Genomic DNA, 121,896 nt, shown 5'->3' with positions numbered 1-121,896 from the left:
TCAGATTGTGATCCAGGCTGTCTCCAGCACCCAGGCACTGCCATGCCCCATGCAGCACACAAACAAACGCCTCTCTCACACGTCTGTCTGGATAAAGGATTCAAGATAAGACATCAGACTGGTCCTCTGTCCAAACACCATTATATTATCCACAGCAATATTATTGTCTACTGAAAAATAATCCATGTAACAATATACTTTATTTAATTCTTATTAGATTTTTCACTAAATACACAATATTTATGTTTGTCCTCTATTTTTGTGTTATGGTTTACAATAGTTTACTCACCTCAATCGTTCACAGTGTGTAAAAAATGTCATGCAAAACTCGAACCCTATACAGTACTAATATTGTGTGTCAATCTCTCCTACACCAAAGTGATGATGTATTTCTGTTACAAATAACCCTTGATATGCTTTAAACACCTGTGACAACCGTTTCTCTCAATTACTGAAAGTACGTGTAATTAGCCTGTCATGCCTCAGTCGTAATAACAATTAGGGTAAGAAACCTTGGAAGATGAGAGGAATGCAGCTAGACAAAACACTGACATGAGTATTTGACAACTTGCAATGCATATTATGTTAATAATGCCAAAATAACTTAATTATTTTGCCAACACTTTATAATACTTTTCATAAATAAGCGTTAATGAACCATTTATAAAGGCCCTTATTCATGATTTGTATAAAGTGTTGGTTCAATTGTCCCTTTTATTTCTTAAACATGAACACGCGGCATGCTTCGTGATCTATTCCTTAAAAACTACCGGTAACTACAGGCTAGTAGTAACTACTAGTAACTTTTTAATCTCACAATAGAAGCAGATGTATCATTAATGTAACAAGTTACCATTAATGCCTAGTGACACAGATATATCAGAAAGGAGATTGAAAAATTAGCCGGGTTAAATAATGAAGTGTTTTGAAGAGGGTAATGATTATTTTAAGGTCGTTCCTATCTTCAAGGGCTTCAAACCTGAGCGAATGACCCCTTCTAAAAGACAGTGCTTATGAATATTTTAATCATGTTGGCTGTTAAATCTCTTGTCCATAGCTAAACTAAACATCGATTAGGCTATGTCAGCTCAAATGTATCACGTTTGATAAAATGTCTGGCTTCAATTCGAGGTATACTTGTCGACCTATAGGCTCTTAAATATGAAGTGTTAACGATGAATGCGCCGTGCGTCCTTAACAGAATGCTGGCACTCGAAAGCGGGGAGTGGAAAGTAGAGGGTCAGGAAAATTGGTGGGTGGGGATAACCCTTTTCGAAGGAAAAAAAACTAAAACAATCACGTGTTTGGAGATCAAAGGAGATCCGCTTTGTAGAGCTGGAGAGAGAGAGAGAGAGAGAGAGAGAGAGCGCGAGCAAGCAAGCAAGCAACGTAATTGACAAGGCTGCAATGGTGAAATAAACACTCTCGGCCAACGCACAGCTTTCGTTGCACAATTGCGAAAACACGGCGCTCTTTTGACGCATCGATCTCGCTTCAGATTCGATTTCCAGAATTTCAGCACCATCACCTAATCACGCTTGGAAATTATGTTCCGATCGGCGCATATCCAACCGGCAAGATGATGATTTTACCAAGGAGAAGGTTAGAGTGTGTAGCCGATTCGGTGGTCTTGGTGATCTTCGTGGTCACCACTTCTCTTGGAACGGTTTTCGCCAAGGATACGGCTTTTGTGGAAGTAGTGCTGTTTGAGTCAAGTCCAAATGGAGATTATACTACATACACGACGGGGTTGCAAGGACGATTCTCAAAGGCAGGAGCCACTATCAGCGCGGAGGGCGAGATCGTGCAAGTATGTAAAACTCTGTTAAGTTGTGGGAAGGACATATACAATATGTTGCTACGGCTCTGTTTGCTTATCAGTCGAGCCTGGGCGTTCATTCTACTTCGCTACTCTACTCTAAAACTTTATGGGGGGGGGGGGGGGGGGGGTTGAGTTGCACTGTGTGTGTTGTATGTGTGAGGATGGTACTAGCCTCCTATTGCTACCAAATGTGATTACAAGATGGCTTCTATCTTTTGGAACTCATTCACATGTACATTGCAGGTTCTTTTCGGGATAAAAGTTCAGATTCACCCAGAATCTGCCATGGCATATACATTCAATAACCTTTTGTTCACGGATTAACATGGTTATTACACTTGTAAACGTTCCCAGGAAAATCATAGAAGTTGTTCATCATAACTTGATCAGAGTTACAACTGATAGATGGTTGGTCACAGTTCCATCAAATAGGATATTGTCTGGACGTAATCAAGAAACGTTATGTCAAATAACGTCTAATGATTTGATTCAGCAGTACGCCTATAGGTCATTTCGTTCCCAATTAATTGGTGGATGGTTGTTTGTTTTCATTATTGACTTATTTTTTAATTCTTAGTTCAACCAATATAACTAAACCTCCTACCGACTGTACCGCCTCGCTGCGAAGATACATGATCAATTATCACACAGACAATTTCTTTGAAGTTGGCCTAGGCTAAGTTATTGTGTGTGGTTATTTTGTAACAACATACAAATTGAACAAACTATCCCATAGATTTTATTGTACCAGCTTGTAACTTAGTTTTGCGATGGCCTTTCTACATAACTACTTCACCAACCATGTAATGTTCGTAATCATTTCCGTAAGCACCACCCGCGAGAGCAGTCAACTAAATCCTTTGATGGCCCACCAAGCATGCAGCCTTGTGGATGTTGGGCCACGCTACGGACCCCTCCAACCCCGCTGTAGCCTACCCTACCCTACATGAAACCGGGACGATGTGCTCTATTACGATCAGTCATGATTTTGAGAACTATCTCAGCCTAGTGGTGGTTTGCACTGCTACAGTAGCCTACACATGACCATGATTTGCTAGAAATGGTCTAATTTCAAAGATGACCTCCAATTACGACTATGAGTGTGCTAACCTACATGTTTAATGAAGTAGCAGTGTGAGTTGTTTGCACATTACTCTTCATATATGACATACCTTATCTGGGTCTGGTTAGGATTGTTGCAGGAATCTATAGCGATGTCTGTAACTCATTTATTACTGCTTTCTAACTCGTACAGTGAAATGACATTACAGAGCCACAAAGAATACACTTTCCCGAAGAGAACTTGAATGAATTGTGTGTGTGTGTGTGTACTCACAAGTGTGTTTTCATAAAAAATATCAACCGTTTGTCATATTTTGCAATGAAAGTAGCACATTGCGGGAAGACCATCAGGATCAAAGGAGAGAGAATATTTATCACTGAAATGGATCCGGCTTCTACACATGTAGCATTTGTTGGCCATTTTGGCTTGGCTTGCTAACCACACAGACATGTGGGACCTCAACTTTACATTGAAACCATCTATTTAGGTTTTCATTTTTTTGCTAACATAGTGACCACTGTGTGGCAGCTTGTATTCTTTGTCCTTCTTTGTAAAGAGGAGGGACATTTTGTCCAGTACAGAAGGACAGAATCACCATGTCCAAACTGGTTCTGTTTCAGTAGTGGCTGTTGGTTGTTTATGTGTTTTGTGAAGGATTGACTTAGAGAGATGGCAACATTAAGCCTGTATTTTTGAATTGTTAAAGTAATGGCATTTCAAACCCGTAGAGGCCTTGCTATTATGCGTTAGTAAGCCTTGTGTAATGAAACTGGGTAGGTCCTCATGCATGTTACCTTGTGTATGCACCAGACCGTATTATGTTTCTGTAATGATTACTTTGTACCCACAGGTATAATGCATTATGATGCAGTTATAATTAGGGCCGTGAAGATACCAGTATTGGTCTTTTTTAAACCCGCTGTATGTAAAATATTGTTTGCTACAGCTTGTAAAATCTATCAAAATGTGACTTTGAAGGGCAACACAATGATGTTTGTTTCCAACATTAGGGATGTTTTCCTATTGAAGTTAAACCCATTCTGTGTTCTGTTTCCTTGATACTAATGAGTATCACGATACTTTCATCCCGGCCCTAGTTATAATGAATTGTAAGACTTGTTATAACCATACCAAAATACGTTCACTATTGTCCCCTCTAGGCTGGGAATAGCCATGGACCTCACGATACGATGTTATCATGACTCTTAGGTGCCGATACGATATGTATTGTAATTCTCATGATTCAATACACTGAGTAAACCAAACATTGGGAATGCATTCCTAATATTGAATTCCCCCCCCCCCCCCCCCCCCCCACCCCCCACACTTTTCTTTGCCCTCAGAACAGCCTCAATTCCTTGGCATGGGCTCTACAATGTATAGAAAGCGTTCCACAGGGATGCTGGCCCATGTTGACTCCAATGCTTCCCACAGTTGTGTCACATTGGCTGGATGTTCTTTGGGGGGCTGGACCATTCTTTATACACACGGGAAACTGTTGAGCATGAAAAACCCAGCAGCGTTGCAGTACTTGACACAAACCGGTGCGCCTGGCACCTACTACCATACCCCGAATGAATGTCACACATACACAATTCATGTCTCAATTAAAAAATCCTTCTTTAACCTGTCTCCTCCCCTTCATCTACACTGATTTGTTTGTGGATTTAACAAGTGGCATCAATAAGGGATCATAGCTTTCACCCCCAGATCTCCATGTATTTCCCACACTGCCCTCTCTCTTTAGCCACTCCACTTTGCCGCTGTTGGCTGTCTTTGTTTCAGCATTCTCCCAGTCAGTGTGAATGGAGGCCTTTACTTGGCACCGTGTGAGTCTGAGAGGTGGTTTACAGGGCCGAGTCGGCCAGGTTAGGAAGGCTGGCCTCAGTCAGTCCCAGCTGTTTGGCCCCTGGGGGTATGTACAGTGGTCTCCAGACCTCAGTAGGTAGTGGTTGGTGTTAGAAGGACTGGGGGGGGGGGGCTTGGCATGGTTCCTGAGCAAAGTGGTTCAGTAACCACTACGCTCTCCCCCGTACTCTCCTGCTCCCCAAAGCGAACACCCCCTGAGCTCTGCCCCATGAGTGCAAAAAAAGAATAAATTAAGTCAATTTTCTACTTGCTCTGCGCCGTTACGGGGAAAGTGAGATGACTTGATGTGGATGAGACGCCAGAGTCCAGAACGATCAGCTTATCCCTCCCTCTCTCTCTCTTTCTCCCTCCCAGCCAGCCAGGCCAGTTCCCAGGTCCCTGATTGCCTACAATTTGACTACATAATAGGGAGGTATCAATGTCTCTTTAAATCACCCTCAGTCAGGGAGTGAAACTATATGGGGTATTCTCTCTGCAGGTGGAGCGGTCCCCTCCCCATCTACCCTGTGACTGACTACCTGCCATTAGAATGTGGAACGTAGAATTAGAACATAGCATGTGGATTTTAGAACACTGAATATAATAATACCAGTGGATGCTGCTGCGGGGAGGTCAGCTCATAGTAATGCCTGGAATGGAGTCAATGGAATGGTATCAACCACATGGAAACCATACCATTCCAGCTTTTATTATGAGCCGTCCTCCCCGCAGCAGCCTCCACTGATAAATACAAATTACCCGCCTCAAGTTCAACTGGTGTGATGTGTTGTGGAAGAAAATAAAGAATGGGTCTACTGTAGCCACAGCCTTAGATATAATACAACATGCATACATTATTGTCACTTCATGTTTTGTCTTTGCAGTTTTTAGTAATTTGTGACGGTTGTCTTCATTGTCAATGAATACGTTGTGTGGGTTTGAGTGTGGCACCATTTACAGTGAAATTATTACAGTGAAATTGTTGACCCTCTTGATTAAGATGAACAAAAAATCTGTATAGAATGAATACCAGTACTGAGCTACATTATATTGTAATTTTCCAACTCTCCACTCCAAACGTCTTGGAGACAGTACAGAGGATTCTAATTGACACCATGGCTAAATCCATAATATGCCTAACTGTAGTTTTTGTGTTTTAATCAACTTAAATCTGAACAAAAAACTATTATGCTCATGATCATTGGATATTAGGGCTATCAACACACTATCCCCGTGTGTGTCACTGCAAACTCGTCTTAATAGGAGCATACTGGGCTTTTGGAACAACAGGGATTTATTGTTAAAAAGACAGAATAGCAACGTTTACTCATAACATATTTGAAAACCAATGGTTTGGGGTATAAATATACACTATGGTCTACAATATTATGCAAATTTAGTATTGATCATATTGAACAATATTTCTTTATTGCTGTTTACATTCTGTATAGAGGGAGTGCTTTTTTGTGTTACTGTTGTACCCTTTAAGCCCACCTGAGAAATGTAAAATTTACAAAAATGTAATCTATGTATAATAATGCAAGGTTCATTTAAGAGTAAAATCAGACAAAAGGTATTTCAAAATGTTAGCTGTTAATGCCTGAAATCTATTGTCATGTTGTGGTTCAACAAGTTATGTTGCTACTGTGTGACTTTGACTAGCATGAAAACCCCCATATTTTCAATTGGCAAGAAATAGTCATTAATGCCCATAAAATATGCTATCATGTGCATATCAGTACATTCCTCTCTTAATTGTACATAAAGTATGATCACTTATCTGAAAAGGTACACAAAATATCTGGAAAACATGTTTTGTCTTAGGTCGCCTCAACACAAGTTTTTTTTTCAGCTTTCAAATTGTCCACTAGTGGGAACTTGCACATAACTTGATAGTAAAACATCTACTTGGCTTTTGGCTTAGAATAATAACAGACAGATTAATTGGTTGAAACATTAAATCAAAAGATCGAAGTGGGCTTAATAGGTACAGTACGCTATCCTACTTGGTAAACAACATCTCTTTCTCTTCGCAATTGTAGTAGTATAAAGTCCCAATTTGTATTTTAGCATACAATATACATATAGCTCAGTATTTGAATTATTTATTTTATATAGTAATTTCTCCTCGTCTGTATCAAGGGTGTCAATCATTTCGGGAATCCACTAACTTTGAACCCTACTACAGGAGGCAGTGTGTGAATGTGAATAAGATGGTGTTTAACTCCAAACCTTGCTGTAAACAACATGAACATCTCATCGGCACAACAGCACGGTGGTGTTGACATTGGTAAAGACCATGACACGGGTCCGTGATGGCGGGACCACACCGCCACCCCCGCCTGATTCACTCAGGTGGACGATCCGGGCGACAGTGAGCTCAGATTCACCAACACGATGCCAACTGATATTTACACAGTTGGAGGGTATCCCCATCAGTCATCACCATCTGAGCTACGTTCCAAATGGCACCCTATTCCCTATTTACTGCACTAATTTGGACCTGGTCCCATAGGGCTCTGGTCAAAATTAGTGCACTATATAGGGAATAGGGTGCCATTTGGGACTTAAACCGGATCTGCATGGGGGTAGGACCTACTGATACTACTTCCTGGTTTGGGATGACGTTTATAATGGGATGCACATAGAGTTACGACAATCAGTCTCCATAGCAATGCTTATGTTGCTCTTTTTTACATCGGTTGTATATCAATCAGTAAATGCAGTGGCATGACACTTTTTTTTATTATGAAATGATAAAGTATTATAATTGTTCAAATATGCTTATAACACATCTTACAATGCATTATAACTGCATCATAATGCATTATACTTGCAGTTACCAGTGTTTTGCCATTGTTTTTGGTTTCCCCATCTGTTCATCATATCTCCTATTGTCTCCACATTGTCTCTCCCCGGGCCAAGCTGTCTGTTCCTTTAGCTCGGCAAAGGAAGCTGCCTGCATCTCATCTCATGGCCTGAGCAGAGCAGAGCACACATCTGCGTCTGATTTCCCTGCAGCAGGGCTATGCTGTCCACAGCATGCTAGAGGAGCAGGCAGGGACAGAGGAGCAGGCAGGGACAGAGGAGCAGGCAGGGACAGAGGAGCAGGCAGGGACAGAGGAGCAGGCAGGGACAGAGGAGCAGGCAGGGACCAAGGCGGGGACAGAGTTGTGGCAGCATCTGTCAGTCCCAGATGGAACTCAAACCAGAACCAGAATGTGGCTTTGGTCTCACTTCCATCTTCCACTTCCATGAATGACTCAAACTTCCTGTGAAATAAAGTGACAGAAGAAAGCCAGCAGAGACTCTAAAGGCTCTTTGTCACACTCGCAGTCTCAACCTGTCACCTTTTTGAAGTCCACCCATAACCTCCATCAAATGTTGATATTTTGACATTGAGTCATTTCCTTGGAGGTGGATAGCCTATACAGTAGCTTTATCTGACTGGTAACTTTCATAAAAGCCTGTGCATTGCACATACCAACAAAGTTAGAAAACGAGGATCCCAAGCCCATATACTATGCCTCCTCTCAGCTCAGAGAAAGTGAGCGGGCCCAGGCAGGAGTTATGTCCCGCCGCATGTAGACTATAATGAGAGCTTGGTGTGGTTGAGGGATCCAGGCAGCGCTGCTTTCTCTCGCTCGCTCTCTCTCGACCACAGGCTGGAAACCCCAAGAGAGGAGGCCATAATGGGCAAAGCCCAGAAAGGACGGGAGGTACCCGGAACAGGACCCCTCCCAGCGCCGCCCGCCTCGCCTGCCGCCAAGCAACAGAAGCAGTACACAAGCAGCTAGCACTATATAGCTATAGGGTTTAAAAGGTTAAAAGTGCCCTGCTCGCCTACTTTCTCCATTTATTGGTTTCGCGGTGGCAGCTGTATTTTAAGTGCTATCGTCTCTTTAACCGCCACCCGGCTCCGCTTTTAAGTCCCAGCCAAAGTCATTTGAGGCTGCGTTTGTATTTTTCGGGAACAGAACAGAATAGTTTCTCTCTCTCTCTCCCTCACTCACTCTCACTCTTTTGCTTTCTTCTTCCCCTGCTGTCTACTCCTCCTTTGACACACAGACGAGGAACCAGGCCCTAACGCTTGCCTTTTCCCCTTCACAACAAACGTGTACCGGTATGTCACGGATCGCAACCCCCTATCACTAATTTGTACGTTGTTGCATCACCGCCTGTCACAAAGCACCGTGGGCTTGTGATGGATGTCGGAGGTGTTGTATGACATTCTAACTCAGACCAACAGCTTAACCCCCTCATACCTCTCCCCCTGTCTTTCCCCTGCCGACACACTGACTTTATCTCGCTAACCAACAACCCGGGGGACATTTCTGTCTCCTGTTTTCACGGACCTGTTCTGCCTCTTGCTCCCCCCCCTCCGTTCTGTGTTTGTATCCGTGCACACTCCAGCTGGATCAAGTGCGTGTTAGTTCTGGTGGCCCCAACAGCTAAGTTACTTTCCACTGGGCTGAGTGAGAGATGGAGAGCGGGAGAGAGGCTTTGATGCTCCTCTCTGCGAGATTAGCAGGCAGCTTCTCTCTCTCTCGGTCTTTGAGTCAGAACCACGGTGAGGGGACTGAGACTGGGTTGCATTAACTTCTGAAAAGCCCCATCATTCCCCTCTTTGATGACTGTCGCGCTGAAAGGGCCGGGCCATCACTTGGCTGCATCCGGCCTCAGTCAGCCTACATTTCTATCCCCTGACACAGAGGGTCTAGCTGGAAAACAAAGGCTGTGGGGCTACGAGGGGGCTAGAGTTGGGGTTAGGAGGGAGATGACAATGCTCTCTCTCCATGGCGGGTCCAGGCAGAGCAGAGGTAGGCTTTGTTGTTGGTCAGGAATGTGCTGACTACTGGAGGGAGGTCTATAACACCAGTCCAGCCCCCCCCCCCCTTTGTTGTGCTTCTATACACCGATAGATAGACTGATAGACTCTGGGACTGTGAACTGACTGGGGAAGGTAGTTGGGTAGCTAGCTAGCTGCATGGCCTGGAGTCCCTTTCAGTCCTCTGCACTCTGTCTGGCTGGCTCCACACGAGCACGTACTGTACGTACAGGCTCGGATTGTGCGCACACACACACACTTTCGCACGTCAAATGCACGCGCACACTTAGCGCCCGTTAGCCTGGTTTGCTCACGCTGTCATGAGAGGAGAAGCCTTATCACAAATCTGTCTCACTCCCACGGTGTTCAAAGGTCTCTCTTTGTGTACATCGTTACATAAATTACATCAGCCTCTTAGGTCTTTCAGAGGTTTTTTACCACTGCTTTCCTTTGATCTATAAAAACCTTGACTCACTGTGCTTCATTGTAAGGAGAATTAATTATTAGTTTCATAATCATCAAATCCCATATCTATTGTTCCCTGCTCTTTCATACCGGTTTATTATAGTAAACCAGTTTGGCTAATGGAAGTCCCTTGATGCCATTTCTGTGTTCCAGGCTTATTAGCATTATATTGTTATTACTCAGTGGAAGGCATTATTGGTTTTGTGCCTCCATCTGTCCCGAGACTAATGTATCATATCAGTGTTATTAGGGTCTGCACAAACCATAAAGCTGACACATCCTCTGTCACAGCCTGGCCATTTCTCTCTCTCCTCCATTGTTTTCTCTTTTGGACTCTTACACAACTGTGGTATAAGGGTCATTTATAAGGCTGCCCTATGGGGACAAATAGCTTGGCTGGGATTATTTGGTGGAGGTGGAAGCCCCGGCCTCCACCAGCCACCCCCCTCCAGCCCGATCCCCCTCTTGGTGCCCCCCAGACAGGAGGATATTTCCTGGGCTGGTGGTGGCGGCGGTTCCAGTAATGAGGAGGACCCAGCCAACCAAGGAGGCTCTTCGACAATGGGGCCCGAGGTATGATGAATTGGGACTGGCTGGTTGGACCAGACTGGGTCGGCTGGGAGCTTCATTTGTTTTCCCTGGTGAAGTGCCGTCGTAGTCAGGCGTCTCCCCCGAGTACAGGAGGAAGATGTATCGTCTCTGGTCCCCCATCTCCTTCCTCCCCTTCCCAGAGCTCATGTCAGTGACGTGTCCCAGATCCTGGGAGTGAGAAATGGGTCTACTCATCTGGAAAAATAGCTCCCTTGATTTTGTGTGTTATTCCTATCCCCCCCACACACACAAATACACAGGATTATACTACACCATATCAAAGCCATGCTGCTGCCTGACCTGCCTCCGTGCCCTGCCCTGCCTGCATGCCTGCTTTTCTGCCCTGCCCTGCCTGGCTACCTACCTTTCCAGTTTTGGACCCTGAACAGGGAAGGGCCTGTGGTAGGCAGGGAAGGATGGGAGGGTGAAAGGCTACTGCAGTCTGGCTGTGCTGCATAGATAAACCACATGAATGTGCCGTCTGAGCAGATAGTATCGGGCGGTGAGGGGAGGGCAGGGCTGGGAGGCCGCGACGTGCTCACGCAACGCAGCTCACAGTACTAGCATCAAAGGACCTGCCGAGGCAGAGGCGGAGGGAAAGAGAGCGACACAGAGAGGCAGAGAGAGGGACAGCGACAGAGAGAGAAAGAGGCAGAGAGAGACACATGGTGATAGAGCAAGAGAGCGGGAGGGAGAGGCAGGGAGAGGCAGGGCCAGGCTGAGTTCTTCAAAGGGTTCAGTGAATAATTCCGGTCCCTGATACACCGCTCTGCTGAGAAACCCCACGATGATGTAATGTCAGCCCTGGGGCTAAATCCTTACGCTTTGCTCTGTTCCACTCCCCTACAAATAAAGGTGGAGGTGTTCCCTCTCTGCCTGCTCGAGTGGAAGGAAAAATACTTTTGGTGAGCAGTGAGATTTCGTTTGAGGCCCGAAATAGTTACAGACACCCTGTAGGTGGAGGAGGGAGTGGTAGATTTAATCCTAGACGTTCTCTGTAAGGAACTTGATTCAAATGTGTAAAGTTGAGTTAGTGTTTTAGAACATTGGCTCGCTGGGCTGTGGACCGGAGAATCTCTGGTGAGATGGACTGATGATCTTGGATGAGAGTTTTTATCTTATTCAACAGGCTAATCCACTGGGCGTTCCTAAAGTACACAACAGGTGGAACACAGTTGACTCTGTTCTTTGTAAAGTTTATACAGGGCCTGCCTGGTGTGTGTGCGTGTGTGTGTTTGCCTGCCTGCCTGCCTGTGTTTGTGTTTGCATGTGCAGGGCTCCAGACTAACATTTTCGTTGTTGAGTTGGTGGCACCAGCCCATGATTTGTTCTTACCAATTTTCTTTTTGTGGTGTCAAGCAATAGAAAGAATGACTCATCTTTATTAAGTCGTTCACAGTGCTTTATTAACCCTTTACACTTGTGGGAATTGGCCAATTTGTTATTGTATTTTTTATTTAACCTTTATTTAACTAGGCAAGTCAGTTAAGAACAAATTCTTCTTTACAATGACGGCCTACCCCGGCCAAACCCGGACGACGCTGGGCCAATTGTGCTACGCCCAATCAAGGACCGGATGTCATACAGCCTGGATTCAAACCAGGGACTGTAGTTAAAAAATATATATATTTCATCTTAATTTAACCAAGTAGGCCAGCTGAGAAAAAAGTTCTCATTTACAATTGCGACCTGGCCAAGATAAAGCAAAGCATTGCGACAACAACAACGTAGAGTTACACATGGGATAAACAAACGTACAGTCAATAACACAATAGAAGAATATATGTACAGTGTGTGCAAATGTAGTAAGATTAGGGAGGTGAGGCAATAAATAGGCCATAGAGGCGAAATAATTACAATTTAGCATGAACACTGGAGTGATAGATGTGCAGATGATGATGTGCAAGTAGAGATATTGGGGTGCAAAAGAACAAAAAAGAAATAAAAATAACAATATGGGGATGTTTACGAGGGTATGTTTGGCAGCATGAGTGAAGGAGGATTTGTTGCGAAATAGGAAGCCGATTCTAGTTAATTTTGGATTGGAGATGCTTAATGTGAGTCTGGAAGGAGAGTTTACAGTCTAAACCAGACACAATTTGGCTGTTATATTTTACTGTTAAAATAAGGCTCCAGAATATATATATTTTGTTGAAAAGAGATGAATTTGCCTGCATCTTCATGTAAACTAATATCATAGGCTAATTTATTTGGGGCTAATGCACCACCTGAGTAAGTGGAAACTCAAAACACATTATTAGCTAGATCACTAACTCTAAACATAATACCCACTGCTATCAAATCAAATCAAATTTTATGTCAAATACACATGGTTAGCAGAAGTTAATGCGAGTGTAGTGAAATGCTTGTGCTTCTAGTTCCGACAGTGCAGCAACATCTAACAAGTAATCTAACAATTCCACAACAACTACCTGATACACACAAATCTAAAGGGATGGAATAAGAATATGTACATATAAATATATGGATGAGCGATGACCGAGCGGCATAGGCAAGATGCAATAGATGGTATAAGATACAGTATATACATATGCGATGAGTAATGTAAGATATGTAAACATTATTAAAGTGGCATTATTTAAAGTGACTAGTGATTCATTTATTAAAGTGGCCAATGATTTGAGTCTGTATGTAGGCAGCAGCCTCTCTGTGTTGGTGATGGCTGTTTAATAGTCTGATGGCCTTGAGATAGAAGCTGTTTTTCAGTCTCTCTGTCCCAGCTTTGATGCACCTGTACTGACCTCACCTTCTGGATGGTAGCGAGGTGAACAGGCAGTGGCTCGGGTGGTTGTTGTCCTTGATGATCATTTTATGCCTTCCAGGGACATCTGGTGCTATAGGTGTCCTGGAGGGCAGGTAGTTTGCCCCCGGTGATGCGTTGTGCAGTCCGCACCACCCTCTGGAGAGCCTTGCGGTTGAGGGCGGTGATACAGCCGACCGGATGCTCTCAATTGTACATCTGTAAAAGTTGTTGTTGCGCCATCTTCAACACACTGTCTGTGTGGGTGGACCATTTCAATTTGTCGGTGATGTGTAGGCCGAGAAAATGTAAACTTTCAAACTTTTCAACTGGTGTCCAGTCGATGTGGATAGGGGGGTGCTCCATCTGCTGTTTCCTGAAGTCCATGATCATCTCCTTTGTTTTGTTGACGTTGAGTGAGAAGTTGTTTTCCTGACACCACACTCTGAGGTGCCCTCACCTCTTCCCTGTAGGCTGCCTCGGCGTTGTTGCTAATCAAGCACACTACTGTTGTGACATCTGCAAACTTGAAGATTGAGTTGGAGGCGTGCATGGCCATGCAGTCATAGGTGAACAGGGAGTACAGGACGGGGCTGAGCAGGCACTCTTGTGGGGCCCCATTGTTGAGGATCAGCGAAGTGGAGATGTTGTTTCCTACCTTCACCACCTGGGGGCGGCCCGTCAAAGTCCAGGACCCAATTGCACAGGACGGGGTTGAGACCCAGGGCCTCAAACTTAATGATGAGCTTGGAGGGTAAAATGGTGTTGAATGCTGAGCTATAGTCAATGAACAGCATTCTTACATAGGTATTCCTCTTGTCCAGATTGGATAGGGCAGTGTGCAGTGTGATGGTGATTGCATGGTCTGTGGACCTGTTGGCGTGGTATGCAAACTGAAGTGGGTCTAGGGTGGCAGGTAAGGTGGAGGTGATATGATCCTTGACTAGTCTCTCAAAGCACTTCACGATGACAGAAGTGAGTGCTATTGGGCGGTAGTCATTTAGTTCAGTTATCTTTGCCTTCTTGGGTACAGGAATAATGGTGGCCATCTTGAAGCATGTGGGGACAGCAGACTGGGATAGGGAGCGATTGAATATGTCCGTAAACACATCAGCCAGCTGGTCTGCGCATGCCCCGAGGACGCGGCTCTGTCGGCCACGGAGAAGGAGCCATGTGTTCATTTAACAGTCAATTTAATGTCCCATTTTTTTGTGCAGTTGTAGCCTACCGCCCAATAAGGTCTATGCACTCGCAATGGCCAATGCGCATTTCGCTCGCTCCTTATCTCAAAGCCATATCAAATATCTTGTTTGTAAAATAGTTGCTATTGAGCTCAAAATTTAGAGTTGAGAAATAAAAAGTATACCTACAGAAAGCTGATAACCTCCTCTTTCCAACAGGATACTGTGACAACAGGAATAGCTGTGTTCTCCCGGCAATTGGACTTTAAAATGTTATACAATCACAACCGTTTTTTTTTTCTCCTCAAGCATTTCTTTCCCCCAGGAAAGGAGCGAGAGATTGGCTCGCTCTAACAGCAGCAGGCCCCAGCCAAACAGGTACAGGGGCAGGCAGATACTTTCATTACAAAATTGTACTTTACGGTTTGACCAAATCATAAGGGTTTTAGCCTTCAAAAAAATAGGCCTTTTTTTTGTTGAGGTGACCATGTAGAATGTGCCGCTCGCACTGACGTGACCAATATATATATATTTTTTACTTGCACAGACAAGTCAAATGGTCGCAAAATGTGACTAAATGGTCGCTGTCTGCAGCCCTAGTGTGTGTGTGTGTGTGTGTGTGTGTGTGTGTGTGTGTGTGTGTGTGTGTGTGTGTGTGTGTGTGTGTGTGTGTGTGTGTGTGTGTGTGTATGACAGAACAGGCATGCGCATGTGCGACTGCAGACGCTTTCAAAATGCCGCCAAGATCATCAGACAGATAACTCATTGACAGCTCCCATGACAGCTGGAAGCAGACGCTGAAGGAAAGGACGCCTCCCAAATGGCATTCTATTCCCTATATAGTGCACTGCTTTTGACCAGGCCCCATAGTCACTTTTGTAGCCCTCAAACTCAACTCTGGGCCTTGAAGCCAGTTCCACAGCTTTTTTAATTGTTCCACTCTAATCAGGGACTGGTTTTAGATCTGGGACACCAGGTGGCTTCAATTAATTAATGCACTGGAATAACACTGTGTGTGTGTGTGTGTGTGTGTGTGTGTGTGTGTGTGTGTGTGTGTGTGTGTGTGTGTGTGTGTGTGTGTGTGTGTGTGTGTGTGTGTGTGTGTGGTTCACTGGGGTTATTTGCATGCTTCTGATTGAAGTCTGAAGCTTTTCTTTTGGTTTCCAGATAGTGTCTCTCTGTCTCTTTGTTGTTAATGAGCAGTGACGCTTCTCTGCTTGTATTTATTTAGAGTTCAAGATTTATTTTTAACCTTTGTGTCCCGGGCCTGTATTCACATAGTGTCTCAGGAGGAGAGCTGATCTAGGATCAGGTCCTCACTGTCCATATAGCCTTATTCATTATGAAGTAAAAGTCTAAACTGATCCTAGATCAGCACTCCTACTCCGATTGAGAGGCTTTCTCGATACGCGCCAATACGGGTTGTTGCTATTGAAGAATATGCCTACTGCCTTTGTCACAGTTTGTAGAGCGTGGCACTTGGTTATAAAATGACCAATCTAGTTCTCGAATCTCCAAATAACTAAGTATGACTTTGACCTGCGTAACAACATTTAATCTTATTTTTTTTCATTTGGATGTGGTTCACTGTTGGAGGTTGGATTTGTCATAGTGAGTGAAGCGGTTGTTTCAGATCAGAGAGGGGGATTGAGCGAGCGAGTGAGAGAGCGATGAGTGGAAGACCAAGAGACAGAAGAAGACTGGGACAGCAAAACAACGTCAATCCATGTTACATACCCCAGTAAGTTGGGAAAGTTGGTTGTGTCCACTCACCCCTGTCGGTCTCTACGTCCACGCCTGGAGCACAGCGTATGTACGGAAGGAAAGGTCATGGCAATTACAGCAGTTCAATCGTGTCTCTGTCTACCTCCATCAATCCATCAATCCCTCTCTCTATAATCGCATCACTAGTTTTTGTTTCTATCAGAGAAGTCCACGTCTGGAATCCTTGTGACCGGTGTAATTTGGGAGGATGGGAGAGAGAGAGAGAGAGAGAGAGAGAGAGCGATGACAAAGGAAAGGGAGGACAAAAGAGAGGAGAGAGAACACATCGGTCATACCCGTCCCACAGGCATGTGACACAAGTCAAATAGTTGCTCCTGAGGCTACACACATTCTGCAACAGAGCATTCCCGAATAAACGTTGCCAGAAAGCGGTCCTGAGATTTGGACACTGGCCTCACCGAGACTTTTAAGGATCTCGCTCTCTCTCGCTCTCTCTCTCTGCCATTTCGGTCTTTCTCCAATGATGTGTCATGTTCGGATTTGACTTTTTTATTGACAGGATCTTTACGTGAAGAGGTCCTAAAGATGCCTTGTGCTGCACGCCTCGGCTTCATGTCTTTTTCAACCCCAGATGCACCTAATACAGAGTCCATGAACCGGATGTTGTTGTCTTGACTGAGAGACAGACAGTTTTCATAATTTCGACAGCCGGAGAGAGACTGTGGCTTCGTCCAAAATGGCACACTATTCCCTATATTGTGCACCACTTCTTACCAGGGCCCATTGGGAATAGGGTGCCGTTTTGGACTCAACTTGAGATTGTTTAGTCAGAGACGTCGTCAACATCAGGTCTTATACCTGGAACAGTCAACCAGCGCGTCAACCATCGGTGTGCCAGATGGCTCTCTAACGCTGGCCTTGTCAACCCAAGTTCTGTCACATCACATCCACCCTAAAATGGCTCAGTGCACGGCATGCTGCGGTTAGATAAACAAATTGACAGGACGAAACTACACAGCAGCATCCACAGTGAAATTTAATACAGCACTACAACATCCACAGTGACACCAATGCAGCGCTACACAGCGGCATTGACAGTGAGTAACATCAATGCAAGTACCCTTCTTGTTACCTCCTTCCCTTCTTGTTACCACCTGAAGCTGGTTGCTAGGTGGGGTCTGACTCTAGGCGCTGGGTAGGGTAACTTCAGGGCAGCGCTGACGTCTAGCGTAAGGCCCATGGGTAGGTAGGTGATGGCCAAACACCATACCAACAGATTCTGCATCAAAACCTTTAGAGATTTGTCCTCAATCTGCATGGTCATGCCTAACAATGTAGCTGTGTTCATGTATAATAATAATAATAATATACGTGTGTGTGTATGTATGTGTATATATCTATATATATATAAATAAATAAATCTTTCTTTTAAGCACTATTCAAGACACCCAAAGTCACTTTGCATACACAAGATAAACAGCAGTATAAAAAGCTAGAAAATCATACATTTAAAAATAAGGAAGTATATAGAATAGTACACTAAACATTAGGACAGACGAACGGGGGCTCCACTGTTAAAAAGCTCGGTCTCCCATGGAGTGGGGCCTGGTGTGAGGGATGGTGAGGAGCACAGTGTCAGAGGAGTGCAGTGAACAGGTCAGAGTATACGGGTGCAGGAGGTCAGTAAGGTATGCGGACGCCAATCCATTGAGTGCTTTGTAGGTGAGCAAGAGCAGTTTGAAGATGAACCTGTATTGAACTGGGAGCCAGTGGAGTTTGATGAGGGGGGGGCGTGAAGGTGATGTGGTCCCAAAGTCGTGTGTGTGTGTGGGGTCACGTGCAGCTGCATTTTGAATGTGTTGAAGTCCGTCAAGTGTTTTGGTGGGGAGTTCGAAGGGAATGGCGTTGCAGTAGTCCAGGTGTGATAAGACAATGGGGTCAATGAGGGTTTTAACAGTGGGGTCAGTGAGAGTATGTTTTATGGTAGTGTTTGACTGGTTTTGATTGAATTCCACAGTTACGTCAGTTACTTTAAAATAAATTCAGGGGCTTTAAGCAGGCTAAAGTAGGCCTAATTCTACCTCTGTCTTGCCCCTATAGCCAGGGTATTAAACCACATGTAGTGTATTTAGGTCGGACTCCAGAGGATTTCGTGAGTGGTGAGTTACTGGACTGGTGCGAACGTACGTTGGTCATAATGACTATTTTCTGGAGTTATGTGTGGAGTTATGATAATTGCCCATGGCAACAGCTCGAAAAAAATCTCAAATGTTTTTTTTTCTTACCGCTTTTTTCTCTGACTGTGTCTGTATTTAACAGCTTACATTGGTAAAGACGTTCTCTTGTTTTTTCTCTCTCTCTTTTGCTGATTGAAACAACGAGATGAAGATGATGTCAGAACACACACACATTGTCTGTTGTCTCTGGGCTGGAGCGGGTGGATTCAGAGAGATGGGAGACCACACATGCTGTGTCAATGTTTACTGGAATAATTAGACACAATGGTGAGGCCAATAACAGAAGGAGAGGAGAGGAGAGCTCGAGCAACCTGAGCTCCCTCATCCTCTGTGCGTGTGTGTGTGCGTGCGTGTGTGTGTGCGTGCACAACAAAAGCCATTCACAGAGTTGACTCAGAGATCCAGGGGCTTACAGCAGGAGCAACTGCACACTTAGCCCAGGGGAACACACACACACACACACACACACACACACACACATACACACACACACACACACACACACACACACACACACACACACACATACACATACACACACACACACACACACACACACACACACACACACACACACACACACACACACACACACACACACACACACACACACACACACAGAGTTTCATCTTGGAGCAGTGAAATGGATTGGTTTCTATAGTCTTGCTTCAATAGCCTAGTCTGTCATGCTAGTGGTAACTTACATGACTCACAGGGACACTGATGTCACCTCGAAAGCCTTTTAAGCATCACCGGTGTCTAGGATACTTCACTCTGGCCCTTGCCCTAGCTAAGCGAATGCATGGTGCTAGCTTAGGGGCCTCCTTAACTAAAGGATATCCGGGAGCCGGTATGTGGAGCCTGGAGATTCCTCAGCCACTAGGCTAGCCTAGTGCTCAGCCACTTAGTGGGTATTTACCAAAAAGGACCCTATTCCCTATGGGCCCTGGTCAAAAGGAGTGCACTAGGGAATGGGGTGTCATTTGGGAGGCAGCCTTTTTGTTCAGTCAGAGGTCACTTTCAGAGGGACCAGACCAGACAACTGTTGGATTGGATTAACAGGACATTGTCTTTGACTGTGAGCCAATGGGAAGCTGTTTGAAGAGATAAGAGGCATGGCCAACCTGGCCACTCAGTGGGGGTCTATGCATAGCTACGGGATTAAGTTTTAAGTTGGGGGTACTGACTGAAAAGAAAGAGAAAATTGAGGGGGAAAATCACCTTTATAATAAAGCATTACATCCATCTATGCAGACTAACAATTAAATACAATTCCTAAAGTGGTGAGTAGCCTAAGAATAGGACACGATTCGGTAACCGTATCACTGCAGCCACGTGTTGTTACGATTCCAGATTTTTGACTTCGATACCAGGTTTAGTATCACGACACTCGATACCGAGACGATACCATATGAAAAGTTTCACAGTGAATGTACATAAGGGTAAGGTTTGTCAGCCTTTTCTGGCTCATTGTGCTGCGCAGGCAAGTCTTCGGGCGGCGAAGGGTGGAGACCGTGCTCTCGAGGACGTGACAGAGATCGGAAGACAAAGGCACAGTTGGATTAGGGTTTCTACTTCTCTGAAGAGACCTTATTTGTGGGTGAAATTGGGCCAGAGTTTAAGCCACCTCTGAGATAGTGCTGCATGGGGTATTTTTTGTGACGTCTCCCGACATGTGGTGTTGAAGCAGCAGGCGACCTGTGTCGAGCTGCATGGGGAGATGGTGGGAGTCAAGGGACTGTGCATCCAGTTGAGTTATGCTTTCTTTTTCTGCGTAAAGTATGGTTCTTTCTTGTCTTGCTGATATCCCTACCCCTTCTGGTAGAATCTTCTTTCCAGTTCTGATTGCACCAGATCCACCGCTTCAAAGAACTCGTATCTCCACCACTTCGTTCTCCATTGTGTGGCGATAGTGGGCGTCTGTTGGGGCTGCTGGGATGGCAGGCGTTTTGGCTGGCTAGTACCAGGATTGAAGAAATCCGAAATGATTGTATTTTTTTATATTTATATTTTTAAATTAACCTTGATCTTGTAAATGCTAAATGCAAGCCTACAGGAAGGAATGAGCCGGAAACGTTCAGCCTTGCGGTAGTGTATTGTCAATGATTGGTTCTAGCCTACAGTTTGACGATGCTTATTTGTTACATCCCATGTTTTTTTTTTCTCCCCTACCCCAATTCCATTGTTATTTATATCCATATTCATCTTTTCACACGTCAGTTCCAAATATCTCTAACGGTCACCCCAGCGTGAGTTGTTTTATGCATGTGATGTCAAAATGCACTCACTGTTCCAGAATGTGACTGTTACGCAACAGGACAGTTAACACGCGCTTCCTGCTAATTATCTATAGGCTATGTTTCAACTTGACAATTTCAAACAGTTTGAATTGAGGTGTGTTCCGCCTCCTCATTAATTCACACAGAAGTAGCCCATTTCAATGTTGCGGACAATTTATGTTTGAGGCTTTACTGAGCTGGACAAACTTCTCTCTTTGAGGAGAGCCCAAGCACTTCCCCAGTGTTTCTGCAGATCAAATATGCAGATATTTGCGCAGTCTTGCACAAACTGGCACATTTTCTGACATGCGCTCGCATTGCCTTCATTGTTGTTTTCCTTTCGAATAATTGCTTTGGACGTGTGTGTTCCTATCAAAGTAAGTGCCTTATTTTCTGTACATTGTGTTGTCCTTGCTACTGTAGCATACATGTATGTATGGAACATAATATATTTACAGTTTTCTTCACATGTTTTCAAGTACTGGTGACAGAATATGCATTCTGGTTATTGTAATGGACACCTATGATGTGTGTAAAATACTTTTTTGAAGGTTGTACTGATAACAATGAGCTAATGCTAAGCTATTTGCCAGCTATGTGTGGCGCCATGTTTATTGACATTATACAATGCATTCTGGCTGTCACGTAAACTTCTGTCAGACCAAAGATGTTATGAGGTGAAGGAATGGTTCACATCTTTCAAGTAAACTTCTGGAAGTGAATTATCGTAGACGACACATCCCCTTCAACATGCATACTGCAAACAGACCAAACCTATCTTGTCTCCTCTTATTATCTTTGGTTGATGCGAAAAAACAAACATGGCGGCGCTCACAAACTACCTATCGTTGGATTAGTTTCGATTTCTATAAAGTGTTTTACTCAATTATTCCGATCAATGGTGAGCTCACCCGTGATGTGATGAATTATAAATATGAATTGCTATTAGCTAATTCATATTGTGGTTTCTGTCAGCCGATCATTAGCTAAATATGATCACTTGTGTTACGTCAATATTTCCTCAGTTAGCGCCAGGACTAGTGTAGCCTACATTTTTTCCAGTTTGCATAATTGTGTATGCTGTCGCTACTTGTGTGAATGCCTGAACATTGCATCCAAAAATAAACTGGTCACATTCAGGACATACTTTTGTAAGGACTATGTTTTGTGCAAAATGTTTCTGTTAAAAAACAGTGTGGCTAGCTCAAATGCTGACTGTTTCGTCAGTCAAAACTGGACGTTCTAAATAATCATTCTCATCACACCAGTTTGAGCGTACGCTGCAGGGATCACTGTAGAATGATCACACCCGTTTGTTGATACGTGTGAAAAGGTTACCGCAATATTAACACACATTCTCACACCTCTTCTGCAGGGGGTGCTGCCGTTTTGCTATTTCACCACGGGGGGGAGGGGTGGGGGGGAAGGGGGGATGGGGGGGGGGGGGGCTGCTGCACCCCTACTTCCTTAGGCTATGGGTCTATGGCTCAGAAAGTTGAAGGTAGAATCTGCTAGAAATATAACATATTGACCTGACACTAGGGTTGGCACAATTACGGTATAACAGTGTAACCGACGGTTATGGACCGGCGCCATCGTTTTTTTGTGTGGTAAGAACAGCTGACTGAAGATGGGATGGCCGGGCATTCGTGTGGTTGAGTCAGTTTCTGCTGTAACATAGCCCGGTTGCCATTTGATTAGCTGTTCAGGAGTCTTATGGCTTGGGGGTAGAAGCTTTTCTAGCTCTATAGAATCAATTTTCTATCTGCAAAGCTGCACTGTCCTGAGTAGCCAAACCCTGTGGTGCGTTGAGTAGGCCAGTTAGATAGAAATAAGATATAGATCTGACACCATTCCCTATCACTGGGCGAAAAGGGTCAATATCAGGGGATATCTTTATCTATGTATTTCCGGATATCTAACATTTTATTCGATATAAGGCGTAGACATGATTCAGATATTAATGTCCTTCATTTCATATACCGACCTAGTATATTTTCCATAACGGGAAAGTTTCTACATGCATCCAATCCGGACCTGAGAAATCTCCCAGCTACCGAATGAGTCCAGGGAGCTATCTGGGGTGAGATACGTTCAAGAGGGAAAGGGGGATGCCTAGTCAGTTAATAAACTGAATGCCTTCAACTGAAATGTTTCTTCCGCATTTAACCCAATCTCTCTGAATCAGAGAGGTGCGGGGGACTGCCTTAATCAAATACTTGTCTTCAGCGCCCAGGGAATAGTGGGTTAACTGCCTTGCTCAGGGGCAGAATGACAGATTTTTACCTTGTCAGCTTGGGGATTCGATCCAGCAACCTTCACGCTCGAACCACTGATGCGGGTGGCAGTGCCTCGCTTACAGTGCCTTTGGAAAGTATACAGACCCCTGGACATTTCCCACATTTTGTTAGGTTACAGCCTTATTCTAAATTGGATTAAAAAAAAATTATCCTTATCCATCTACACACAATACCCCATAATTACATTTTCGCTAATGTATTAAAAAATAATTCACTGAAATATCACATTTACGTAAGTATTCAGATCCTTTACTCAGCACTTTGTTGAAGCACCTTTGGCAGCAATTACAGCCTTGAGTCTTCTTGGGTATGACGCTACAAGCTTAGCACACTTGTATTTGGGGAGTTCCTCCCATTCCTCTCTGCAGATCCTCTCTGCAGATCCTCTCGAGCTCTGTCAGGTTGGATGGGGGCTTTTCTGCGCAGCTATTTTTAGGTCTCTCCAGAGATGTTTGATCGGGTTCAAGTCCGGGCTCTGGCTGGGCCACTCAAGGACATTCAGAGACCTGTCCTGAAGCCACTCCTGCTTAGTCTTGGCTGTGTGCTTAGGGTTGTTGTCCTGTTGGATGGTGAACCTTCGCCGCAGTCTGAGGTCCTGAGTGCTCTGGAGCAGGTTTTCATCAAGGATGTCTCTGTACTTTGCGCCGTTCATCTTTGCCTCGATCCTGACTAGTCTCCCAGTCCATGCCACTGAAAAACATCCCCACATCATGATGCTGCCACCACCATGCTTCCCCGTAGGGATGGTGCCAGGTTTCCTCCAGACGTGACGCTTGGCATTCAGGTTAAAGAGTTGAGCATTGCTTTCATCAGACCAGAGAATCTTGTTTCTCATGGTCTGAGAGTATTTCGGTGCCTCGTGCGCCTTTTACTGAGGAGTGGCTTCTGTCTGGCCACTCTACCATAAAGGCCTGATTGGTGGAGTGCAGTAGAGATGGTTGTCCTTATTATCTATTTTTTACAATTTTGTTTATTCTTAATTTTAAAAAAGCTAGTTGGTTAAGGGCTTATGGCTTGTTAGTAAGCATTTCACTGTAAGGTCTACTACCCCTGTCGTATTTGGCGAATGTGACAAATAAAATTTGATTGGCTTCTCCCATCTCTACAGAGGAACTCTAGAGCACTGTCAGAGTGACCATCGGGTTCTTGGTCACCTCCCTGACCAAGGCCCTTCTCCCCCGATTGCTCAGTTTGGCCGGACGGCCAGCTCTAGGAAGAGTGTTGGTGGTTCAAAACTTATTCCATTTAAGAATGATTGAGGCCACTGTGTTCTTGGGGACCTTTAATGCCGCAGAATTTTTGGTACCCTTCTCCAGATCTGTGTCTCGACACAATCCTGTCTAGGAGGTCTACTGACAATTCCTTCGACCTGTCTTGGTTTTTTGCCCTGACATGCACAACTATATGCCTTTCCAAATCATGTCCAGTCTACCACAGGTGGACTCCAACCAAGTTGTAGAAACATCTCAAGGAGGATCAATGGAAACAAGATGCACCTGAGCTCAATTTTGAGTCTCATAGCAAAGGGTCTGAATACTTATGTAAATGTGATATTTCTGTTTTTTTATATTTAATATATTTGCCAAATTTCTAAAAACCTGTTTTTGCTTTGTCATTACGGGGTGTTGTGTGCAGATTGATTATTATTATTTTTTTTAAATACATTTTAGAATAAGGCTGTAACGTAACAAAATGTGGAAAAGTCAAGGGGTCTGAATATTTTCTGAAGGCACTGTACATATTTGTAGAATATTTAATCTCCTGAAAGGGTATGTGTCAACATGTATCTAAGCCTTTATACTTAGACATGAACGAATCCACATATTTTACAAATGTATCATATCTGTAGTCATTACCTGATCATTCATGTACCATTATAAATAAAAATCATAATACCAATAGATATTGTTACGTGATATGTAATATCCTCATGTGTCTGATTGATAATGGGGTTAATCATACTCATATGAAATGTCCAGCGGCCAAATTATTTTACCTGTTCAAGCACCGAAAATCATTGTGCTTCTTCACATGAAGGTGACATATCTGAGCATTTATTAGTAGGCTATACAATGCACAGAAAGGCAAACATCGTCATATTTAAACCAAGTTGCTACTTCCAAAGCAAATCCAGTGGTCCAATCGCAACACGTTTTCTGTAAAGATGCAAAGAAAATTTTATTTTATTCATTTAACAGAAAATAACATTTGTACACCCTTAATACCCCTGCCTGCCCTGTTTGTTATGGACGATGGATGCAGATTGGGTCATCAGCGGTGGTCCCTCGCAGTCCAGACCCAATGTGGTGATAGTGTTGGTCTGTGATCCACTCCAAACTGTTGATATTGCAAGAAAATATTGTCATTTCACATAACCATACATACCACAAGGTAGATACTCTACCTTCATTCATGACAAGAAAACTAACTTGAACAAGCTTGCTAGTTAGCTAAGTCAGTTAGCTAGCGAGCTTATGTTAAACAATGATACAAAATACGCCTTAACATTTTTAAGCATTTGCTGTCACATTGAGGCTTGATAGGGGGTGAAAAAGGCAATTTCGTTATTTGTTAGCTAGCCAGGCTACCAGTTAGCTTTTAACGTTACACCCCCCTCATCCAGCCTAGCTAGATAAGTAGCTAGCCATACTGCAGTGGTCGCCAAGCGGTCGACTGGTCTATCTTCAAGGCATTCCTAGTCGATCACCAAATATTTCTGTAGAAAAGCCAACGAACGTTAAAGGTAAAGGCTTGCGCTCCTTTTTAAAATCGTGTTGAGCTGTTGCACTTGATTCAAAAGTCATGCACACAGGGTAAGCAAAGTGTTCCCATGAGACAAACTCCGCCTACCCGGCAAATCTTTGACTAAATCGAGTGCACCTAGCAAGACACCGTAGCTACAGAGCTTCCCTGGCCACAGCCAAGTTTACTAGGCTACGTAAGATTTAATAACTTTTAAAACCATGACCACAGAGAGACTGTCAATGAATACAGCAAAGAGTTGCTGTTTTTAGGAGTGAGTTTAAGTTTATATTCAGCACTGTTACTGTTTTTCATCAACACTATTACAAAACGCGCTTCACCGTACTTCCGCTCGGGCTGCAGCTGCAATGAATGAGTAGCCAAGTATTGATAGCCCTGTGTTTTATGATTATTAGCAGCTCGTCGTGTAGATTTTAATATTAAGGAATATTTAACTTTCTCTGGTCGTAGGAACAACATGAATTTGTGCATGAGGCAGATGCGGTGCAACTTGAGTTTCGCCATCAGGTGGAAGACGGTGTCCCTTCTCTCTGGTCAGTCTCACCGGAGGAAAGGAAGGAGAGAGCAGGGACGGTGAGAGGTGGTTGGGGAAAATCGTTTAACGGTCATCCAACTCGGAATTCCAATTCAGAAACTCGGGCATCTTTCTAGAACTCCGACTTTTTGACCTGAATATGTGATTTGACCTGATGTCAAAAAGAAGACTTTTTGACCTGATGTCGCGATTTGACCTCGTTGACCATCAGATGCAGGTACCATCAGTCCAGTAAAATAAAAAAGGAAATTATTTCAATTCATGCTCCACAGTGCCTCGCAAGTGCTAAACCAACTGATCTATTTTGTTATCAAAGCTTGAGTTTTGAAATATCGTATGGTCTGATTAACAATATTGGCACGCCAATCATATAGCCAATATGACGTGATGATGTATTAGTCCTACTGCCCAAACCTCAATCCTACAAAACTTGGTGTGAGGTTAATGTTAAAAAAAAAAAAATCTGAGCAGTAGATCTCAGCTTGCTTTTTAACTGCGAAAGTGATCTTGACTCAGAAAAGGTTGGTGACCACTGCTTTACTGGTTGCTGGCCAAATTAGCTAACGTTCTTGATTCTAGTTACTAAGATAAATAAATAAAACATCTCAAATTAGCTACTTACTTTAGCGTTTAATTCTTTTGAGATATTTTCTGAACAGCTTCTCACTTCTTTGTTTCTCCACACATTGTTTACACACTCAATTGTGGTACCCAAAGTTGGAACTCTACAGTAGAAAATACAGGATTGTTGTTGCTAAGCTACCAGTTTCAGTGCTTTTATCTCCCGGTTTGCACGTGACTTTATCCAGAGGGAATACAAAAATTATAGTGTCTGAAAGAATGATATTGATTTTATTTTTGCCAAATTATTGAGTAAGATATCCACATAGGCCTATCTCAGGATATCAAATTAGTCAATATCTGGCCATACAATGTATGATATCTGGATGAAATCCAAAAATGATTTGTGCATGAAAGATGAAAAATATGGGTTTCATATTGGTCAAATTACTGCGCATGTGCTGAAAACACAGAAAGGAATCAGAAATCGTCGTCATTATCAGCATGTTGAAAAGTAGATCAAGATCCGGATATGGACCTCAGCCAAGAGAAGCATATTTGGAATCAACATAGTAGCTTCATATCTTGAAACAAAGATATGCGATGCATTCAGTCCGTATTTGTTGACATGAAGAGAGAAAATAGGATGTCACATATCTCAGGATATTGAAGGAGTCCATATCCGGCCATAGGAAATGCAATATTCGGAGTAATCCCAAGATCATATATGTCTAAAAGACACATCTGGATTCAGAATTTGTCAGGTTATGGTGCATATCTACAAAACTCAAAATATGCATGGGAAATGGTCTGTATTCTCTAGAATATCAAAAAACGTGTCATGTAAAGATATCCCCTGATATGGACCCTTTTCGCCTAGTGTATTCTGTATGACAATACCATATCTGCTGTAGTCTACATTCATACATCTCTAAGTAGCCTAAGCCTGTAGTGTTTTGAAAGGGCGACTCTACCATACGTTCATTGACTACACCACGACACGGCAGCAGGCCTGGTCTGGTTTGTCCCCTAGCGTGGCATCCATCTTGCAAGGGGACACCACAGCACTATTGGATGCTTTATGGGAAGCATATATACATACTGTATGTCCCCAGGAGGTTGTGGAGGTCACCACTGCCAGGGTGGCACCTGTCCCTTCCACTCAGTCCCAACGCTGGCACAGATGTATCTATATTCTGTCCTCTTGGGAAAGTAGGGAAGTTCAGTAGAATCATAATCACCTCTCGCATTTTGGAATTCGGAATTTGAACAATGAGAACAATGAATAGGGTGAATCTCAGAGAAAAATGCTTTGTGGTTTATGTGTGGTGCAGCATATATACAATATAGCTACGTTTACTTATTCAAATTTCTATGTTATCGGCATTCGCTTAGGCATCATTCAGATATATACAGACTTTTTATTCACACATGAGTCCCTACATCTCAAGCGCAAACTGGTCTAGATACAAAAATATGGTTTCAGTGTGGAGTTTAGAGGCATGGCCCTCCAGGAATATTTTGTCATTTAACTCTCAACCCTTTACATTTATTATTGTTCTGTTTTGTTTATGACACAGGCTGATCTTCTCTCTCTCCTTTTACCTTTTGGAAACATTGCCAAAGCAAGTGAAGTAGATAATAAACAAAAGTGAAATAAACAATAAAAATGAACAGTAAACATTACACTCACAGAAGTTCCAAAAGAATAAAGACATTTCAAATGTTATATTATCTCTTTATACAGTGTTGTAACGATGTGCAAATAGTTAAGGTACAAAAGGGAAAATAAATAAACATAAATATGGTTTGTATTGGTGTTTGTTCTTCACTGGTTGCCCTTTTCTTGTGGCAACAGGTCACAAATCTTGCTGCTGTTATGCACTCTCCCTCTCTCATATGCTTTCTTTCTCTCTCTCTCATTCTCCCACCCTTCATTTTCTCTCTCATTCTCTTCCCTCCCCGCGTCTGCAGTTCTGTTCTGTTCTGGCAGCAATGTGTTCCTCATCACAGCTTGTGTTTCCTCTTATCTCCACTTCCCTTTATCAGTGGCCGGCACACATGCCCACCATAGCGAAGGAAAGGGGGGAAGGTTTGTGGGGGGGGGGGGGGGTAATGCTATCTGCAGCTGGAGAATTAAGTCCACCACTGGGCTCCAGGATCCAACGGAGACTGACATGGCCAGGGGGGGGGGGCTAAATTGAGGGGCCTGTATAGGGCCAGAATGTGGGGGTAAGGTAAAACGAGGCGCACAGGAAGGATGTGGTACTTAAGAAGAGGTCACCAGAGTGTCTTTCTCATTTGTCCTCCACAGACACATTCTCAGTTCCTTATCTGTGTTGCCGTGTTACGATGCTTATAATGTGTGTATCGATACGAGACAAAAAAACAACAACATAGTGGCAGAATGGTATTGCGCCAACACCTTGGAATATGCCAGAGAGAGAAAGCACGCGCGCGAGAGAGAGAGAGAGAGAGAGAGAGAGAGAGAGAGAGAGAGAGAACGAGTGATGGTGGAACACAAAGAAGGGAGGGACGAAGGGAGGCAACGTACCAAAGCACGGGGAACACAAAAGCCTAAAATGATATCGCTGGTGGATATCAGGATGCTTGGGATGCCTGGGATGGCTGCTGTACACTTTGGGCTTTGTCTTTTCCGGGATGAATAGAATGAATAGAGGCCTCTGTGGCAGTGATGACAGCCAGGCAGGCAGCCTGGTCCGGGCTGGGATGGGCCAGGAGAACCATAGAAATATAATTATGTTTATGGATTCATTCAATATGGCTGCCCGTCTACCTTTCACCCACCAATTGACTTCAATAGGGATACCTAGGGATTTTATTTCTATGGTCGAGACGAGGTAGCAGCGCTCATAGGGGCAGGGAGGCTTACTTACAGCTAGGGGATGGTGGATGGTGGCTGCATAATGGACCCGCTGCCTGTCTACAAAAGACACTCTGTTCTCTGTTCTGTTATTGTGACATGCCAGGTACACACATCAGCCAAGACCGGAGGGATATACTACGAAGGAAGCTAGGTCTACTCAGGGTTTTCTAAAGCTAGCCAGCTTCAGTTAGCGTCACATTCCAGCTCAGGCTTCATCCTTACTACGACAGTGGATATTGCTTGTACGCTTGCCCGCTAAATTTAGCAGGCTTGTAACTGCGGGGGCATGTTGTACATGGCTAATCGAACGCCGAACTCTTCATTGAGACAAAGCTGAAACATCCAATCCAGAGGCGAGTCAGTGACACATTTTAATTTGCACAAATGAACTTATTTAATTATCTTGCAATTCAGCACGCAATGGTGTGAAATAGGCTTGTAGAAGTACCTTTATTTATTTTATTACGATTTACATTTTCAAATAAAGTTGTTAATTAGATGTCTGGTTCAACCTAGCTTTGGGTCTATGGTTCAACCTACAGTGCCTCAAAGTATTCACACCCCTTTACTTTAGCAGTGAATTTAAAACACATTTCCAATGCCTCGCAAAGAAGGGCACCTATTGGTAGACGGGTACATATATTTTTTTAAAGCATATCCGTTTGAGCGTTGTAAAGTTATTAATTACATTTTGGATTGTGTATCAATACACCTAGTCACTATAAAGGTACTGGTTCCCTTCCTAACTCAGGGATTTCGCCATGAGGCCAATGGTGACTTTAAATGGCTGCGATTGGAGAGAACTGAGGATGGATCAACAACATTGCAGTTACTCCACAATACTAACCTAATAAACAGAGTGAAATGAAGGAAGCCTGTACAGCATACAAATATTCCCCAACATGCATTCTGTTTGTAACAAGGTACTAAAGTAAAATGGCAAAAAATGAACTTTATGTCATGAATACAAAGTGTTATGTTTGGGGAAAATCCCGGAGTACTACTCTTCATATTTTCAAGCATGGGGTGGCTGCATCATGTTATGAGTATGCTTATCATCGGCAAGGACTAGGGACTTTTTTTCCGGGGGAGGGGGGGGGGGGGTAAAATAAACAAAATAAAGCTAAGCACAGGCAAAATCAGTCTGGTTGTAAACAGACACTGGGAGACATTCACCTTTCAGCAGGATAATAACCTAAAACACAAGTCCAATTATACACTGGAGTTGCTTACCAAGACAACATTAAATATGAGTGGCGTAGTTACATTTCTGACTTCTATTGGCTTGAAAGTCTATGGCAAGACTTTAAAATGGCTGTCTAGCAGTGATCAACAACCAACTTGACAAAGCTTGAAGAATTAAAAAAAAAAATATATTGTACAATCCAGGTGTGAAAAGTTCTTCAACTTACCCAGAAAGACCCACAGCTGTAATCACTGTTAAAGGTTATTCTAACATGTATTGACTAAGAGGTGTGAATATTTATGTAAATGTTATATTGTTGTATTTAATTTTCATATTGTTCTGTATTTCTAGCCAACATTTAGCACAACATAGCGAGCTAGCTAAGGACACTACACTAACTCAGCAGCTGTTTCATGGAAACTAGCCAATCATTGTGATTTAATTAAAATGTCAATTCTAGCTACAGTGGTTAGCTAGATTGGAGGAAGTATTTAGTGTTGTGTGCATTGCGTCTGCACTTAGCTAGCTACCAGCCCATATGAAGTGTGACTGGCTCATCTGTGGCAGTACGGAGAAAATTGCCTTTTTTTAATTGCATTTTTAAAGCTAAAATATAGGTGTCGACTGTGATAAAGGCACTTGATTATGATCTGTCATTCCAGTGCACTGTTTGCTATCAATTCTATCTGATGATGTTTTACATGTTTAAAGACAACTAATGTCCCTTTTGGAACACTGACAAGTAAAGAGCATGAAAAAAATCTGCACTAAGAGGCTCTTTGATCCAGCAGCACTTTCCCAGACGGTCAATGCCCTTGGCCTAATCGTCTCCATTTTTTAAATCACTCCTGGGCTCTTTCTTAATTCATATTTCCGCAATAACTGGCATGCTATCTCCTCGCCTCCTTTTCGACCAATTTTGAAGAATAAGTTTAAAGTTCCAAGAAATCAAGAAAAGATACATTGAGAAAGAGCTTTGCGTCTCTTCAGTGATCTATGCAGACAGCCGTCGTTTGTTCGCTGCCATCCAGGTGTCGTGTCTTTGGCTATGCCAGATTAATTGCTATGACATACTATTCTATAAAATAATTTCTCCGTAATTAATATTACCTGATTGAACTAATCATGTAAATGTAATTAACTAGAGAGGGACACCACAAAATAATATTTATAGAGCTGTTATCTTCCGAATAAACTCTTAAAGATTTAGTAATATTTTACATCCATAGCAGTCAACATTAATCGTCATCTTATTCAGTCTCATCTGAAAGTTGTAAATCCTTGGTTATCTGCAAGAATCCTGGCTAACAAGTTGAATCAGCGATACAAAATTGGGTTTAATTATTTATTTACTAAATACCTAACTAATCACACAGAATCACACATACACAATTAAATCATAACTTGATTACAAATTGACGTCATAAAGGAAAACGTCCCCAGAGGGCGGAATAGATATGACAGCTTGTTAAACAAAGGAAAGGGGCCGGGTTTTAGTGAAAGAGCAGGAGACTGGAACAGAGGCGAAGCTGTGCTATCGTAAATACAGTATCTTATGCATTCTAAATTACCGCCCATTTGGAAAAGGAAAAGGCAATAAATATTTACTCTGAGCTGCGCTTCAGTAGGTTTGTGGTAGATGGAAGACCGTGTTGCCAACCCGAGTCCTCTGTCCTTTGAAGAATGTCTCTGGTGGTCACTGGATAGTTGTAGTAACGTCGTTGTGTAGTAGACGGGATACTCTGACTGTCCTTCCTAACCTGCGTTTGTAGCAGCTGTTGCTAACTCAACGGCTAGGAGGTATCACTTCTGTAGTGAATACGAGTTCAAAGTTCATACCATTCACAACCAAAGTTCATGCTGATGTTGGCTTAGTTCTGTAGTTATTATCTGAAACATTCTGACATGGGATCGTCACCCTCATCTCCTCGGAACAGAAGGTTATATTTTTGTCAATGGCTTTATATAGTGGAGGGAGAGGGGTGTGTCTGAAAAGTTTGTAACCCATGTCTCTTCCCAGGGGCGGGCCACTGGTTGAGCAGAGGCCCAAACTTATGAAAACCCAAATCTCTCATTTGGAAGCTAAAATTACATTTAATCTCTTCACAAATAATTTCATATCCAAACATTTGAATTAAACAACAATTCCATGTGAATCCGATACCTCTGATGTTTAGACTTTCCACAGTAGAGTTTATGTCATTCTATTATTGATGAGAATGTGTCAGAGGACAACCGAACTGACATATACCTTAAGTACCACCGCATATGTTCAGTTGGTCGGATTACCAGAAATATAGTTAATTTCCCCCCAACTTCTGATGTTCCCAGAATCTCTATGTTAACCAAGGGGTTTTCTTATGTCACATCAGTATGGTAGGGAGAGGGAAAAAGGGGGAAAGAGGTATTTATGACTGTCATAAACCTGCCCCCAGGCCAACGTCATGACACAGGGCACCAAATGGAAGAAAACTGACAAACGGGGAGGGACTAAACTTGTTCAATAAGTTTTTATTTCCCATTGCTAAATGCTTTGCTAGGGTGTGCCCTAATGAATATAACCAAGGTTTCCTCGTTTCTAGTTAAAATGGACATAGCTGTGATTAGGGTTGCACTTTTTGTGGAATATTCAGAGGTGAAACTTTCTGTGGGAATTAACGGGAATATATGCAAATTAATATTAATACCATTTAAATGTAGATGTTTTTTGCATTGGATATATTTACCATACCATATGGAGACAGAAACATTAACCTTTTACCTTATGATAAGTAGACATAATTGCAAATTTATTAAATCCTTCCAATATTCCAATAGAAATAAAAAAAAATGTAGTTACGAATTGAACTTTAATTAAATGAGATGACTCTTCATATGGGATGATTTCACTGAACAACAAACGAAAGGGAATATTGAATGATCCCCAATGATCCATCGCATCTCCCAAAAACGTTTTCAACATGCATCTGTAAAAAAATAGTATAAAAACTAAAGCTTTGGTTGTCTTCCTCTCAGGCTTCCATGTCTTCTCCCTGGACCTCCTCAATGTCCACCTCTTGAACATCAGACTCTGAGGCCTCATCTTCACTGTCACTTTCCAACCTTGTTGATTTTTCAACCCTTGTATTGGTCAGCCTGTTGCGCGCTTTGTTGTGTGTGTTCCCAAACAAGGACCAGTTGCGCTCTGAGGCGGCTGATGTTGGTGGGATTTGGAGGATGATGGAGGCAACGGGGAAAGAGCCTCAGATCCACTAAGTCCCTTCCTCCAGGTGGCTGATGAGATATGTTGGCACGACTGACATATTGCATCTCCATCCCAAAGCCCTTGCTTGGAAGTATACTTCGCCAGACTGCCAAGAACCTTGCCCTCATCCAGGCCAAGGTGGCGAGACACGGTAGTGATGACACCGTAGGCCTTGTTGATCTCTGCACCAGACAAGATGCTCTTGCCAGCATACTTGGGGTCCAACATGTACGCTGCGGCGTATATGGGCTTTCGGGCAGAAGTCTTCATGCTTTTGGATGTATTTCAGAACTGCAGTTTTCCCTGTTGCTCCAAGCAGAGGAGTGGGCAGGGCAGTAAGGATTTCTTCTCTTACATCTGTAAGCAGAGTCAGACAGGATGGCATTGTCTCCCTCAATCTGTGCAATGGCTACTGCTATAGGTTTCAGGAGTTTCAGGCTGCTTACCACTCTCTCCCAAAATACATAATCCAGGAGGATCCTCTTGACGGGGCTGTCCATATCGGCAGACTGATTTTTTAAATTATTTTTTATTTCACCTTTATTTAACCAGGTAAGCTAGTTGAGAACAAGTTCTCATTTACAACTGTGACCTGGCAGTTGTAAATGGCAGTTGATATGGTCATTTCTTGGAGAGACTCCTTCCCCTCCAGGAGACTGTCAAACATGATGACAACACCACCTGCACGGGTGTTGCTGGGCAGCTTCAATGTGGTACTCTTATTCTTCTCACTTTGCTTGATGAGGTAGATTGCTGCTATATGACCCTTCACATACCTAACCATTTCCTTGGCTCTCTAGTAGTGTGTCCATTGTTTTTAGTGTCATGATGCCCTTGAGGAGCAGATTCAATGCATGAGCAGCACAGCCAATGGGTGTGATGTGAGGGTAGGACTCCTCCACTTTAGACCAAGCAACCTTCATGTTCGCAGCATTGTCTGTCACCAGTGCAAATACCTTCTCTGGTCCAAGGTCATTGATGACTGCCATCAGCTCATCTGCAATGTAGAGACTGGTGTGTCTGTTGTCCCTTGTGTCTGTGCTCTTGTAGAATACAGGTTGAGGGGTGGAGATGATGTAGTTAATTATTCCTTGCCCACGAACTTTCGACCACCCATTAGAGATGATTACAATACACTCTGCTTTCTCTATGATTTGCTTGACCTTCACTTGAACTCTGTTGAACTCTGCAACTAGCAAATGAGTAGATAAAGCATGTCTGGTTGGAGGGGTGTATGCTGGGCGAAGAACATTCAGAAATCTCTTCCAATACACGTTGCCTGTGAGCATCAGAGGTGAAACAGTTGCATACACAGCTCGAGCAAGGCATTCATCAGCATTTCTCTGACTACATTCCTCCATTGAGTCAAAAAAACATGAGCTGTTGCTATTGATAAGGTGTCTGATTCATAATGTTCACCTCAAATAGATATAGAGGGACTTTTGTCAGAGGTTGCTTGTTGTGAGTGCTGTGGGAACGTTATGCACTTGGCCAGATGATTCTGCATCTTTGTTGCATTCTTCACATATGATTTGGCACAATATTTGCAAATGTACACAGCTTTTCCTTCTACATTAGCTGCGGTGAAGTGTCTCCACACAGCATTTTCATGTAAAGATTAGAAATAAACAAGTAAAAAAAGTCCAAATATAATTCCATCTACAGGTAAATAGTTAAGCAGTTAGATTAAACAACTCATTTGTAAAATAAATGTTTGAAAATGAAACATGTATGGAAAGAGGTGAATTAACACTCCTCAGTTAGCAGGCTCAAGCAAGCTAAAGCCCACATGGTAGCAAAAACTAACTAGCATAAATTGTTAACAAGTTAGAAATTATTTAAACACACTTTGCTTTAGGTTACTATTTACTAGTTAATCATGTATATTATATAAACTATATTCACCCCACCCAGTATTGTAATCAAAACTTACCAGAAAGCATGTAGTCCTTGGCTCAGACACTGTGGTAGTGTGGGCTCAATAGCATCTCATTAGTGTGCAAGATCTTGAGAATCAGCTGTACATGTGATGGAAGAGTGCACTGCACGTGTAATGGAAGAACTCACTGTGCATGTAGAGGGTTGCAATTCCATTGAATTGGGGATAGTTTAACCAAAATATGCCACAAGACCTAGAATTGCCTTATGTGTATCCCACAAAAAAGGTTTACTGTTATAAGCTAACTTTGTTGATGGATTAAAGCAAAATTCCCAAAATTCCTGGGCTTAACTTCACATGGAAAAATTCTGGAAATTTCCTGCAATGTTTCCAATCCTTTGCAACCCTAGCTGTGGTCCTTCATTGGCATTCATGATGTTCAGAGTTTAGTATTAATCTTCAAGGTGTCCTCAGAGGGTCGAATGGAAGTCTGACATCATTGGGATCTAGTGGTTTCTCTCTGGCATCCACCTGACCTCTAACCTCTGACCCCAACAATGTTCTGCTGCCTCGCTGCACGTAAGAGAAGAGACACACCGCAAAGACGACCTGCTAAAAGAAGCTGGTGGCGTGGCCGTCTAATCGCCTCTGACCAGAACATCTGCCATTCATTTTCTTAATTTACCGACGATTATGTTGAATCGACTCCCAGCAGGTGTTCACCAACACACCGCTTCCACTCTCTGTTTTTAACCGTTCATCGGTCTGGGTGTTGTGAAATGACAATGGTTCAGATAAGTGCCAATAATAGCTTCTCACTGTACTCACCACTGAGCTGCAAAATCTATTCCTCCATTTGACAAATGGCTGTCTTTTTGTATTGACTTTCGTATCGACATTGAACAGTTCAGTTCAATCACAGAGAAGTGGAGTAGAGTTGCTCTGAGAGAGACTGAGTTGGTGGATGATGATAACGTTAGACACTCGAGGGATAGAATGGCTTGAATATAGGAGAAATCCTCAACCGTATATTTATTGACATATGGGTTGCCAAATCTACACATTGCTGCATAGTCCTCGCTCTGGATGCATTAGGATCTCATCCTGCATAAATTCACTAAGCATATTACTGCCCTCTGCTCCGTCCTCTGTTTTTTTTTTTTTTATCTCCTGATGCAGGCTGTGTCTGTTAGGGGCAGGACAGCCATAGCTATTTTAAAAAACGCTTTGGGGGAAAAATGTGACCGACGTGAAGCAGCAGCAGTGAGTCACAGTCCTTTCTTTCTGTCTGAAGCTGGGCCAAATGCCCCAAAGGTCAGTCAGCTAAGTGATTTCTTGTTTCTAATAAATAAAACAAATCAAATAACGTGGATCTCTGGAGGTTTACAACACTGGAGTCATGAACTCTCAGAGCAGATAAACCAACTCGCCTCAAACTCTCTAAATATCCCCCTTCTACAAAAAGGCATGGAGAAGGGTTACGTCCCAAATCGCACCCTATTCTCCCATAGGGCCCTGGTCAAAGGTAGTGCACTACATAGGGAATATGGTGACGTTTGGGACAACCAAGGAGTTTCTCCATGACTCTGTCGGGCAGCTCCTAACTCTGGCTGTACAGTGAGGCCAGATAGAGAGCGAGAAGGGGGGAAGGAACAATACTGCGTTTGTGCACTGCTCTCCGCTCGACCTGCTGCTAAACAAATATTGGGAGGAATTCTGGTTGGTGAGTGGCCTTGCCCCTCGGCCCGGGCTGGGGCCGGCCCATCCCACAGCTACTTCAGAAACAAATTGCCCCTGGCCTAGCCCGTCAAAAGAACACATCACCTTTTTATAGGGGGACTATATGGTCATGGAATTTCCACCCTAATTCAAGTTTACTTTTCTCTTTCCTTGCTGCCCTCATGTAGACTATTTACTGTCTTCCTGTATGGCAGTAAGTAGGGAAACATTCTGTTAGTCAGTTGCAAACGTATGTATGTTTTACTTTCTGCTGGGAGGTGTGTGTGCACAGACTTGGCAGTCCAGCTGGTCCTACTATATCTGCATGTTTGTCCCTGATGTTTGGGGATATTTTGAACAGAGAAGATGATAATGTTTTTAAACCCTACCTCAAGATTCATTTCTCCTAGCCTGAACAACACAAGATCTGTTTACAAGGATTTGGTATTTTTAATTCCCCCCCCCCCCCCCCCCCCCCCCGAAGTCTTTTTAAAATCTCAGTCTCCTCAAGTCAGTTGGTTTCTAAAATCTTGTGAAATCCTGAAAATCAAAACCACTTAAGAAGAGGAGAATCTACAACCGTAAACCGTATATCTCTCTAGTCTCCATACTATAACCATATCCCTCTCTAATGTTCACGCAGTGGAATGTCAGAATGTATGAGTTATGTCCTCAGGCATGGTGGGTATGAGGTGACATTGCTGAGATGAGGGGGATAGGGTAGCGCCGCCATACAGATCCACACCCAGTGAGAGCCCGGGAGGGGACGACGACGACGACGGTGTAACAGATACTACCCCGAGAGAGGGAGATAAACAGGCCGCAGTGTGGATCCTCCCTCCAGCAGGAATAGTCTTTCACAGAACACACACTTCATGGAGGGGGGGCTGAAATAATGCCTGTCTGTCTGTATTGAAAGCTAACAGGGAGGAGATTATAACATATCCGTCTCTTTCTTCCTGACTACAGATGTGTTTTCCTGCATCTAGTCTTCAGGAGGGGGTCTTTCTCTCCTTTTTATTTTTTAGTGTAGTGGTTGTGTATGTAGTAGGGTACAGAGTATTTTTCTTTCTTTCTCTCTCCTTCTTGACTGAGGTGACTCTACTGCTCAGTGACACCTGCCTCATTGTGAGTAGTATCCGCATTCCCTCTAAACCCTTACACCTCACCGTTTACCCACATGCTCTCTCTCTTTCCCTCTACCTCTCTACCCCTTCTTCTTCCCCCTCTCTTCTTGCTTCATTCCTCTCTCTCTCTATCCCTGCTCTGCTGCTGGGTGTTTTGTGCTGGTGGCCGGCTTGTGTTGGTGCAAAAAGCTCTCCCTCTCTCTTCATCTCTCTCCTCTCTGTCGAGTGTAGCTGTTTGATCACAGTAGGGGAGACAGAGTGGTAGCTTTGAGTCTCCTAGGGTCTTTTGATAGTGCCTGTTTGGTGACCATTAGTTTGTCCGGCACCCACCAGAGTTATTTTTCTCTCAGTGGGTTTAGCCTGTTGTCGATTGTGGGTCTGTTTATCACGTTGGGCGACAGATTAACTGCCCTGTTGGTCCATTTCTTGTTTCACGCCCTTTTGATTCTCTTCTATTTAAAAAATGGTTTGTGTTGAGCTTTGCTGCAAATGTCAACATTAGCAACAAAAAAACATATCTGTATGAAGCATCCATCCTCTATGGTGAAAGTAGCTGAGATGGGAAAAGTTGTTTTTATTTACCTGGTGTTGCTAGTTGTCACTAGCCTGGTCCTAGATCTGTTTGTGCTTTTGCCTAGTCAATCGTCATTGTCATGCCATGTTTAGCATGATACTTCCATAAGGAGTTGGCAAGAGAGCAGGAACAGACTATATTATCACCCCTTATTTAGAAATGGTGTCTTTCTGTGATTTAGGCTAATAATCCTCAGAGCATATTTTCAGTTTTAGTAAATCCTCACATTCACGTAGTCAGCTGTTTATTTTGCTGTCCAAAGGGAAGCTGCTCTTACTAAGTGATCAAGGATTTTCAGAAGGGTCAGGAGGCCTCAGGAATCTCCCTTTTATTTGTAAATGCCTGACCACAACCAACCATCCACAACCCTTCTGAATGTCAGTTTAGGTCATTCTCTCCCTCACAAAGGCCTAGGCCTCTGAGTCCATCAAGCAGAGAAAATCTGATGTAATAGGTTTAAGAAAATCTCGAAGGGGAGTCAAACCTACCCCCCGCCTGCCGTCCAAAATCGCCCCCCACCCTCTTTTCCTTCAGAAAACCCCTGAGAAGCTCGTCATCACCCAAATATGGCCGCTCTGAACACCCAGCACCATGACCAGCAGGGTCATAGAGCGCTATAGCTGGACATTCACTGAAGAAAAAGTTAGTTATAACCTTAGATGAAAAAGTTTGACAAAAAAAATAAGGAAAAAAATAGTTGTGGTTTGAGCTTTGGTTGGGGGGGATAGGCCAAGGACGGAGATGGGGGGAAGGGGGAAGGAGGGAAGAGGAGAGGGAGGGGTAAAGAGAAGAAAGAAATCCCAGCCTTGGCACACACACATGGGTTCTCTGTGTGGCACGGCAAGCGCTAAGTACAAAAGAAACCTGCAACGCCTCCAGATTCCTCCTAGTCAAGTATCAAAGACATGAGTCCCATCCCAAATGGCACCCTATACCCTAATATAGTCCATATGGGGGCTGGTCAAAAGTAGTGCACTATATAGGGAATAGGGTGCTGTTTGAGACTGTGCCTTGCTTTGCTTCAGAACAAGAGGCGAGTGGGTAAGATAGGTTCACTGGCTCCCTCCCTGGCTCCCTCCCTCGCCCCAAACTCACACACACACTGAACCCAGCACAGCCTCGTCTGGGTGCTGCCAGTTAATCTCTGATAGGATTTTTCTCTTTCTTTTCCCTCCCTCCCTCCCTCCATCTTTCTTTTTCTTTTTGGGGGGATATCGGTATTACTGTGTAGTGGTGAATGGAGCGACTTGCCTAACCTGATCATTGGGGAGAATAAGAGAGCGATGGAGGGAGAGGCTCACTGGCTGTGTCCCAATTACCTATTTGGTGCACTACTTTTGATCAGGGGCCATATAGAGAATAGGGTGCCATTTGAAAGCAGATAGATCTATGGTCTAGGTCTCAGCGGTAAACCCCTACCCCATTGGCAGATCAGATGATTCCTTGTTTAGTTTCACCGTTCATATCTGAGATTTGTCCTCTCTATAACTCCTCAGATCTTGTGAAAATAAACAACAATTTCTGTGGCTTAGGTAATGGTTCCATGGTTTGTTTCAAAGATCCTTTAACGCTTGAATAGTAGGATTGGCAATACAAAAGGACTCGGTTCTATGTCTCTGACGTTTGGTAGTATTTTGGGAAACACAAAATTGGTTGAAAGGCTTGTCGATATTCCAATGCTGAAAATGGTGCAGCTTTATTGCAAGTCCTGCCTCTGCCTCACCCAGAGAACAACCTCTGCGACATAGTACCCACACCCATAGGTGGGGGCAAGGAGTATCCAAGGCAGTGATATGTTGTTATTAATTCAGAATAAGTTGTCTTCTGGTTGCAATCTGGAAGAGGAGACATGCCGAGCCATGGCTGAGAGTTTTTATAATGCAGTCTCCCAACACGCGCACACACACAAATTGGCCCTCTCTCACCCCCTCCAGCCATGGCAGAGAGACAGAAGTCTCTGGTTTGAAGTGTTTCCAAATAGCTTCCGGTGCCCCTGTGCGTGTCGTCCAAGGTCTTTCCCTCAAGGAATATAACTAGAGACCTGAAAGGGCCTGTACTACTCCTCTCCTGGCACTGGCTCTCTGGCTCCGGACAGACCTGCTTCCCATTCCCCCCCCTGTCTCTCTCTTTCCGTCTCTCCGTTATTCCCAGGAAATAGCCTGGGTTTTGTTTATTCACATTCTCATTTCCTCTGGAATATCATTAGATGGAGTCGGAGGGCCTCCCGTCCTAATGTTCCTTCTTGGATGGTGGAGCAGGGCTTTCCTCCCGATCCGACCACCTCCCAACCGCTTCCTTTCCAGGTCGTCTTGAAAGGTGATAGCACTGCCGCCACCGCGCCATGGCCCGCCGCCATTCACGAAATCGAGAGAGAGAGAGAGCGTGGAAGGAAGGAGACAAAAAAAATAGAAAGAGGGTGGAAACTGAGCCAGGAAGGTGTCTGTAGTTTCAACGGGAAGAGAGATATGATCTATTTCACTTGCTTTGGCAATGTAAACATATATTTAATTGAAATTGAATTGAGAAAGAGGGAGAGCGAGGGGGAGAGAGAGAAGTGTCGTACTGTTCTTTCCTTTGTGTTTTTCTTTTGTCTGTATATCTGAAAGTATCATAGGGGTTAATTGCTGGTAACGTTATGAGTTTCAAATGTGGTCTGTCGGTCCGTACCCCCCTACCTCTCTCTCTCTCCCTCCCTCCCTCCCTCCCTCCAGACCCCACTTCTCTGCCACGAGGGTCAGCGTGACCTCGACCGTATGACCCGGAAGTGGCGTAGGCAAGAACTTCCTTGCGGTGTACCATGAGCACCAGTTAGTGCTTCCTAAAGAAAACAAGACCAAGGCAGACGAAACCTGAACCCAGCGCTAATACCGCTTGCCTCCCCTCTCTCCCCTTCCTTTCCCCTCTACCCCTGCATCACCTCTCTCTCTCGCCTCCATCCATCCCACCTCTGCCTCTCTCTCCTGCCTTCACCACCTGCCTTTCGCCTGCTCCCGCGCCCCACTGCCAAGGGGACAGGACAGGGGTAGCCCTCGCCCCTGTCTCCCGCCTGCTCCACTCTCAGGGGTAGCTCTCGGCCCTGCTCAAACACAGGCCAAAAGGAAGTGCACAAAATTTAGTGAAACATTTATGCTTGACTGGTGCATGGCCTGCATATGAATGTGTGTGCTCACCACCAGGTGCTCACCACTACCTTGTTTTATGGCTTGAGTAACACAGTCTAAAATGTGATGAGTACTGGCACCTACAGTGCCTTCAGAAAGTATTCATGCCCTTTGACTTATTCTACATTTAGTTGTGTTATAGCCTGATTTACAAATGGGTTAAAAATATTTTTTCTCCATCGAAACACAATACTACCTTAATGACAAAGTGAAAACATGTTAGACATTTTTGCAAATGTATTAAAAATGAAATGCATAAATCTCATTTACATAAGTATTCACACCCCTAAGTCAATACATTGTAGAAGCACCTTTGGCGTCTATTACAGCTTTGAGTTGTCTTAGGTATGTCTGTATCGACTTTGCACATCTGAATTTGGGGATTTTCACCCATTCTTCTTTTCAGATTTTCTCAAGCTCTGTTAAGTTAGATGGGGAGAGGCGGTGAACAGCAATCTGAAAGTCTTTCCACAGATTTTCAACAAAGGGATTCAAGTCTGGGCTTTGGCTGGGCCACTCAAGGACTTTCACATTCTTGTTCTGAAGCCATTCCAGTCTTGCTTTGCCTGTATGCTTGGGGTCATTGTCCTGTTGAAACGTAAATCTTCGCCCCAGTCTGTCGTTTGCACTCTGAGGCAGGTTCTCATCAAGGATTTGCCTGTATTTGGCTCCATTTATGTTTTCACTTTGTCATTATGGGGTATTGTGTGATTTTTAAGAAAATACATTTTTATCAATTTTGAATTCAAGCTGTAGGGGTATGAATACGCTCTCGTTGGCTGGCCCTCGCTTCACACTCGTCGCCAAACCCACTGGCTCCAGGTCATCTACAAGACCCTGCTAGGTAAAGTCCCCCCTTATCTCAGCTCGCTGGTCACCATAGCAACGCCCACCCGTAGCACGCGCTCCAGCAGGTATATCTCTCTGGTCACCCCCAAAACCAATTCTTCCTTTGGCCGCCTCTCCTTCCAGTTCTCTGCTGCCAATGACTGGAACGAACTACAAAAATCTCTGAAACTGGAAACACTTATCTCCCTCACTAGCTTTAAGCACCAGCTGTCAGAGCAGCTCATAGATTACTGCACCTGTACATAGCCCATCTATAATTTAGCCCAAACAACTACCTCTTTACCTACTGTATTTATTTATTTTGCTCCTTTGCACCCCATTATTTCTATCTCTACTTTGCACCTTCTTCCACTGCAAACCAACCATTCCAGTGTTATTTTTTTTACTTGCTATATTGTATTTACTTCGCCACCATGGCCTTTTTATATTTTTATTTATTTATTTATATATATATTTTGTTTGCCTTCACCTCCCTTATCTCACCTCACTTGCTCATATTGTATATAGACTTATTTTCACTGTATTATTGACTGTATGTTTGTTTTACTCCATGTGTAACTATGTGTTGTTGTATGTGTCGAACTGCTTTGCTTTATCTTGGCCAGGTCGCAATTATAAATGAGAACGTGTTCTCAATTTGCCTACCTGGTTAAATAAAGGTGAAATAAAATAAAAATACTTTCTGAAGGCACTGTAAATATAAAGAGTACAGGTAGGTACCTAGAATGAGTACTTCTGCCTATTCCAGTTGACTTCAAGCACAAATCAGAGTTCAGCACATAGCCTCTGTCAAACACTCAGTAGTCGGTACTAGTGATGTACTGATATGACATTTTTGTCCGATACCGATATCCAATATTTTCCTTGCCAAAAAACCCTATACCGATAACCGATATTTACAATTTTAGCTGCCTTTTAAACATTCTAGTACATTTAAATAGTTAGACCACTGTGTGTGTGTTAAGGCCGTCACTACAGTCCCTGGTTCGAATCCAGGCTGTATCACATCCGGCCAGGATTGGGAGTCCCACAGGGCGGTGCACAATTTGCCCAGCGTCGTCCGGGTTTGGCCGGGGTAGGCCGTCATTGTAAATAAGAATTTGTTCTTAACTGACTTGCCTAGTTAAATAAAGGTTACACACACACAGCACACTGACCGAAAAGTTATTTTGTTGGCATTTACGTATGTGCCCATTACCAGTAAAACATAATCAAAACATATTTCTTTCACTTACTTGCTGTGCTGTTTCATTGCTCATTTGTTCAGTTGTTTCATTCTCAACCAGGATTTCTATCGAACGTTTGAATCTTTGCGTGTCAAAAATTATATAATACACTGCTCAAAAAAATAAAGGGAACACTTAAACAACACAATGTAACTCCAAGTCATCACACTTCTGTGAAATCAAACTGTCCACTTAGGAAGCAACACTGATTGACAATAAATTTCACATGCTGTTGTGCAAATGGAATAGACAGAAGGTGGAAATTATAGGCAATTAGCAAGACACCCCCCAAAACAGGAGTGATTCTGCAGGTGGTGACCACAGACCACTTCTCAGTTTCTATGCTTCCTGGCTGATGTTTTGGTCACTTTTGAATGCTGGCGGTGCTCTCACTTTAGTGGTAGCATGAGACGGAGTCTACAACCCACACAAGTGGCTCAGGTAGTGCAGTTCATCCAGGATGCCACATCAATGCGAACTGTGGCAAAAAGGTTTGCTGTGTCTGTCAACGTAGTGTCCAGAGCATACCTCCGCCTTTGTGCAAGGAGGAGTACTGCCAGAGCCCTGCAAAGTGACCTCCAGCAGGCCACAAATGTGCATGTGTCTGCTCAAACGGTCAGAAACAGACTCCATGAGGGTGGTATGAGGGCCCGACGTCCACAGTTGGGGGTTGTGCTTACAGCCCAACACCGTGCAGGACGTTTCGCATTTGCCAGAGAACACCAAGATTGGCAAATTCGCCACTGGCGCCATGTGTTCTTCACAGATGAAAGCAGGTTCACACTGAGCACATGAGCACATGTGACAGACGTGACAGAGTCTGGAGACGCCGTGGAGAACGTTCTGCTGCCTGCAACATCCTCCAGCATGACCGGTTTGGCGATGGGTCAGTCATGGTGTGGGGTGGCATTTCTTTGTGGGGCCGCACAGCCCTCCATGTGCTCGCCAGAGGTAGCCTGACTGCCATTAGGTACCGAGATGAGATCCTCAGACCCCTTGTGAGACCATATGCTGACACATGCACATTTGTGGCCTGCTGGAGGTCATTTTGCAGGGCTCTGGCAGTGCACCTCCTTGCACAAAGGCGGAGGTAGCGGTCCTGCTGCTGGGTTGTTGCCCTCCTACGGCCTCCTCCACGTCTCCTGATGTACTGGCCTGTCTCCTGGTAGCGCCTGCATGCTCTGGACACTACACTGACAGACACAGCAAACCTTTTTGCCACAGTTCGCATTGATGTGGCATCCTGGATGAACTGCACTACCTGTGCCACTTGTGTGGATTGTAGACTCCGTCTCATGCTACCACTAGAGTGAGAGCACCGCCAGCATTCAAAAGTGACCAAAACATCAGCCAGGAAGCATAGGAACTGAGAAGTGGTCTGTGGTCACCACCTGCAGAATCACTCCTGTTTTGGGGGGTGTCTTGCTAATTGCCTATAATTTCCACCTTCTGTCTATTCCATTTGCACAACAGCATGTGAAATTTATTGTCAATCAGTGTTGCTTCCTAAGTGGACAGTTTGATTTCACAGAAGTGTGATTGACTTGGAGTTACATTGTGTTGTTTAAGTGTTCCCTTTATTTTTTTGAGCAGTGTATATAACTATTTGACTTGTCAAATAACACAATTTGACGTGTCAATTAAGCTTGTTGACCAATCAGAACCTGAATATGACTGCAAGTCACATAATAATTTAACGCGTTCATACATTTTTTACGTAGTTATTACACATTGATTACGCTATCACTCGTATTTCATGTCACAACGATTCATCGATACGTATGCTATGATGCTAGTAATGTTGTCTCGCGCACCTACAGTGCTGGTCCTAAAAAAAGCTAGCTAGCTCATGGATGCAAACTATTGTAATGAAACAGCAGGGGGCAGGTCTCGAACCCTCGACCTTCTAGCCCGAAGTCCAGCGCGCTATCGACTGTGCCGCAAAAGCATGCTCATGCGGCAGAGTCGATTTCCGCGCTTATAAACCCAGGGTCGTTACACTATGTTCTTCCCCAAAAACATATCAAAACTACATAATCTGTTTCTTTAGCTATAGTTAGCTAGCTAATTATATAGCTAGGTGACATCATCTAAAATAACCCTAATTTATAAGACAGTTCTTTTGATTAATGCTGGTCGGACCCATCTATGTGAAGCTAGCCACATTAAGGAATAGCCACAACAGTGGACTTTGCGGTTAGCCTTCTAAATAAAATTATGGCATAATTATACTATTTGTATTAATTTGCATCACCGTCAATGACATACTTTTATTTTGAAAGCAAACCGCAAATTTCACTATTGTGCCTAATCCTTATTGTGGATAGCTTCACAACACATAACCCGGTCCTGTTGAGCCTCACTAGCCAGATGAAGCTAGCTGGCTGCTTATAACGTTAGCTTTGGGCAGCAGGGTTAAGTAGCTGACTAGCTATTTATTTTCATCAACTGAAGTTCAATTTCAATAGGCGAACACCAAGTGGCAACCAAGCTAATACTTACTCACAAGGATTCTTAAATCATTGCTAAGAATAATGAAAATGACTGCAGTTTCTACTGGTCATTGTTTTCAGGCTGGTTGTATTGGTGCTAGCTAGGTACCAAGCTAAAGCTAGCTACCCCAGAAGTTGCGGGCGAACAAATGAGGCTTTATTACCAACGCAGTATTGAAAACACATTGTTTGCTTGTTTGTAGACTTATTTGTACAGCTTTGACAGTGCTACTGTATATTTTTTGACATGCAAAGACCCAAACGGCTGTCCATAGTATGTATGTCATGAAGCTAATAGCAGTGACGCTATTACTGTGTAACTCCGGTAGGGCAACATCTGAAAAATAGCGCACTTGGTAGTGTGTACCGGTGCTCGACCAGTCGACGAAAGCCAACATCACCCACGACAGAGAACGGTTGATTGTCAAGGGCAATGAATTTCAATATCTTGGCTTTAATGGATTTCGCCTTTGCGTTGTCTCACTGAAATGTTTTTACTCTTTCAAATGACTGCTCGACTTGTTGACTGCTCGATCCACACAGCAGACAGTGTGGGCTAAGTTAGGAATGCTGTGTTGCACGTGTAGCGCAACATTTTACGCGGTATCATTACGTCATGTACCTACGTTATATGCACGTATATGCACGTCAGCTTTGACATCGGTTTTGCACATCGGCGTTAAACTAGCATTTTTAGCTAATATCCACCGATATATTGTGCATCCCTAATTGGTACATATGGCTGTGTTTGTGCAGTTGTTGAGAAGGTCGTGGTCTGTGCTGTCTGGGGTGGTGCAGAGAAGCGATGTAAGAAAAGGGGGGATGAGGGGAAGGGAGGGTATGGAGCTGATGGTGTGACCTTTAACATAGCCCTGGCTGGCTGCCTGCCTCCTCTGAGGAGTGTCTAGATTAGAGTAGTCCTCTACCTCCAGCTGCTATACAGTACTCTTAACAGCCTGTGGAGACCATGACACGCACACAGAGTAGTACACACACACACAAAGGGAAGGCCATCAAGTCTGGTTTGATTGAGGATTCAAAAGAAGCCACTTTGTGATTTATTTATTTAGCAGAGGACACTTTGATGTCAGAGAGGAGTTTGCATAATCAGCAGGTGGCTTTGGTCATCTAGAACGCTATGGGCCCTGGTCAAAAGTAGTGCACTATAAAGAGAATGGGTTGCCATTTTGGACGCAGACCTAAAGCTCTGTGTGTGTGTGTGTGTGTGTGTGTGTGTGTGTGTGTGTGTGTGTGTGTGTGTGTGTGTGTGTGTGTGTGTGTGTGTGTGTGTGTGTGTGTGTGTGTGATCTCAGTCTTCTTGTAGGGTAGGGGATCTGTGGCATTTGATGAAGGACAGACAAAGCGCTTGGCTAACGTTTGATCTCTGCATGGTGCAATGCTTTCTCTCCTCTCTCTCTCACACACATCGCCATTCGAATATTGAAATATCAAAGAAGATTGACTGCACTTGAATGGCATAAAAGTTACCTGTTGAAGCTGGTGGATTTATTCTGATAGCGACAATTACTAGCATGAATTATTCCTGATAATGTATTTTCGAAGGCTGTCATGTTCGCCTTCAGAATGATCCACAGCGAGGAGAAGAGGAGGGAGATGAAGGGATTAGAGTTCTCATTGTGATTTGTTATTTGTTGGGTGTTGTTTACACCGTTCAGAAAACAAACTTTGGAATCTAATACCTATTTGGCAGTGGCACACGCACACACCACGTCCCCCTGTGTAGCTCAGTTGGTATAGCATGGTGCTTGCAACGCTAGGGTTGTGGGTTCGATTTCCACGGGGGACTAGTAGGGGAAAAAGTAGGAAAAATGTATGCACTCACTACTTACTGTAAATCGCTCTGGATAAGAGCATCTGTTAAATTACTAGAATGAAAATGTCAAAATGACCCACCTTCTCCTTAGGATTATTATGAAGTACTATAGTAGCCTATATAAGTACAAGTCAGTCTGTCATGCATTTAAATACAATCAAGTTTTTTATTTTGAAAATAAAATAACAAATGAAATGTTCTGGCTATTTAGGCTATGGCCTAAGTATTAAGACAACAGAGCAGAACAACATGTCAATAAAATAACAAATGGCACCTTGAATAATTAAATAATAAATCATGTTCTGGATATTATTAGCTGTAGGCTAACATATGGCTTAAATATTAAGACAGAAGAACACATATTTTGGGAGAGTGCTTTAGTCTCTCTGACCATAGACAGACAAGATTCAGAGTGGGGTATTTGTCCCCCGCCAGTTCCTCCTGTGAGTCATAAAACGGCTTGAGAAACGGCTTGAGGAACTCCAGGAGGAACTCCAGGAGGAACTCCAGGAGGAACTGCAAGTAATCGGGCGATTTGATCTTCTTTACTCTCACACTTTCTCCACGGGCCTCCAACTTTTCGTGCACTTAGTTGTACACGTTCTGGACAGACTTCAGGGTCAGGTACACTGTGCTAAATCTTGTGTCTCCCATCCGAAGCAGAGTCATAGGTTTGGGCAGCCAGTCCAGACTGCTAGACATACTTGATAGAGGGCATGATAAACGCATCCTAAACTTCCAAACCGGTGCATGGACAAATAAGCTTACCCACATGGAAATGCCCACATGGAAGGCTACATAACATTATATTAATTATATTCCTATCATGTATTGTTGGTATGACATGGTTGGGCATATATAAAGCACAAATGAATGATCGTATAGCCTACCTGACCAGTGACTTTGCTGCGGTGAGGGTTTCAGCGATGTCAAGCACATCAATGGCCAGTACTGCTCTGTCGAGGTCATGACATAGCACCATGTTTAGAACGTGGTCCTGAGAGTCCAGCCTCTGGTATGGCCGAAGGGCGAGAAGGATGTTGGAGCCCTGGTCAGTCACCCGAACAATGCTGCTCAGTGACGTAGCGTCGAGGTCAAACTTTGTCACGAGCAGCTTCACCAACTCCCTCTATTCTCCCCAGTTTTGAGTCTTTAGCTGGAAACACAGCCGTGGTCATGTTGCTTCCAATGAACTGGAACTCCTTTTAGTTAGGAAATGACATGTTATTGTCAGACATGTCTGTCGTCATCCCCACTGTGCCCTCTTTCAGGATATCATTTACCTTATCTGTAAATCCTTCTTTTGTCTTCTGCCATACCCTTGCACCTGGCAGAGACGGTGTTGTTGCTGGGTAGAACAGAGCTGGCAGACACCCTCCCATAAGTGGTTCCCACGTATATTAGCTCCTGGACAAGCTCCTTAAAGGCTGGGCCTTCGACGATATTGAATGGCCTGACGTTTTTGCAACAAAAAACGGACACATTTGTCAGTCACTGCCTGTTTTGTTTTCTTTGAGATGGTTACCGTTTTGTTGATGAAAGCTGTCATAGACGCTTGGCCTGAGGAGGAGGCTGTCGCGCCACGGCGTTGTGCAAAATGGCACTGCGGGGAAGAAGTACCGGTCATCTTGCTGTCACAACGTAGAAAGGCCTCGCAATCTCTGCACTTGACATGGCCAGTTGATTCTCCCGTTGCTTCAACAACCAAGTCAACTGACTTCCACACATCTGACTTTCCCTTTCCCTCCTGAGCCGCCAGTATATATTCCCCCGCGGAAAGTTTCTTTTTAATAACCTCGGCATCCATTTTGCTGTAATGTGTTATAATGGTATAACAGATGTTGTAATCAATGTATTGATGGGATATACACTATGTACAAAACATTAGGAACACCTTTCTAATATTGCGTTGCATCCCTTTTGCCCACAGAACAGCCTAAATTCGTTGGGGCATGGACTCTACAAAAGCTTTCCACAGGGATGCTGGCCCATGTTGACTCCAATGCTTCCCACAGTTGTCAAGTTGGCTAGAAATCCTTTGGGTGGTGGACCATTCTTGATACACACAATAAATTGTTGAATGTGGAAAAACCCAGCAGCGTTGCAGTTCTTGACACAAACCAGTGCGCATGACACCTACTACCATACCCTGTTCAAAGGCACTTAAATATTTTGTCTTGCCCATTCACCCTCTGAATGGCACACACACACAATCCATGTCTCAATTGTCTCAAGGCATAAAAATACTTCTTTAACCAGTCTCCTTCCCTTCATCTACACTGATTGAAGTGGATTTAACAAGTGCCATCAATAAGGGATCATAGCTTTCACCTGGATTCACCTGGTCAGTCTGTCATAAAAAGACCAGATGTTCCTATTGTTTTGCACTCTCAGTGTGTGATTGGCTATCCTACGTTCAGACCCTACACTATTGGCCAGTCACATGTGCATGCATGTGTCACATGAAAAGAGCATGGCAGGGAAGGCACATTTAGCAAATAGGGAATGTTTTTGATCTCTCAAGAAATTAGGGATTTCTTTCAACTTTTCAGTCAGAAAAATAGCAAGTAAAAAACGAGTTAAGTGTAATAAGATAGCAGCTTTAGCAACCCGGACAGCGCAATAAACACTGCAGACTGTCCCTGCTCCTGCAGCTGACAGGGAGGAGGAGAGGGAGGTTGGCACACGCTGTAATTATTATAATTTTTTACATGGCGGCCTGAGTCAATTCTTGAAAACTAAGTTCCGTCCTGAACCTGTCGGGTCCCGTCGGGTTCGGGCTGAAATTGAGAACTCTAGAAGGGATAGGTTTGAAGTAAAAGTGATGGATGCCATTCACTTAATCTCTGCTCCTATAAAGACCAGCTCATGTACCAATCCTCCGTTCTACCCACTGCCTCAAACCAGTTTAGCTCTGTCTCCTTTCTCTCTCTCTATCTCTCGCCCAACTCCAATATTGTGGTAGCCATGTTGTCAACTCCAGTGCGTGTAAAGAGGGAGAGAAGGGGGGAGAGAGTGAATGACCAAGGGAGAGAGAGAGAGTCAGTGAGGGAGGAGGGAGGCCTGCCTGGTTGTGGGCCTGCTCTGTGCTTTCTGCTCTAATCACATTCCAGCAGGCTCTGGCCTGGACTGTCTGTCGGTCAACCAGCAGCAATAGCTCTCCGTGCTCAGCTTGCTCTGCATTCCACAACTTTGGGGGCTTTCCAAGAGGAGGGCGAGCAGAACGCCACAGATTCCTCCCTCCCCCTCCTTCCCTCCTCCGCCCGGCGGCGCCATCAAAGGGCCCTAGCCACTTCAAAGGCCACGCTGAGGCTAGGTGTTGATCACTGCAATCCGCCACTGGTCCACTTTTAGCCCCCCTCCGGACTTCGAGCCACAGTCCTCCAGATAGATATTTAGATCAGCCCAGGGTCCGGGTGGGTTCCATAGCCAGGCTGTGGCATTAATCAGGACTCATTAACTTGTGACATTCACTCTGGTTTTAGGCCCAGGAATCATGATTTGATGGACTGGTGAGAGCTAGGTGATGTTTTACTATGGAGGGAGATCCAACTGTTATCAGAGCTGCAGCATTAGTTGTATGGGCGAAATAAGTGTACTGTAAGACGATTCCGAAAAGTAATGTTAGGCTTCAGAAGGGGGGGGGGAGGGGTACCCTCAATGTATTGGCTTTATTCTGGAAATGTTCTTCTTGTTAGATCATTCATGTAACAACGTTAATGTGTTCTTTTAACACAGCTAACTCTGCTGAGAGGTCGGTCTCTTTCAAAGTTCCAGTTTGTGTCAGGGGTCCTTCGCTTCGAGACAATAACTAGAAATAAGTTATTAGGTTATGTGTGTGTGTGTGTGTGTGTGTGTGCACTGTATCATTTATTAACATCCTCCACGGTTGTCTCTGTCAGTGATATGGTATGTAAGCTATGTTAATGAAGTCTCTGTGACACCTTGAAGTCAGTGAATAATTGATGCGTATCGAGAATCGTGCTCAACTCACCCACTTTTACTGCCAATGCAGTTAGCACAATATGCTTATTACTCTCACTATGCATGTAGATATTCTCTGCTGCTCTTTACGGGGGGGAGTGTGTGTGCATGTTGCAACTCCCCAAAATGATGGCATCCCACCAACTTTGACCTATGAACTTTGTCGGCCTTTGTTCCGCCTTTGAAGACTGAAAGTGACACCACCGAGGGAGTTGAGTCCACACACACACACACACACACACACACACACACACACCCCATCTCAGGCTCTGCTCTAAGCTAATAGAGTCACAAATGCGGCCTGTCTCTCTGTGTTAAAGCTGTCAGCTCCAGAGTCCTGCGCTACATATCAGAATATTGACATGGTATTAGGTTTCTCCCAGTGTCCCCCATACACACTGAAACCACCACACTTGTTTGCTTTCCCCGTTGCTATGAAGATGGTTGTGAGGGCGGAGGTGATGTTTAGGGGGGTTAAGGAGAGGACAAGGGCAGGGGGTGTGAGTGTTGGGATGGCAAAGCTCTCAGCATGTAACATAGTGGGTCGGCTTATTTTGTGGGCTCGCCAGCTGGAGGGTAATGCCATTTAAACAGACAGGCATACTGCGAGGGGAGTTTGTGAAGCCGAGACTGGTTCTGCCTGCTGCCCTTGGGCCTCTAAGAGAAAACCCTAGTTGTATTTAGAGATGAAACGGTATGAAAATGTCATATCACGATTATAGTGACCAAAATGATCACGGTTATCAGTATTTTCGTGGTATTGTTAAATGTGCTGGAAATGTTCAAAAAGTACTGATACGCACACTGAAATCATTTCACCAAGTTTTATATTGAAAACCAACAAACAGCAAATAAAATGAGCAGCACTATGCACTTTTTGTGCGCATAAACATTCAAATAATAGCATTAACATTAAAGATGGCGCCATGTGGCCATCAGGTAAAGCAATGTGCACGTAAGAACACTACAACCATAGGTAAACAAATCCAATGTGCAGGTGTGACATTAAAAGAACAAGACAAATTGCAATGAGCCCAGCAATTGACATAAATACAGGAGTCTTTTATGGGAGTCTATCGTGTTTCTCTTGTTTGAACACTTTTTACAACCAAGTCGACGACTGCCGGATTTTAAATGAACAAAAGATGTTGGTTGGGTGACTAAAACTACATAACGTGTTATCGTGTGCAATGGGAGAATAGAGTCTGCAGACACACGACGCATACAGCAGCAGAACGACCTGTAGCGTTTTTACAAGAGCAGGTAACACTGAAAGCTTCAGTTTACATTATTGACAAGCTATTAGCAAGTTAGACAGACAAACCATGACATTTACCCCCATTCCAAAGTCCCCCACGTCGTGCATTGAGCTAAACGTTACCTTACCTTGCACTCGCTATAAAGTACTGTCGCGAAGATGACTCAAGAGATTTGAAGTGTTGCCCCCTTTTGCAAAGTGTTTTTGTTTTGCATGTTCTGCAGACAGGGTGACCATCTTCGATTTAAGTTTCCCTCAGCACTCTTGTAAAACCCAAAATATGACCAGACTTCAGATGAGGTTCTCTTAGAAGGCTGAAAAATCTCCAGAGCGCTGTCGCTGCCTTCCGCCATGTTTTCGCACAAAACCAAACCCACGTTACATGCTGCACCTGCGTCAGACTGTTGCTAACTTTGGTTGATGTTGGACAGTATTTACCGTGAGTTTTTCAAACCTCGGGAATCAAACACGGTTTTATGATCATTCAAATTTGAAACGGGAATACTAACCGTCTGGGAATTTTACCAAGGTTTATTGTGAAACCGGTAACCGCTTCATCCCTAGTTGTATTACACACTGGTACTACTGTCACCAATGTTAGCATACTAGCATACTCCCTCTGACTCACACAAACTTCTTCAAACGTCTCTTTAATCATCAACTGTGATTGAATGTTACATGGCACAGACATTCAGAGTGACGGCATTAAAGTTAATCAGGCTATGCATGTTGTTCCATCTCGTCTGTGGATAGGAGAAGACAAAGCGGAGGAGCACTGGGATCCTTTACTGAGATCAGGTTACCTCAAGAGAGAGGGAGGGGAGAGGAGGAGAGGGGAGGGATGGCCCCACCTGTAGGTCCTCCCAGCTGCTACTCCTGTAACGGGATCCCCCCCTCTCTGTCTCTCTCACTTTCTCGCTCTCTCTCCCTCTCCGCTCCTCAAGGCTACCAGCCCCCTTTGAAGTTATTTACAGTGCTGGGAAATGAAGTAGAAAGAGGAGACAGCTACTCAATTGCTACAGTACTTCATAGGCCCGGTCAGTCAGAATGTTTTGGTTTGGTCTATCATTTTCATTCATTCTCTTTCACTTTCATCTTCTCTCTTCCTTTCTCTCCCACTCTCTCTCTCTCTCTGTCTGTGTGCGCATCTGTCCTTAGTCACTGTTCAGACTGGAGAGAAAAAGCTTTCGACACAATATGATTGATTGAGAAAGAGACAGAGCATGCAATATCAGAGAGAGAGACTTTTGAATTCATTTTTGTTATTATAATTTTTTTGTCCTCCTTATTTCTCCCCAACGGGCTCAGAGACGCGAAGGTGGAGTCACGCGTCCTCCGAAACTTGACCCGCCAAACAGTACTACTTAACACCCTCCAGCTTAACCCGGAAGCCATCCGCACCAATGTGTCGGCGGAAACACCGTTCAACTGGCGACCGGGGTCAGCCTGCAGGCACCCGGCCCGCCACTTGGAGTTGCTAGGGTGAGAGTAAACCCCCCCCCCCCCGGCCAAACCCTCCCCGAACCCAGACGACACCGGGCCAATTGTGCGTCGTCCTAAGGGACTCCCGGCCACGACCGGTCGTGACACAGTCCGAGAATGAACCCGGGTCTGTAGTAACGCCTCTAGCACTGTGATGCAGTGCATTAGACCGCAGCGCCACTCGGGAGGCCCTGAGAGAGACTATTCCTATGGATCGGTCCTCCTCATGGATAAACAGATGGAGAGGAACTGTGTGGCAATAACTCTCTGTGAAAATCACTGTTTGGCTGCTGGGACAGAGTTTAAATGACATGCATCGACAGGAAACTGGCACGGCCACGTGTGTGTGTGTGTGTGTGTGTGTGTGTGTTCTCGGTAAAGTTCTCCCCGCTATGTGTGGGCATGTTATTGCGAGCGAGCATCCAGTTCTGAGGATGAGGTATCACTGGAAGTATTTGGCAGCTGGGGGGCCATTTGAGGTTGAGGGTATTTGATGTGTGTGTTCAGAGCAGACTCGCACACGTTTGCGCAGGTCATTGATTAAATCCGCCAACCACACAATGTAAGGGGAGTGTCAATAACTTTATGACGTGATGCTATGCTACTACAAGTAAGCTCTCCCATTGCAAACCTGCAACAATGTTGAACTACGATAGTATCACAGATACGCTGGGACAGTTGTAAGGGCTACCTCACACCTCTCTGAAGATGAATGGGGTTGGGGGATGCAGTGGGAGGCCCTAGCCCGTCAATGCCCCGGGTCAGTGCAGCTGCTGTGTGTGCTTTTGCATGCGTGTGTGAACGTGTGTGGGGGGTGTGGAGTGGGGTCATTGAGTTCACGGTGGAAGACTTTTGGGGAGAATTGACACATACTTGCCTTCACCAGTACCAGTATCATTCATTGAGAGCTGTAGTGCCCTGATCTCTCTCTTTCTCTCGCAAGCACACACACACGCTCTCCCTCCCTCCCTCAAACACACACGTCTATAGCCTAGCCTAGGGAACACAGGTGGGTGAGACAAGAGAAGAGGACTCAAATCAAATATCACATTTTATTGGTCACATACATATATTTAGCAGTTGTTAATGCGGGTGTAGCGAAATGCTTGTGTTCCTAGCTCCGACAGTGCAGTAGTATCTAACAATTAATAACAATACACAAATCTGAAAGTAAAAGAATGGAATTAATATATAAATATTAGGACGAGCAATGTCGAAGTGGCATTGACTAAGTACAGTAGACTGGCATGGTTCCCAAGTTCTTCTTCTCCGGTATATTTCTGTGTACACGTGAAAAGGTGCTAGCTCTTCCCCTCCCCAAAATAAAGAGAGAAACCTAGAAACCTTAACCAACCGCTCTAGTGGTTAATCATTGGACCAGACTGACCTAGAGAACATCTAGTGAAACCTGTCACTCTGCCAGACCCTGGTGGCACCACGACCATATCATTGTTGATGGCACTGTAGCTGATGGCACTATTTTGCGGTGTCACTTTGCGATGGCATTGTTTTGATGGAACTCTTTTTGATCACTGTATTTTCATGGCAGTGTTTGTGATGGCATAGGGTTTTTGGTGGCATGGTGCGTGGGATGGCATAGTGTTTGTGGTGGCATGGTGTTTGGGATGGCATAGTGTTTGTGGTGGCATGGTGTTTGGGATGGCATAGTGTTTGTGGTGGCATGATGTTTGGGGTGGCATAGTGTTTGTGGTGGCATGATGCGTGGGATGGCATAGTGTTTGTGGTGGCATGGTGCGTGGGATGGCATAGTGTTTGTGGTGGCATAGTGTTTGTGGTGGCATGGTGCGTGGGATGGCATAGTGTTTGTGGTGGCATGGTGTTTGGGATGGCATAGTGTTTGTGGTGGCATGGTGCGTGGGATGGCATAGTGTTTGTGGTGGCATGGTGTTTGGGGTGGCATAGTGTTTGTGGTGGCATGGTGTTTGGGATGGCATAGTGTTTGTGGTGGCATGGTGCGTGGGATGGCATAGAGTTTGTGGTGGCATGGTGTTTGTGATGGCATAGTGTTTATGGTGGCATGGTGTTTGGGATGGCATAGTGTTTGTGGTGGCATGGTGCGTGGGATGGCATAGTGTTTGTGGTGGCATGGTGTTTGGGATGGCATAGTGTTTGTGGTGGCATGGTGCGTGGGATGGCATAGTGTTTGTGGTGGCATGGTGCGTGGGATGGCATAGTGTTTGTGGTGGCATGGTGTTTGTGATGGCATAGTGTTTGTGATGGCATAGTGTTTGTGGTGGCATGGTGTTTGGGATGGCATAGTGTTTGTGGTGGCATGGTGCGTGGGATGGCATAGTGTTTGTGGTGGCATGGTGTTTGTGATGGCATAGTGTTTGTGATGGCATAGTGTTTGTGGTGGCATGGTGCGTGGGATGGCATAGTGTTTGTGGTGGCATGGTGTTTGGGATGGCATAGTGTTTGTGGTGGCATAGTGTTTGTGATGGCATAGTGTTTGTGGTGACATGGTGTTTGGGATGGCATAGTGTTTGTGTGGCATGGTACGTGGGATGGCATAGTGTTTGTGGTGGCATAGTGTTTGTGATGGCATAGTGTTTGTGGTGGCATGGTGCGTGGGATGGCATAGTGTTTGTGATGACATAGTGTTTGTGGTGGCATAGTGTTTGTGATGGCATAGTGTTTGTGGTGGCATGGTGCGTGGGATGGCATAGTGTTTGTGGTGGCATGGTGCGTGGGATGGCATAGTGTTTGTGGTGGCATGGTGCGTGGGATGGCATAGTGTTTGTGGTGGCATGGTGCGTGGGATGGCATAGTGTTTGTGGTGGCATGGTGTTTGGGGTGGCATAGTGTTTGTGTGGCATGGTACGTGGGATGGCATAGTGTTTGTGGTGGCATAGTGTTTGTGATGGCATAGTGTTTGTGGTGGCATGGTGCGTGGGATGGCATAGTGTTTGTGATGACATAGTGTTTGTGGTGGCATGGTGCGTGGGATGGCATAGTGTTTGTGGTGGCATGGTGCGTGGGATGGCATAGTGTTTGTGGTGGCATGGTGCGTGGGATGGCATAGTGTTTGTGGTGGCATGGTGCGTGGGATGGCATAGTGTTTGTGGTGGCATAGTGTTTGTGGTGGCATGGTGCGTGGGATGGCATAGTGTTTGGGTGGCATTGTACGTGGGATGGCATAGTGTTTGTGGTGGCATGGTGCGTGGGATGGCATAGTGTTTGGGTGGCATTGTACGTGGGATGGCATAGTGTTTGTGGTGGCATGGTGTTTGCGATGGCATAGTGTTTGTGGTGGCATGGTGTTTGGGATGGCATAGTGTTTGTGGTGGCATGGTGTTTGCGATGGCATAGTGTTTGTGGTGGCATGGTGCGTGGGATGGCATAGTGTTTGTGGTGGCATGGTGTTTGTGGTAGGGCCGGAACAATACCACGTTAGTATCGTGGCAAGGAAACAAAACACGAAGGGTATTTAACTTATTTAGGAAAACCACCCTAATGTTGGAAACAAACACAATTATGTTGTCATCCAGTCACATGTATTTGTTTTCCAAGATATAGCACACAATATTTTCCATACTGCAGTTTTTGAAGGACCAAATTAGTGACTTCTGCTTCGTGTTTTCACTTTTGCCACTGCCAAAATATTGCGATACTGGTATTGTACCCGGCCCTAGTTTGTGATGGCACAATGTTTGGGATGGCACGTTGTGCCTGTGGGCTTGCTCTCTCCCTTCTGATTGTCAGTGAAACCGATCTGCATCACGACCTACATTCTGTCATCACCAGACAGTGCCCTGATGTACCATAGTGCCCTAAACTGTGTCTCAAATTGACCCTATTCCCTACTGAGCCCTAGGGGCCCTGGTCGAAAGTAGTGCACTATAAAGGGAATAGGGTGCGATTTCATGCACAATGTTAGACTATATTAGAAGCACAGTAGTTGGGATACTGTAAGTCCCTGTGCTGAGCTGCTCTGTGACATGGTAGTGGGCTTGCTCGTGGCTTTTTTTTTGCCAATGCCCAAGATGTTTTTTTTTAGGAGTCTGTTTCATTTCCTTTCATAACTGGGATTTCAGAATAAAACAGAGGGTTCTTTTTCAGTTGTTCCTTTGGTTTAGCTGAGCACAGCTCCATATCCAGGATAAACGTCAAGTTGGTATTATGCGTGTGTAATCTCTCTCTCTCTCCGTCTGTCTTTCAGTCTGTGCGCGTGATGATTTTAGCTGAGGAATCAAATTGTCTGCTACGTCCTCCAATCTGCCTGCTCTTTTGAAGTTGACTACCTGGTGTATCGGCAGAAGCACTGTCTAAGATGATCATGTACAGGAGCACTGTGCTCTGAATGTAGTGTTGCGGCTAACACAGCCATCTTTCCACAGTCACACACACCCTTTGAAGCTGTAATGGTTCAAACACCTCGTTTTTTTAAAACCAGGGCCGGGCGGATGTTTGTGAAATCTTTGACCCACACAGCATTTCTTTAAGTTAGTAGGGCCCTATAAAATCCGCGATGCGGACAACTGCCACTTTGTGTAGCCGTTAGGGATGATGCTAATGATAAACGTCTTCTGGTAGATGGAAAGGCTTTCCCTAAAAACCTTCTCAATTAAATGTTAACTACAAAGTAGCCTATGCCTTCCCCGGGCAGAATGATACCATGAATATTTGTATCAATCCAGTAGCAATTTGTTTAGCATACTCTGCAATGCTAAACAAATTGCTCTGCACGTGTGCTACAGAAACACTGTTAACCAAACAAGTCTCTTGCTGGTGCACACTTAAAATGTCTTAAAACATTTCCCAGACTTCAAAAGTTGGTCTCCTGATGTGGTTTAAGCATTGTTGTGGACTTAGAACATTCCATGTTGATGTTTTTCTATTTAATAAAAGGGTGGTTTTGAGAGCGATCTGAAACCTGGAAAAACAACTCGAGATTTTTTTTGTTGTTGCCTTATTCCGTTTAGTTAGATTTTAGAGGGCCCTAAGTTAATAAAAGAGATGGGGGGGGGGGGCGGAGACGACTTAAGGAAGGTGGAGAGTTTAGTTGGAGAGCAGTAGGGGAAGCTAGCTAGCCTTGTTCTGCTTTGAGTTTCCTCCTCCTCCTCCTCTGAACCCTATCAAGTTCTTTCAGGCAGGGGCGGTATAGCATGCTGCGACTCGGACAACAAAACGTGGGGAGCGATTTAAAATCTTGGGGGTTGCGGGAAAAAGGAGGATGTGGGAGGGGGGGGGGGGCAGGGGTGGTGCTATGTGGGGATGTAACTAGGGGTGCAAAGCGATGGTGAAAAGTGAGGGGGGGGGGGGGTCTGAATTAGTTGTTGTTGAATGATCAAAGGAAGAGTGTATTGTGTCACTGACAGAGGAGAATGGTGTGGCTTGCATGTAGATGTCCTTTGAGAGGGGAGGACTAGAAATAGTCCTAGAAGTAGGGCTTGTTTTGATCCCATTACAAACCCAAATCAGCTCAGTCCACTCCTATAGGGGAGAGCGAGCGGGATAAAGAGCTGGGGGTGGGATTTCGGGGATGGTGGGGGTCCACCTTTCATTTGATTGCATTTCACATCTTCACATAGTATATCATCCCCCATAATGCTATGACATTTTTTTTTAAAGCACTTAAGACAAATCAACAAGCAACATCCGTAACCCATATATTTTTTTTAACTCTGTATTGTATTTATTGATTGAGATGATTTAAATAAACAGTATTAGTTGGCAAAGCCGCAACCCACTCCTGTTCCAAACCAAACTTCTGGGTTGTATTCATTAGTGCATGCCGCAGCCAAATGATTAGCGACAAAATACGAAAACAAGCCTTTCTCATTGGAGAAGTTCAGGTAGTCGCTCCCTGTTTCAGTCCCTTTTCTTCCGTTTCGTGCCTAGCCCGAGTGCATACAACCCAAGTCTTTACAGTGTTTTCTGTAGATGGAGCATGGGGGGAGGGACCAGTTGAGTGACAAGCTGGGTTCAGATCACTGCCATGATTTCATTGAGAGTGTTGGCTGTGTGTAAGGGGATACCCATGTGAAAGACTGCCTCCCCTCGGGGCGAGCAGGGCAGAACTGGAGACACCATCTAGGAGAGGGGGAAAGGGAGAATAGAGGAGAGGGGATAGGAGATGAGTGGGGGGGGGGAAGGAAGGAAGGAGAGGCGCAAAGCAAAGTGAAGTGTCATGGTAGGCAGTGCTCTTGCCCGGCTGTGGGGCCAAGAGGTAGAGCCCTGCACGGGCATACATTTTAAACCTGAGCCCTACCCATGCCCGCAACGTTCAGCCCTACCCTACCCAGGCCCGATTGCTTCTGCCAAATTTAAGGCCCTGCCCGAAACCTGAAATCAGAAATAACTTCCTCCGTTAGTAAATCCATTAGCTGCTCCTCTGTCTGTCACTCAGTCCCATCCGCAGCTCGCTCTCCATGCGCTTTGCTCATGGCGGCTCTGAGTCTGAGTATCCATAGGAACGGCTCCGCTTGGGTTGCCCTGCTCAATGAAGACACATGAGAGCAGTTAGCTCGTAGCTACTTATCGTCACTCTAAACTCCGACAGCACAAGGAATATGATTGTTTTCTCTGAAATAATCTCTCCCGTCTTATATTTGACGAGGTTGAAGCACTTCTGACACCATGTTATGATCTCCGTTAGATGTACTGCGCAGCAGAGCACGAGCAAATGGCTCCACTTCAAAATGTTAGTTAACAATTTGGTGATACCCGAGCTATGCCCGTACCATAGTTATTCCTGAAAAAACAGGCACTACCCTGCTCTAACCTGATGTATAATGTCAGGGGCCGTCGGGCTCAGGTCGGGTAGCAGAGCTCTACCTAGAGAGGATAGCTTCTGGAGCAGTGAGCACATGACAAGCTCTGCTGTTTCTGCACTGTGTGTGTGTGTGTGTGTGCCAAAGACACCAAAACATTTGCCCCTTCATTCGATCCCAACTCCGTATTAACAACCTTCCATTTACATTACATTTAAGTCATTTAGCAGACGCTCTTATCCAGAGCGACTTACAAATTGGTGCATTCACCTTATGACATCCAGTGGAACAGCCACTTTACAATAGTGCATCTAGATCTTTTAAGGGGGGGGGGGGGGGGGGGCAGAAGGATTGCTTTATCCTATCCTAGGTATTCCTTGAAGAGGTGGGGTTTCAGGTGTCTCCGGAAGGTGGTGATTGACTCCGCTGTCCTGGCGTCGTGAGGGAGTTTGTTCCACCATTGGGGTGCCAGAGCAGCGAACAGTTTTGACTGGGCTGAGCGGGAACTGTACTTCCTCAGTGGTAGGGAGGCGAGCAGGCCAGAGGTGGATGAACGCAGTGCCCTTGTTTGGGTGTAGGGCCTGATCAGAGCCTGAAGGTACTGAGGTGCCGTTCCCCTCACAGCTCCGTAGGCAAGCACCATGGTCTTGTAGCGGATGCGAGCTTCAACTGGAAGCCAGTGGAGAGAGCGGAGGAGCGGGGTGGCGTGAGAGAACTTGGGAAGGTTGAACACCAGACGGGCTGCGGCGTTCTGGATGAGTTGTAGGGGTTTAATGGCACAGGCAGGGAGCCCAGCCAACAGCGAGTTGCAGTAATCCAGACGGGAGATGACAAGTGCCTGGATTAGGACCTGCGCCGCTTCCTGTGTGAGGCAGGGTCGTACTCTGCGGATGTTGTAGAGCATGAACCTACAGGAACGGGCCACCGCCTTGATGTTGGTGGAGAACGACAGGGTGTTGTCCAGGATCACGCCAAGGTTCTTAGCGCTCTGGGAGGAGGACACAATGGAGTTGTCAACCGTGATGGCGAGATCATGGAACGGACAGTCCTTCCCCGGGAGGAAGAGCAGCTCCGTCTTGCCGAGGTTCAGCTTGAGGTGGTGATCCGTCATCCACACTGATATGTCTGCCAGACATGCAGAGATGCGATTCGCCACCTGGTCATCAGAAGGGGGAAAGGAGAAGATTAATTGTGTGTCGTCTGCATAGCAATGATGTTCCCTCAATCAAGGCATGTTTTTACATCCCTCGATGACCAACCAGCCTCTCTCTAGCTGTGTACCAGCAGTACAGATGGAGATAACGGTGGCCAGCCTCTAAAATAACAACGCTGGCCATAACAACAACAGAAGGCCCTTTGGAGGTGCAGGGAAAGGACCAACACAATAGAACAGTGTTCTAGACTCAGAGGCAGTCAGGGAGACAGGCAGGGTAGAGCAGGGCAGGCAGGGCTCATTCTCTCCCTTCTCCCACCATTTCTCCCTCCCTCCCTCTGTTCGTTTTAGATACATTTCCCAATATGTCTGCCACAGCAACACCGGGGCAGTGAATGAATCCTTATTCAGTTGATTTCAGTTTGTGAAGTGGGATAGTTCAGCATGATGATTAAGGTATGCACTATGTAGGCATAGGGGAAAGAGCTGCTTATCTCTCCTTATCCCCCCCCCCCCCGCTTTCAAAGATGGAATTATTATACCAAATGTGTAGCATAGACCTCTGTTCTCCCTTCTCCTACCGACAATAATATCGATCTACCTACCTAATACCTACCTGTCTACAGTCACCTGTGCCAGGCAGCCTGATTCTTCTATACTGCTCTGCCCCTTCTCTAAGTTTACAGGAGAGACAGTGTAGAGAATGCTTAGTGAATAGTGAAGATCTCTCTCTCAATTCAATTTCATTCAAAGGGCTTCATTGGCATGTTTACATGTCAAAAGTAAGTGAAATAGATGATAATAAACAAAAGTTAAATAAACACAAATAAACAGTAAAACATTACACTCTCAAAAGTTCCAAATGAATAGAGACATGTCAAATGTTATATTATGGCTATATACTGTACCGATACTTGTAACGATGTGCAAATAGTTAAAGTACAAAAGGGAAAATAAATAAGCCTCAATATGGGTTGCATTTACAATGGTGTTTGTTCTTCACTGATTGCCCTCTTTCTCTCTCTGAATATGAAGGTCTGCTGCTTTCAATGCTTCCTTCTTGGTGCTGTGTTGATTAAAATATCTATTTTTCGCGCACAGTTTCCTAGTAATTCAATGTTTTTGTTGACAATGTTGCTAGGTATTGTTGTTTCGTCAGTAGTTTGGCTTCTCAGAAGACACAGCCTGAAGGACATGCTTCCTTTGCCTCGAATTTTACGTTACCCGAAATGCAACACTGAAATAAATGCGAACAAGAATGTGTGTGCGCGTACCCCGCTACAAGAGTATGTGTCTTTGTCAGGGTTTCCGTTGTGGCGAAAATGTGGCGCCGGACATTTGACCACCAGCATTTTAATTTGCCGGACATTTGAGACGTGTGCAGGACCCATATGCATTGGTTCCCTGCCCTGATTAGGGCGTCCACCCACGGTGCTCAGCATGACAGAAATCCCATTTAGATTATGGTAATACATATTAACAGAACATGCACCGATGTACGGTCCTTCTTACCGAATTCTGATGTGCACTTTGAAGATGTTAGAATAACTGTCCACATTTACTTTTCCTCAGGTAACGAACAGCAAAATCACTAGCCTTTGTCAATTTACTGTCCGCCATTGTAGAAAAGTTTACCTATTGGTCAGTTTGTTGAGAAAGAAATGGCCTAATCCTAACAGATTCTGGGACAGTTGTGGGATGATAGAGCCCAAATTCGTACAACCAGTAGGATACCCTTTTTTTTAAGGGAACAGATGCTAAAGATCAGAAGGTTTAGCTTAAAATAAACGCATTTCTTCACGTAAGCGCAGCAATGCGTACAAGGCAGTAGGTTGTTCGTTCCACAATGCAATTAGCGGGCAAACACCTGTGTCAAAAGGGCACTGCACATGCGAGCGGTTTCATGTGACAGAGATGACCAAATCCGTTAGACATTTAGAAAGAGGGGTGATCTAATATACAACGACTAGCATGGGTTGTTAATATGACTAGGATTGTGCCTTTGGCTACTGGACAATGAAAGAAAGTTGATGTAAAATAATTGCCTCCGTGGATATGGTCTGATTTTGGCTAGGCTACTTTGATGCAAGGTAAGACATGCCTCATGTAATAAAACGTTGAGGTTTCAAACAATGAAATATGTTTTCCAAATGCAAAGTGTTGTGTGACGCGCTGATGAAACCTGCCTTCCGTTCGTTGCCTATGCATTTCCTGTTTGAGATGCTATAGGAGCAGCTCTCGCTCGGTCTGACAGATTTTCCACTCAAAAAGATCTGTATGCTGTACGCGTGTGATAAATAAAATACGTAACGAATATGCCGTACAGACGCGGCAATTTAATTCCACTAAATTATGCAAATGTACCTATAGACCGATAAGCATGACCAGTCAAATGTTTTTTTTACATCGCCTGTTTTTGCCATCAATGAATTGGCTAAAATGTTTATTTCGCAGTGGGATGTTTTATTCTTCTCCCAGACAATTGGCCCTGTGCCAATTCTATTTATGTGCTTTAAAAATATATATATATACAGTACCAGTAAAAAATTGACAACTACTCATTCCAGGATTTTTCTTTATTTTCACTATTTTCTACATTGTAGAATAAAAAGGAAAGGAAGACCCAGAGTTACCTCAGCTGCAGAGGATAAGTTCATTAGAGTTAACTGTACCTCAGATTAGAGCCCAAATAAATGCTTCACAGAGTTCAAGTAACAGACACATCTCAACATCAACTGTTCAGAGGAGACTGCGTTATGGTCAAATTGCTGCAAGGAAACCACTACCAAAGGACAGCAATAAGAAGAAGAGTCTTGCTTGGGCCAAGAAACAGGAGCAATGGACATTAGACCAGTGTAAATCAGTTTTTTGGTTCCAACCGCTGTGTCTTTGTGAGACTCAGAGTAGGTGAATGGATGATCTCCGCATGTGTGGTTCCCACCATGAAGCATGGAGGAGGAAGTGCGAAGGTGTGGGGGTGCTTTGCTGGTGACACTGTCTGTGATTTTTTTTCGAATTCAAGGCACACTTAACCAGCATGGCTACCACAGCATTCTGCAGTGATATGACATCCCATCCGGTTTGGGCTTAGTGGGACTATCACTTGTTATTCAACAGGACAATGACCCTACCCACCTCCAGGCTGTGTAAGGGCTATTTGACCAAGAAGGAGAGTGATGGAGTGCTGCATCAGATGACCTGGCCTCCACAATCACCTGACCTCAACCTAATTGAGATGGTTTGAGATGAGTTGGACCTCATAGTGAAGATAAAGCAGCCAACAAGTGCTCAGCATATGTGGGACTCCTTCAAGACTGTTGGAAAGTTATTCCTCATGAAACTGATTGAGAGAATGCCAAGAGTGTGCAAAGCTGTCAAGGCAACTTTGAAGAATTTAAAATATATTTTGTTTCGTTTAACCCTTTTTTGGTTACTACATGATTCCATATGTGTTATTTCATAGTTTTGATGTCTTCACTACTATTCTACAATGTAGAAAATAGTAAAAATAAAGAAAAACCCTTGAATGAGTAGATGTGTCCAAACTTTTGACTGGTACTGGCTATTACCGGCTAACAGAAACCCTGGTCTGTGTACACTTAAGTGTGTGTGTCTGCTCTACGTGTTTGTGTGTGTGTCTTTAATATTCCTTCCCCATGGCTGTCCCGAGGCTCTTGATTTCTCAAATTTAGCATCTGTGGTTCCAGTATGCCTCTAGACTAGTAATGATGGAGAGGTGTTCGTGTTGAGAATCCAATGCCTCTATCACATTACATCCTTCAGGGGGGGGGGCTTCATAGAGAAGAGAGAACTCTCAAACGACATTACACACTTTGTCAGCATTCCTTTCCTATGACACACAATGGCCATCTTGGGCTATTTGCATTTAACCCCCGAACTCTAACCCCCCACCCAACACACGCACACACACACTCCTCCAAAACCCTCAGGTCAGTGGGCCGCCCCCCCTCTTTGCCATATGGCGATGGACTGTCAATCCTCCTCTCCAAATACACTTCATGGCCAAATGTATATGGACACCCCTTCAAATTAGTGGATTTTACTATTTCAGCCACACTCGTTGCTGACAGGTGTATAAAATCGAGCGCACAGCCATTGCATCTCCATAGACAAACATTGGCAGTAGAATGGCCCATACTGGAGCGCTCAGTGACTTTCAACGTGGCACCGTCATAGGATGTCACCTTTCCAGCTAGTCAGTTGACATCATGTGGAGGCTGTTATAGCAGCAAAAGGGGGGGACCAACTCCATATTAATGCCCATGATTTTGGAATGCGATGTTTGACAAGCAGGTGTCCACATACTTTTGGCCACATAGTCTACCTTTTCAATGGTCCTGCTGCATGCCTCGCCCTAACTCCAACCAGCAGAGCAGCTCTCTCCCAAAGTGATGAAGTAGGGTTCAGAGGTCAGGGCAGGGAGAGAGAGGGTATCTGGGGTCATCCTCGGACCCAGAGGGTCCACTAAGCTGCTGCTACTGGTCAGGGTGGAGAGGGGAGGGGACGGGTCTTTGTGACCTAAGGACACCAGCTTACAACCTTTTATTTTTAAAGACGTTTATTCTAATTTTGGGTATCGGCGAAGGAGTGAAATTACCCTCTTTCTTTTTATGCTCGAACAGATATGTGCAGTTTACACTGTAGGTTTCTCTCTTGCTGTAGTTGTCTTGTTTTTATATTTCAATGTAACTTTTGTCTTGATTTGGTTCAGTTTGATGGCCGACCATGTGGAGTCTTAAAGGCTCTACACAGTCTACTCAACAGCGCCGACGGCTCTCTACCTCGTTCCGTTTACTTTTGTGCAGCTGACATTTCTGCGTAGACGGTGAAATCACTGTGGAGAGCCCTTTTTACAGTAAGGTCAGTATATCCCTGACTGGCTTAGGCCTAACAGGAATACGATGAATTCTTCACGTCTTTACCTGTTGAGTTTACAAGGCCAGGCTGAGGCCCCACAGAGCAGGAAGGAAGAAAGGCTGCTTTTAGATATAAAGTATAACAGTCCACAGCAGTCCCTGTCATCACCACAGGAAATATTGGTGCAATACTTGAAGTTAGAAGCCTAGAAGTCAAGTGTTCCTTTTATGCAGTAAAAAAAAAAAAAGTGTATTTATTTTTGCGTGGTTTCTGTGTTTTTGTTCCCATTGGGGGATGTGTTCGATGACGACATACTGTAGGTCACCAAACCAGACGATCAACACTAGTGTACTATAGACGGGAATATGGTGCCATTCGGGACACAGACATATAGGTCTATTTCTAAATCCCACTACGTAATCAAAGAAGAGAAAGTCTGAAGTAAAGTAGCTGAAGAGCTTTCTGAGATGAATCATGATGCATTAGTCTGTAATTACAGGGGGCTGCCTCGTGCCCACACACACACACACACACACACACACACACACACGCGCACACACACACAGAGTGAGTCAGCCAGCCTCTCATGTCTGCCCTCCTATCCTCAGTCCTCAGGTCTAATCTACTCTGCAGACATCCTCCCTCTGCTTCAGGACATACGAACACAATGACATAGAATAGACTGGGCATTTCAATTACAGACATTCTACATTGTAGTCATTTAGCGGACACTTATCCGGCGCAACTTAGGCCTATAATCAGTGCGTTCGACCTGAAGTATTGCTGTGGTCTGAAGGGGGATTCTTTTCCATTCTAGTCATTCTCTTTCTGTGCTCTGAGGAATGGCACTGCAAACCCCAAGATCATTTAGTAGCCTTAGGGATAATAGGGGGACCACTTAAGATACTCTAGATACTGGGTAATGTGCAGTGGTGTGGAACTTAGCTACTTTACCATTGGCTTTTTCCCCCCATTTAAAGCCTTACATCCTTTTATAGTAATATTAATGTGCCTGGCTGGCTGTTAAACCGTAGCGCTGCTGCTTAGCTCAAAGGTACAGTGTATAAAGCGCACTTCAACGGCAATCTCTTTGAGCCCGACCGCAAACACACACACACCTGCACCAGCTTGTATGTAATATAATAAGGGACATTTAGGTTCTTGCAGGAGCATGTTTTCCCAGGATCCCTAGACTGATTTTAACCCTATGCTGTGTCGTGAAAGACGTTAATCCTGTTTTATATGTTGTGATATTGACCCAATGGTTTTCCTCCTGTCCTCCAGATGCATCCGCTGGGGCTGTGTAACAACAATGATGAGGAGGACCTATACGAGTATGGCTGGGTGGGAGTGGTGAAGCTGGAGCAGCCTGAGCTGGACCCCAGCTGTCTCACTGTCCTGGGAAAGGTGAGCAACACGGCTAGGTTATACATATACACACAGACAAAAGATGATGCAATGTCGTTGGGTAGGTGCTGGATGTTAAACAAGACCGTGTCTCGGGGTAGGAGTGCTGATGTGGGATCAGCTCCTGTACATGCCAGAAAACCTCACTCCTTCATCCTATCAGGATGGGCAGATTCGGCCTGGCTCTGAAGTGAAGACAACTTGTGTTCAGCAACTTAATTAAAACGTTTGTCAGTATTATTTATCTCTGATCCCTGGTTGTCAAGGGAACCGTTCGTTTACAGGTTTTGTTTTTGTTTTTCACCTCCTCTTTTCGCTTCAAGAATCAGAAGAGAGGAACTGAAGCCTCGTCTCTCCCCCTCTCCCCTCCACCCCTCCACCAGACCTGCCTCTGGTGTCCAGAGCGGTATTTTATCATGGCTTTAATTAAGTGTCCTTCCTAATGGAACATACCACTTGTCCCTGAGGGATGGGGGGAGGCTGTCGTCTCATTTATCCTGTACACGCCTGGCCTCGCCTTCCCAGTGACAGAAAGAGGGCAGCCATTCATAATTGAAGGAGCGCTCCTTGTAGCTGTATAGACATGCTAATGGATGAGGCACTTTCTCTGGAGGCGACGGTTAGCGGTCGGTTGGCGTTTGGATGCTAGCTACCGCGTAGGACAGAGAAGAACAGAACACGCAACACGCCAGGATCTGAAAGCTGAGCTAATGGTAATGCTAGAACGAAGGCACTCAAACACTTGAAGAATCTTGTACTATACCTGGGAATAGGAACAAGTGTGGACGATAGGTTCCTCCTCTCTTGAAAGTACCGACTGTATCATTTGTTTTAGTCAGCGTGTCAGTCGAGGGTTTTTGGAGTACAGTAGTGTTCTGATTGGACGGCAGTGAGGCCTTGACTCAACTTCTGCTGAGCTGATATTTGGGGCCACCATAGGGATGATCTCTTGTCTTTGTAGGCAGGCGGCCATGTTGGAATTGGGGGGGGGGGGTTTGGTTTGGTGCAGGAGCAGAGCCCATCCAGCAGACCTGTGGATGGGGGGGGGGGGGGGGGGGGGGTTGTGAAAGTGATCTAGATGACAGTATCTATCCCCTCATTAGAGTGGAGATGAAAAGGAGGAGGGAGAAGAGGAGGCGCCTTGTTCTTCCATTCTCTTTCCTGGTTTGTTTTGAGGGGACAGTGGGACATTGCTGGTCTATAATTAGTGTGTAAAGAGAGAGAAAGAAAGGAGAGGGGGAAAGGCCTCTTCATTGTTGTTTGGCCCATCTTGACAGACCAGACCCTGGCTGCCTGGGCCCGAGCACAGCTGGGGGCCTGTGGTGTTCCCAGAGCCAGACACGGCCACTACTCTACTGTACTGCCAGACAGACACACAGCCCGGAGTGCCCCTGCCAGCCCCCATGCCCCTAGTGCCCGCAGACTGCGGTCCCTACTAGGCTCAGGCATCCCCCCCTCACCCCACCCTGCCTTGCCCGGTCTAGCCTTAACCTGCATAACCCCATACTCAACCCTCCTCTCTGTTTCCTCCACACTTTGCCGCCCAGTTTTGGATCTAAATTCCAATTCTAGAATATGCTACATGGCCCCGAAATATGCTATTTGCATCATGATATTCACCCTGAAGAAGGCACATTGATGCCGAAACGTTGGTGATTTACCCGATAAATTACTGGGAGTTTATGTATACAGTGTGCGACTCTTTATTTTTACAGCTTATAGTTTATTCGCCGTTAGTCAGCACCTCTACATAAAAAAAAAATTTTTTCTGGGTGTGCGCCAGCTCATGTTTTTTTATGTATCATGATGTTTTTAACACTAATTGTAACTTCATAGATTCTCTACTGAAATGGAAAACATATCAGCCAGGACTACTAACTACTTCTATTGTAGCTGGTCCACCATTAGAGGCAGGTTTGATGAACAGAAGGCATGACTACGGGAAAGGGTGAAAGGCAGGGTTGAGGAGGAAGGGTGAAAGAAAATGGAGGGGGGGGGGGGGGGGCATGCTAGCCTATGAAGTTCTAGTGCAGTAGAGCGAGAGCAGGCTTCCACACCAAACCGGTGTCGTGTCACATATAGTCAGGTCCATAATTATTGACACCCCTGATAGAGATAAAGAGCAAAAAAGACTTTACAAATATAATTATATTATTTTATACTAATACAATTGCTCAGGGAAAGAGATTTTGTTTAACAAGTAATAAAAAAAAATCTCGAAAAGATACAGGTCAACATTATTGGCTGTTTTCAATGCTCTTAGCACCCTCCCCTTGCGAGGATAATGACATTGAACCATTTTATGAGATTGGAGAACACATTGGGAGGGATCTTAGGCCGGTCCTCCTTACAGAATCTTTCCAGATCCTTGATATCCTTCGTCGGCCCTATTCAAAATAAACCAATGGGGTTCAAGTCCGGAGACGGACATTTATTTTGATTTCGTGGTTGATTAACCATTTTCTTCTGGGATTTGATTAGTGCTTGGGGTTATTGTCTTGCTGGAAGATCAACTCGCGGCCAAGAGGCAACCAGGTTTTTTCCTAAAATGTCCTGATACTTGGTAAAGTTCATGTTGCCGTTGACCATAAAAGGACCCAGAGGAACAGTGGAAGCAAAATAGCCCCATAATAGCCCCACCACTATATTTTACTGTAGGTATGAGGTCCTTTTCTGCATATGCTTTTGTTTTTCGATGCCAAACCCAACACTTCATTTGGTGGTGTATATATGTACACAGTTTTTTCCCCAGCTCTTCCTGTCTGGTTCTTATGAGAGGCGCTGGGCTGCTGACCTGTGACCCCCACCGCTGCCCCCCTCCCTGCGTGCTGCACACACAGCGGCTCCCTCTACAGCAGGGAAGCGGGGAGGCGCTGGAAGATTGGGTCCTAGCTTGTGTTGTCTTTGCCTGTGTTTGTGGAAGAGTTGTTTTTGTAGCATTGTAGATAGCCACTGAACTGTTCATCTAACATCTACACGTTGTATTTCCGTGCCGGGTTTAGCTTTGTTCAGGGAGCTGTAGCTATGCCTATCCGTTTTATTTGTGCAGACTAAAGAGTTATAGCACAGTAAGTTGACTTGTGGTTTGTGTAAAGTGTTGAATAGATCCTCACATGATGGTTTCTTTTAAGTGTAGTGTTGAACAGTATTGCTGGGTCTACGCGGGCAGCCCAATTCGAATCCTTTTTTTTCTCCCTAATTGGTCTTTTGATCAATCACATCAGATCTTTGTCAGAGCTGATCTGATTGGGCAAATGACCAATTTAGTGAAAAAACAAACTTTGTGCTCAGAATTGTGCTGCCTGTCTTTAAGTGGTGTATTTCTGTCCTAACTAGCCTGGCTGGGGTGACATGTTCCTAGCTTCCTGGTAATCCCCTCCTCTACCCTCTCCCTCTCTCTCTAGCCCTCTACTCTATCCCTCTTCTCTCTCTCTTTCCTTCTCTCTAGTCTCTCACGCTCCCTCTCTCTCTTTCCCCCTCTCTCTCTCTAGTCTCTCTCTCTCTTTCCTTCTCTCTAGTCTCTCTCTCTCTTTCCTTCTCTCGCATTCCTTCTCTCTAGTCTCTCGCTTTCCTTCTTTCTAGTCTCTCACTCTTTCCTTCTTTCTAGTCTCTTTCTCTCTCTCTCTCTCTCTCTTTCGTTCTCTCTAGTCTCGCTCTCTCTCCTTCAATCGCTTTCCTTCTCTCTAGTCTCTCGCTTTCCTTCTCTCTAGTCTCTCGCTTTCCTTCTCTCTAGTCTCTCTCTTTCCTTCTTTCTAGTCTCTCACATTCCTTCTCTAGTCTCTCACTTTCTTTCTCTCTCTCTCTCTCTTTCCTTCTCTCTAGTCTCTTTTTCCTTCTCCCTCTCTCTTTCCTTCTCTCTAGTCTCTCTTTCCTTCTCTTTAGTCTCTCTCCCTCTCTCTGTGTGATATTGGCGTCTCTTGTGGAACATGTAATCATGCCATGGCTTTGGTGGCTCTGCTCTCTTTTGTCGCCATGCCAGCGTGATATTTCCACTTTTCATGTTGCCGCGCCAACGGCCGCATGGGCCCTGACCGGCATGAGGGTTTTCCCTCTCTTCCTTTCATCCCTGTCCTCATCCCTCCATCCTGTGGCATGACATCACCCCCTACACAGGGAGGGGTGTGAGGGGTGCTGTTTCAGGGTTGAGGGTGTGATGGAGGGGGTGAGAGGGGAAGGGGGAGTTTGTGTCAGGATATGAGGCTGTCTAATTATTATTGGGGGTTTTTTCTCCCTCACAGGCGTTTCATGTTCTTGGACCCCACCACACGAAAAAACATAGGGGCCATGTACTCTACTCTGCCCTTACAAAAACATGAGGGCCGGGACGCTACCAGTATTGTGATAGTCGTTAGTATTGTGGCAAGGAAACAAAACACAAAGCGGATTTCACATATTTACGAAATCAGCCCTAATGTTGGAAACATTACGTTGTCATCCAGAGTCACATTTGATCTATTTTCCAAGATATAGCACACCCTATTTTACACACAGCGAGTTTTTGAAGGACCAAAGAGTTCAGTCTGCTATGATGTTTTCATTTTTCCCATGGAAAAAATTCTATATTACGAATCTGGTATCATTACAGCCCTAAAAACACAGACCTAACCTCGACTGGTTCTGGACCTGTTGCTGGCTGTAAGGGCATACAGCAAATACACAAGGCTGTAGAGTTTCCAAATTGGCGGGCCGAATGGCCCGCGGGTCATATTTGTTGATGTTGGTCCCTCAAGTTTTCAGCAGAAAAATATATATAAAGAAAAAAAAATTGTACACTGCTCAAAAAAATAAAGGGAACACTTAACCTGTCTAGGATCAGCGTGCCGCTAGCGGCACTCCCCCCCCCCCCCCACTGAAAAACCAGTGCCGCGAAATTCAAAAAAAATATTTTTTTAAAATATTTAACTTTCACACATTAAAGTCCAATACAGCTAATGAAAGACACAGATCTTATGAATCCAGTCAACATTTCCGATTTTTAAAATGTTTTACAGGGAAGACACAATATGTAAAGATGTACATCTATTACCTAAAAACACATTAGCATATTCCACCATCTTTTATTTGTCCACCAACACCAGTAGCCATCACCAATTCGGCTAAACTAAGATATTTATAGCCCCTAACCAACAAAAAAACTCATTAGATGACAGTCTGATAACATATTTATGGTATGGGATAGGTTTTGTTAGAAAAAAGTGCATATTTCAGGTAGATGGCATAGTTTACAATTGCACCCACCATCACAAATGGACTAGAATAATTACAATGAGCAACGTGTTTACCTAACTACTAATCATCAAACATTTCGTAAAAATACACAGCATACACGAATCGAAAGACACAGATCCTGTGAATACAGACAATATTTCAGATTTTCTAAGTGTCTTACAGCGAAAACACAATAAATCGTTATATTAGCTTAGCACATAGCAATTAGCAGCCCAGCATTGATTCTAGCCAAAGTGAGCGATAAAAGTCAACATCGCCAAAAGATATTAATTTTTTCACTAACCTTCTCAGAATTCTTCCGATGACACTCCTGTAACATCACATTACAACATGCATATACAGTTTGATCGAAAATGTTTATATTTAGCCACCAAAATCATGGTTAGACAATGTGAAATGTAGACAAGCTGGTAAAGAAAACGTCCTTGCGCCACTTAGACAGTGATCTACTCTTATACATAAATACTCATAAACGTGACTAAAAAATATAGGGTGGACAGGGATTGATAGACAATTTAATTCTTAATACAATTGCGTTATTACATTTTTTAATTTATCCTTACTTTTCAATACAGTTTGCGCCAAGCGAAGCTACGTCAAAAAACATGGCGTCCTAAGCCACTAAAATGTTTCGACAGAAACACGATTTATCATAATAAAAATGTCCTACCTTGAGCTGTTCTTCCATCAGTATCTTGGGCAAAGGATCCTTTCTTGGGAGAAATCGTCTTTTGGTGGAAAGCTGTCCTCTTGCCATGTGGAAATGTCAACTACGTTCGGGATGAACTGAAAAGCGTGACCAACTTTTCACATCGTTGCAAAAATAAATGTCCCAAAATCGCACTAAACGGATATAAATTGCTATAAAACGCTTTAAATTAACTACTTTGTGATGTTTGTAACTCCTATAACGAGTGAAAAGATGACCGGAGAAATATAACAGGCTAAACTAATGCTTGGAACAGGAGAGGGTCGGTGTCTTCCACGCGCGTTACGCAGCAAGAAAAGACTTGCTAGCTAAAGGTTTTTTTCATTTGTAGGGCCTGTGAACGAGCAATCGAGCCCGTTGGAATCGTCATCACGTAAAGGCATCCAGGGGAAGACGTAAGAAGTGTCCGTATAGTCATAGCAACGACAGTGCCCGTTTAAATGACTTCAGAAAAGTGGCCAACGTTTCTCAAATCTGACTCCATGTCAGGGAAATTGCTGTAGAATGGGCTCTGTTCCACTTAGAGACAAAATTTCAACTCCTATAGAAACTATAGACTGTTTTCTATCCAATAATAATAATAATATGCATATTGTACGATCAAGGATTTTGTGGGAAGCCGTTTAAAAAATTAGCCACATTAGCATAAATAGTCTAAACAGCGCCCCCATCCCCAACAGGTTAAACAACACAATGTAACTCCAAGTTAATCACACTTCTGTGAAATCAAACTGTCCACTTAGGAAGCAACACTGATTGACAATAAATTTCACATGCTGTTGTGCAAATGGAATAGACAAAAGGTGGAAATTATAGGCAATTAGTAAGACACCCCCAAAAAAGGAATGGTTCTGCAGGTGGTGACCACACACCACTTCTCAGTTCCTATGCTTCCTGGCTGATGTTTTGGTCACTTTTGAATGCTGGCGGTGCTTTCACTCTAGTGGTAGCATGAGACGGAGTCTACAACCCACACAAGTGGCTCAGGTAGTGCAGTTCATCCAGGATGGCACATCAATGCGAGCTGTGGCAAAAAGGTTTGCTGTGTCTGTCAGCGTAGTGTCCAGAGCATGGAGGCGCTACCAGGAGACAGGCCAGTACATCAGGAGACGTGGAGGAGGCCGTAGGAGGGCAACAACCCAGCAACAGGACCGCTACCTCCGCCTTTGTGCAAGGAGGTGCACTGCCAGAGCCCTGCAAAATGACCTCCAGCAGGCCACAAATGCGCATTCTTCCTGACAGGGCTGGTATAACTGAGTCAGGTTTGTAGGCCTCCTTGCTCGCACACACTTTTTCAGTTCTGCCCATAAATGTTCTATAGGATTGAGGTCAGGCTTTGTGATGGCCACTCCAATACCTTGACTTTGTTGTCCTTATGCATTTTGCCACAACTTTGGAAGTATGCTTGGGGTCATTGTCCATTTGGAAGACCCATTTGCAACCAAGCTTTAACTTCCTGACTGATGTCTTGGGATGTTGCTTCAATATATCCACATAATTTTGCTTCCTCATGATGCCATCTATTTGGTGAAGTGCACCAGTCCCTCCTGCAGCAAAGCACCCCCACAACATGATGCTGCCAGCCCCGTGGTTCACGGTTGGGATGGTGTTCTTCGGCTTGCAAGACTCCCCCTTTTTCCTCCAAACATAACAATGGTCATTATGGCCAAACAGTTCTATTTTTGTTTCATCAGACTGATTGCTGGCCAGCTCTAGGAAGAGTCTTGGTGGTTCCAAACTTCTTCCGTTTAAGAATGATGGAGGCCACTGTGTTCTTGAGGACCTTCAATGCTGCAGAAATGTTTTGGTACACTTCCCCAGATCTGTGCCCCGACACAATCCAGTCTCGGAGGTCTATGGACAATTCCATCGACCTCATGGCTTGGTTTTTGCTCTGACCTGCACTGTCAACTGTGGGACCTTATATAGACAGGTGTGTGCCTTTCCAAATCATGTCCAATCAATTGAATTTACCACAGGTGGACTCCAATCAAGTTGTAGAAACATCTCAAGGATAATCACTCGATACAGGGTACACCTCATAGTAGAGGGTCTGAATACCAATGTAAATAAGGTATTTATGTTTTTTATTTGTAATACATTTGCAAACATTTCTGACAACCTGTTTTCGCTTTGTAGTTATGGGGTATTGTGTGTAGATTGCTGAGGATTTTTTTTTTAAATCCATTTTAGAATAAGGCTGTAACTTTAAATAAATTGGAAAAAGTCGAGGGGTCTGAATACTTTCCCCAATGCACTGTAATTCTATGATATAGATCCCCTGCAGTGACTAGCTAGCAGCCTAGCCTGGCACTCCTCTCCTCTTTCTGTTTCTGCCTCTCTCTCTCTCTTGGCACAGCCTGCTGTGGAGCTCAGCAAACAGCTGCACCTTCTTACTGCTAAGTGGCTTTTGGATGCTTACCCTGTCTGGCATCTCAGCCAGAGAGAGAGAGAGAGAGATGAGAGTGAGGCAGCTAGCCACACACACACACACAGTCTGGCCTGGGGCCTGTGTTAGGTTAACTGTTCCCACCTCTGGCTGTGTAAACCTTGGATGCCCTGCCCTGTAGCTGACCTGGGAAAGGTGTCTGTCGGTCTGTTTGTTAGAGACCATGCCAATGCCAGACCACATGGTATGGTATGCCAATGCGGTGCTGTGCCACACAGAGTGTTGTTAAACTCGTACTGTGGTGTTTTATAGGGTAGGTTCTGGCTGGGGTGCTGATCTGTTGCACCCTTTATGTTGTATTGTACACCATTTTATTTTATTTAAAAAAAAATGTGGCCGATTAATATTGGCTGATGAAAATGTAAAAAAATAAGTGTGTGTGTGCGTGCGTGCGTGCGTGCGTGCGTGGTTTATGTGAGCTCATCCACTGTTTATCTGGGGGCTGAGAGATTAGGTGTGCTTTGATAAAGCTCCCTCTCTCTCTGTCTCTCTCTCTCTGTCTCTCGCTGTCTTGGTGGACTCCATAGCAGAGCAGAGAGGGAGAGAGAAGTGTTGTGTTTTGATGGCCAGGTGGTTTTGCACAGTGCTTTGGAAGGTAGATTGCTGTAGAACTTCAATATAATAGGAATTGATTACCTATAATAGTTTTCAGTGCATTGTTAAGATGCAGCTGCAGCTTTTTATTCCAGCGTAATTACCTAGCGTTTATGGAAGAATGCTTTCTGCTGGTGGAAGGGAATAGATGGAGTAGTGATGAGTCGACGGGACTATTTTCTCTCCTTTCAGAGGTGGGCGCACAAATGGAGTTACGGGCCTACTTCTTTTCATGCCATATGAGGAGGGCTTGTCCACAGAAGTGCATGTTACTGTCAGATGCTGTGGTAGTTAAAGTGACGAAGACTGAAATGGTGGTGGTGTCGTAGCAGTAGGACGATTTATTATGAAGCAGTAATCCAGCGTTTCCCCTATAACTAACCAGTGGATTACACACATTCTAGGGTTAGGGAGGGAGGGCCATGTGAATGTTCTGGTCCTGGGGTTGATTTTGAGAGGTGAACAGAAGGCCAAGGTATCCTCCCTTATGATCAATGAAAGCATCAGTTCATCGATAGACTTTGGCACCAGCAATAAAACGCACATGCTACCTTCTGTTCCCTCTCTCCCTCCCTCCCTCCTTCCCCACACCACCACATCACAGAAACACTGCCATACCATGGCGGAAGGAGGGAGAGGGGAGAAAAGAGAGGGGGGGGGGAATAGGAGGGAGGGGGAGGAGAGCGGGAGAGAGTGAAACCCTGTGAAGCGTTGAGCTGCCTGCACCATGAGGGAGGCCTGCCTCTTGGGTGCTCCTTTCATGTTTTGTACGACTCAACTTGCTGATAGTATCTTGGCTTCTCTTCCTGGTGGGGTGTCGCTCGCTCGGTCGGAGGCTTTCTCTACACCTAGACTGGGCCTCTCTTCTCCTCTCTCCATTTTGGACAGCGTTTTCTTTTTTGTTCCTCCTCTGCGGGCCCTCACCACCCCAGCCACCCTGGCTGCCCTACACCCCACCAAATCCCCCAAATCACTGCTTCACGGCCCCGGGATCCCACTGAGCACGTTGCCATGGTCACTGGGAAGCTCCTTGTGTGATGTGGCTCAAAGTGAGCCGTCCCTGGGTGGAATTACCCGCCGCTGAATGGAGAGGAAAAATGACCATTATTACACTTCACAGCCCTGGTCGGGCCCCTATTTAAAGAGAGAATAAAGGAGCCCCGGGGACTTAAGACGAAAGAGAGGGAGCGGGAGAAAAGAGAAAGAAGAAGAGGGAGAGTAGAAGAGGGGGGAGGGAGAAGAGAGAGAGGGGAGTGGAAATGAAAGGGAGGAAAAGAAAGAGTGGAGCACCACAGAGGAAGGGGGGGTCTTTTAAATGGATTAATTTGAGATGATAAATTCTTCGACATGCTTGAATTTGTATGTAATTGTAAACGGTTAAAAAGTCGACTTTTTTTTGTTTACATTTTTTGTGATTTAAAAAAATATATATCATTTTGTGAGTTTTGACCGTTTTTGCTATTAGCCAGAAAACACAACGGCTAGCTATCAAAAGAGGTAACACGGATTTTTTTTTAAAAACGTATCATAGTGATACGATCAGACATGGCTCCCACACCAAAGCGTCCCTTTTCTCTTCTCTCTCCCTGGGTCTCCACATAGCTAAGCCCGTGTGTGTTTGTTGCTCTCTGTGAGAGTTCCTCCATACTGGGCTTCTCTGTGTGTGATGGCCCTGTTCTCTTTGAGCCGGAGCTGCTCGGGGACGAGGCCCACCACGCCTGAGCCTGATCTGGGCCCCATGCAGCCAGGGGCCTCTCTCTGCTACACACTCGATCTGATCGGCTGTCTGCCCTCTCCATGGTGTGGTGGGGGGTTCCTCTGTCCATGTGAGAGAACATCCAGAGGTTTAAGACGTTTATGCTCCTCAGAGAGGTGGGGTTTGGTTCACCCTCCTGAGAGTTTGTGTGTGAGGGAGTGAGAAGTGCCATTGGAGCTAGCCATGCCTAGAGAGGTTGAGCTAATGGAAGAAGAGCCCTTGAAAAAAGAGAATCACAGTTCGAGGGGGGGGGGGGGGGGGTGAGTAACACACCTGGCAGCCGTGGGGAGAGAGGCTGAGCGAGACAGACTGACTGGGAGCTCTTTATGTGAGCCCGTAGCTAGGGATAGAAGGGGAGAGGGTCTGTGGGGGGAGGGAGGGCAGTAGTGAGAGCTAAGTTACATCCAGTTATTGTTACTCCTCTGAAGGGGCTGCCAGTGGAGGGGGGAGAGGGGGGAATCAAATCAATTCAAAGGGGCTTTATTGGCATGGGAAACATATGTTTACAATGCCAAAGCAAGTGATATAAACAAAAATGTAATAAACGATCAGAAATGAACAGTAAACATAACACTCACAAGAGTTTTGGAATAATTATTATATGATGTTTTATTATGGCTATACAGTGTTATAAAAATGTGCAAATGGTTAAAGTACGAAAGGGGAGATAAATAAACAGATAGATAATGGTTGTATTTAGAATAGTGTTTGTGTTCCACTGGTTGCCCTTTTTGTATGGCAACCGGTCACAAATTTTGCTGCTGTAATGGGACACTGTGGTATTTCACCTAATAGATATGGGAGTTTCTAAAAAATGAATTTGCTTTCGAATTCTTTGTGGGTCTGTGTAATCTGAGGGAAATATGTGTCTTTAATATGGTCATACATTTGGCAGGAGGTTTAGGAAGTGCAGCTCAGTTTCCACCAAATGTTGTGGGCAGTGGGCACATAGCCTGTCTTCTCTTGAATGCCAGGTCTGCCTACGGCGGACTTTCTCAATAGCAATGCTATGCAGTCACGGTGGTCAGGTATTCTGCCACTGTGTATCCTCTGTTTAGTGCCAGATATCATTCCAGTTTGCTCAGTGTTTTTGGTTAGTTCTTTCCAATGTGACAAACAATTATCTTTTTGTTTTCTCATTATTTGGTTGGGTCTAATCCTGGTACTCTGTGGGGTCTATTTGCGTTTGTGAACAGAGCCCATAGAACCAACTGGCTGAGGGGACTTTTCTCTAGGTTCATCTCTTATGGAAGGTTTGGGAATCGCTTCCTTTTAGGTGGTCGTAGAATTTAACGGCTCTTTTCTGGATTTTGATAATTAGCAGGTATCGTACTAATTCTGCTCTCTGTGCATTATTTGGGTTTTTACGGCTGCTGGGTTTGGTTTGTCTCCTGAGAGGGAGGGAGTGAGGGGGCGAGAAAAGGACGGAGGCAGATGAAGAGCTTTTTTAACATTTATCCTCCAAGTCAGTTAAGAACAAATTCTTATTTACAACGACGGCCTACCGGGGAACACTGCCTTGCTCAGGGGCAGAACGACAGATTTCTACCTTGTCAGCTCGGGGATTCGATCCAGCAACCTTTCGGTTATTGGCCCAACGCTCTAACCACTAGGCTAACTGCCGCCCCAGCTTAACAGGCAAAATGCTGCAGGTGGACAACGATTGCTCCCATTGGTCAGTTCTGATGAGGTAGTTGAGATCCTAGGATTATATAAATTGTATAAATATTTTTTCTTTATTTATTCATTAACGTGGATTTTGATTTAAGGCAGCCCTCCGCAATTCTCTGATTCAGAGGGGTTGGGTTAAATGCGGAAGACACATTTCTGTTGAATGCGTTCAGTTGTGCAACTGACTAGGTATCCCCTTTCCCTCCCCTAAAGGTACCAAAGTGGATGCTTCTCTGACAATGACTAAATGCTCCATTATTATGATACCTAACAGTGAGGTATTGTAACGGTTGGTCAACATATAGCGTGTTGTGTGACTGTGGTAGCTAGTTAGTGACACTGTGGCCCACGTTGACGATGTAATGCCCAGAAACATTGCGTCACTCTGCTGTCATGCAGTCATGTTTTTATTTTATTTTTATTTAGATGATAAGGTTATGTTAAAACACGTCCTGTTTTAATAAGAAAAGGAACCCAACTCCAGTTCCTAGTAGTCTTAGCTTTTTCACTGGAGTACAACACCGTCATTTTGATGTGTACCTTTTGATAAGTGGCTGACTTACTACGTTCCTGTTTAGTGTTTCACTTTCTAATTTCCTCCAATTCTGTCTCTCCACTCTTCTATTTACTGATGAGCCAAAGGACAAGTTTTCAATTCTCGACTATAAAACGGGTTTACATGTTTCCAAGAGGACGTTCCCGCAAGGATGTCCTTGATTCAAGATTTTGTTCCAAATTGATGAGAAATATTGACTGACTGTAGTAGAGTGTCCTTGCATTAGGATGTTCCTAGTAAATAGCCTAGTTCCTAGTAGTGCTTCTTTCTACAACTTGAATGCAGCACTGCAGTTTTGTACTGACAGCTAGGGGGGTTATGAGTTTCTAAAAAAAAAAAAAGTTGACTTGGTAGATTTGTGAGCAAAGAAGCCCAGTTGGTATTATTTCAGCAGTTAACCATGTGATTCTTTGTTTAGCGTTGTCTCAGCCACACATGATAGTCAATGCACATCAGTAATAAATTCACTGCAGAGGAATCTACAGAGACCTGTGGAATACAAATGATTATTACTTCCATAAATCAATGATACGGTCATAACGGCTTGGGAGATGTATGCATACAGGTTTTTCGTTGGTGATCCTACAGTACTTTTCCAGTTCTGAAGTAGAGGAGGTCGGTTGGTTGGTTGGTGGGAATACTTTATAAAAGGCAGCAGGGTTCCCGAGTCTGACCCACCATCTACCAGAATGTCACGGCCGTTTAAAGGAGTGGACCAAGGCGCAGCGTTTTGAGCGTACATACTTGTTTATTTAACGATGTCGCCAACAAAACAATAAACAACCAACCGACACGTGACGCCAACGTAGTGCTCACAGGCAACTAAACATGGACAACTACCCACAAAACCAACATGGAAAATGGCAACCTAAATAGGCTCCCCAATCAGAGACAACGATAAACAGCTGTCTCTGATTGGGAACCCATTCAGGCCACCATAAACCTACATACCCCTAGACAATATAAAATCCCCATAGATAACCAAAAAACCCTAGATAAGACAAAAAACCCAAGACAGTACAAAAACTAAACAAACCACCCCTTGTCACACCCTGACCTAACCAAATAATAAAGAAAGCAAATATAACTGCAAGCTGGCATAAGACGTGCAGGGCTGGGGAGGCGCACAGGAGGCCTGGTGCGTGGGGCTGGCTGGCACAGTCTTCACCAGACGGCTAGCACGCACCTCAGGACGAGTATGGAGAGCTGACTCAGGTGACATCAACTCGAGGACCAATTTTTTTTCTTATTGGGGCTGCCTCTTCTGGCCACGCTGCTTGGTCCTTTGGTGGTGGGTAGTTCTGTCACGATCGTCTGTTGAATTAGGTGTGGACCAAAGCGCAGCGTGGTAAGTGTTCATGTTATTTTTATTTAAACAGAACACTAAACAAAATGACAAAGAGCATGAACGAAAACTAAACAGTCCTGTCAGGTGCAGCAGCACAAAACAGAAAACAACTACCCACAAACACAGGTGGAAAAAGGCTACCTAAGTATGGTTCTCAATCAGAGACAACGATCGACAGCTGCCTCTGATTGAGAACCACACCCGGCCAAACACACAGAAATAGAAAACATAGAACACAAAGCATAGAATGCCCACCCCAACTCACGCCCTGACCAAACCAAAATAGAGACATAAAAAGGATCTCTAAGGTCAGGGCGTGACACAGAAGGGTTGTTTATTTTCCTGCGGATCACAAAGGCTGGAAAAGCAAACCGGTAAGAAAACAAAAACAGGGGGATAGAGACGAGAAAAAATGTAGGATATTTAATTAGCGGTTGTCCATTCTCTGTCCGTTTGGTCTCCACAGGGCAGAACCCACGCACAGGGAAGAGCAGTGGCTGATGGGTGCTTGATTAGGTCCTGTGTTTTAAGTAAAACTAAGGACTGGGCAGTGGATAACACAAATACACACACACAGAGAGAGAGAGCGCATAGGGATGATGGGTATACACACAGAGTGTACAAATCATTAGGAACATCTTCCTAATATTGAATGGCACCCCTTTCCCTTTTCCCTCAGAACAGCCTCAGTTCGTCAGGGCATGGACTCTACAAGGTGTCAAAAGCGTTCCACAGGGATGCTGGCTCATGTTGACTCCAATGCTTCCCACAATTGTGTCAAGTTGGCTGGATGTCCTTTGGGTGGTGGACCAATCTTGATACACACAGGAAACCCAGCCTGGCACCTACTACCATACCCTGTTCAAAGGCACTTCAGTATTTTTGTCTAGCCCATTCACCCTCTGAATGGCAGACATACACAATCCATGTCTCAATTGTCTCAAGGTTTAAACGTACTTATTTAACCTGTCTCTTCTCTTTCATCTCCACTGATTTGAAGTGGATTTAACACGTGACATCAATAAGGGATCATAGCTTTCACCTGGATTCACCTGGTCAGTCTGTCATGGAAAGCAGGTGTTTCTAATGTTTTGTACACTCAGTGGTGAGGTAGGGAAGAGGGACTGGTGTTATGGAGGACAACGGGCAGGGAGAGAGGTAAAGAGAGGTGTAGAGCGAAAGACGGTCTGATGAGAGAGTTCTCTCCTGCAGAACTGTAGGCGTTAATGGGTCTGTTGCTGTTTGCCAAGTCACACTGCTCTGGCTGGCCCTCTGAGGTGCCCCACCTCACACACATGAACACACACCTACTCGGTGCTCATGCACACACACGCAGTCATTCAAGCACTCGCGGGCACAAGTATGCAGACACACACTCATGCACGCACACACACTCACAGTGCAACTCAATTGTATAATTTTGGTTATGTAACGCTGGCTGAATGGCCACCCCGCATTGTGCGCTGAGGCAGAGACAGAGGAAAAGAGAGGGGGGACCTAGAGAGGTAGAGGGAGGTAAGGAAAGAGGGGGAAAGGGAGAGACAGCGGGAAAGAGTTTTGGGAGAGAGATTGAGAAGATCTATTAGGATCTCATTTAGCCTACCAGTGGCTAGTCTTCCAAGAGTTCTTAAGAGGTAGGGGAGAGGGAGTGGGCGAGAAAGGGAAAGAGATAGGGGAGACTGAATGGGAAAGAAATGGGAGAGGGGAAGAGAGGAGCACCTGGTATTAGTATCTAGCGTTAGCATTTAGCATAGTCTCTAACGTTCTAGCATTAGCGTCTAGTGGTACCTAGCGTAGCACCTTGCGCTAGCATCTAGTGTAGCAACTTGCATAAGCATCTAACATGGTGTTGTCCACAGAATGCACGTTTACGAATGACATCAGCCACACACACTCCCGTAGCTGGCTATGTTGTGTTCGGTATGAGACCAGAGGCCCAGAGCCCCAAAGTACTGTACCTGAGACGGGCCCCCTCTCTCTTTGCCTTTCTACTAGTGAGGTCATCATCTGTCTCTCTCTTTCTCTATATATCTCTATCCGATCGAGGTTCCATACCCTTCCGTACCCACTGTGTTCCGAGTAAGGTTCCATACATACCCTCACACACATGTGTGGTGGTGGGGTGGCCCCAGAATTAACGCTGGGTCATTTCTGTCTCTGGGCTACGATCAGGTGGTGAAGCTAGAAGAATTTTGGAAAACTATTCTGTGACGTTGCCATTTTCATATTGGTGAGACCCATCACATTGACTGACTACAAGTTGGACTAAGCAGATGACACTGATCAGGGGAATCTTCCCTCGTCATACTGTAGCTGCCTGCCTGTGTCTAGCTGCTAGCTTTTGCTTTTTGGAGCCCTTTAAAGAGGCAGAGCCCCCATCCACAATAAAACATCCCCCACCCTGCCTTGACGTAAATACTGATCTGACTATAATGGATAGATACAAACAATGTACTTCAACCTGTACTAACTCCCATTCATTTGTCTTAGATTAGTGATTACTTCAAGGAAGAGACGAAGGACGGATACGTGTTAAAAAAAATACTCAAACAAGACCTGCGATTCTGTTCTGCTCAGACCCTCGGTGTACCTCACGTCTGGAATAGGGTTATGAATGGCTGTCGCCGTGGCTCCCAGAGTGGTTCAAGTGATCCCGTGTCCATATTTACATTCAGTAAACTGCTAGTTTACACAAGGGACGTGTCCCAAATAGCACACTAGTGCACTACCTTTTTACCAGGCCCCTATGGGCCTTGGTCTAAAGTAGTGCACTATAAAGGGATTAGGGTGATATTTGGGTCCAACACCAGGAGTGGAACAGAAGTGGCTTTTTATGTGCTTCATAAACATTTTTTACACCCCCCCCCCCCAAAAAATACTTTGAAATTGTATCGTTGACGTTCCCCCTCAACTCATGTAAAACACTCAACTTTAACGGGCTGCCCCGGTGATATTAAAAAGGAGAATTACGGACAGAGGGAGAGTCGAGTTGACTTTTTTTCAAAAGAATGTCGCCCCAAAAGTCAAGGGCACTCAAAGTCCACATGCAGTCAGGAATCTGGACGTGGTGTTTTTACGACCCGTAGAACTGGAGAGCCGTACAGAGTCTAGGTGGAGGTTTCAGGGTGGGATTTCATGGCCATGAGGAACGACACTGAGGATGAGGAGAAAGGGGTTAATGTGCGTGTGCGACTGTATGGCATGTCCCCGTGCGATTGGTTGGACAATGTGTATAGCTCAGAAGTAGCAGGTCGTGATTTAGCACTGCAGGTTATTTCATTTTTTATTCTGCCTCATTCACTGGTTATGAGAGTAAACCGAAGTGTGCTGTTGAAGCTACAGTTAATGTCGGAAGTTTACATACACTTAGGTTGGAGTCCTTAAAACTCGTTTTTCAACCTCCACAAATTTCTTGTTAACAAACTATAGTTTTGGCAGGTTAGGACATCTACTTTGTGCACGACACAAGTCATTTTTCCAACAATTGTTTACAGATTATTTCACTTTAATTCACTGTATCACAATTCCAGTAGGTCAGAAGTTTACATACACCAAGTTGACTGTGCCTTTAAACAAATTCCAGAAAACGATGTCATGGCTTTAGAAGCTTCTGATAGGCTAATTGACACCATTTGAGTCAATTGGAGGTGTACCTGTGGATGTATTTCAAGGCCTACCTTCAAACTCAGTGGCTCTTTGCTTGACATCATGGGGAAATCAAAAGAAATCAACCAAAAATGGTAGTCCTCCACAAGTCTGGTTCATCCTTGGGAGCAATTTCCAAACGCCTGAAGGTACCACGTTCATCTGTACAAACAATAGTACGCAAGTATAAACACCATGGGACCACGCAGCCATCATACCGCTCAGGAAGGAGACGTGTTATATCTCCTAGAGATGAACGTACTTTGGTGCGAAAAGTGCAAATCCGTCACAGAACTACAGCAAAGGACAAAAGTATCTATATCCACAGTAAAACGAGTCCTATATCGACATAACCTGAAAGGCCGCTCAGCAAGGAAGAAGCCACTGCTCCAAACCGCCATAAAAAAGGCAGACTACGGTTCGCAACTGCACAATGGAACAAAGATCATACTTTTTGGAGAAATGTCCTCTGGTCTGATGAGACAAAAATAGAACTGTTTGTTTAGAACTCATTGTTATGTTTGTAGGAAAAAGGGGGAGGCTTGAAAGCCAAAGAACACCATCCCAACTGGGGGTGGCAGCATCATGTTGTGTGAGTGCTTTGCTGCAGGAGGGACTGGTGCACTAAACAAAATAGATGGCATTATGAAATAAATCATTTTCTCTACTATTATTCAGACATTTCACATTTTTAAAATAAAGTGGTGATCCTAACTGACCTAAGACATGGAATTGTTACTCGGATTAAATGTCAGGAATTTTGAAAAACTGAGTTTAAATGTATTTGGCTAAGGTGTATGTAAACTTCAGACTTCAACTGTATGTGCTAAATGTGTAGTCTAAACTAACTCACACGGTGTTATTGAGGTAAACTATTGTGCTCACACCATTTTTTTGCGTGCGTTTAAGGGATTTTCTGTCTCCTGCTGGATGTATACTGCATAGATATTTTGCTCAGTAGTGATGTCATCTACTATAGTTGCTGGATAATAGTTAATTAGTCACATATGGGAAACGAAGTTCAGTTGGTTTGAATGCCATTGGCAAACATGTCTACGTATATGCATGTGTCGGATGAAGAGTCATTCTGAGAACAGAGCTTTCATTTTATTTGAGCAGAATGTAAATAATGCCCTGGCACACGGTCTCTAAAACAGAAAGGAGCGAGAAAAGAAGCTGACCACATGTAAGAAAATCCATGGGAGAAAAGTATGCCTTTATCTTTTAATAAAGGGAGGAGAAGCCAGGAGGCTACATGAAATGACTGTGTAATAGCAGAGGAGAGGAGAACCTTCTGAAGACTTAATTCACTTAATTATAGCAGTGAGCAGAGCGGGAGAGCAGAGCGGGGGAGGGAAGAAAAGAGAGGAAAGAAAAAAAGAGGGCGAGCAAGCATGAGAGAGTGAGAAATGGAGAGTTAGACTCTGATGAGAGCTTAGCTAAGTATACAGGTTACAGGTGTATACACAGCCTGGTGTGTGTGTGTGTGTGTGTGTGTGTGTGTGTGTGTGTGTGTGTGTGTGTGTGTGTGCTTCTAAGGCCGTGTTTACACAGGCAGCCCAATTCTGATCTTTTTTCCACTAATTGGTCTTTTGACCAATCACATCAGATCTTTTTCAGAGCTGATCTAATTGGTCAAAAGACCAATTACTGGGGAAAAAAGATCAGAATTTGGCTGCCTGTGTAAACGCAGCCTATGTGTGTGCACTTGGGTGCATGTACTTGTGTGTGTGTGTGTGTGTGTGAGAGAAAGAGTGAGACTGTACAGATTACACATATTATGTGTACACCAGGAGGCTGCTGAGGGGAGCACAGCTCATAATGCCTAGAATGGAGTCAATGGAATTGTATCAAATACATGGTTTCATGTGGCTCATACCATTCCATTGTCTCCATTCCAGCCATTTTTCTGAGCCGCCCTCCCCTCAGCAGCCTCCTCTGGTGCACATACACTGTCTAAACAGTTGGACCTAGTGTTCATGCTGATCTATCCTGAGAAAAGTCACTACCCAGACTGCATGGTGAAACCTTCTTTCCTTTAAAAAACACAAGCTGGCAGATGTATTTAGCCGTTCTAAACATAGGCTGCTTCTTCCTCTCTGTCCTCTGTGTCTAGACGCCAGGCTCTCCTCCTCTCCTCGTTGTAGGCTGTGGTTTCTGTCCACTTGGGTTGGATTGTACCCTCTTTCTCATGCTCAGGGCCAACATGTAGCCCGTTGAGCCAGCGGCTGGGCCGCACACTGTGGCTCTGGCTTTAAGTCAGTGGTGTGTCCCAATTGGCACCATAGGGTTCTGATCATAAGTAGTGCACTATGTAGAGAGTAGGGTGCTATTTGAGACTCCGACTAGCTCTGGGTAAGTGTAAGTGTTTATGACAGACAGGCCATATGCATGGCATGGCAGACAGCTAGAGTTTAGAGTTTCTGACCTGTGAGTTTCATGTTTTGTTTACTTTAAAACATACTGTAAGTCGCTTTAGAGGCAACTTTACATTGTTATTTCAGTCACCATTGCCACCTTTTACTTACGCAAAGACAAGGCCATATCTTTCCATAGTTCTCCTACAAATATATTATGGAGATTCACATTGTTATCTGGTAGCTGTAGAAGTAACATTACTTGAAATTCCTGAGCGGTTTTGAACCGATGAAGCAAACAGAATTACTGATCAGAACATAATTTGTTTTGCCTGATGCTATACTTGTACAACACCACCATATTATTTCTTTACTCCATAGAAACCCTCGAACAGTGTGTGAAAGTGTAGGAGTAGAAGGTTTTAGTGTGACAAGACATATGACGTTGTGGAGTAGTGTGTCGGCCTTTTCTCTCTTCATAGGGACTAGGAGCACACCGCTACTCTGCTCTGTTTTTCTGTGCTCTATTCCATTCTACTCAACTCTGCTCTGTTGTACTCTGCTCTACTCCACTCTGCTCTACTCCACTCTGCTCTACTCCACTCTGCTCTACTCTACTCCACTCTGCTCTACTCCACTCTGCTCTACTCCACTCTGCTCTGTTGTACTCCACTCTGCTTTACTCCACTCTGCTCTACTCCACTCGGCTCTACTCCACTCTGCTCTGCTCCACTCTGCTCCGCTCCACTCTGCTCTGCTCCACTCTGCTCTGCTCAGGGGAAATCGTTTTTTTTGTTGTTGATGTAAACAACCCAATCCTCATCCTTCCTCTCAACGTGTGTGTGTGTGTGTGTGTGTGTGTGTGTGTGTGTGTGTGTGTGTGTGTGTGTGTGTGTGTGCTCGTGTGCTTGTGTGTGCTCGTGTGTGTGTGCTCATGTGTGTGTGTGTGTGTGCTCATGTGTGTGTGTGCTCATGTGTGTGTGTGTGTGTGCTCATGTGTGTGTGTGCTCATGTGTGTGCGCTTTACGTTGAAAGAGGGAGCTGCGTTTGCCTGTAGGTACATTTTTGCTGTCATCAGGCAGGCGAGTCCCTACACTGCAGCGCATGCCCAAATGGAGATTCTTTAGCAGGGATCTCTTTCTTCTTGAAGCGTCTTACCAAGAGCTATTAATTATTAACGTAGATGGCTAACATCAAAGCGTCTGAATTAAATGGACTACAGCCAGAGCCTGGCAATGGAGAGCTGAAACTGGGTGAGAGGGAAACACACAGAGAACAGAGTAAGAGAATTCACTCTTCGCCTCAGAAGTTTAAACGCATTTATGCAGTTGGGGTAAAAAGAAACGTGTTAGCTCCTATAAAGTGGACACGACTGTAGACCTAAAGAAAGGACTAGCCAATGAGTTCTATTTAACCCCATTAGAATCAACTCGTTGGTCTCTGTGTGTGGATACTGCATTCCGTATGTGGAGTACTACTTTGTTGTCAGTTTGTTGTTGATCGATGGTGAAGCATTAGTGAATCATTCATCCCCTTCTACCCTGTGAGAACCTGTATTAAAGAATACACACACACACAGTGCGAGCTCACTGCACACTTCCTCTAGTCAAAATGAAGGTGAATGTGGATTGAGGTGGAGGGGCGCCAGTCAGGCTGGCCTAGCCTGGCCTGTAGTACACAGATGTACAGAACCAGTCAAGTTTGGACGCACCTACCTACGAAACTGGCTCTCATGAGGATCGCCACAGGAAAGGAAGACCCAGAGTTACCTCTGCTGCAGAGGATAAGTTCATTAGAGTTATCAGCCTCAGAAATTACAGCCCAGCCATGTGATCAAGTAACAGACACATAGCAACTGTTCAGAGGAGACTGCGTGAATCAGGCCTTCATGGTCTAATTGCTGCAAAGAAACCACTACTAAAGGACACCAATATGAAGAAGAGACTTGCTTGGGCCAAGAAACACGAGCAATGGACATTAGACCGGTGGATATATGTCGTTTGGTCTGATGAGTCCAAATTTGAGATTTTTGGTTCCAAACGCTTTGTCTTTGTGAGAAGCAGAGTAGCTGAACGGATGATCTCCGCATGTGTGTTTCCTACTGTGAAGCATGGAGGAGGAGGTGTGATGGTGTGGGGATGCTTTGCTGGTGACACTGTCTATGATTTATTTAGAATTCAAGGCACACTTAACCAGCATGGCTACCACAGCATTCTGCAGCGATAGGACATCCCATCTGGTTTGCGCTTAGTGGGACTATAATTGTTTTTTCAACAGGACAATGACGCAACACACCCCCAGGCTGTATAAGGGCTATTTGACCAAGAAGGAGAGTGATGGAGTGCTGCATCAGATGACCTGGCCTCCACAATCACCTGACCTCAACCCAATTGAGATGGTTTGGGATGTGTTCAGCATATGTTGGAACTCCTTCAAGACTGTTGGAAAAGCATTCCAGGTGAAGCTGGTTGAGAGAATGCCAAGCGTGTGTAAAGCTGTCATCAAGGCAAAGGGTGGATACTTTGAAGAATCTCAAATAAAAAATATATTTTGATTTTTCTAACCATTTGTTGGTTACTACATGATTCCATATGTGTTATTCCATAGTTTATGTCTTCACTATTATTCTACAATGTAGAAAATAGTACAAATAAAGAAAAACCCTTGAATGAGTACTGTAGGTGTGTCCAAACTTTTGACTGGTACTTTATGTTCCATGTGTGTAGTTCCATTTTCCTGGAAGGCCTTTTGGCCCAATTGATGAAAGGTTCCACTCCATGGGCCCTTTGCACAGGTAGACCAAACCCTTGACTGGTACTGTATATAGATGATGGGAATAGAGAGAGCGGGAGGGATCAAGCACAGTATGTTCCAAATGGCAGCCTATTCCCTTTATAGTGTACTACTTTTGACAAGAGTCTATGACTGCTCTCTGCTCTCCCTCGCTAGTCTTTCTACCGGTCTATCTCCGGTTGTACAGTATTGGAGAGGAATCAGTCCTGGTTGTAGGGAACACGAGTCCCAAGGGTTCCCCGTTCTCTCCTACACGGTGGCTTCTGCAAGTTCTCTTCTTTGGGATAGAACATCTATCGTATGGAAAGACGGGAGCGGTATCAGGCGTACAATATAAGTGTAGGCAGCTGGTCTTTTCTCCCGCCTTGGGCTGCCCTCTTATGCCCTGGACTGTATGCTCATTAATGTCTATATTCAGCTTAAATACAGGACAGAATTGTAATCAAACTGCATGGCACAGTCTCTCTCTCTCTCTCTCTCTCTCTCTCACACACACACATACACAGGGTCGCTGGTTCGAATCCCCGCACCGGCAAGTTGGAGAAATCTGCCCATTGAGCAAGGCACTTAACCCCCAACAACAACTGCTCTCCGGGTGCCGATGACGTGGATATCGATTAAAGCAACCCCCCGCATTTCTCTGATTCAGAGGGGTTGGGTTAAATGCAGAAGACACATTTCAGTTGAACGGATTCAGTTGTACCACTGACTGGGTATCGCCTTTCCCTTCCCTATAAGTTGTAGATTCTTCCGTGCTCTAAAGTGGAATGAAGTCCGCGGGGTTCGTTCCAACTTCTTCCAGCTGCTTAACTACAACTTTGATTGAAGAACAAAACAGTTCAACTCAATAAGCGCTTGGCGTGAACGGTTTCTGTTGCGAAACTTTTTGCAACAGAATCAGCGTAAAGAATACACCCCTGGGCTCAGATAGAATGGATGTTGGTTGGTCAGGGAAAGTAGGAGTTAAAGGGCCAATCAGCAGTTGAAACAATAAAAGAAAAGCGTTCTACCCGCCACTGTTTCGCTAAAAAGCTGAGGGATCGGGCTGGAGAAATGTAATCACTCTCAAATCCATAGACAGAGCAAGGACTTACCATCTCTGATATAAAAATGATAGTTTTAACCATATTTTGAGGCTATGCAGTGTTTGTTTACATTTACTTTCCACTGAAATGTGTCTTCCGCATTTAACCCAACCCTTCTGAATCAGAGAGGTGCGGGGGTTGCCTTAATCAACATCCATATCTTCGGCGCCCGGGGAACAGTGGGTTAACTGCCTTGCTCAGGGGCAGAATGACAGATTTGACCTTGTCAGCTCGGGGATTCGATCCAGCAACCTTTCGGTTACTGGCCCAACGCTCACTAGGCTACCTGCCGCCCGCATTGGTGAGAAACAAGCTAATATTTTTGATGAGGTACGACGGTTAAACTAAGCTCATGAGGCATATATAAGTTAAATTATTCAAGAAACAGTGGGTACAGAGGGATGAAGTTTTGGCTTGCCTGTTGATGTCACCATGCGATAAATTGGTTAATAGGCCAACAAGCAAGAGAGTTACAAACCTCAATAATAGCTCGTTTTCAGTTTTCCCGTCCCCACTCAGATCATTCTCAGACGGTCTTAGCAAAATTCCTACTGTGATTTGTTTTAATTAAAATGGTCAAAGAACCAAAAATAGGTTCTTAACAAAGATCAATTTGCTCTAGGATTGTCTGGGAGAGGTCTGAGTGGGGAGGGTATTATGAGTGTGGTATTATGATATTATGAGTGTGGTATTATGAGTGGGGTTCGCTAAGGACCGCCCTCTTTTTATTATCAAGCATTTATTTTATTTTTATTTTATTTATCCGTTATTTTACCAGGTAAGTTGACTGAGAACACGTTCTCATTTGCAGCAACGACCTGGGGAATAGTTACAGGGGAGAGGAGCGGGGATGAATGAGCCAATTGTAAACTGGGGATTATTAGGTGACCGTGATGGTTGAGGGCCAGATTGGGAATTTAGCCAGGACACCGGGGTTAACACCCCTACTCTTACGACAAGTGCCATGGGATCTTTAATGACCTCAGAGAGTCAGGACACCCGTTTAACGTCCCATCCGAAAGACGGCACCCTACACAGAGCAGTGTCCCCAATCACTGCCCTGGGGCATTGGGATCTTTGCATGCTTCTCTTCCTGACGCTCTTGCGCGCAGGGAAATAATATCAGAGAACCGAGGTTACACAGGTGAACTTAAGTTCTCTTTCAAATATATCTCACATGTGGGATATGGTCAAGTTGCGTATCGCTGAAGCCAGGGAAGTCCCTACATAGCAACCCTCAGAGGTCCCAAAACTAAGGGAGTACGGACCAAGAAGATGCAGGGACAACCCGTCAGGAAAAACCTCAAAAAGTGAGGGAAAGCCCAATACATGGACCAATCTCAGTATAATGAGACATGTCCCAAAAACAGTGCGCAAGAGGTCAACTCCTCTATAGGAGAGGGCCCTTCCAAGCCCCTCTGAAGGCTATCACCCTTGCCATTATAAATCAATATAATGGTCCCCGTGACCTTGACAGGCCTTGAGCGTCTATAGAAGACAGCCACTCAATTTCGAATCTGGACACGGTCCGCTTGTAGACATTAAGGAGCCCAAACTCCACTGGAGGATGGGAGAACGGGGTCATCAGTCCCCAACTCCTGTGCTATCTCAAGGATTTCCGTGAGTTGATCTCGTTGTCCCCTAACTCTCTTTCCCCTGACACTACTTCGTCAGACAGTCAGGGGAGGGAGTCGAGGCTATCCATGACCTTGCCCCAACTGGGCTCGGTTGCGGGGAGCTGAGCCTCAGCTGTCGCTTTTGGCTCGGAGGCATGAGGGGCTAACGAGATAAAAGCACATTTCAGCCTCCTCTTCAGACCTGCTGTAGTAAGCAATCTGCAGTGCTTACAGGACTCGGGGTCCTCGAGCGCCTCCGAGGCATGTTCCCTACCCAAGCAATTCATGCATAGAGGGTGAGAATCTTTCCCCGCTATCATGAAGCCGCAAGCACAAGAACGTGGGGGTTCGAGTGCTGGGCTAGGCTCGTCCTGGGATTGGATAGCAGTGGCCATTTCAACGGATAAAACAATGCCTGTTGTAAAAATAACTTGCAGACGGCATAGGCTAGCTAGTTAGAAGCCCTGCGCCTGGTGGCTAACAAAGGAGTAGCTTGTGTAAACAGCGACACCAAGCTAGCTAGTTAGGAGCCTTGCGGCATAGCACAAGCAATATTGGGCACTCTGTAACGCTATAGCTGCGAGGCTAGTGGGGCGTAAGCTAGCTAGCAGCCACCTCATGGTGAAGGTGTGCTGTGGCTAGTTCAGTGCTGGCTGAAGGAAACCGAGTGACCGAGTTAGCATTCAGAGAAAAAAGCTCCCGTGACTGACAGTGCCTTGAAGGCAGAGAGGGTCGGTCTAGCTAACACACCGGGTGAGCGTAGCTTAACTAGACTATAGAAGGGAGCTAGCAAAGCTACCGTGTTGCAGGTAGGGTATGCTAGTGAGGTTTGCTTTCCTCTCAGCAAGTTAGCCGAAGCCTTGCAGCATGGGCTAACTGGGTATCAATAGCTAGCAGTGACACTAGCTACTAACGGAGCCTGAGAAGTCGAAATTTCGACTTAAATCAAAAACCTGGTTAGAAGTCAACCTCTCAACAGGGTCTGAAGACCTATGCTTGGCAGCGATACCCTTCACGGTTCACTTGTGAGCTGGCAAACGGTATCCAGTCGATATGAGGAGAACTAGAGTAGTGACACTTCTGTTGAGGAAAATAAGTGAAAATAACCAGAGGGCGGGAGAGCGTCTCTTTTGATGGAATTGAGGGTCACCTCATTCGCCGCTTTGCCTGTCTGTCTCCAACAGAGTGTTTTAGATTGATACTTTCGAGAGTAGGCGGTCCTTAGTGAACCCCAAATGTGAGATATCAAAATGAATAATTCAAAGAGAACTGAAAACGACCTGTTACTGGCAGAGAGTTTTGGAACTCTTTTTCTTATTGGTCTGTTAACTAATTCACCACATGGTGATGTCACCAGGCAGGCCAAAACACCATCCCACCAAAACAGGCAGCTCTTTTGTGTGTCCTAAATGGCACCCTATTCCCTTTTATAGTGCACTTCTTTTAACCAGAGACCTGGGCCCTGGACAAAAGAAGTGCACTACATAGGCAATAGGCTGTCATTTGGTATACTGGTCTGTCTCTCGTGACACCATGTAGTAAGAAAGAAAGTTGAGAGACAGACCACATGTGCTCATCCTTCCAAAGTTATCATCGTGTTGTTTACCTCTCCATGGACTGGGGTCGACTCCCTCGGTCATCTCTCTCTCGCATCTCTCTCTCGCGCTTTCTCTCTCTCTCGAGGTCTCTCTCTCTAGCTGCTGGGCCTAGCTGCTGCTGGAGTCAGACCATTCAAAGTCACACAACCCCCTCCAGTGGCTGGGAGTGAGAGTGCAATGTGTTTGGAGGGAAAATACATTGAAACAACTGAGTATAAAAACATTAAGGACACCTGCTCTTTCTATGATATAGACTGACCAGGTGAATCCAGGTGAAAGCTATGATTCCTTATTGATGTCACTTGTTAAATCCACTTCAATCAGTGTTGACAAAAGGGAGGAGACGGGTTAAAGAAGGATTTTGAAGCCTTGAGACAATTGAGACACGGAATGTGTGTATGTATCATTGAGGGTGAATGGGCAAGACAAAAGATTTTAGTGCCTTTGAACGGGGTATTAGGTGACAGGCGCGCCGGTTTGTGTCAAGAACTGCAACGCTGCTGGGTTTTTTACGCTCAACAGTTTCCCATGTATATCAAGAATGGTCAACCACCCAAAGGACATCCAGCCAACTTGACACAATTGTGGGAAGTATTGGCATCAACATGGGCCAGCATTCCTGTGGAACGCTTTCAACACCTTGTCGAGTCCATGCCCCGACGAATTGAGGCTGTTCTGAAGAAATGAGGGGTGCAACGCAATATCAGGAAGGTGTTCTTAATGTTTTGTACACTCAGTGTAGACCCACTTTGGTTGTTAAGCAACAAAACTGACGAGTGTGCATTTATGGGGCAAAACAGACTGGGTTGTCTTAGACTATTGACAACAGGTAAACTCTATTTCGTCTCCAAATGTTTATTGAAAACACAAACACATTTGCACACACTTGTTGTCTTTCAATGACATTGTTACAGTTGTTGGTTAGCTAGCTATAACGAGCCACCTAGGATTCCCCACAAGGCAGCTTCTTGTCATTGTTGCTCGCTTGTCTGTCTGGCTCCCGGTTTCAATTTCCGTTTCGGATGTACTTATTTGAGTTCAAGGTGATATTTGTAAACAAAAGTAGAGAGTAGTGAAAGTAGTGCCTTCATTTGAACGATTTATGCATATCTAATGGATTGTGTTTTTCTCTGTTTATTGCAGGCGAAGCGAGCGGTTCAGAGGGGAGCGACGGCTGTCATCTTTGACGTGTCCGAAAACCCCGATGCCATCGATCAGGTCAGTATACACACACACACACACACACACACACACACACCCACGGCACTCACATCCTAAGTCTCCACTTATTCAATGAAGGAAACAGCGTAGCTGTAAGCCAACGTGCTAAGGTTAAAAACAGATTCCTCTCCATTCAAACACCCACATTCTTCTTCTCTTTTCAAAGACCTTCTGTCCTAACAAGACCACTGTCAACTGACTGAGACATGCCCTGCTATGACAAGCAGGTTGTGTGTTTGCCCAACAATATACTCTTTCTGGTCAAACCCATGTGGATGAAGCAGGCTCATTCAACTATTAGGGGCTTTGAGTCTAGCCTAAGGACCCGTCCCAAGTGGCACTCTATTCCTTATATGGTGCATAGAGCTCTGGTCAGAAGTAGTGCACTATATAGGGAATATGGGGCCATTTAGGATGCAGACTGAGTCCTAGCCTGCCTGCCTTAAGAACAGTGTACTGTGTGAGAGAGACGTTAAATTGATATTCAGGTTAGGGTTTTACTCAACCATGACCGTGCTCCGTGGAGCTCATAATTGCAGAGGTAGTTTAGAGCTCTCTACTCTCTACTTCTTTCTCCTTCTCTCCCTCTCCCTCTCCCTCTTTGTCTCTCTCCTTCCATTCTACCTGAGCTAGTTCCTGTTTCTATGTTGTTGGCTGGTGAGCTCCCTGCCTGTAATACAGAAGTCTCTCCTCCACCCTCTAGCCTCCACCGGTGCAGCGTACATAGCAGCTTTGTCAGAGAGAAGAATTCTCCTGTGGTATTCAGCCAGGCCCAGAGCACCAGGCCCAGAGCACCAGGCCCGGACATGCAGGTTTCTCTGTGAACAGGCCTCCAGGCTGTAGGCTACAGCAGCAGTGTAGCAGCGACCCACAGAGATGAAAGGCTTGAGAAGGGACCACATGAAAGGCAGTGTGGCCCGCGGGGTTAAATTCCCCTAAGAGGGTTTCCAGTCGCAGCTGCCCAATCGGTACAGACACGACCCACAAGGCCAGGGAGGAGGAGTTACAGAGAGTTACAGTTTTACAGTTAACGTACTACGGGTGAAATTAGGAGGGAGAGAGAGGGTTAGAAAGTTAATGTTTTTAACCTCTCTTTTTTAAATTGTTCTTGCCACTTACATGATCTATCTACTTTTACGAAGGCTTTAATTTAATGTAGAGTTAAACCTGATGGTTTCTGATAATAGAGAAGCACTTTGTTGAAGTTCCATTTGACTTCGAGGGGTTGAGTATCTCATCTTTCAAATTCACTTTGTCCTTCAATTCAAGCACAACTAAAGCGTAACTTTGCTAGCAGTGTTGGCACTTTTGAGAGTCTAGTGTAGATTAACTTTGTAGATTGCAGGGGGGAAAGAACACACGCAGAGGCAGAGATGTGAAATTGCCATTTGCTATACTGTAACCAGAGAGAGCATATTTCACTTGGTAACATGACGACGGGAAGAAATTGAAAAGTGAATACCCCTGGTATTTCCCCTGGCCTTTCTAAATTACAGACTAGAGAGGACCGGGAGGGAGGGGAGCCGACAGAATGGAGAGACTCGAGAGGGCAGGGAGGGAGGCTGAGAGACTGGAGAGACCAGATAGGGTAGGAAGGGAGGGAGGCTGACTGATTGGAGAGACTAGAGAGCAGGGGGAGGGTGGACAACAGACTAGAGAGGGCAGGAAGGGACGGAGAGAGGCCGACAGTTTTGGGTTTATGCTTTCAATTAAGGCCTAGACAACCAGGTGTGGGTTGTTCTTTGCTAAAATGGGGACCTTAATTCATTAAAACCCACAGACACTCGGCCCTCTGTGGAATGAGTTTGACACATGGACTAGAGAGACTAGAGGGCAGGAAGGGAGGGAGGCCGACAGCAAACTGGAGAAAGAGGAGCTCAGTGGAGGAGGCAGTCCACAGTTTCCACATCTCTCTCTCACTCTCACTCTCACTCTCACTCTCTCTCTTACTCTCTCTCTCTCTTACTCTCTCTCTCTCTTACTCTCTCTCTCTCTTACTCTCTCTCTCTCTTACTCTCTCTCTCTCTCTCTCTCTCTCTCTCTCTCTCTCTCTCTCTCTCTCTCTCTCTCTCTCTCTCTCCTTCCTACAGGTTATTTTCTAAAATAATAAAATTAGTATGTTGATGATAGGACACAGTTCTTATTCTTAATTTACAATACTGAAAGTCGATGTGGTGTGGGCCGGGCCAAATGTGGAAGCTGGCCGTGTCGGTGTTCTCCTACATAGCTGACCTGTTGTGTGTGTGTTCTCCTGTATAGCTGACCTGTTGTGTGTGTGTTCTCCTGTATAGCTGACCTGTTGTGTGTGTGTTCTCCTTTCCTGCAGCTGAACCAGGTAGCGGAGGACCCTCTGAAGAGGCCAGTGGTTTATGTGAAGGGGGCCGATGCTGTGAAGCTGATGAACATAGTCAACAAGCAGAAAGTGGCCCGTGCCAGAATCCAGCACAGACCACCAAGGGTAAGAGCCAGACAAGCCAAACCAGAACCACTGGGAAGATGCTAGATGTGTGTGTGTGTGTGTACGCACACATTTGCAAGTGAATGGACTAGCCAAACCATATTTTGATCATAACTCTTATTTAAACCCTACACACTTCACAAAGCACTATACTGAGTCTAGTCCCACAGCTAACAGTTACAGACACGGGAAGTCATTCTTCTAGAGAAATCTGAGCCTCTCCTTTATTCTCTCTCTCTCTCTCGCTCTCTATTCTTCGTTATATCACAACAATTTTCACACAGTCATTTTATCAATGGATGGTGCCAGGGGTGCATCTATGCCCAGTTCTGTGCTTCAATGCCTGTGTGCTTGCACGTGTGTATGCAAGCATGTGTGTGAGATGCCTGCCTTTGGCTGTATAGACATAATTTAACAAACCCTTCTCCCCCTGTCTCCCTCCCTACAGCAGCCTACGGAGTACTTTGACATGGGGATCTTCCTGGCCTTCTTCGTAGTGGTATCTTTGGTCTGCCTCATACTGCTCATCAAGATCAAACTAAAACAGAGGAGAAGCCAGGTGAGCACACACACACACACACACACACACACACACACACACACAGTCTTGCGCAGCTAACCTTGTGGTGACATACAGTTCAGTCCCATTCAAAATCCTATTTTCCCTAACCTGTACCCTAACCTTAACCTTAATCCAAAAACCTAACCCTAACCCTAGCTCCTAACCCTAAAACTAAACCTAATTCTAACCTTAACCTTAAACCATAGAAATACCATTTGACTTTGTGTGGACTTCTGGTCCCCACATCTAGTTAAACACGTCCACACACACAGAGTGCTCCACCATGTCCCCATAATGCTAGTTCACCTAGGGTTGGAGACATTAGATGCTATGCTGATGGATGTGCTCTGAACAGGATGTTACTGTAGTGTAGGCCTGGAGTGGTCCATGAGTCCGGATTAATAACCTCTTTGGGCGCATGAACCGCTAGCGGAAAACCTACGACAACATCCGGTGAAATTGCAGAGAGCGAAATTCAAATTACAAAAATCGTAATATTAAACATTCATGAAAATACAAGTGTCATACATCATTTAAAAGCTTAACTTCTTGTTAATCCAAACGCGTTGTCAGATTTCAAAAAGGCTTTACGGCGAAAGCATATCATGCGACTATCTGAGGACAGCGCCCCACACCAAAATACTTTTTCAACCAGCACAGGCGTCACAAAATCACAAATAGCGATTAAATAAATCACTTATCTTTGAAGATCTTCCTCTGTTTGCAATTCCAAGGGTCCCAGCTACACAATGAATGGTCGTTTTGTTCGATAAAGTTCTTCTTTATGTCCAAAAAAGTCTGTTTAGTTGGCGCCAGTGATCTCAGTAATCCACTCTTTCAACATGCATACAAACGAATTCAAAAAGTTACCAGTAAAGTTCGTCCAAACAAGTCAAATGATGTTTCTAATTAATCCTCAGGTACTCTAATATCTAAATAAACGATAATATTTAAGACAGAGAATAGTATGTTCAATAGGGAAGATAAATAATGAAGAGCGCGCACCTCATTCACGCGCCAACAAGGCTACTTTTCTAATGAGAGACACCTTGTAGTTCTTCCAACTACTTGCTCATTTTTCAAAAAACAAGCCTGAAACCCTTTCTAAAGACTGACATCTAGTGGAAGCCATAGGAACTGCACTCTGGGTCCTATCTATTTGTATTTCCCATAGGCTAGCACTGAAATGGCCTGTGACCTACCTCAAAATAATTTATTCCAGATGATTTTCCTGCCATATCAGTTCTGTTATACTCACAGACATTATTTTAACAGTTTTAGAAACTTCAGAGGGTTTCTATCCAATGCTACCAAGTATCTCCAAAACAGGTTTTAACATCTAATTAACCTTGATGGAGAGCAGCACAGTAGCAGGTGAAATCCTGCCAGCACACCTGTGTGTGTGTGTGTGTGTGTGTGTGTGTGTGTGTGTGTGTGTGTGTGTGTGTGTGTGTGTGTGTGTGTGTGTGTGTGTGTGTGTGTGTGTGTGTGTGTGTGTGTGTGTGTGTGTGTGTGTGTGTGTTAGACAGAGGAACACACTCCAGGGGACTGCGTTTGGGATTAATATAGAGAAACCTGCCAGTGTGTGTGCACACGTGTTTCCGTTTGCGTGTGTGTGTGTTCCTGATGAGCAATGTCGACTTCCTTGAAGTGTTAATTAAAATAGCAGTTGACACCAGCAGCAGATTGTCACACGTTACGAAACCTCTTTCCAGTTGAGTTCACACTGGGGCATGCTAAGGACACTCTGTCCTCAACATATTGCTGACTCTATGTAGGCTACATGACCATCACTGTATCTGTCCTTATGTACCTGTCTACCAACATTGTACCTGTCTACCAACACTATCTACCAATACTGCACCTCTCTTTATGTACCTGTTGTGTACCATTATTCCCAGCCTGACCATTTCTATCCCTCCTCTCTCTTCTCCCTCTCCCCATCTCCAGAGTTCTATGAACAGGATGGCCATCCAGGCCCTGGAGAAGATGGAGACCAGGAAGTTCAAGGCCAAGGTCAAAGGGCAGCGTGAGAGCAGCTGCGGGGCATCGGATTCACTGAGCAGTAGCTCCACCTCCGACTGCGCTATCTGCCTGGAGAAGTACATCGACGGAGAGGTGTGAGAGAGAACACACGCACACACTGAATAATGTTCATAACAAAAAGTTGAGAGACTTTGTTATGTCCGAGTGGCATTTTAATTGGAGTGGTATTTGAAAGTGGTGGGTTTAAGGCACATGGTCAAACTGACTTGAATTTCTGAAGTCACCGTAGAAAGATGTTTCCTAGACCCTATTCTGGGACCTTTGAAGGTTTACAGTAACAGCATTGCTAATCATGGCCCAGCCTGGGGACGTCAGGGGACCAACCCAGAGCCCCGGGCCCCCAGGGGACCCAGTCAGTCAGTGAGTGTGTTATGTGTCGTCTTGGGAAACCAGGGGGAAGAAAACACACAACAAAGCATAGTAGGGATATAAAAGGCTGAATGGCATCAAAGGGGTTTGAGCAGTGAAGTAAGACAAAAGATGGGAGGGAGAGAGCCCAAAGAGGAGATGAGTCATGCTAAGGGGCAGTGAGAGAGGAAGGGAGAGAGGGAAACGGCGAGAGAGACGGAGGGAAAAACTTGAGCTATCTTCTGTCCAAGAAAGGAATAATAATGATCCTTCTTTGTGTCAGTCTTGCTGTGTTCTGTGTAAGGCTCTCTGGCTCAGCCAACAGCATGGTGTCAGGTTTGAGAAGAAGGGTGACTGGTGTAGTTTGAGGGCTCTGTGCTGTCATGATGAGTAGTGTAGTCTTGGGTTTGATTGTGAGGTTGGATTTGTTCGGTGTAGCTGTATACTGATGTATAATGTGACACCGGGGAAGAAGAGAAACCTTCTTGCTGCTTTGCTGCCACCTGTTGGCCATTCACCAACAAAACGCCAATAATGTCCTTCGATATCATAAGCCTTAACTAACCTTAACTCTTCTTGTTCCCCCTCGCCTCCTCTTCCTCTGTTCTTCCCCTCCCTCTCCTCTTCTCCCCCTGTTTCCTCCCCCTCCTCGTCTCCTGCTCTCCTTCCCCTCAACAGGAGCTGCGGGTCATCCCCTGTGCCCACAGGTTCCATAAGAAGTGTGTGGACCCTTGGCTCCTCCAGCACCACACCTGCCCTCACTGTAGACACAACATTATCGGTGAGTTGGTACACACTGGCTGCATCCCAAATGGCACACTATTCCCTATGGGCCCTGGTCAAAAGTAGTGTACTATATGGGGAACAGGGTCCCAGTGGGGGAGCACCTGTGACTCTTTAATAAGAGTTTCCAGTCAGCACTTTTGTTAGACTACACAACCCACTAAAACAGTAAAAGCAAAATGCAGTTGATGTGAAATACCCTTTTCATGAAATAAAGTAAATATTACAACACATGAAACTGTAACTGTAACAAAGCTAACCTTTGAAAGACTCGTCTTTGACTCTCTAGGTTAACCTTAATCAAACACTCTCCCTCTTTCACACCCCTCTTCTCAGAGCAAAAGAAGGGGAACCCCGGCCCTGTCTGCATGGATGGAAATCCCGTCCACAGCCGGCAGCAGAGGGTAGTCCTGCCCGTCCACTACCCAGGCAGGGTGCACCGTGCTGGGCAGGTGACTACCTACCCCACCCGCACCTCCATGGACCCCCATGGTAACCCCATCACAATGCTGACTGTGGACCACCACCCAGACCCCCAGGGCCTGTACCCTCCCCAGTCTGCCCACGCCGGGGCCTTCCTCCGGGGCTACCACCCCCACACTACCGTGCACCTGGACCACTCCCTCAACCCCCACCACTGTGGCCTGGAGCACCAACACCGCGGCCTGGGCCTCAACCCCCCCACCTACCCCCAGCACCAGCAGTCCGGGCCCCACCATGGAGCCTTCAAGAGGCCCAAATTCCATGGGCGCAGCTTCTCGCGTGCTGCCTGCTACTCGCAGTATGAGACCATGTACCAACACTACTACTTCCAGGGCCTGACCTTCCCCCAGCAGGGTGAGGGGGCTGCAGGCGTAGTGGGGGTGGCTGGGGGCGCCGGGCCCCACAAGGGCCACCACAGCAGGGCCTTCCAAGGGGGTCTGCTCTACCCCACGGTGGTCCACATGGCCCCCGCTACCAGCTCCAGGATAGGGGAGGCAGGGAGTGGTGCCTCAGGCCTGGGCTGTTACCATGGCCACCACTCTGTGTGCAGCGGTTACCTGGCCGACTGTCCGGGCAGCGACAGCAGCAGCAGCAGTTCAGGCCAGTGCCACTGTTCATCCAGTGATTCTATGCTGGACTGCACCGAGGTTAGCAACCAGGGGGTGTACGGCTCCTGTTCTACCTTCCGCAGCTCCCTGAGCTCTGACTACGACCCCTACGTCTACCGCAGTAAGAGCCCCTGCAGAGGTTCGCAAGGGGAGCCAGGGGCCACAGCCGCAGGGGCCTCCACCGCCTGTCCCTCCACAGCCGAGGACTCCCTAACCCCAGCTCCCTCGGGGGGACAAGATGGCTGCAACCTGCAGCCACAGCCTCCTCCAGGAGCCTGTGGGTTCGGCTCGGGGGACCAGCTCTCCAGCTGCAGTCTGGAGCCCAACTACAGCAGCCGCTCGTCACTGGAGCAACCCAGGGACACCAGCACCACTAGCACTACCTCGGCCGGCCCTCTAGAGGGAGCCGCTGACAGGGGGAAGGGGGGGCAGACAGGGGAGGAGATAGGGGGGAATCATGGCCTGGGGGGAGTAGGAGCAGGGGCGTGTAGCTGCTGTTTCGAGGTACTCCCACCCAACATGGAGTGCATAGGTCAGCAGGGGCAGGACTCGGACACGGCTGGGTCTCTGGCCTCCTCGGGGCGTGGCTGTCACAGGGTCACAGAGTTCCATCAGCAGAGCTCCGCCTCTCAGCATCAGCAGAACTTTTACGGCCAGGGGGAGCACCTGTTGGCTCCGTCGGAGCAGTTGAGTTATGAGGGCCTGCCCTGCTTCTTCTACAAGGAGATGAAGGTCCACCGGGCCACAGGGGGGCGCTACAACGAGGATTATGCCGTGAACGTGCAGTACGCACACCACGCTGCAGACTCAGACGCCTGCTCCGGACAGGGCTGCTGTGGCGAGCTCAGCCAGAGAATACCCATAATCCATGAGGACACAGACTGTGAGCCGGGCTTGGGGGCGGAGACCCAGAGCAGCCTACTGCTAGGCAGCATCATTACGGGGGAGGGGCAAGGGGGCGAGGGGCGGACTGGGACTCGTTGGCGGGTGGAGCCAGGTGAAGGGGGTTACTTCACTTCAGGACCGTTCAGAGGTCAAACGTACCCCACCCAGGAGGAAGAGACCAGGGCCCTGTTCCATCCCCGGAACGCCACTAACCACGATGCGTCGGGAAACAGTAAAGCTACAGATGAGGGGCTTGGGGGTATATGAGGGGGTGTGGAGCCCAGAAACAGCCTCTTTGGTACCGAACCAGTCAGTCGTTCAGTTAGTCAATCAACAAACCCTCAGTTGCCTTGTTCTAAGCCTTGCTCGCTCGCTGAGCTCTGAATGTTATAATCCTATATGGTGATGGTGTGGATTTCTACTGAAAATTATATGATGGCCTGCCTGGTGTAACCAGGCCTATCCAGTTCATTCCTGTGGCTCAGCCCACCTCGTGGCCCCACCAGCAGCTTCTACAGGCTGCGATAGAGAATCAGGCTCCAACATATGGGTGGAAGTTCAGTGGTTGGCTTGGCAGGGGCACAACACGACATGTAGGCTACTACCACATACCATCAGTGCCAGCCAGTGTCAGTCATGAGACCCATTAGAAGATAAACTAATTGTGTTAGCTGGGCCCAGTTTGTGAGATTGTATTTTCTGATTTGGCGAGTTGTTTTTCTTCACATGATATCGAAACTCCATTTTGTGCAAAACTTTTGAGGATTTCTTTCCTTTTTTTCCCTTCTTAGTTCTTATTACACAAATGCCTGGATGTACATACAGTATGTATGCACTATATGTACAGTCAGGTCAAAAATGATTGGCACCCTTGTTAAAGATGAGCAAAAAAGACTGTATGCAATAAATGATACAAATACTGAGCTGTATTATATTTTCGGGACTTGAACCCGATTGAAAACCTGTGTTTTGATTTGAAGAGGGCAGTTCATAAGCGCTGACGAAGGATATCAAGGATCTGGAACGATTCTGTATGGTGGAATGGTCTAAGATCCCTCCCAATGTGTTCTCCAATCTCATAAAAGAAAAGACAGTGTTGTTATCCTCACAAGGGGAGGGTGCTTGAGTATTGAAAAGAGGGGTGGCAATATTTTTGACCCCTATCTTTTTTTAGATTTTTTTGTATTACTTGTTAAATAAAGTATCTTCCTCTGAGCAATTGTATTAGCATAAAATAAGTCTTTTTTTGCTCACCTTTAGACCTGACTATGTGTGTACTGTACTGCTTGTATGACATACAGTTACCTATACAGCTTGGATAACAAGCTTCAACAAACCACCAACTCAGATGAAAGGTTATGGAAGAATACCAAAACATTTCCTTTTTCTTTTTTAGGGGGTTGGGTGGGGATTGGGATCTTTGGTAGTTGGAGGACAGCCAGTGTCAGTCACCCACTTCTCTCATTGAGAAGATGAAGCTAAGCTATACAAACTACTCTACAGTTCTGTCTGTTGGTGGTATACTCAGACCAACACCAAGCCTTAGGCCAGCGAGCCATACTTATTATCTGGGGCGGGACTGTGTCACTTTTTGGTTGAATAGAGGTCCACATAGTGACAAGGTTTCTCTGAGTTCCTCGAAAGAGATTTGGAAATCTTCAAAGGATTGGTTTCATATCCGTTTTAGTTACTATTTCTAGTTTAGAAGCTCGTGGTTTTTTTCGGGCAGTTACTCATCTAGCCTCCTCAACACTTAAGCTCTAATGTAGATGGTCGTATGAGGCTCTTGTGTTGCTTAAAAAAAATAGGCCAAAGGAAAAAAGTATCATTCACAAGGGATCTCTTTTATACTGTGGCTGTGTGTTTTTGTTGATGTATTTTTTACAACACAGTTACAAAAAAAGCAGCACACCTGATTTTTTTTTGTTAAATGATTAAATCACACAATACACATCATGCTCACAAACAATATCAACATTGTTTGTTCATTCATTCATACCTTCTTTCTGTTTGTTTTACAGACTGTATTCTACTGTTTCTATGAAATGTACCCATTCTCTTCACAGAGGCATTCGTTTTGAAATAACAATATTTATATGTTAACTCAGAGCCCTAATAAATTAAAGATATTGAGAATCTAATCTTGCCTTTGCATAGAGATGTACTGCAAATGAAAATGTGGGGGTACGCAAGTCACTATTTAATTTGTTTTAATTGTTTGTAGCACTTAAGATTATATAAAAAGAAAATGTGTACAAAAAAAATGCTTTTTAAAAAACAATTTAAGAATATAATTATTTTCTCCATCATTACCATTTTGCAGATGTTTAAAAAGGTTAGAAATCAATCTGTATATTTCTGTATCTGTATAGCAGCACATTTCATAAATGGAAATATGTTCTCTGAATATTTATTTACTAATATATTTATCTTTAAGCCATGTCTTATGTTGAGTGTATGAACATTTTGGAGTTGTTATTTGGTTGCTTTCTTTGATAAATCACTAACATGAGACTTTGTAAATACATGGTAATTGCACATAAGACGATTTTAAATATTCTCTGACCAAAAACTGATTTAAAAAATGTAGTATCATACAGTTTTGTAATTAAAGTGTACAAAGATCTGTAAAATATACAGTTTTATTCAAGTAAATCATGTTGTGGCATCTTTCTTCCTAACCTTGTCATCTTAATTCACAACAGTTCAATTAGAAGTGATGTCTTAAGTCTGGGATACATCTCTTTTGGGAAGACCATTTTTGGAGGAAAGCATCTGTGGAATATTTCAAACCATGCAACTTAATCGTAGTCTTTGTCTGACCTGGAGTTAACTGAGTACACACTGCAGTTTTTGGGCTTGACAGCCAAAGTTAGAACTTTGGCTGTTCTGTGCCTGTACATACACCTAGGTTCAAATACATGTGTATTTGTTATTTAAATACTTACTGTCTGTGTATGAGTATTTTTTTTTAAAATGTGGCCTGAATCAACTACTTCGTTTGGAAGTATTTTAAATTATTTTCAAATGCTTATTTCAAATACATGGGAGTGTATTTGAGTCAGTGTATTTTAGTATTTTCTAATACATTCCAATATTCAACCACTTTTTAAATAAAACATATCTAAATTCTTACTTCCAAATGTCTTTAAGTAATTGGAATACCCTAAATACAGATCGCATTTGAACCCAGGTCTGACATGCATTTAACTCTAATATGTGTGTTTCAGGAATAAAGGTTAGAACCTGGTAGACTGTCAAAGTAACACTGTTTATTATAGCAACAGGGGCAGGCAAACACAGGTCAAGGCAGGCATGGGTCGACAATCCAGAGTAAAAGGGCAAAGGTACAGGACTGCAGGCAGGGGCAGACAGAGAGGTGGAGTCTGTCTGCCCCTGCCTGCAGTCCTGTACCTTTGCCCTTTTACTCTGGATTGTTGACCCATGCCTGCCTTGACCTGTGTTTGCCTGCCCCTGTCAGGCAGGTGGGCTCAGACAGGACAGGCAAAGGGTCAAAACCAGGAGGGCGAGAAAAAGCAAGACTGGAGAAAAGCAGGAGCTGAGAAAAATGCTGGTTGACTTCACAAGCGAGACGATATAGCATTCCCAGATTCTCGTAGAGACCACTGGCCGTGTTGAAGGCGGTTTTCGACACGTCCCCTTCCCGTATCTGCACCAGGTGGTAGGCGTTCCGCAGATCCAGCTTGGAAAACACGGTGGCCCCCTTGAGCGGTTCAAAGGCCGAGGAGATGAGTGGTAGCGGCTAGTGTTGAGATCCCGGTAGTCGACCCTGGTAGTCGATGCACGAACCCTGCGCCCGGCGGGAGAAGAAGAAGGACGGATGAATCCTGCAGCAAGGGAGTCCCCGATGTAGGTCTCCATCGCCTTTGTCTCTGGTCCCAACAGAGAGTAAAGTCATCCCCGGGGAGGAGTCATGCTAGGGAGAAGGTCAATCCCACAGTCATAAGGTCGGTGCAGTGGCCCAGGCCATGCTGAACACATTCCGGAGGTCCTGGTACTCCGTGGCAATGGCGGAGAGGTCCGGGAAACCTTCTGAGCCCCCGGGAAGACGTCCCAGGGCAGGTTGTACTGACTTCAGGCAATGGGCGTGGCAGAACGGGCTCCAGCCCATGATGGCACCAGTAGACCAGTTAATGAGGGGATTGTGTCGCAGGAGCCAGGAGAATCCCAATACCACGGTAATCTGAGGGGACTTGGTGAGCAGGAACTGGATAGCCTCGCTGTGGTTCCCTGACACACGTAGGTTGATGGGAGTGGTATTGTGGGAAACTCGGCCTATAGAGCGCCCGTCCAGCACGCTAACGTCCATGGAAATGGAGAGGGGCTGAGTGGGGATGTTCAGCTCGGACGTCAGGGTAGCGTCTAAAAAGCTCTCGTCGGCCCCAGAGTCAATGAGAACCCGGAGAGATTAGGACTGGTCTCCCCACAGCAGAATGGCATGAAAAAGGGTGCGAGCAGGCGAAGCAGGAACGTTCTCCATATGGCCCACCAGAGTATTCGCTTGTACCGGTGAGCCTGATCTTTTAAAGGACAAGAGGACACGAATTGACCAAGAGTCCCGCAATACAGACAGCTTTTCGTGTCAATCCTGTATTGCTTTTCCGCTGGCAGCAGACCAGCTCTGCCTAGTTGCAAAGGCTCAGGAAGCAGTGACTCGGCCATCTTCGGCAACCCTCGGGGCAGGTCGGGAAGCCTCGGGTTCTCTCGGCAACGAGACCATTGGGAGCTTCCGGAATGACTCGGAGGCAAGGTGGGATCCCTGGGTGTGCGAGCAAAATCCAATTTCCTCTCCCTCCGTCGTTCCCGTAATCACCCATCGATACAGATGGTCAAAGCGATGAGGGACTCGAGATCCGTAGGTAACTCCCGGGCTGCAAGCTCGTCCTTGACCTCCCCCGAGGCGCTGTGCAGGAACATATCAAACAGTGCCTCCTGGTTCCAAGTACTCTGCTGCCAACGTGCGGAAATCCACCGCATAATCTGCTACACTGCGGGAGTCCTGCCGAAGCTGGATTAGCTTCCGGGCTGCACCTCTTCTGGAGAACGGGGCATCAAAAACCTTCCTCACCTCTCCCACGAACCCCTCCAGACTAGTGCATATGGCCGGCTGTTGTTCCCACATGGCAATAGCCCAGTTGAGAGCCCTCCCATGAGGCAGGCTATCTTGGAGCGATCCGAGGGGAAGGTTGAGAGCTGAAGCTCGAATACGAGGGCACACTGAGCTAGGAACGCCCGACAGGTGCTCGGCTCTCCATTGAAGCATTCCCGGGGAGGTAAGCGGGGCTCCCGAGAAGGTGGAGTGACCGATGAGACGGCGCTGCTAGCAGCTGAGTCACTGAGGGGCTGTGGGGTTACCACCGTGGTAGGCGGCCTCCCAGACAACCTGTGGAATTGCTCCAGTAAACTGTCCAACGCCCGGTCATGGCGTTCAGCCAACAGCAGGCAGGCTCAGGAAGGCAGGCAGGCTCAGGGTCAGGTCAGGCAGAGGTCGGTAATCCAGAGGTGGGGCAAAGGTAGAGGACGGCAGGCAGGGTCAGGGGAAGGCAGAGTGGTCAGGCAGGCAGGCTCAGAGACAGGACAGGCAAGGGTCAATTCAGGAGGGTGAGGAAAAAGAGAGAGTGGGGAAAAGCAGGAGCTGAGAAAAACGCTGGTTGACTTGACAAACAAGACAAACTGGCAACGGACAAACAGAGAACACAGGTATAAATAAACAGGGGATAATGAGGAAGACGGGCGGCACCTGACGGGGGGTGGAGACAATCACAAGGACAGATGAAACAGATCAGGGTGTGACAAAATGAGAGAGACAGGATATGACTTGTGTTTTGGATGTGAGAACACTCCGACAGTGTCGCTGTTGGCATGGAACGCATTTTGGAAAATGAGACTGCTTCTGCTCCATCTCCATCTAGTCGGAGGGGATCAGCATCCCAAAGAGATCAATCAATTAACTTTATTCATATGCACAGAATACAGCATAGTCTACCACACATCACAATTAAATGCTTTCTCGCAAGCTCTCCTTTCAAAAGCGCAACATCTATACAAAAAAAAAGTATTCAATAAAAATATAGTATTAAAGTAGTCATAAAGTAGTCATGGTGTATTACGATTGTTTATCCTTGATTCTTCTTCTCTAAACTCATTGGAGGAAAACATAATTTTTGAGACAGGCGTGAAGAGAGAGGGTGCAGTAATGAAGGAAATACAATTGAGATTCACCCCAATCTCACTGTTAGCACCACCAGGGGTCACTCTAAGCATTCTGTATTGTAAGCCACAAATTTCAAAGGGACATTCCAACTGGGTGGCAAGCAGCAGGAGATGAATCCACACTGAATTTGCCCCAATTGGCACCCTATTCCCTATATAGTGTACTACTTTTGACCAGGGCCCACTGTCACCTTAAAACTAGCCTCTCTTGACCGCTTTTTATTTTGCCTGATAGTAATTTGAGGAACTGGATTTGAAACTTATGACATAAGATTCTATTAACAATTATTGGTACATAAGTAAGTCAGAAAGCTGAATTTCCTCCTTTTTTTGCCACGGTGTTGCATCAGACAATGATGTTGCATTAGAATGGATTAGTACAGCATCAATATCTGATCAGATGGACTATTCAATCCAAAGACATTCTTCAATGCAGTCTTTTTGTGTTGCTGGGGCTAAACCAAAATGGCATGCGTTGTGCCATACTGCACACAGATACCACATTATCACTAGCATATGGTGTAGCATGATATGCAGTAGGCTATTACCAACCTTGCTTTGAGTAATATGCTCTATCTACGCAAATATACTCCAATACATCCTGCAGGTATTGTATGAGTGCACATGTGAAACCCCACAGTTTTCCATGTTGGTTTACCGTTTCCTCCTATAGGTTTTCAGTGGCAGATCCTCAACACCTGGTGCCCCATGTACAAACACATACTGTGTACAGTAATTCCATTATATTAAGTCTCCCGTTGCTGTATATGGCCTAGTGACCCTCTATCTTCACATAAATGACCATGTCATGGAGACTAAGTGACTTCAGGGTCTCACCCTACAGTGTCTAATCATTTGGTGTTGTCAGGGTTGTTGTCTTTGAGTGAGACCGTATACAGCTACAGAGAGCAGGGTAAAATGTGATGACCCACAGCAACAAAAAGAGCGCTACGTCAACTCTGCGGCGAACAAAGCACAGCTTATCCGGCTAAGAAAGCCCTGGCAGTTATGGGGGATTGACAATGAACACTATTCCACTAGTGGATTTAGATACATTTATACAGCAAATTGTCTTCAATCAAAAGCGTCACCTTTTCCCAGCATTCGATGCTCAATTAACTGCAAGAAATGTCATCTTTGACCGGAAACTATTTGACAGATGAACACGAAGGGCTTTGTTGGTTATTTAATTAGGTTGACATACACAAATATGGCCTGGTCCAGAAATGACAAGTGTGGATGATGCAAACTAGCCCTAAATCATTATTTTCAAGTCTGGAAAGACCCTTAATAAGCGCTTAAGTGCTCGTAAACTTGCAGTAAGTGGTTATAAGCACTATGCCGAGCTACTGAGTCTCTTGGTTCACTAACTTCTTTCTACTGGGGATCCACATGCAAAATGGGGATATCTTATCAGAAGGTGTAAGGAGAAGAAAAGCATAACACACACGGCACAACGCTTATTATACTTGTAACATGGATAGGTAACTAAACAGTAATCATTTTTTAGCAACAACAGTGTACTTCCATAGGAACTGTGATGTCATGACATGGTAATAGAGTTCAGGGGTATATGTCCTATGTAACTGCAAGATTGTTTCCACAGCTATTGCTTTGTAGCTACATGGGTATAAGGGCAACTTAAGGTAATGTTCAGCCATGGATCCTCTAGACTTAATTTATCATAAAACTAAAAAGCTGTTTGATTGACACCAGGTATTTACAGGGGAGGTTGTTAATCAGAAACCAGGTTATACCAGTATGTGCACATGCATATTAGGTTATGCACACACCCATACTAAGCATTCACTTGAAATTATAAGCCACAATGCGTCCGCGGGTGTGTCAGTTGGTGAATTTCACAACACCGAAAGTGTAGCAAGAGAAATACAGAGAAATGTTGAGGAATACAGAGACAGGGACAGGGAGAGAGAGACAGAGAAAAAGACAGCCAACGGCCAAGAGAAATACAAAGAGAGACAAAGACAGGGAGGGAGAAAGACAGAGAAACAGTCAGAAATACAAAGACAAAGATGGAGAGGGCAAAAGAGATGAAGACGTAAACAGAAGAAAGCGAGATTCAGAGAGATCGGGGTGGCTGGGAAGGCTAGAGCCAGTGACAACACCCTAGTAGGGTGTGTGCTGTAGTGCAGTGTGATCAGGAGGTGGGTAAACATCATGGCCCCATCACAGCTGGCCACTATCCCAGGGTTAGGCCAGGGTGTGACCCTGATCACCCCCTATTGTCTATCCACACCATTATCAGTGGTGCTGGGGAGGGCCAGGACAGAACCCGCCCTGCTAGGTACACATGGGCGTCAATGTTTACCAGCCAAACTAGAGATCCTGCATCCAATGCCTATACTGTAGTAACCAGGGTGAACTGGAATACAGTACATTGGTGGATCATTGGGCATTGGTTTATTCAGATTCCCATTTGCTTTTGCTGAAGAAGCAGCTTTACTTTCTGGATCCACAAAAAAAACACAAAACATATAAATCTAGTTCAGACAAAGCAAAAATATAGGCTACAACAAATCTAGAAAGGAATGGTGATCTTTCTGTAAAAAAAGGCTTTATAAATAAATTAATTTGATTGATTGTTGTGGTCTGATTTTATCTAGCCATTTTTAATAGTTATTTAAAAAAACATTTAACACACATAACCTTGTTGATTTTTACCATGTCATTTAACTCAAACATTAGGCTGCTCTTCTGGAAAATACGGGCATCTGGAACACATAAGTGTTCTGGAATGGAACAGAACAATAATGATGTATGGCTTGTGCTCTCTCTGGGTTATAAATGAACATAAATGCCTTGTGCACACACTCTCTCTCTCTCTCTCTCTGTGAGGGTTATTATGGGGGATAACTAAGCCTATATGAATAGTGGTCTGTAATTCAGACCCCCTAATCCCCTAATCATAGAGTTTGCCTCTGGTGTGTTCCGGCCTGGGGAGGTTTGGGGTCTCTCCCTCCCTCCCTCCTGGTGCTTGTACGTAGTGATTATAGGCTGGGTCTGGTCTGGTCTGGGTGCTATAGGGCGGGTCACTAGGTTTACTGTTGACACAGTACTTCTCAGTGCCTCTCTCTCTATGGGAGATTAACCTGGCCCTGGATCTTTAGGCTAAACACATTCAATGCCTTCTGTGTAAGACAGTGCTCTTTTAATTGCTCCTTTAGCTACATACATAGTACTGTATCCCTTCACACAAAACAGTGGCTTAATTGTGCTAACTTCTGTAAACTCTGTAAATCTCCTGACCACACCATGATCAGCATGCTCTGAATCCTAACTTGACTGCAATTATTACAATCTCTCATGGATACCAATGCATTTTTCACATGAAAATACGAGTTAAAACTAGGGCTGTCAACGTTAATGAAACACACGCATATCAAGTTTGGTCCCTAACTGTGAAGCAATGAGTAATTAAAAAATATATCATACTAAATATCTGTATATCACATACTCTTCCCTGGAACTCTTCGCCCTTATGTTTTGCCCCACCCGGACATTTGCTTAATCTTTATTGACTTTACAAAACCGTTAGAAAGATGGGCCTGGTATATACCCACCTATACAGGATGTACAGTCACAACCAAAATGATTGGCACCCTTGAAAAAAAAGACTGTGTAAATGATTGTCACTCTTGAAAGAAAAAAGACTGTGTAAATGATTGTCACTCTTGCCAAATTAGAAAGTTGTGCAGAGAAAAATATTTTGTTTAACAAGTAACACTTTTTTTCACAAAAAGATGGGTGTCAAAATTACCGCCACCCCTAATGATTCTTAGAAATAAATCTAATCTCATTTTAAAGAACTGTATTGTGGCCTTTCATGACTTCCTGTTTTACTGGGGTATAAAAATGAGGTAACACTCATGTAAAAATCCATTTGTCATCTATCACCATAGGGAAATGCAAAAGACTCACAAATGAAAAGAGACAAATGATTGCTGACTTTCATAAATTAGTTAATTTGTTTAACAAAAACCCGGAAAAACCAAACATACTGCTTACCACTATTAGGGCAACAATTAAGAAGTTTAAAATACCTGGAACAGTGTTAACCTTTCCTGGAAGAGGACTCAAGTGTATCTTGTCCCCACACACAGTGAGGAAGATGGTCCAGGAGGCAAAGAAAAGATCAAGGGCTACAGTTGGAGAATTACAGAACTTGCTCGCATCCTGCAGTCACCAAGTCGCAAATGTATAATTAGACGCCACCTCCATGCCAATAGGCTATTTGGAAGTGTTGCGATGAAAATGCCTTTATTGAGAGCAAACAACAAATGTTAATGCCTGGAGTTTGCTAAACGGCATTGTGTTCTTCAATCTCATAAAACATTATAGAAAAAGGCTAAGGGCCGTTATCCTCACAAGGGGAGGGTGCACAAAGTATTGAAAACGGGGTGCCAATTATTTTTATAGATCTAAAAAAAAAAAAAAAAAAATGTTACTTGTTAAAATATATTTCTCTGAGCAATTGTATTCATATAAAATACTATATATATATATATATATTTTGAAGCATACAATATAGCTCAGTATTTGTGTTACCCTGTATATTAATGAGATGCACCAGTGCCTGTGCCGGTTTAACTTTGGCATAGCTCTGTGCAAAATGTTCTCAGACTAGCGTTCTGTCCAGGGTGTATACTTCTGCATCAAGCTGCCTCATGCTACAGAAAAGGGAGACCCTATGGGCCCTATGGGCCGTTCTGGCTCAGACAAGGCTTCCTTACTTAGCTACAATGTTCTCATTCTGTCCTTCCACAGAAGAGCCCTCTCTTGTATACTTACAGTGCCTAATGAAAGTCTACACACCCCTTGCACAGTCTTCACATTTTGCTACCTTGAAAATCTAAAAAGATATTAAATGGGATTTTTTTCCTACAGATCTACACAATCTACACCACATTTGTGAAAAAGAAATATAAAAACATCTCAAAATTAATTTAAGGTCATAATACATCAGTTTTTATCTCAATATCAAGTAATATCTGGGTAAAAGTACCTTCAATTAAAATGGTAAAAAAGAAACAAAAAAAGCTTCTTAGCGAAGAGCAATTTCTTAAGCAAGAATTTAGCTAGGGAGTGGTCTGAGCGGGGAGGGGAAAACAGAAAACTAGCTGTTATTAGCAGAGAGATTTAGAACTCTATTTTTTATTGGTCTAGGAACTAATTTACCACCTGGTGATGTCAACATGCAGGCCAAAACTCTATCCCATTCACTTCTCTTTTTGACCTGCAATGTTGGAGCTTGGAGCTTAAGCATTTCACTGTACCCTGCAATCACATCTGCGACCCTGTACTTGTGACTAATAAACTCATCTAATCAACAATATATACAGTGCCTTCGGAAAGTATTCAGACCCCTTTACTTTTTCCACATTTTGTTATGTTACAGCCTTATTATAAAATATATTGTTTTGTATTCCCTCATCAATCTACACACAATAGCTCATAATGGCAAAGCAAAAACAGGTTATTAGAAATGTTTACTAGTTTAAAAAATAAAAAAACGGAAAAATTACATTTACATAAGTATTCAGACCATTTACTCAGTACTTTGTTGAAGTAGCTTTGGCAGTGAATACAGTATCGAGTCTTCTTGGGTATGACGCTACAAGCTTGGCACACCTTTATTTGGGGAGTTTCTCCCATTCTCCCAGCTGCGTTGCTGCACAGCTATTTTCAGGTCTCTCTGGCTTGGCCACTCAAGGACATTCAGGGACTTGTCCCGAAGCCACTTCTGTGTTGTCTTGGCTGTGTGCTTAGGGTCGTTGTCCTTTTGGAAGGTGAAACTTCAAATCAAATCAAATCAAATGTATTAGTCATATACACATGTTTAGCAGATGTTAATGCAAGTGTAGCGAAATGCTTGTGCTTCTAGTTCCGACCATGCAGTAATATCTAACAAGTAATATAACCTAACAATTTCACAACAACTACCTTATACACACAAGTGTAAAGGAATGAATATGAATATGTACATAAAAATATATGAATGAGTGATGCCCGAACGGCATAGGCAAGATGCAGTAGATGGTATAGAGTACAGTATATACATATGAGAAGAGTAATGTAGGGTATGAAAACATTATATAAAGTGGCATTGTTTAAAGTGGCTAGTGATACATTTAATTACATCAAGATGGCAAGATGCAGTAGATGGTATAGCGTACAGTATATACATATGAGATGAGCAATGTAGGGTATGAAAGCATTATATAAAGTGGCTAGTGATAAATTGATTACATCAATTTTTCCATTATTAAAGTGGCTAGAGTTGAGTCAGTATGTTGGCAGCAGCCACTCAATGTTAGTGATGGCTGTTTAACAGTCTGATAGCCTTGAGATAGAAGCTGTTTTTCAGTCTCTCGGTCCCCGCTTTGATGCACCTGTACTGATCTCGCCTTCTGGATGATAGCGGGGTGAACAGGCAGTGGCTCGAGTGGTTGTTGTCCTTGATGATCTTTTTGGCCTTCCTGTGACATCGGGTGGTGTAGGTGTCCTGGACGGCAGGTAGTTTGCACCCGGTGATGCGTTGTGCAGACCTCACTACCCTCTGGAGAGCCTTACGGTTATGGGTGGAGCAGCTGCTCCAGGCGGTGATACAGCCCAACAGGATGCTCTCGATTGTGCATCTGTAAAAGTTTGTGAGTGTTTTTGGTGACAAGCCGAATTTCTTCAGCCTCCTGAGGTTAAAGAGGCGCTGCTGCGCCTTCTTCACCACGCTGTCTGTGTAGGTGGACCATTTCAGTTTGTCCGTGATGTGTACGCCGAGGAACTTAACCTCTCTAGGGTATGTGGGACGGTAGCGTCTCACCTCGTCAACAGCCAGTGAAACTGCAGGGCACCAAATTCAAAACAACAGAAATCCCATAATTAATATTCCTCAAACATACCTGTATTTTACATCATTTTAAAGATACACTTGTTGTAAATCCAGCCACAGTGTCCGATTTCAAATAGGCTTTACAACGAAAGCAAAACAAACTATTATGTTAGGTGAGTGCCTATTCACAGAAAAATACAGCCATTTTTCCAGCCAAAGAGAGGAGTCACAAAAAGCAGAAATATAGATAAAATGAATCACTAACCTTTGATGATCTTCATCAGATGACACTCATAGGACTTCATGTTACACAATACATGTATGTTTTGTTCGGTAAAGTTCATATTTATATCGAAAAATCTGAGTTTAGGCAGGACGCTACTGTCTCACTTGGCCAAAAGCCAGAGAAAATGCAGAGCGCCAAATTCAAATAAATGACTATAAAAATCAAACTTTCATTAAATCACACATGAAAGATACCAAATTAAAACCTACAAACCAGATTTCCCACTTCCTGGTTGGATGTTTTCTCAGGTTTTTGCCTGCCATATGAGTTATGTTATACACAGAGACATCATTCAAACAGTTTTAGAAAGTTCAGAGTGTTTTCTATCCAAATATATGAATAATATGCATATCCTAGGATCTGGGCCTGAGTAGCAGGCAGTTTACTCTGGGCACGCTTTTCATCCGGACGTGAAAATACTGCCCCCTACCCCAAAGAAGTTAAAACGTTCCACCCTCTCCACTACTGTCCCATCACTGTAGATAGGGGAATGCTCCCTCTGCTGTTTCCTGAAGTCCACGATCATCTCCTTTGTTTTGTTGACATTGAGCGTGAGGTTATTTTCCTGACACCACACTCCAAGGGCCCTCACCTCCTCCCTGTAGGCCGTCTCGTCGTTGTTGGTAATCAAGCCTACCACTGTAGTGTCGTCTGCAAACTTGATGATTGAGTTGGAGGCGTGCATGGCCACGCAGTCGTGGGTGAACAGGGAGTACAGGAGAGGACTGAGAACGCACCCTTGTGGGGACCCAGTGTTGAGGATCAGCGGGGTGGAGATGTTGTTACCTACCTTCACCACCTGGGGGCGGCCCGTCAGGAAGTCCAGGACCCAGTTGCACAGGGCGGGGTCGAGACCCAGGGTCTCGAGTTTAATGACGAGTTTGGAGGGTACTATGGCGTTAAATGCTGAGCTGTAATCGATGAACAGCATTCTTACATCGGTATTCCTCTTGTCCAGATGGGTTAGGGCAGTGTGCAGTGTGATGGCGATTGCGTCGTCTGTGGACCTATTGGGGCGGTAAGCAAATTGGAGTGGGTCTAGGGTGTCAGGTAGGGTGGAGGTGATATGGTCCTTGACTAGTCTCTCAAAGCACTCCATGATGACGGAAGTGAGTGCTACAGGGCGGTAGTCCTTTAGCTCAGTTACCTTAGCTTTCTTGGGAACAGGAACAATGGTGGCCCTCTTGAAGCATGTGGGAACAGCAGACTGAGATAAGGGTTGATTGAATATGTCTGTAAACACACCAGCCAGCTGGTCTGCACATGCTCTGAGGACACGGCAAGGGATGCCATCTGGGCCTGCAGCCTTGTGAGGGTTAACACATTAAAATGTTTTACTAACGTTGGCTACAGTGAAGGAGAGCCCGCAGGTTTTGGTAGCGGTCTGAGGCCCCAGTCTGAGGTCCGGAGCGCTCTGGAGCAGCTTTCAATAAGGATCTCTCTGTACTTTGCTCCTTTCATCTTTGCCTCAATCCTGACTAGTCTCCCAATCCCTGCTGCTGTAAAAATAATCCCCACAGTATGATTCTGCCACCACCATGTTTCACCGTAGGGATGGTGCCAGGATTCCTCCAGACGAGACACTTGGCATTCAGGCCAAAGAGTTCCATCTTGGTTTCATCAGACCAGAGAATCTTGTTTCTCATGGTCTGAGAGTCTTTAGGTGCCTTTTGGGAAACTCCAAGCGGGCTGTCAT

The 121,896-nt window shown here is 44.9% G+C and overlaps 1 protein-coding gene across 2 annotated transcripts; it reads left to right on the top strand.

Moving 5' to 3' along the window:
• The first annotated feature begins 1,290 nt into the window (after positions 1–1,290).
• LOC129853901 (E3 ubiquitin-protein ligase znrf3-like) lies at positions 1,291–109,488 on the top strand. Of its 2 annotated transcripts, none has more exons than XM_055920387.1 (8): positions 1,291–1,810; positions 69,911–70,033; positions 98,583–98,657; positions 100,987–101,118; positions 101,570–101,677; positions 103,631–103,798; positions 104,753–104,855; positions 105,194–109,488. In XM_055920387.1, exons 1-8 carry the CDS (start codon positions 1,580–1,582, stop codon positions 107,098–107,100), a joined length of 2,847 nt encoding a protein of 948 aa, XP_055776362.1. In that variant the 5' UTR covers positions 1,291–1,579; the 3' UTR covers positions 107,101–109,488. The 2 variants fall into 2 exon arrangements, with proteins under 2 accessions (XP_055776362.1, XP_055776361.1); XM_055920386.1 differs by having other exon boundaries at positions 1,292–1,810; positions 101,567–101,677.
• The last annotated feature ends 12,408 nt before the right edge of the window (positions 109,489–121,896 follow it).

Source organism: Salvelinus fontinalis, chromosome 4, assembly GCF_029448725.1.
Source record: "Salvelinus fontinalis isolate EN_2023a chromosome 4, ASM2944872v1, whole genome shotgun sequence".
Taxonomy (NCBI): Eukaryota; Metazoa; Chordata; class Actinopteri; order Salmoniformes; family Salmonidae; genus Salvelinus; species Salvelinus fontinalis.
The sequence above is the reverse complement of the archived record's forward strand: the minus strand, read 5'-3'. Positions and strand labels throughout refer to the sequence as shown.

Excerpts from the sequence above, each read along its gene's own strand:
- LOC129853901 (XM_055920386.1), top strand. The coding sequence starts at position 1,580 with ATGATGATTTTACCAAGGAGAAGGTTAGAGTGTGTAGCCGATTCGGTG. Across the intron at positions 101,119-101,566 it reads TCCAGCACAGACCACCAAGG|CAGCCTACGGAGTACTTTGA; the intron begins GTAAGAGCCAGA and ends CCCTCCCTACAG. Across the intron at positions 101,678-103,630 it reads TAAAACAGAGGAGAAGCCAG|AGTTCTATGAACAGGATGGC; the intron begins GTGAGCACACAC and ends CCCCATCTCCAG.